The following is a 144,179-nucleotide window of genomic DNA, read 5'->3' on the forward strand; positions in this document are numbered from 1 at the left end:
ATGTAGGTGATGGTGACAGTGATGATATAGGTGATTGTGACAGTGATGGTGACAGTGATGATATAGCTGATGGTGACAGTGATGATATAGGTGACAGTGATGATATAAGTTATGGTGACAGTGATGATATAGGTGATGGCGACAGTGATAATATAGGTGATGGTGACAGTGATGATATAGGTGATGGTGACAGTGATGATATAAGTTATGGTGACAGTGATGATGTAGGTGATGGTGACAGTGATGATGTAGGTGATGGTGACAGTGATGATGTAGGTGATGGTGACAGTGATGATATAGGTGATGGTGACAGTGATGATATAGGTGATGGTGACAGTGATGATGTAGGTGATGGTGACAGTGATGATATAGGTGATGGTGACAGTGATGATGTAGGTGATGGTGACAGTGATTATATAGGTGATGGTGACAGTGATGATGTAGGTGATGGTGACAGTGATGATATAGGTGATTGTGACAGTGATGGTGACAGTGATGATATAGGTGATGGTGACAGTGATGATATAGGTGATGGTGACAGTGATGATATAGGTGATGGTGACAGTGATGATATAGGTGATGGTGACAGTGATGATATAGGTGATGGTGACAGTGATGATGTAGGTGATGGTGACAGTGATGATGTAGGTGATGGTGACAGTGATGATATAGGTGATGGTGACAGTGATAATATAGGTGATGGTGACAGTGATGATATAGGTGATGGTGACAGTGATGATGTAGGTGATGGTGACAGTGATGATGTAAGTGATGGTGACAGTGATGATATAGGTGATGGTGACAGTGATGATATAGGTGATGGTGACAGTGATGATGTAGGTGATGGTGACAGTGATGATATAGGTGATGGTGACAGTGATGATATAGGTGATGGTGACAGTGATGATGTAGGTGATGGTGACAGTGATGATGTAGGTAATGGTGACAGTGATGATATAGGTGATGGTGACAGTGATGATATAGGTGATGGTGACAGTGATGATATAGGTGATGGTGACAGTGATGATATAGGTGATGGTGACAGTGATGATGTAGGTGATGGTGACAGTGATGATATAAGTGATGGTGACAGTGATGATATAGGTGATGGTGACAGTGATGATATAAGTGATGGTGACAGTGATGATGTAGGTAATGGTGACAGTGATGATATAGGTGATGGTGACAGTGATGATATAGGTGATGGTGACAGTGATTATGTAGGTGATGGTGACAGTGATGATATAGGTGATGGTGACAGTGATGATATAGGTGATGGTGACAGTGATGATGTAGGTGACAGTGATGATATAGGTGATGGTGACAGTGATGATGTAGGTGATGGTGACAGTGATTATATAGGTGATGGTGACAGTGATGATATAGGTGATGGTGACAGTGATGATATAGGTGATGGTGACAGTGATGATGTCGGTGATGGTGACAGTGATGATATAGGTGATTGTGACAGTGAGGATGTAAGTGATGGTGACAGTGATGATGTAGGTGATGATGATAGTGATGATATAGGTGATGATATTGGTGATGGTGACAGTGATGATATAGGTGATGGTGACAGTGATGATATAGGTGATGATATTGGTGATGGTGACAGTGATGATATAGGTGATGGTGACAGTGATGATATAGGTGATGATATTGGTGATGGTGACAGTGATGATATAGGTGATGGTGACAGTGATGATATAGGTGATGGTGACAGTGATAATATAGGTGATGGTGACAGTGATGATGTAGGTGATGGTGACAGTGATGATGTAGGTGATGATGACAGTGATGATATAGGTGATGGTGACAGTGATGATATAGGTGATGGTGACAGTGATGATATAGGTGATGGTGACAGTGATGATGTAGGTGATGGTAACAGTGATGATATAGGTGATGGTGACAGTGATGATATAGGTGATGATGTAGGTGATGGTGACAGTGATGATATAGGTGATGGTGACAGTGATGATGTAGGTGATTGTGACAGTGAGGATGTAGGTGATGGTGACAGTGATGATATAGGTGATGGTGACAGTGATGATATAAGTGATGGTGACAGTGATGATATAGGTGATGGTGACAGTGATGATATAGGTGATGGTGACATTGATGATATAGGTGATGGTGACAGTGATGATATAGGTGATGATGTAGGTGATGGTGACAGTGATGATATAGGTGATGGTGACAGTGATGATGTAGGTGATGGTGACAGTGATGATGTAGGTGATTGTGACAGTGAGGATGTAGGTGATGGTGACAGTGATAATGTAGGTGATGGTGACAGTGATGATATAGGTGATGGTGACAATGATGATATAGGTGATGGTGACAGTGATGATTTAGGTGATGGTGACAGTGATGATGTAGGTGATGGTGACAGTGATGAAATAGGTGATGATGACAGTGATGATATAGGTGACAGTGATGATATAAGTTATGGTGACGGTGATGATGTAGGTGATGGTGACAGTGATGATATAGGTGATGGTGACAGTGATGATATAGGTGATGGTGACAGTGATGATATAAGTGATGGTGACAGTGATGATGTAGGTGATTGTGACAGTGATGATATAGGTGATGGTGACAGTGATGATATAGGTGATGGTGACAGTGATGATGTAGGTGATGGTGACAGTGATGATATAGGTGATGGTGACAGTGATGATGTAGGTGATGGTGACAGTGATAATATAGGTGATGGTTACAGTGATGATATAGGTGACAGTGATGATATAGGTGATGGTGACAGTGATGATATAGGTGATGGTGACAGTGATGATATAGGTGACAGTGATGAAATAGGTGATGGTGACAGTGATGATATAGGTGACAGTGATGATATAGGTGATGGTGACAGTGATGATATAGGTGACAGTGATGATATAGGTGATGGTGACAGTGATGATATAGGTGATGGTGACAGTGATGATATAGGTGATGGTGACAGTGATGATATAGGTGATGGTGACAGTGATGATATAGGTTATAGTGTACATGATGATGACAGTGATGATATAGCTGATGGTGACAGTGATGATATAGGTGATAGTGATGATATAAGTTATGGTGACAGTGATGATGTAGGTGATGGTGACAGTGATGATATAAGTGATGGTGACAGTGATGATGTAGGTGATTGTGACAGTGATGATATAGGTGATGGTGACAGTGATGATGTAGGTGATGGTGACAGTGATGATATAGGTGATGGTGACAGTGATGATGTAGGTGATGGTGACAGTGATGATATAGGTGATGGTTACAGTGATGATATAGGTGACAGTGATGATATAGGTGATGGTAACAGTGATGATATAGGTGATGGTGACATTGATGATGTAGGTGATGGTGACAGTGATGATATTGGTGATGGTGACAGTGTTGATATAGGTGATGGTGACAGTGATGATGTAGGTCATGGTGACAGTTATGGTGACAGTGATGATGTAGGTGATGGTGACAGTGATGATATAGGTGATGGTGACAGTGATGGTATAGGTGATAGTGACAGTGATGATATTGGTGACAGTGATGATGTAGGTGATGGTGACAGTGATGATATATGTGATGGTGACAGTGATGGTATAGGTGATGGTGACAGTGATGATGTAGGTCATGGTGACAGTTATGGTGACAGTGATGATATAGGTGATGGTGACAGTGATGGTATAGGTGATGGTGACAGTGATGATGTAGGTCATGGTGACAGTTATGGTGACAGTGATGATGTAGGTGATGGTAACAGTGATGATATAGGTGATGGTGACATTGATGATGTAGGTGATGGTGACAGTGATGATATTGGTGATGGCGACAGTGATGATATAGGTGATGGTGACAGTGATGATGTAGGTCATGGTGACAGTTATGGTGACAGTGATGATGTAGGTGATGGTGACAGTGATGATATAGGTGATGGTGACAGTGATGGTATAGGTGATAGTGACAGTGATGATATAGGTGATAGTGATGATATAGTTGATGTTGACAGTGATGATATAGTTGATGGTGACAGTGATGATATAGTTGATGGTGACAGTGATGATGTAGGTGATGGTGACAGTGATGATATAGGTGATGGTGACAGTGATGATATAAGTTATGGTGACGGTGATGATGTAGGTGATGGTGACAGTGATGATATAGGTGATGGTGACAGTGATGATATAGGTGATGATGACAGTGATGATATAGGTGATGGTGACAGTGATGTAGGTGATGGTGATAGTGATGATATAAGTGATGGTGACAGTGATAATGTAGGTGATTGTGACAGTGAGGATGTAGGTGATGGTGACAGTGATAATGTAGGTGATGGTGACAGTGATGATATAGGTGATGGTAACAGTGATGATATAGGTGATGGTGACAGTGATGATATAGGTGATGGTGACAGTGATGATATAGGTGATGGTGACAGTGATGATATAGGTGATGGTGACAGTGATGATATAGGTGATGGTGACAGTGATGATATAGGTGATGGTGACAGTGATGATGTAGGTGATGGTGACAGTGATGTAGGTGATGGTGATAGTGATGATATAAGTGATGGTGACAGTGATGATGTAGGTGATTGTGACAGTGAGGATGTAGGTGATGGTGACAATGATGATATAGGTGATGGTGACAGTGATGATATAGGTGATGGTGACAGTGATGATATAGGTGATGGTGACAGTGATGATATAGGTGATGGTGACAGTGATGATATAGGTGATGGTGACAGTGATGATATAGGTGATGGTGACAGTGATGATATAGGTGATGTTGACAGTGATGATATAGGTTATGGTGTACATGATGATGACAGTGATAATATATCTGATGGTGACAGTTATGATATAGGTGACAGTGATGATATAAGTTATGGTGACGTTGATGATGTAGGTGATGGTGACAGTAATGAAATAAGTGATGGTGACAGTGATGATGTAGGTGATTGTGACAGTGATGATATAGGTGATGGTGACAGTGATGATGTAGGTGATTGTGACAGTGATGATAAAGGTAATGGTGACAGTGATGATATAGGTGATGGTGACAGTGATGATTTAGGTGATGGTGACAGTGAGGATGTAGGTGATGGTGACAGTGATGATATAGGTGATGGTGACAGTGATGATGTAGGTGATGGTGACAGTGATGATGTAGGTGATGGTGACAGTGATGATATAGGTGATGGTGACAGTGATGTTATAGGTGATGGTGACAGTGATGATGTAGGTGATGGTGACAGTGATGATGTAGGTGATGGTGACAGTGATCATGTAGGTGATGGTGACAGTGATGATATAGGTGATGGTGAGAGTGATGATGTAGGTGATGGTGACAGTGATGATATAGGTGATGGTGACAGTGATGATATAGGTGATGGTGACAGTGATGATATAGGTGATGGTGACAGTGATGATATAGGTGATGGTGACAGTGATGATGTAGGTGATGGTTACAGTGATGATATAGGTGATGGTAACAGTGATGGTGACAGTAATGATGTAGGTGATGGTGATGGTGACAGTGATAATATAGGGGATGGTGACAGTGATGATATAGGTGATGGTGACAGTGATGATATAGGTGATGGTGATGGTGACAGTGATGATATAGGTGATGGTGACAGTGATGATATAGGTGATGGTGACAGTGATGATGTCGGTGATGGTGACAGTGATGATATAGGTGATGCTGACAGTGATGATGTAGGTGATGGTGACAGTGATGATGTAGGTGATGGTGACAGTGATGATATAGGTGATGGTGACAGTGATGGTGACAGTGATGATGTAGGTGATGGTGATGGTGACAGTGATAATATAGGTGATGGTGACAGTTATGATGTAGGTGATGGTGACAGTGATGATGTAGGTGATGATGTAGGTGATGGTGACAGTGATGATATAGGTGATGGTGACAGTGATGATGTAGGGGATAGTGACAGTGATGATATAGGTGATGGTGACAGTGATGATATAGGTGATGGTGACAGTGATGGTGACAGTGATGATGTAGGTGATGGTGACAGTGATGATATAGGTGATGGTGACAGTGATGATGTCGGTGATGGTGACAGTGATGATATAGGTGATGGTGACAGTGATGATGTAGGTGATGGTGACAGTGATGATGTAGGTGATGGTGACAGTGATGATGTAGGTGATGGTGACAGTGATGATATAGGTGATGATGTAGGTGATGGTGACAGTGATGATATAGGTGATGGTGACAGTGATGATATAAGTGATGGTGACAGTGATGATATAGGTGATGGTGACAGTGATGATATAGTTGATGGTGACAGTGATGATATAGGTGATGGTGACAGTGATGATAAAGGTGATGGTGACAGTGATGATGTAGGTGATGGTGACAGTGATGATATAGGTGATGGTGACAGTGATGATATAGTTGATGGTGACAGTGATGATATAGGTGATGGTGACAGTGATGATGTAGGTGATGGTGACAGTGATGATATAGGTGATGGTGACAGTGATGATATAGGTGATGGTGACAGTGATGATGTAGGTGATGGTGACAGTGATGATATAGGTGATGGTGACAGTGATGATATAGGTGATGGTGACAGTGATGATATAGTTGATGGTGACAGTGATGATATAGTTGATGGTTACAGTGATGATATAGGTGATGGTGACAGTGATGATGTAGGTGATGGTGACAGTGATGATGTAGGTCAGGGGTCCTCAAACTTTTTAAACGGGGGCCAGTTCACGGTCCCTCAGACCGTTGGAGGGCCGGACTATAGATAACAAAACATGAATAAATTCCTATGCACACTTATATATCTTAATAGTGGACTTCCACTTTAAGTACACAGCACAGTTCCCCCCACATTAGGTTGGTGGTATAGATCCCCCACATTAGGTTGTAGTTCCCCCACATTAGGGTTGCCAATACAGTTCCCCACATTAGCTGCAGTACAATTCCCCCACATTAGGTGCAGTACAATTCCCCCACATTAGGTTGGCAGTATAGTCCCTCACATTAGGTAGTAGTTCCCCTAAATTAGGTTGTAGCCCCCCCCCCCAACATTAGGTGCAGTATAGTTCACCCACATTAGGTTGTAGTTCCCCCACATTAGGTGCAATATAGTCCCCCACATTAGGCTTGCAGTATGTTCCCCTACATTAGGTGCAATATAGTCCCCCACATTAGGTGCAGTATAGTTGTCCCACATTAGGTGCAATTTAGTCCCCCACATTACGTTGGCAGTATAGTCCCCCCACATTAGGTGCAATATAGTCCCCCAAATTAGGCTTGCAGTATGTTCCCCTACATTAGGTGCAATATAGTCCCCCACATTAGGTGCAGTATAGTTGTCCCACATTAGGTGCAATATAGTCCCCCACATTACGTTGGCAGTATAGTCCCCCCACATTAGGTGCAATATAGTCCCCCACATTAGGCTTGCAGTATGTTCCCCCACATTAGGTGCAATATAGTCCCCCACATTAGGTGCAGTATAGTTCTCCCACATTAGGTGCAATATAGTTCCCCACATTACGTTGGCAGTATGTTCCCCCACATTAGGTGCAATATAGTCCCCCCACATTAGGTGCAATATAGTCCCCCACATTAGGTTGGCAGTATAGTTTCCACACATTAGGTGTAATATAGTCCCCCACATTAGGTGCAGTATAGTCCCCCAACATTAGGTGCAATATAGTCCCCCACATTAGGTTGGCAGTATAGTTCCCCCACATTAGGTGTAATATAGTCCCCCACATTAGGCTGGCAGTATAGTTCCCCCACATTAGGTGCAATATATTCCCCCACATTAGGCTGGCAGTATAGTTCCCCCACATTAGGTGCAATATAGTCCCCCACATTAGGCTGGCAGTATAGTCCCCCCACATTAGGTGCAGTATAGTCCCCCACATTAGGCTGGCAGTATAGTTCCCCCACATTAGGTGCAATATAGTCCCCCACATTAGGCTTGCAGTATGTTCCCCCACATTATGTGCAATATAGTCCCCCACATTAGGTGCAATATAGTCCCCCACATTAAGTTGGCAGTATGTTCCCCCACATTAGGTGCAATATAGTCCCCCACATTAGGCTGGTAGTATAGTCCCCCCACATTAGGTGCAATATAGTCCCCCACATTAGGCTGGCAGTATAGTTCCCCCACATTAGGTGCAATAGTCCCCCACATTACGTTGGCAGTATGTTCCCCAACATTAGGCGCAATATAGTCCCCCACATTAGGCTGGCAGTATAGTTCCCCCACATTAGGTGCAATATAGTCCCCCACATTAGGCTGGCAGTATAGTTCCCCCATATTAGGTGCAATATAGTCCCCCACATTAGGTGCAGTATAGTACCCCCATGTTAGGTGCAGTATAGTCCCCCCACATTAGGTGCAATATAGTCCCCCACATTAGGTGCAATATAGTCCCCCACATTAGGCTGGCAGTATAGTTCCCCCACATTAGGTGCAATATAGTCCCCCACATTAGGCTTGCAGTATGTTCCCCCACATTAGGTGCAATATAGTCCCCCACATTAGATGCAATATAGTCCCCCAAATTACGTTGGCAGTATGTTCCCCCACATTAGGTGCAATATAGTCCCCCACATTAGGCTGGTAGTATAGTCCCCCCACATTAGGTGCAATATAGTCCCCCACATTAGGCTGGCAGTATAGTTCCCCCACATTAGGTGCAATATAGTCCCCCACATTACGTTGGCAGTATGTTCCCCAACATTAGGCGCAATATAGTCCCCCACATTAGGCTGGCAGTATAGTTCCCCCACATTAGGTGCAATATAGTCCCCCACATTAGGCTGGCAGTATAGTTCCCCCACATTAGGTGCAATATAGTCCCCCACATTAGGTGCAATATAGTCCCCCACATTAGGCTGGCAGTATAGTTCCCCCACAATAGGTGCAATATAGTCCCCCACATTAGTCTGGCAGTATAGTTCCCCCACATTAGGTGCAATATAGTCCCCCACATTAGGCTTGCAGTATGTTCCCCCACATTAGGTGCAATATAGTCCCCCACATTAGGTGCAATATAGTCCCCCACATTACATTGGCAGTATGTTCCCCCACATTAGGTGCAATATAGTCCCCCACATTAGGCTGGCAGTATAGTTCCCCCACATTAGGTGCAATATAGTCCCCCACATTAGGCTGGCAGTATAGTTCCCCCACATTCGGTGCAATATAGTCCCCCACATTAGGCTGGCAGTATAGTTCCCCCACATTAGGTGCAATATAGTCCCCCACATTAGGCTTGCAGTATGTTCCCCCACATTAGGTGCAATATAGTCCCCCACATTACGTTGGCAGTATGTTCCCCCACATTAGGTGCAATATAGTCCCCCACATTAGGCTGGCAGTATAGTCCCCCCACATTAGGTGCAATATAGTCTTCCACATTACGTCGGCAGTATGTTCCCCAACATTAGGCGCAATATAGTCCCCCACATTAGGCTGGCAGTATAGTTCCCCCACATTAGGTGCAATATAGTCCCCCACATTAGGCTGGCAGTATAGTTCACCCACATTAGGTGCAATATAGTCCCCCACATTAGGCTGGCAGTATAGTCCCCCCACATTAGGTGCAATATAGTCCCCCACATTAGGCTGGCAGTATAGTTCCCCCACATTAGGTGCAATATAGTCCCCCACATTACGTTGGCAGTATGTTCCCCCATATTAGGCGCAATATAGTCCCCCACATTAGGCTGGCAGTATAGTTCCCCCACATTAGGTGCAATATAGTCCCCCACATTAGGCTTGCAGTATGTTCCCCCACATTAGGTGCAATATAGTCCCCCACATTAGGTGCAATATAGTCCCCCACATTACATTGGCAGTATGTTCCCCCACATTAGGTGCAATATAGTCCCCCACATTAGGCTGGCAGTATAGTTCCCCCACATTAGGTGCAATATAGTCCCCCACATTACGTTGGCAGTATGTTCCCCCATATTAGGCGCAATATAGTCCCCCACATTAGGCTGGCAGTATAGTTCCCCCACATTAGGTGCAATATAGTCCCCCACATTAGGTGCAATATAGTCCCCCACATTAGGCTGGCAGTATAGTTCCCCCACATTAGGTGCAATATAGTCCCCCACATTAGGCTGGCAGTATAGTTCCCCCACATTAGGTGCAATATAGTCCCCCACATTAGGCTTGCAGTATGTTCCCCCACATTAGGTGCAATATAGTACCCCACATTAGGTGCAATATAGTCCCCCACATTACGTTGGCAGTATGTTCCCCCACATTAGGTGCAATATAGTCCCCCACATTACGCTGGCAGTATAGTCCCCCCACATTAGGTGCAATATAGTCTTCCACATTACGTCGGCAGTATGTTCCCCAACATTAGGCGCAATATAGTCCCCCACATTAGGCTGGCAGTATAGTTCCCCCACATTAGGTGCAATATAGTCCCCCACATTAGGCTGGCAGTATAGTTCACCCACATTAGGTGCAATATAGTCCCCCACATTAGGCTGGCAGTATAGTCCCCCCACATTAGGTGCAATATAGTCCCCCACATTAGGCTGGCAGTATAGTTCCCCCACATTAGGTGCAATATAGTCCCCCACATTACGTTGGCAGTATGTTCCCCCATATTAGGCGCAATATAGTCCCCCACATTAGGCTGGCAGTATAGTTCCCCCACATTAGGTGCAGTATAGTCCCCCACATTAGGCTGGCAGTATGTTCCCCCACATTAGGCTGGCAGTATAGTCCCCCAAATTACGTTGGCAGTATAGTTCCCCCACATTAGGTGCAGTATAGTCCCCCACATTAGGCTGGCAGTATAGTTCCCCCACATTAGGCTGGCAGTATAGTTCCCCATATTAGGCTTGCAGTATGTTCCCCCACATTAGGTGCAATATAGTACCCCACATTAGGTGCAATATAGTCCCCCACATTACGTTGGCAGTATGTTCCCCCACATTAGGTGCAATATAGTCCCCCACATTAGGCTGGCAGTATAGTCCCCCCACATTAGGTGCAATATAGTCTTCCACATTACGTCGGCAGTATGTTCCCCAACATTAGGCGCAATATAGTCCCCCACATTAGGCTGGCAGTATAGTTCCCCCACATTAGGTGCAATATAGTCCCCCACATTAGGCTGGCAGTATAGTTCACCCACATTAGGTGCAATATAGTCCCCCACATTAGGCTGGCAGTATAGTCCCCCCACATTAGGTACAATATAGTCCCCCACATTAGGCTGGCAGTATAGTTCCCCCACATTAGGTGCAATATAGTCCCCCACATTACGTTGGCAGTATGTTCCCCTATATTAGGCGCAATATAGTCCCCCACATTAGGCTGGCAGTATAGTTCCCCCACATTAGGTGCAGTATAGTCCCCCACATTAGGCTGGCAGTGTGTTCCCCCACATTAGGCTGGCAGTATAGTCCCCCAAATTACGTTGGCAGTATAGTTCCCCCACATTAGGTGCAGTATAGTCCCACACATTAGGCTGGCAGTATGTTCCCCCACATTAGGTGCAGTATGTTCGCCCACATTAGGCTGGCAGTATAGTCCCCCAAATTACTTTGGCAGTATGTTCCCCCACAGGCATACAGCCTCCAGCCATAAAGTATGGCTGGAGGCTGTATGCCTGTGTACTGCCCCATTTCAGTGTTCCGACCACCGCTCCGGCCATAGCAGGACCGGAGGATCGGTGGTCAGAACACTGAAGGGACGCGCCGCTGGTAAACACTTACCTACTACCAGCGCGCGCGTCCTTGCTTCTTCTCTTCTTCTCCGCTTCTCTGTGCTCGGTTGCCATGGGCGCACGCATGGGACGTCAGTGACTTCGCTGCATGCGCCTGCTCCCGGCGGTCCCCAAAGCATCTTTCGGAACACAGGGATGTCCTTAGGCAAAAACACCCGGCGGGCCGGGTAAATGCGCTCCGTGGGCCGTAGTTTGAGGACCCCTGATGTAGGTGATGGTGACAGTGATGATATAGGTGATTGTGACAGTGATGATATAGTTGATGGTGACAGTGATGATATAGGTGATGGTGACAGTGATGATATAGTTGATGGTGACAGTGATGATATAGGTGATGGTGACAGTGATGATGTAGGTAATGGTGACAGTGATGATGTAGGTGATGGTGACAGTGATGATATAGGTGATGGTGACAGTGATGATGTAGGTGATGGTGACAGTGATGATGTAGGTAATGGTGACAGTGATAATATAGGTGATGGTGACAGTGATGATATAGGTGATGGTGACAGTGAGGATGTAGGTGATGGTGACAGTGATGATATAGGTGATGGTGACAGTGATGATATAGGTGATGGTGACAGTGATGATGTAGGTGATGGTGACAGTGATGATGTAGGTAATGGTGACAGTGATAATATAGGTGATGGTGACAGTGATGATATAGGTGATGGTGACAGTGATGATGTAGGTGATGGTGACAGTGATGATGTAGGTGATGGTGACAGTGATGATATAGGTGATGGTGACAGTGATGATATAGGTGATGGTGACAGTGATGATATAGGTGATGGTGACAGTGATGATGTAGGTGATGGTGACAGTGATGATGTAGGTAATGGTGACAGTGATAATATAGGTGATGGTGACAGTGATGATATAGGTGATGGTGACAGTGATGATGTAGGTGATGGTGACAGTGATGTTGACAGTGATGATGTAGGTGAAGGTGACAGTGATGTTGACAGTGATGATGTAGGTGATGGTGACAGTGATGATATAAGTGATGGTGATAGTGATGATAAAGGTGATGGTGACAGTGATGATATAGGTGATGGTGACAGTGATGATATAGGTGATGGTGACAGTGATGATGTAGGTGATGGTGACAGTGATGATGTAGGTGATGGTGACAGTGATGATATAGGTGATGGTGACAGTGATGATGTAGGTGATGGTGACAGTGATGATGTAGGTGATGGTGACAGTGATGATGTAGGTGATGGTGACAGTGATGATATAGGTGATGGTGACAGTGATGATGTAGGTGATGGTGACAGTGATGATGTAGGTAATGGTGACAGTGATAATATAGGTGATGGTGACAGTGATGATATAGGTGATGGTGACAGTGATGATGTAGGTGATGGTGACAGTGATGTTGACAGTGATGATGCAGGTGATGGTGACAGTGATGATGTAGGTGATGGTGACAGTGATGATATAAGTGATGGTGATAGTGATGATATAGGTGATGGTGACAGTGATGATATAGGTGATGGTGACAGTGATGATATAGGTGATGGTGACAGTGATGATGTAGGTGATGGTGACAGTGATGATGTAGGTGATGGTGACAGTGATGATGTAGGTGATGGTGACAGTGATGATATAAGTGATGGTGATAGTGATGATATAGGTGATGGTGACAGTGATGATATAGGTGATGGTGACAGTGATGATATAGGTGATGGTGACAGTGATGATGTAGGTGATGGTGACAGTGATGATATAGGTGATGGTGACAGTGATGATGTAGGTGATGGTGACAGTGATGATATAGGTGATGGTGACCGTGATGATATAGGTGATGGTGACAGTGATGATGTAGGTGATGGTGACAGTGATGTTATAGGTGATGGTGACAGTGATAATATAGGTGATGGTGACAGTGATAATATAGGTGATGGTGACAGTGATGATATAGGTGATGGTGACAGTGATGATATAAGTGATGGTGATAGTGATGATATAGGTGATGGTGACAGTGATGATATAGGTGATGGTGACAGTGATGATGTAGGTGATGGTGACAGTGATGATATAGGTGATGGTGACAGTGATGATGTAGGTGATGGTGACAGTGATGATGTAGGTGATGGTGACAGTGATGATGTAGGTGATGGTGACAGTGATGATATAGGTGATGGTGACAGTGATTATGTAGGTGATGGTGACAGTGATGATATAGGTGATGGTGATAGTGATAATATAGGTGATGGTGACAGTGATGATATAGGTGATGGTGACAGTGATGATATAGGTGATGGTGACAGTGATGATGTAGGTGATGGTGACAGTGATGATGTAGGTGATGGTGACAGTGATGATATAGGTGATGGTGACAGTGATGATGTAGGTGATGGTGACAGTGATGATGTAGGTGATGGTGACAGTGATGATATAGGTGATGGTGACAGTGATGATGTAGGTGATGGTGACAGTGATGATGTAGGTAATGGTGACAGTGATAATATAGGTGATGGTGACAGTGATGATATAGGTGATGGTGACAGTGATGATGTAGGTGATGGTGACAGTGATGTTGACAGTGATGATGTAGGTGAAGGTGACAGTGATGTTGACAGTGATGATGTAGGTGATGGTGACAGTGATGATATAAGTGATGGTGATAGTGATGATAAAGGTGATGGTGACAGTGATGATATAGGTGATGGTGACAGTGATGATATAGGTGATGGTGACAGTGATGATGTAGGTGATGGTGACAGTGATGATGTAGGTGATGGTGACAGTGATGATGTAGGTGATGGTGACAGTGATGATGTAGGTGATGGTGACAGTGATGATATAGGTGATGGTGACAGTGATGATGTAGGTGATGGTGACAGTGATGATGTAGGTAATGGTGACAGTGATAATATAGGTGATGGTGACAGTGATGATATAGGTGATGGTGACAGTGATGATGTAGGTGATGGTGACAGTGATGTTGACAGTGATGATGTAGGTGATGGTGACAGTGATGATGTAGGTGATGGTGACAGTGATGATATAAGTGATGGTGATAGTGATGATATAGGTGATGGTGACAGTGATGATATAGGTGATGGTGACAGTGATGATATAGGTGATGGTGAAAGTGATGATGTAGGTGATGGTGACAGTGATGATGTAGGTGATGGTGACAGTGATGATGTAGGTGATGGTGACAGTGATGATATAAGTGATGGTGATAGTGATGATATAGGTGATGGTGACAGTGATGATATAGGTGATGGTGACAGTGATGATATAGGTGATGGTGACAGTGATGATGTAGGTGATGGTGACAGTGATGATATAGGTGATGGTGACAGTGATGATGTAGGTGATGGTGACAGTGATGATATAGGTGATGGTGACCGTGATGATATAGGTGATGGTGACAGTGATGATGTAGGTGATGGTGACAGTGATGTTATAGGTGATGGTGACAGTGATAATATAGGTGATGGTGACAGTGATAATATAGGTGATGGTGACAGTGATGATATAGGTGATGGTGACAGTGATGATATAAGTGATGGTGATAGTGATGATATAGGTGATGGTGACAGTGATGATATAGGTGATGGTGACAGTGATGATGTAGGTGATGGTGACAGTGATGATATAGGTGATGGTGACAGTGATGATATAGGTGATGGTGACAGTGATGATATAGGTGATGGTGACAGTGATGATATAGGTGATGGTGACAGTGATGATGGTGACAGTGATGATATAGGTTATGGTGACAGTGATGACATAGGTGATGGTGATAGTGATGATATAGGTGATGGTGACAGTGATGATATAGGTGATGGTGACAGTGATGATGTAGGTGATGGTGACAGTGATGATGTAGGTGATGGTGACAGTGATGATATAGGTGATGGTGACCGTGATGATATAGGTGATGGTGACAGTGATGATGTAGGTGATGGTGACAGTGATGATATAGGTGATGGTGACAGTGATAATATAGGTGATGGTGACAGTGATGATATTGGTGATGGCGACAGTGATGATATAGGTGATGGTGACAGTGATGATATAGGTGATGGTGACAGTGATGATGTAGGTCATGGTGACAGTTATGGTGACAGTGATGATGTAGGTGATGGTGACAGTGATGATATAGGTGATGGTGACAGTGATGGTATAGGTGATAGTGACAGTGATGATATAGGTGACAGTGATGATATAAGTTATGGTGACAGTGATGATATAGGTGATGGTGACAGTGATGATGTAGGTGATGGTGACAGTGATAATATAGGTGATGGTGACAGTGATGATGTAGGTGATGGTGACAGTGATGATGTAGGTGATGGTGACAGTGATGATGTAGGTGATGGTGACAGTGATGATATAGGTGATGGTGACAGTGATTATGTAGGTGATGGTGACAGTGATGATATAGGTGATGGTGACAGTGATGATATAGGTGATGGTGACAGTGATGATATAGGTGATGGTGACAGTGATGATGTAGGTGATTGTGTTAGTGATGATGTAGGTGATGGTGACAGTGATGATGGTGACAGTGATGATATAGGTTGGTGACAGTGATGATATAGGTTATGGTGACAGTGATGATATAGGTGATGGTGACAGTGATGATGGTGACAGTGATGATATAGGTTATGGTGACAGTGATGATATAGGTGATGGTGACAGTGATGATATAGGTTATGGTGACAGTGATGATGTAGGTGATGGTGACAGTGATGATGGTGACAGTGATGATATAGGTTATGGTGACAGTGATGATATAGGTGATGGTGATAGTGATGATATAGGTGATGGTGACAGTGATGATATAGGTGATGGTGACAGTGATGATATAGGTGATGGTGACAGTGATGATATAGGTGATGGTGACAGTGATGATATAGGTGATGGTAACAGTGATTATATAGGTGATTGTGACAGTGATGATGGTGACAGTGATGATATAGGTTATGGTGACAGTGATGATATAGGTGATGGTGATAGTGATGATATAGGTGATGGTGACAGTGATGATATAGGTGATGGTGACAGTGATGATATAGGTGATGGTGACAGTGATGATATAGGTGATGGTGACAGTGATGATATAGGTGATGGTGACAGTGATTATATAGGTGATTGTGACAGTGATGATGTAGGTGATGGTGACAGTGATGATGGTGACAGTGATGATATAGGTTATGGTGACAGTGATGATATAGGTGATAGTGATAGTGATGATATAGGTGATGGTGATAGTGATGATATAGGTGATGGTGATAGTGATGATATAGGTGATGGTGATAGTGATGATATAGGTGATGGTGATAGTGATGATATAGGTGATGGTGACAGTGATGATGTAGGTGATGGTGACAGTGATGATATAGGTGATGGTGACAGTGATGATATAGGTGATGGTGACAGTGATGATATAGGTGATGGTGACAGTGATGATATAGGTGATGGTGACAGTGATTATATAGGTGATTGTGACAGTGATGATGTAGGTGATGGTGACAGTGATGATGGTGACAGTGATGATATAGGTTATGGTGACAGTGATGATATAGGTGATAGTGATAGTGATGATATAGGTGATGGTGATAGTGATGATATAGGTGATGGTGATAGTGATGATATAGGTGATGGTGACAGTGATGATATAGGTGATGGTGACAGTGATGATGTAGGTGATGGTGACATTGATGGTAGCAGCAATGAAATTGGTGACAGTGACGGTCAGGCCACCCTCGTCCGTCCTACAGTATGGCGTATACCACCTGTCCCCTCGCCCTCATCCTGATGTACAGTATGGCGTATACCACCTGTCCCCTCGCCCTCATCCTGATGTACAGTATGGCGTATACCACCTGTCCCCTCGCCCTCATCCTGATGTACAGTATGGCGTATACCACCTGTTCCCCCCCCCCCATCATCTTGATGTACAGTATGGCATATACCACTTGTTATGTTCCCCCCATCTAGATGTACAGTATGGCATATACCACCTGTTCCCCCTATCTTGATGCACAGTATGGCGTATACCACCTGTCCCCCCCCCCCCCCCCCCCCCATCTTGATGCACAGTATGGTGTATTCCTGCTCCGCTCCTCTTTATCATTATGGGACCGTCTCATTTCCATACAGCTGTCTCCCGGGCTCGTGTCCTCGTCTTATAGCTGAATATTTGCATCAAAACCTCCATGATGTTTTCTGTCATCATACATAGAGTGATGGATGGAGGTCACATGTCCCTGGATGATGTCACTGTGTGCAGTATTTCTATACTGTGATATCATACGTTCATATTACTTACATGGTGATGTCATAGTGACCGCTGTGTGTCAAGCATCTGCTATTGTATGACACAGTGTTTCCCAACCAGGGTGCCTCCAGCTGTTGCAAAACTGTTCGGGCATGCTGGGAGTTGTAGTTTTGCAACAGCTGGAGGCACCCTGATTGGGAAACACTGGTATGACAGCATGCTGTGTATTATTGTGGAGACCTGGGGAGCAGTATGATGGGGGTAGTAGTCCCTGTAAGATGTGTAACGTAGCTGAATGGTGTTAACCCTCAATTGTCCCTTCTGTGTCACTCACCTTTTCAATGAAGATGTTCATGCACAAAAAGCCCAGGAATGAGACCTCTGAACACTAGGAATGAGACCTCTGAAGACTAGGAATGAGACCTCTGAACACTAGGAATGAGACCTCTGAAGACTAGGAATGAGACCTCTGAAGACCAAGAATAAGACCTCTGAAGCCCAGAAATGAGACCTCTGAAGACCAAGAATGAGACCTCTGAAGCCCAGAAATGAGACCTCTGAAGACCAAGAATGAGACCCCTGAAGACCAAGAATGAGACCTCTGAAGCCCAAGAATGAGACCTCTGAAGCCCAGAAATGAGACCTCTGAAGACCAAGAATGAGACCTCTGAAGACCAAGAATGAGACCTCTGAAGCCCAGAAATGAGACCTCTGAAGACCAAGAATGAGACCCCTGAAGACCAAGAATGAGACCTCTGAAGCCCAAGAATGAGACCTCTGAAGCCCAGAAATTAGACCTCTGAAGACCAAGAATGAGACCTCTGAAGACCAAGAATGAGACCTCTGAAGACTAAGAATGAGACATCTGAAGCCCAAAAATGAGACCTCTGAAGCCCCAAAATGAGATCTCTGAAGACCAAGAATGAGACCCCTGAAGACCAAGAATGAGACCCCTGAAGACCAAGAATGAGACCTCTGAAGACTAGGAATGAGACCTCTGAAGACTAGAAATGAGACCCCGGAAACCCAGGAATGAGACCTCTGAAGCCCAGGAATGAGACCTCTGAAGCCCAGGAATGAGACCTCTGAAGCCTAGGAATTAGACCTCTGAAGCCCAAGAATGAGATCTCTAAACCCCATGTGGTAAACCACCAGGTGAATGGCGGAACCACGGGTGTGGTGGTGTGAATGGTGGGATCAGATGGTATTAACCCTAAGGGCTGGATGGTATTAACCCCTAGTGTGGTTTTTGGGTTCCGGAACACCACACGCCCGGATTCTCCGCTATCCCAATTGCTAGTAGTAAAATGAGAGTCCACAACCAGTTATGGTCAAACGGAGGCCTTACTGAGTATAAGACAGGTGGGATTCTCTTCACAGCTAAGGCCAGATTTCCCAGAGAGGTGGCCAGGACACAGAAGGACCTCGCAGCTTGTTGGACCAATACTTATAATTAACTTGACTTGTAATGAGACTTGACTTGACTATGAGCAGGACTTGACTTGACTATGAGCAGGACTTGACTTGACTATGTGCAGGACTTGACTAGCTTCAGTGACAGCGGACATAGACTAGTGACTTATTGGAGAGACTTGTAGCTTTTGTGGCCTTCCAGATTCTGATCACTTACTTTCACTGAGATCTCTGGTGTTTGCTGAGCTCAGTAAGGTAGCTGGTGGTAAGTGCTAAGAGCGTGAATTGTAATGGCCGCGCCTTTATATAGTGGGGGGCTGGACTAAAGCCCATGGGTCAAGCTGGGGGTCATAGGTTAAGATGGTGCTCTCTAGGAGAACATGTGACAATAAATCATGTGACTGCATAACATAACATGTGACAGCTTACACAGGTCCTTGAGACCTCCCACAGGTCCTCTATACTATCTATACATAGGGATCCTGTCTAGGCATTAAAACTGGCATACACCTTTATAAAACCAACAGGGGGAGACCTTGCAGGGAAGCCCCCAGGTCACTGAGGGACTCAACCTGACAGGGCCTAAGGGGACATCACACCCAGGAATGAGACCTCTGAAGCCCAGGAATGAGACCTTTGAAGCCCAAGTATGAGACCTCTGCAGCCTTGAATGAGACCTCTGAAGCCTAGGAATGAGACCTCTGAAGCCCAGGAATAAGACCTCTGAAGCCCAGGAATATGAGCTCTAAAGCCCAGGGATGAGACCTCTGAAGCCTAGGAATGAGACTGCTGAAGCCCAGGAATGAGACCTCTGAAGCCCAGGAATGAGACCTCTGAAGCCCAAGAATGAGACCTCTGAAGCCCAGGAATGAGACCTCTGAAGCCCAGGAATGAGACCTCTGAAACCTAGGAATGAGACATCTGAAGCCTAGGAATTATACCTCTGAAGCCCAGGAATGAGAACTCTGAAACCTAGGAATGAGACCTCTGAAGCCTAGGAATTATACCCCTGAAGCCTAGGAATTAGACTTTTGAAGCCCAGAAAGGAGAATGCTGAAGCCCAGGAATGAAACCTCTGAAGCCCAGGAATAAGAACACTAAAGTCAAAGAATGAGACCTCTGAAGCCCAGGAGTGGGCCTTCTATTGTATGGGGGCACAAAAGGGGCCTTCTACTATATGGGGCATTATATTATATGGGAGCAGAGAAGGGGCCCTTATAGTATATTGGGGCACAGAGAGGAGCCTAATAATATATGGGGCATAGAGGTGGGCCTAACAATATATGGGGGCAAAGAGGTGGGTTTAACAACTATATGGGGGCAAAGAATGGCCTAATAATATATAGGACCAAACTACTACAATTGGACAAATAACACATGTGGAGGTATAGGAACCTTACAACAATATAACCCCTAGGGGTTAGATAGAACCTCTTGGTTCATGTGTTACTAAATAAAATTTAACATTTATTGTGTACAGGAAATAAAATTAAAGGTGAGAAACACATGTTTAAAAGCACACCTCAATTGTGTCACTAGAGGATTCTGAAATATGTCACTCAGGTCACATACTGATTAGTCAACCGAGTAGTAGACGGAGGGGATTCACATCCCTCTTCACCATGCTCACCGTATAGGTTGGTTACTGCTAATACCAAACCTATGTTAGGTGGATGTAATATGTGTGCATTCCACCTCTATGTTATTCAACCACTTATATGTGGTATTTGGGTGAATATATTCATTTGAGTTGTAGGGAAGGAGCGGGGGGTACAAGAGGCAACAAGCTCCGTTACACACTTCAAGAGTGCTTCGCGAGTATTTGTTCATGCAATAAAGCAAGAAAACGAAGACGGTGAGTTGCCGTTTTTTTCCTTTCTCTATACAACTGTTTACTGGACTGGACTCGATACCAGAGCACCACCGTGATTGATTGATTTTGCAAATATTATCCAATAGTCTGTGGACTGGCTCCCCATTCATACTATTGCAGTGCCGTAGTAGCACCCTTTACTATTGTGTTTGTATCATGTAGTACACTTGACACAATAGAGGTGCAATTAAAACATATCATTGTCACACCTCGACATGTTTCGCCACTTGCGTGGCTTTATGAAGGAGTCAAACTGACAGCAATGAAAGTCAAAGCCAAATGAGCCTTTTTATGTGGTGCTGGGATAGACTCATTAATCACCTCACCAATAGAAACCTCAAGCCCTTTCAGCCAGTCACATTGCCTCTCTCAAGACTCACAATGCCAATGGACTGGGAGATCGCAGCGGATGTTGCGTTTATGGAAGAGATGCGCACACAGTGACGTGTGCAGATGTTTACACAACTAAATGTACGGATTGGTCTCTTCAGAGGTAATTATAATTGGTGCATTGCAGAAGAAGCGGGTGACGTGATTCTAGATATCATATACTGATTGGCTAAATATCAGGCTTTTCAGTATGGCTAATAATGATTGGCATTGTGAGTCTTGAGAGAAGTAATTGTCACGATGCCGGCTGGCAGGTAGTGGATCCTCTGTGCCAGAGAGGGATTGGCGTGGACCGTGCTAGTGGATCGCTTCTAAGTCACTACTGGTTTTCACCAGAGCCCGCCGCAAAGCGGGATGGTCTTGCAGCGGCGGTAGTGACCAGGTCGTATCCACTAGCAACGGCTCAACCTCTCTGGCTGCTGAAGATAGGCGAGGTACAAGGGAGTAGACAGAAGCAAGGTCGGACGTAGCAGAAGGTCGGGGCAGGCAGCAAGGATCGTAGTCAGGGGCAACGGCAGGAGGTCTGGAACACAGGCTAGGAACACACAAGGAAACGCTTTCACTGGCACAATGGCAACAAGATCCGGCGAGGGAGTGCAGGGGAAGTGAGGTGATATAGGGAAGTGCACAGGTGATCAGGCTAATTGGAACCACTGCGCCAATCAGCGGCGCAGTGGCCCTTTAAATCGCAAAGACCCGGCGCGCGCGCGCCCTAAGGAGCGGGGCCGCGCGCGCCGGGACAGGACCGACGGAGAGCGAGTCAGGTACGGGAGCCGGGGTGCGCATCGCGAGCGGGCGCTACCCGCATCGCGAATCGCATCCCGGCTGGAGGCAGTATCGCAGCGCCCCGGGTCAGTGGATCTGACCGGAGCGCTGCAGTGAGGAGAGTGTAGCGAGCGCTCCGGGGAGGAGCGGGGACCCGGAGCGCTCGGCGTAACAGTAATGTGACTGGCTGAGGTTTCTATTGGTGAGGTGATTAATGAGTCTATCCCAGCACCATATAAAAAGGCTCATTTGGCTTTGACATTCATTGCTGTCAGTTTGTCTCCTTGATAAAGCCACACAAGTGGCGAAACATGTCGGGGTGTGACAGTTATATGTTTTAATTACACCTCTATTGTGTCCAGTGTATTATATGATCCAATAGGGTCAAAAAATGAAAGGCTAGTGAGCCATCTGATAGTCCGTGCCTGCGGCGCACAGCAGAGCTACAGACACTGGGAATTACTAATCAGAATTGTCAACCGAATGTTACTACATCTCATATGAATATATTCACCCAAATACCACATATATAAGTGGTTGAATAACATAGAGGTGGAATGCACAAATATTACATCCACCTAACATAGGTTTGGTATTAGCAGTAACCAACCTATACGGTGAGCATGGTGAAGAGGGATGTGAATCCCCTCCGTCTACTCCTCGGTTGACTAATCAGTATGTGACCTGAGTGACATTTTTCAGAATCCTTTAGTGACACAATTGAGGTGTGCTTTTAAACGTGTGTTTCTCACCTTTAATTTTATTTCCTGTACACAATAAACGTTAAGTTTTATGTAGTAACACATGTACCAAGAGCTTCTATCTAACCCCTAGGGGTTATATTGTTGTAGTAATACATTGGGGCACAAAGTGGGTACTATCGCTGTGTGGGCAATGCACAGTATTAGTGACATCACAGCGCTCTACTAACACCATAGGGGGGGGGGGGGGAGATGAGGTGCTTTATTAATCCCATGGGAAAATGGTGCTGTCATCTAACCAGAAGTTGGGGAACTTGTTTCTAGGCTCTGTCGGTGCAGCCTTGGGTACTTGTGCTCTTTTTATGTCTTGGTGATAAAGTATGATGTTGATGGTGAATTAGTGGTAATGGTGATGATGTTGATGATGGATGATTGGTGAATTAGTGGTAATGGTGATGATGTTGATGATTGGTGAATTAGTGGTAATGGTGATGATGATGGTGAATACCGTTGTTATAATCTCCGCTCTCGTGTTTTTCAGACTCTGCGTTCTTCATGGGGAAGCAGTTTGTCACCAGTTTCCTTGAAGTCTTCCCCACAGAATCCTCTCCTCAGTTCGATCTTCTCCTCCATGGTTTCAGCTGCTGTACATCGGTCAGTGTCACCGTGCAGGGCACCAGCTTCTCACAGAATGTTACCCTCCAGAAGGGGCAGATGGTGAATGTCACGCTTCCCAGCAGTGCCATGCTATCTGGCAGTGATATTTCCCCTTCTGGGGTTGTCGTTGTCTCTGCAAATAACAGTATCTGCGTTATGACTGCGGTGTGGGCCAGCGAAGGCTATGACTACTCCTACGTGTACCCGGTTGGGTTGTTAGGTCCGCAGTACTACGTCATCACTCCCCTACTCCGCTATGGCTGCTGACACACAATTTGCCATACTGAGCCTGGACACAGACACTTCGGTGACGGTCACTTTACAAGGTGGCCCGGTAACCTTCATGGGCCGGTCCGTGTCATCGGGCAGCTCTGTCAGCTTTACACTATCGGCCTACCAGGGGGCTCAGATCCAGCTGCTTGGGGACAACCTCACCGGATCCTTCATACAGGCCAACAAACCAATCGCAGTTCTAAGTGGACACCAACTGTGTCAGTGCTATCGCTTGTATAACTATGGCTACGTGTATGAGCAGCTGCTGCCAGTCTCCAGCTGGGATAAGACCTTTCTTGCTCCTCCCCCTTCTGTTCAATCCCGAAAAGATGATTACATTTATATCATAGCTTCTCAATCCACCAACATGAAGATTTATAACACGTCGGCAGTAGTGGCCAGCCAGCCAGAGCCTTGGACCTGGACAGGTATTCACACAGGCCATTAGCACATCGGCCCTCTACATCGACTGTGACCATGATGTGATGGTTCTTTATTTCTGTTCTGGAAGTGCAGAGTCTGGAGAAATATCCCTGAAACCCTATTGTGCCGCCAACCACCACGTTCCAGACATCACAGCTGGTGAACGCTCCGGCAGGTTTCACCACTTTACTGATGGTGATCACCGTCTCTTACCAAACTCCCGGAATGATAATGGATGGAATCTCTTTCCCAGTGAACACAACCTGGGATAACACCATGTGTAATTCCTGGAGATATTCCTGGGTGCAAGTGGAAGTTTCTGCAGGATCTCATTACATCCAGCAGCTCTGGTACCATGATTTGTGGGCTGTGTCCTACAGCTTTAGTAGTAAGTCTTCCATTAAGATAACAAAGCAGACAGAGTCTACCATAACCGCTTGGCTAGTCCAGATTACTCCCACCCCCCAGGACTATGCAGAATCAGCCCAATAGAGGTCACATCTGACACCAATGGTTGACTGAGGTTCCTAAGAACCTCTAGAGATACTTCTGATGGGCCTTCCCTTTGAATGTTTGTAATCACATCCTAATCTTTAGTTATCATTGCACACTCAGAACGACCCATCATCACTGAATAACCCCATAAGAATGTATCATTGGTGGTGTTTAGCTTCAACATCATCCCCAAATATTGTTCTCTTCATATGGAACTTATGGTCCCATTATTGTGTCAGAGCCAAGGGCCTCTAGAGAATCGCCTGCAACTCTAATGGGCCCTGCCTGACCCTGGAGGTCACAGTAGGGTCCATGACTTTAGGATGAGGTTTAGAGTACTGTCCAGTTAGTGTGTGCATTCTGGTGTCTTGATGGGGGAGCTTGTGCAAAAAAAGTAAAAAAGAACTTGTGTAGAACAGGTAAAAGGTGGCGATAATTCTGTGTAGGACAGGTAAGAGGAGATGATGATCTTATGGAAGACAGGTAAGAGGAGATGAAAATCCTGTGCCGGACAGGTAAGAGGTGATGATTATCCTGTGTATAGAGGTATTGATCCTACATAGGACAGGTAAGGGGTTGTGCTTAACAAACGGGGCATGTAGGTGGTTATGGTCCCGTGTAGGACTGGTAAGAGGTGTTAACAGTCCCATGTAGGACAGGAGAAAAGTGTTAAGTTTTCCATGCAGGAAATGAGAGCAGTGGTGACAGTCCCCGCATAGGATAGGAAAAACGGTAATGAGGGTCTTAAAGGGGTACTCTGGTGAAAACCTTTTATCTTTTAAATCAACTGGCTCCGGAAAGTTAAACAGATTTTTACATTACTTCTATTAAAAAAAATCTTAATCCTTCCTGTACTTATTAGCTGCTGAATACTACAGAGGAAATTTTTTTCTTTTTGGAATGAACATCACGAGCACAGTGCTCTCTGCTGACGTTATTATAATAATAAGTCTTTATTTATTTATTGTTGTCCTTAGTGGAATTTGAACCCAAGTCCCCAGCACTGCAAGGCAGCAGTGCTAACCACTGAGCCACCATGCTGCCCTTAGCATACATCTGCTTTGAACGGTTCCTAAAATGGACAGATATGTCAGCAGAGAGCACTGTGCTCGTGATGTCATCAGTGTTCCAAAAAGAAAGGAATTTCCTCTGTAGCATTCAGCAGCTTTTAAGTACTGGAAGGATTAAGATTTTTTTAATAGAAGCAATTTACAAATATGTTTATCTTTCTGGCACCAGTTGATTTAAAAGAAAAAAAGTTTTTCACCGGAGTACCCCTTTAAATAGTAAAGGAGAGTAGTGGTTATGGTCCCATGTAGGACAGAAGAGAGGTGGTTAGGATCACATGCAGACCTTCATACTGCCCCATATAGTAGTTAGGCCTCTCTGTGCCCCCATATAGTAGTTAGGCCTCCACACTGCCCTCCATATAGAAATAGGCCCCCACACTATCCCCATATAATAGTTAGGCCTCCACACTGCCCCCACATAGTAGTAGGCCTCCATATTACCTCCATATAGTAGTAGGCCCCCCCCCACACTTCCCATATATAGTGTTTAGGCCTCCACACTGTCCCCATATAGAAGTAGGCCTCCATACTCCCCACATATAGCAGTAGCCCCCCATGCTGCCCCCATATAGTGGTAGGCCTCCACACTGCCCCATATAGTAGTAGGCCTTCACACTGCCCCAATATAGTAGTATGCCTCCACCTTGCCCCTATATAGTAATCGGCCACCATACTGCCCCATATAGCAGTATGCCTCCACCCTGCCCCATATAGTAGTAGGCCTCCATACTGCCACCATAAAGTAGTTAGGCATCCACTCTGCCCTGTGAAAGTAAACAAAAAAACACCTCTCCGTAGTTTTTCCCGCAGCTTTGGCAGTCCGGCCGCTGGGACCCCCGTGATCTCCGGGCTGGCGCTGCAGCGTTCATGAACACAGAAGCCTGGGCCTTTCGAGTTCATGACATCACGCCACTCCCCCTCCAATCATGTCTATGGGAGGGGGCGTGACATCCAAAGGATAGGGGATAAGATGTCTGATCGCAAGGGGCCCACCGATCTCGGCTGCGGCACCCCAGACATCCGGTGTACAGAGCAAACTTTGCTCCGTGGCGGATGACTGGCGATGTGGAGGCTTGTGACATCACGGCCACGTCCCCTCAATCCAAGTCTATGGGAGGGGGCGTGACATCCGTCACGCCCCCTCCCATAGACTTGCATTGAGGGGGTGTGGTCATGATGTCAGGAGGGGGAGCGTGGCCATGTTGTCATGAGCCTCCAGCGCTGCACCCAACACTCTTAATGAATGCTGGGTGCAACAGGGAGACCCCCCGCGATCAGGCATCTTATCTTCTATCCTTTGGATAGGGGATAAGATGTCTAGGGGCGGAGTATCCCTTTAAGACAGATTTATTTTATGGATGCCTTTAAAAAGATCTGGATCAAAGGCATCATGATGTCCGTCTGCACCTGGACCCCCCCCCCCGCTGTGTCCATGCACGTTCATTATTGAAGTGACGAACTTGCGAGATACGGTGAGTGCCGTCTTCTCACTTCTTTGATTCTATTTCTTATTTATATGTTTCTAGTATAATGGATTAAGAAGCCGGACACCGGATCCTTTTTAATAGGTTCTGTCCAGGAATAATGAGATTTCTGTGATTTTCCTCTTAGGTAATATGACTGTGGCCTCCACCATGGCCGGGAACACCAGCGACTCCTTCAACTTCTATGGAACAAACACAATTTGCTTCTGCCAAGACTCACCGCAGAGCACAAAAAGTCCTGTGAGCAAGAGCAGCGCCCCAACTGTGGCTCCCACTGTGGCCCCTACATACACAAGCCAGACCAGCACGAGCTGCCAAGGTAAAGGGTGCAATAAAGTGCAGCGCACTGTACCCAACCCTATCTCCTCTGTAAAGGGTTCATGGAGCCATCTAATAGAGTGGAGATAAGTATTCACTGTCCTCCAGACCCCTCTGTCCTCCTTATGTTCCAGACCAGTGTCCTCCTTATCCTAAAGACCACTCTGTCCTCCTTCAGACCCCTCTGCCCTCCTCATCCTGCAGACCCCTCTGTCCTACCTCCACTAGACCCCCCCTGTCCTCCTCCAGACTTCTCTGTCCTACCTCCATGAGACTCCTCTGTCCTCCTCCAGACCCCCCCCCCCCTGTCCTCCTCCAGACTTCTCTGTCCTCCCTCCACGAGACTTCTCTGTCCTCAGGACCCCTCTTTCCTCCTCCAGACCCCTCTGTCCTCTTCAGGACCCCTCTGTCCCAGTAGGTAAAACAAACCCGTGTTCCACAATGTCAGTGTCCGGTTCTTACATGTGATCTAATAACAGGTGACATGGCTGATATCTACATCGTGATGATGTCACTGGCCTGGTGGGATGCTCTGCGCTATTGTCGTCTTCACTACACAGATTTATTCAGTGTCCCAGACAGCAGCACCCAGGGCCTGGTGGCCGGAGCCATTAGGAACATTACTGGACAGTCAGCTGGTCTGTGGATTGGCCTTAAACGGCACAGAGTATGGGGCTACCTGTACTGGACAGATGGGGAACCCACAGACTACATCAACTGGGGAGAGGACGAGCCGGTAGATCCCTGGAGCAATATGTGCACTGCCATGGCCCCAGACAAGAACTTCACCTGGAGTAACCAATGCTGTGACATAAAGCTAAAATTTATATGTTACTGAAGGTGATGTCAGAGTGATGAGTGATACCTCTTGTTACACTGACCCTGCCCTGTGATGTCATAGAGTGATACCTCTCTTACACTTGCCCTGCCCTGTGATGTCATAGTGTGCTGACACCTCTCCTTACACTGACCCTGCCCTGTGATGTCATAGAGTGCTGACACCTCTCCTTACACTGACCCTGCGCTGTGATGTCATAGAGTGCTGACACCTCTCCTTACACTGACCCTGCCCTGTGATGTCATAGTGTGCTGACACCTCTCCTTACACTGACCCTGCGCTGTGATGTCATAGAGTGCTGACACCTCTCCTTACACTGACCCTGCGCTGTGATGTCATAGAGTGCTGACACCTCTCCTTACACTGACCCTGCCCTGTGATGTCACAGTGTGCTGACACCTCTCCTTACACTGACCCTGCCCTGTGATGTCATAGAGTGATACCTCTCTTACACTGACCCTGCCCTGTGATGTCATAGTGTGCTGACACCTCTCCTTACAATGACCCTGCCCTGTGATGTCATAGTGCTGAAACCTCTCCGTACACTGACCCTGCCCTGTGATGTCAGAGTGCTGACACCTCTCCTTACACTGATCCTGCCCTGTGATGTCATAGCGCTGTCATCTCTCCTTACACTGACCCTGCCCTGTGATATCATAGAGTGCTGACACCTCTCCTTATACGGAACCCTGCCCTGTGATGTCATAGTGCTGACACCTCTCCATACACTGACCCTGCCCTGTGATGTCATAGAGTGCTGACACCTCTCCTTATACTGAACCTGCCCTGTGATGTCATAGAGTGTGGACACCTCTCCTTACACTGACCCTGCCCTGTGATGTCATAGAGGGCTGACACCTCTCCGTACACTGACCCTGCCCTGTGATGTCATAGAGTGATACCTCTCCTTACACTGACCCTGCCCTGTGATGTCATAGTGCTGACACCTCTGCTTAGACCAAGAGTGCCCTGTGATGTCATAGAGGGCTGACACCTCTCCTTACACTGACCCTGCCCTGTGATGTCATAGAGGGCTGACACCTCTCCGTACACTGACCCTGCCCTGTGATGTCATAGAGTGATACCTCTCCTTACACTGACCCTGCCCTGTGATGTCATAGTGCTGACACCTCTCCGTACACTGACCCTGCCCTGTGATGTCATAGTGTGATACCTCTCCTTACACTGACCCTGCCCTGTGATGTCATAGTGCTGACACCTCTCCTTACACTGACCCTGCCCTGTGATGTCATAGAGTGCTAACACCTCTCCTTACACTGACCCTGCCCTGTGATGTCATAGTGCTGACACCTCTCCGTACACTGACCCTGCCCTGTGATGTCATAGAGTGATACCTCTCCTTACACTGACCCTGCCCTGTGATGTCATAGTGCTGACACCTCTCCGTACACTGACCCTGCCCTGTGATGTCATAGCGTGCTGACACCTCTCAGCACACTGACCCTACCGTGATGTCATAGCGTGCTGACACCTCTCCGTACACTGACCCTGCCGTGATGTCCTAGCATGCTGACACCTCTTCTTACACCGACCCTGCCCTGTGATGTCATAGCGTGCTGACACCTTTCCGTACACTGACCCAGCCCTGTGATGTCAGAGTGCTGACACCTCTTCTTACACCGACCCTGCCCTGTGATGTCATAGAGTGCTGACACCTCTTCTTACACCGACCCTGCCCTGTGATGTCATAGAGTGCTGACACCTTTCCGTACACTGACCCAGCCCTGTGATGTCAGAGTGCTGACACCTCTTCTTACACCGACCCTGCCCTGTGATGTCATAGAGTGCTGACACCTCTTCTTACACCGACCCTGCCCTGTGATGTCATAGAGTGCTGACACCTTTCCGTACACTGACCCAGCCCTGTGATGTCATAGAGTGCTGACACCTCTCCGTACACTGACCCAGCCCTGTGATGTCATAGAGTGCTGACACCTCTCCGTACACTGACCCTGCCCTGTGATGTCATAGAGTGCTGACACCTCTCCGTACACTGACCCTGCCCTGTGATGTCATAGAGTGCTGACACCTCTCCTTATACTGACCCTGCCCTGTGATGTCATAGAGTGCTGACACCTCTCCTTATACTGAACTCTGCGCTGTGATGTCATAGAGTGCTGACACCTCTCCGTACACTGACCCAGCCCTGTGATGTAATAGAGTGCTGACACCTCTCCTTATACTGACCCTGCCCTGTGATGGTTGACACCTCTACGTACACTGACCCTGCCCTGTGATGTCAGAGTGCTAACACCTCTCCTTACACTGACCCTGCCCTGTGATGTCAGAGTGCTGACACCTCTCCTTACACTGACCCTGCCCTGTGATGTCATAGGATGCTGACACCTCTCCTTACACTGACCCTGCCCTGTGATGTCAGAGTGCTAACACCTCTCCTTACACTGACCCTGCCCTGTGATGTCAGAGTGCTGACACCTCTCCTTACACTGACCCTGCCCTGTGATGTCATAGTGCTAACACCTCTCCTTGTATCATCACTGACAACGCTGGAGTCTTTGCTTTAATAAATACTTGTGTTCCTTATCTCAGTAACTGAGTTTTCTCTTGTGATGCCAAGGTGGCTATAATGACCAGTCCCGATGTTTCCTCTCAGTATTTCAGCACCTCAGGGGTTACTGAACTGATACCCAAATCAAAAATCCATAGGAAATAACAGAGATTGTATCACAGTTTGGACCAGGGCTTCCAAACCTGTGTGCCTCCTGCTGTTGCAAAACTACAATTCGCAGCATGCCCGGACAGCAAACGGCTCCGCCCCTAGACATCTTATCCCCTAGGGGATAAGATGTCTGATCGTGGGGATGCCGTCACATAGGACCCCTGCGATTTCGTCTGTGGCACCCCAGACACCTGGTTCACAGAGCAAACTTCATTCCGTGCCGGATGACTAGCAATGGGGGGGGGCGGAGGCTTGTGACGTCATGCTCACACCCTGCTCATACCGCCACAGCCCCTAAATGCAAGTCTATGGGAGGGGGCGTGACTCCCATAGACTTGCATTGAGGGGGCCGTGGCCACAATGTCACAAGCCTCCGGCGCTGCACCCGACGCTCTAAACAATCGCTGGGTGCAGCAGGGAGATTGCGGGAGATTGCGATCAGACATCTTATTCCCTATCCTTTGGATAGGGGATAAGATGTCGAGGGGCGGAATACTCCTTTAAGACAGGGACATTGGGAGAGTTGCTTGTGAATCCCATGGGAATGAGGTGCTAATATTAAGGTCTACATCTTCTCAGGATACCTCATTGCTCTGCACCTTATTCCCAGTACGTGGAGTTTACCCTGTGGACTAAACCCCATGTTCCATGGATTTATTCCTACTACACTGTAGCCATAACCACTGGACTGTGTTTTGTTCTTCATTTCTGTCTGTGGGGACAGTTTCTGTCCAGTGTATGTTTCCACAATTTTTTTTTAAACAACTGGTGCCAGAAAGTTAAAGAGATTTGTAAATTACTTCTATTAAAAGATCTTAATCCTTCCAGTACTTATTCGTAGCTGAATACTACAGAGGAAATTCTTTCCGGAACAGAGAGCTCTCTACTGACATCTCTGTCCATTTTAAGAACCGTCCAGAGAGCACTGTGCTTGTGATGTCAGCAGAGAGTTCTGTGTTCCAGCAGCTAACAAGTACTGGAAGGTTTAAGATTTTTTTTTTTTTTTTTTTTTTTTTTTTAGAAGTAATTTACAAATCTGTTGAACTTTCTGGCACCTGTTATTTTGTAATTTATTTATTTTTTTAAAGTCTTCCACCAGAGGACCCCTTTAAGGCTGCATTCACATCTCGTCTTGCAATACGGTTCCCGTATCAGATTTTTTGTAAAAAAAAAAAAACTTATATGTCTCAAACCCGAACCGTATACAACTGTGTATATCGCTATATACCTTTGTACGTTTTTGGGGAAAAAAAAAAAAAAAAGACAGAAAGTTTTATGTTTGTCCTTAATTAAATAAAGTTCTTCTTGTTCTAGTTGTGGGAAGAACTTTCGGCGTGCACTGTGCATGTGCAAACTGCAAAACCGTATTGTGCAAACCGGATGGAACCGTACGCACACACAGTTCCCATTAAACCACCATTAAAACGTATACGGGTTGTATCTGGTTTTTCACTTGGACATAAAACCGTAGTAGACGGTTTAGACGGTAGTAGACTACGGTTTTGTGTACGGGGAAAACAATGGATAAAACCGTAAATGGTGAAAAACGTACACAACCGGATGCTACGTTTGGCATACAGTTTTCAATGACATGTCTATACATACGCTGTGCAATAAGGTTCCATACGTTTTTTACACTGAAACCGGATACGGGAACCATATTGATAAAAGATGTGAATGCAGCCTAATGCTGTTCTCATATGGATTTGCTCTTTTGACATGTACAGAAGACAGCAGGCCAGGAGGTCTACATTCAGAAGATACCCATCATAACTGGGGGCAGCGGTGGGATTAAGAGAGCGCTCATGCTTTACCGGATTATGGACATGCTTGGAGAAAAGATTGGCTGCTGAGCTTGGAATCAGGCATCAACACCAAGCTTCATGAATCTATATGCATCTTATGCCTTCTACTTGGTATGTAGTTTCCACGGAGGAGGATCTCGTCATTTTGGCAGCAGTCCTGGCTCTTGTACAGTAAACAGGGATGTGAGATGCATCACTGCTTAAAAGGGGTACTCCATAATGGCCATCACTCCCCCTCCTATAGACTTGCATTGAGGGGGCGTGGCAGTGCCATCACAAGCGGGGCCTGACCATGATGTCACAAGTCTCCAGCCCGCATCGCCAGTCATCCAGTACAGAGTGGCATTTGCTCCATGCACCAGATGTCTGGGGTGCGGCAGCCAATATCCCGGGGGTCCCCCCGTGATCAGATATCTTATCCCCTATCCTTTGGATAGGGGATAAGATGTCTAGGGGCAGAGTACCCCTTTAATGCATGGTCGATGGAGGTAAGTGGCCACCATGCTGCGCATCCCCACTTGATACCTTACCCTTCATGGGCCGTGCACTCTGCAGCTGGTCCAGGGCTTAAAGGGGTATTCCAGGAAAAAAAAATTTTTTTTATATATATCAACTGGTTCCAGAAAGTTAAACAGATTTGTAAATTACTTCTATTAAAAAAAAATCTTAATCCTTTCAGAACTTATGAGCTTCTGAAGTTAAGGTTGTTCTTTTCTGTCTAAGTGCTCTCTGATGACACCTGTCTCGGGAAACGCCCAGTTTAGAAGAGGTTTGCTATGGGGATTTGCTTCTAAACTGGGCGTTTCCCGAGACAGGTGTCAGAGAGCACTGTTGCCAGACAGAAACGAACAACTCAACTTCAGCAGCTGATAATTATTGGATAATTTACAAATCTGTTTACATTTCTGGAGCCAGTTGAAATATGCATATACAAAAAAAAAAAAAAATTATATATAATATATATATATATATATATATATCTATCTATCTATTAAGGCTGGTTTGTGAGTCACTCACCCAGTGCCCGCCCAACTCGCCTCCTGTGCCGTGGACCGGCCGGTACCGCCTCCGGCTATTCACTTGTGCAAGAAGAAACAAGGTCCGGCACCAGGTTGCAAGTAAAAACTTCTTATTCTTTTATTTCAAGATTCTGCGGTACAGGGTAGAAAGTCTGACGCGTTTCGCTAAAAAGCTTAATCGTAGACTGCCATACAATCACAGGAGACAGCTTAAAATACCAGAGGTATAAGTCACATGACTGACCTCGTTATTGTTAATAACATGTTACATATACAACCTGGAATTGGAATCCATTCAGAGCACTAATTATAGTGTCTGTTCACACTCTTAGATTATCCTTTACTGCGTTAGAAACTATTTCATATTTAATGTTCACTGAATGCAATACTAAGAGTTTCCCTAGCAATAAATTAAATTGTAGGATGTGTTTTGGCCTCTTATTGATTTTATATTTTTGATTTTAAAATTTTTAAATATTTTTTTAAAATTTTTTAATTTTTTAATTTTTTTTTAAAAAACGCAGTGGATTAAAAAAATGGAGTGTGAATTAGACGTACAGATTGTCATATACATACGGAAACCACAATGGGGGGGGAGGAGAAAGGAACAAACAGGCAAGAAGAATTTTACTTTAGCACGGGAAAAGAAAGATTTTTTGTATAAATACATATATGCTTGTCATTATCAGAATACGTACATGGGAAAAGCACACGATGCAGCTAGTGCGTAATATTATACGATATTGACTGCCATGTGAGAACAACATCAATTTGTGTGTGAATATTAACAGGATGAAATAAATGGAGACCATCAATGAACAATTTTTTATATAATTTTGTTATTATTTGTAATTTTATGGTGTATACATTATTATTATTAATACCTTTTATCTTTAAATATTTCTTATTTTTATTATTTATATTTCTATGTATTTTCTGATAACATTTATTACTATGCCATAATATCCTAGATAGCATTAATACTTTATTATTTTTGTTTTATTTTATTTTTGTTTTGTTGATTATTTTGTTATTATTTTATATCATTAGTATTATTATTATATTTTTTTTTTTTTTTTTTTTTTTTAATTATTGTTATTTTTCATATGTGGGATCCTATCATGCTATTCCATAACATAAAGACATGATTGCCCTACATAGTTGGATGGATTTGGTCTATGAATACAGTGTGGGTTATGACATTGTCAATCCACACTGGATTATTTCGTTTATTCATACCTATAAATACTATTCCTACAAAATATAACCTAACAACAACAATGCAATATTATGGACAAGTTAACATCATATCCATTCTCTTATTTAAACCTTCTGGGTATCTAGTTCCCAGAAGGAACATCCAATAGGTCTCCCGTTTATACATCCTGTATTTGAGATCTCCACCTCTTGGCCCCAAGGATATCTTCTCCAATCCCGAGACACGGAGGCTATTTGCCTCCCCCCCATGTATTTCTCTGAAATGACGAGATAACATGGAGATACCTGGTAGATTACTCCTAATATCCGACACATGTTTTCTGAATCTCATTTTTAATGAGTTGCCTGTGCAACCCACATATTGTAATTTGCAAATTGTGGAAGTCGCCACATATACAATGTTTTTAGTATTACAATTTATATAATTTTGTATACTGTGTGCTTTTCCCGTAGTGCATGATATCACTTCATTTGAGACACTCATATAGTCACACGTTAAACACCGATTGTGTCCACATTTCCAATTTCCTTTGGCATTGAGCCAATTCTGGCTGTTTGTTTTGGTATTACTTTTACTTTCAAAAAGGCTTGGGGATATTTTAGACCCTATAGAGGGACCCCTCCTAGATACAATAGCAATACCTCCTGCTACAATATTTCTTAAAGCTGGATCCGTTTCAAGGACTGGGATGTATCTATTTATGATATTTTTTATTAAATTGGGTGCTATACGGTGTGACGAAAAAAGGTCTCTTGAATTTAGATTTAAATTTACTGCTTTTGCCGCCTGCATTATGTGATTCCTCCTGCTCCTGTCTCCTCCTAGAGTATGCCACTAAATCCCTCCGATCGATTTCATTAATTTTCTTGTGTGACCGATTCGAGATTTTATCATTATAGCCTCTATTTCTCAGCCTAACACACAGATCTTCTGCTGCCACTTTAAACTCATCGTCTCTAGAGCAATTGCGCCTGATCCTACAGAGCTCCCCAAATGGGATATTATCCAAAACATGTTTTGGGTGACAGGAGGATGCCCTTAATATGGAGTTAGTCGCCGTTTCCTTCCTGTAAGGAAGGACTTCTATAACATCCTCTCTGCCCACCAATGTGAGATCTAGGAAATTAATACTATCTTTGTTAAAGAATGATGTGAACCCTAAATTAAGGTCATTGGATCCAATATATTTAACAAAATTCTCAAATTCATTCCTTTGAATCTTTCCAGATTATTAAAATATCGTCAACGTAGCGCCCTAGCCAATGTATACTATTCAAATATGGATTATCGATATTGAATATGAACTGGGATTCCCAATAGAACATAAAGATGTTCGCAAAAGAAGGGGAGTATTTAGCCCCCATCGATGCTCCCCTGGTCTGAAGGAAATAATCACCATCGAACATAAAATAATTGTGTTTAAGCAAAAATTCTGTGGCGATGGTGATGAAGTCCCTCAGACCAGGGGAGTACGGGCTATATTTTTCCATGTGTAAGGATAAAGCTTCTAAACCCTTGGACCAAGGAATAGATGGATACAATCCTATGACATCACACGTTGCCCATGACAACTCCTTGCTCCAAGTAATATTTTCTAGAACATTAATGGCATGTTTTGAATCCTCTATATATGTAGGAGTGGTCTTAGTGAGGGGCTGCAAGTAGTGATCCACCCACTCACCAAGGCGCTATTGTGGTTTCCGTATGTATATGACAATCTGTACGTCTAGTTCACACTCCATTTTTTCATCCACTGCGTTTAAAAAAAAAAAAATTTAAAAATGTAAAAATCAAAAATATAAAATCAATAAGAGGCCAAAACACATCCTACAATTTTATTTATTGCTAGGGAAACTCTTAGTATTGCATTCAGTGAACATTAAATATGAAATAGTTTCTAACGCAGTATAGGATAATCTAAGAGTGTGAACAGACACTATAATTAGTGCTCTGAATGGATTCCAATTCCAGGTTTTATATGTAACATGTTATTAACAATAACGAGGTCAGACATGTGACTTATACCTCTGGTATTTTAAGCTGTCTCCTGTGATTGTATGGCAGTCTACGATTAAGCTTTTAAGCGAAACGCGTCAGACTTTCTACCCTGTACCGCAGAATCTTGAAATAAAAGAATAAGAAGTTTTTACTTGCAACATGGTGCCGGACCTTGTTTCTTCTTGCATATATATTTATATATATATATATATATATATATATATATATATATATATATATATATATATATATATATATATAAATAAATAAATAAAAATACTTTTGTCCTGGAATACCCCTTTAAGAGGAGTACTCCACCCCTTGACATCTTATCCTCTATCCAAAGATAATACATCTAATTGTGGGGGTCCCGCCGCTGGGGATCTCCCTGCTTCGTTTAGAGCGTTTGGTACAGCACCAGAGGCTCGCGACATCACAGCCGCGCCCCCTCAATGCAAGTCTATGGGAGGGGGCGTGACTGCCGTCACGCCCCCTCCCATAGACTTGCATTGAGGGGGCGCGGTCGTGACGTCTAGAGCCTCCGCCCCGCATTGCATTGCCAGTTACCCGGCTACGTGCACCGGATGAGATCGCGGGGGATAAGATGTCTAGGGGCGGAGTGCCCCTTTAAGTCTCCCAGCCCCATCACCTTTATTGCCACATTCACTCAGAATCTGACACAAGATGGATGCAGAATAAAACTATTATTATTATTATTACAAAATAAAAGCTATTATTCACAGAAACAAGAAAAAAAGTAAAAACGCTGCCAGAGAAAGTACAACGGCACCATTGTGAACTGGTCACCAGAAACGCTGCCTACTCTACCAACGTGCAACCGAACTACCAGCGTAACAAACATCATCTGGCCTCATCTCCTCATGGGTGGTGTCTGCCCAAGCGTCCCAGGCCACGTCTCCTCATGGGCGGTCTCTGACCGAGTGTCTCAGAGCACGAAATGGAATGTCCGGCCAGGTTGTGTGCTGGCCTGCGGGGGTGGCGCCTCTCCGATGGCACGCTATACGGCTGGCGGGTCATCCTCTGAGGAGCAGAGCATATATATCCCAGCTGAATGGAAAGCTGCTCGCTCACATCAGATAGGCGCGCCACCACATCCACCAGCCGATCTACTGTATGGCACAGCATAACCACCGGACCACCGGTACCCGCTGCATTCCCCGGAACATCTGGAACAGAAAAATCACACAAGATATGAGGAGCCGCGCAGCCAGTCACATGATATACCAACCGGTCATCCCACAAAGCCGATCATAGGAAAGTATTCTACGCTATGAGGACAGACCCCATCTATAGGGCTCTATTAAAGGGTATTCCAGTTAAAAACTATTTGTTTCATATGAACTGTCAAGAATTTGTAAATTACTTCTATTAAAAAAAAATATTAATTCCAGCACTTTTCAGCTGCTGTAGTGGAGTTGTTCTTTTCTATCTGACCACAGTGCCCTCTGCTGCCATCCCTGTCCCTGTTAGGAACTGTCCAGAGCAGGAGAGGTTTGCTATGGGGATTTGCTCCTACTCTGGACAGTTTCTGAGACAGACAGAGGTGTCAGCAGAGAGCACTGTTATCAGCTGTTGAAGTGGAGTCGTTCTTTTCGGTCTGATAAGTACTGGAAGGATTAAGATTTTTTTAATAGAAGTAATTTAGAAAATCTGTATAAATTTTTGGAGCATGTTGATATGGAAAAAAAAAAATGTTTTTAACTGGCGTGCCCCTTTAACACTGGTCCCAATGCATTCCCATATGTGCCCCCAGAACCTTATAGAAGCATCATCTGGCCTGCTATATGGTGGTATCATGGTGGACTGAGACAGAGAGGCATCCTTCCTCCCTAGGTTTAAAGGGGTACTCCGGTGGAAAACATTTTCTTAAATCAACTGGTGCCAGAAAGTTAAACAGATTTGTAAATTATAAAAATAGGATATTAGTCCTCAGCTCAATATCAAAAAGATTAATGGGGGATGTCTGGTATCAATAATAGAGAAAAAACTAAATTGGTATATAAATGATATTTAATAGATATTAAATAGTGCGTTCCCGCAGGGCCCTACGGTGGCGCACAATTGGTTAAAAAGTAATAAATATAAAAAATGCAACAAGTTATTACACTACAGAGTGAATGATACTCTTAATAACAAATGTATCTATTGTGGCTAACGGCCGTATAATGATACACTGGGTGATAATGTGACAGTGTTACTCTGATCAGAATGGTAGTAAATTCAGTGTGCACAAAAAATAAATAAAAATAAAAACGTTCCTCCTGGAAAGAAAATAGCTTGATAGAAAAAAAAAAAAAAAAAAATAATAGATAAAATATGCAAAATGTCCTGTAAATAATAAAAGTGGCAGTTCTATTGATGATGGAGTTGTGTCCTGTAGGATGGATCCGACAATTGGCCTGGAACAATGTCCTGTGATAAAATCGTAAGCTGTATATGATTATAACATACAAATTGATTCATATGTTATAATCATATACAGCATACGATTTTGTCGGATCCATCCTACAGGACACAACTCCATCATCAATAGAACTGCCACTTTTATTATTTACAGGACATTTTGCATATTTTATCTATTATTTTTATTTTTTTCTATCAAGCTATTTTCTTTCCAGGAGGAACGTTTTTATTTTTATTTATTTTTGTGCACACTGAATTTACTACCATTCTGATCAGAGTAACACTGTCACATTATCACCCAGTGTATCATTATACGTCCGTTAGCCATAATAGATACATTTGTTATTAAGAGTATCATTCGCTCTGTAGTGTAATAACTTGTTGCATTTTTTATATTTATTACTTTTTAACCAATTGTGCGCCACCGTAGGGCCCTGCGGGAACGCACTATTTAATATCTATTAAATATCATTAATATACCAATTTTGTTTTTTCTCTATTATTGACACCAGACATCCCCCATTAATCTTTTTGATATTGAGCTGAGGACTAATATCCTATTTTTATCATTTTTCTATATCTCTCTGTGGGGGAGAGCTTTTAGTTAACCTCGCTCATTTTTTGTGGTTGAGCTACACATACCTGCATTTCCAGATTTGTAAATTACCTCTATTTAAAAATTGTAATCTTTCCAGTACTTAGCTGCTGTATAAGGCACAGTGCTCTCTGCTGACACCTCTGTCCGTGTCAGGAACTGTCCAGAGCAGGAACAATTTCCCACAGCAAACCTCTCCTTCTCTGGACAGTTCCTGACATGGACAGAGGTGTCAGCAGAGAGCACTGTGGTCAGACAGAAAATAAATTCAAAAAGAAAAGAACTTCCTGTGGAGCATACAGCCGCTGATAAGTACTGGAAGGATTAAGATTTTTATATAGAAGTAATTTACAAATCTGTTAAACTTTCTGGCACCAGTTGATTTAAAAAAATGTTCTCCACCGGAGTGCCCCTTTAACAGGAGTCTCTCCACGTACTGTATGTCAGCTAACACAGGGGAAGGGCAGTAGACAAGACAAAGAGTCTTTACTTCACCAATACTTACCTCCTGGCGGAGCCCCCTCGGCCGTTCCTGCCCCCTCATCTGCCTCAGGGCTGTTGGTAGAAGTCGTATGGTCTTCACTGTCAGGCGTTGGGATTGACGGGGAATCCGGCGCCTCCAGGCCTGAAACCAAGAGAAAGGACGATAAGTGTAACATTCGCTGCCCTTCCCCCAACCTGTTGTCCCCAGGTAATGGGGCGGTACCCAAAAATTGATTGGGAGGGGCTGCGAAGTGACATGAGACACCCGAACCAGGATCGCACCCGAACTCCTGCCGAGGGACAAATACTTACAGGGTCCGGACTGAAGGGTAGGTTATATAGATTAGCGCCCCCCCCCCCCCCCCCAGGTCTGCTGGATGAGAGAGCCAACCTGTGACCAGCATTACCCTCCCCCATCAGGAAGACCAGGGCAACCGCATCATAACCCCCACCATCCGCTGAGAGTATAACTCATAGAAAAGATCGACTCAGTCTGTAGGAAGTACCCTAGGTTTACTGACACACACAGAGCGGGTCTTAAAGGGGTACTACACTCCCCAGCGTTCAGAACATTTAGTTCCGAACGCTGCTGTGGGCTTCGGGGGTCACCACACCCCCTTTATGTAAGTCTATGGGAGGGGGCATGACGGTCCCTTGTGATGCAACGCTCCACCCCTCGTGACGTCATGCCCCGCCCCCTCAATGTAAGTCTATAGGAGGGGGCGTGATGGTCCCTTGTGATGTAACGCTCCACCCCTCGTGACATCATGCCCCACCCCCTCAATGTAAGTCTGTAGGAGGGGGCATGACGGTCCCTTGTGATGCAACGCTCCACCCCTTGTGACGTCATGCCCCGCCCCCTCAATGTAAGTCTATAGGAGGGGGCGTGATGGTCCCTTGTGATGTAACGCTCCACCCCTCGTTACGTCATGCCCCACCCCCTCAATGTAAGTCTGTAGGAGGGGGCATGACGGTCCCTCGTGATGTAACGCTCCACCCCTCGTGACGTCATGCCCCACCCCCTCAATGTAAGTCTATAGGAGGGGGCATGACGGTCCCTCGTGATGTAACGCTCCACCCCTCGTGACGTCATGCCCCACCCCCTCAATGTAAGTCTGTAGGAGGGGGCATGACGGTCCCTCGTGATGTAACGCTCCACCCCTCGTGACGTCATACCCCACCCCCTCAATGTAAGTTTGTAGGAGGGGGCATGACGGTCCCTCGTGATGTAACGCTCCACCCCTCGTGACATCATGCCCCGCCCCCTCAATGTAAGTCTATAGGAGGGGGCGTGACGGTTCATCGTGATGTAATGCACACCCACAGTAACTGTAATCCAAAAAGTATATCTTTATTACATATAAATAGTACAAAAGGGTCTTTAGGGGGGCACCTGCCGTATTACTCCTCCATCTATTGTCCTCTACTACCAGTCCCCTGTGCTATATATTAAGGACACTCAGGTTGTATACATATTATTGGTGTTGTGGGGACAGGACTGTATTGATTTCACATTCTTGTTGTATGATAGGTTGATAACCTGTGTATTTGTGGAGGCAGGTGCCCTGGGTGGGGTTTCTGCCCTTTTTGGTAGGGGGTTTCCCCCCCACCCCCTCGTTTGTGCAGTGGCCAATTGGGCCTTTTTTAATTGGCTTTAACTGTATTGTCTGCTTTTTGTACTATTTATATGTAATAAAGATATACTTTTTGGATTATAGTTACTGTGGGTGTGCATTATATTGCGTATCTCTCTCTTTTTTTGTGTAGTTATTTGGTACGCTTAATAGCACCCCTTTGTGTATGATGCCTAGCCCGCCTGCTTTCTATATACATGGTCCCTCGTGATGTAACGCTCCACCCCTCGTGACATCATGCCCCGCCCCCTCAATGTAAGTCTATAGGAGGGGGCGTGACGGTCCCTCGTGATGTCACACTCTGCCCCTCGTGAAAGACACGTCCTGCCCCTCGTGATGTCACGCTCCGTCCCTCAATGTAAGTTTATAGGAGGGGGCATGACGGTCCCTCGTGACATCCCGCTCCGCCCCCCGTGCCGTCACATCCCCCCCCCCCCCCAATATAAGTGTATGGGAGGAGTGATGTCCGTCACGCCCCCTCCCATAGACTTACATTGAGGGGGCGGGATTTGACATCAAGAGGGGCAGAGCGTGACATCACAAAGGCGTGGCGACCCCCGAAGACCACACCAGCGTTCAAAACTAAATGTTCCGAATGCTGGGGAGTGGAGTACCCCTTTAACCCCTTAAGGACTCAGGGTTTTTCCGTTTTTGCACTTTCGTTTTTTCCTCCTTACCTTTTAAAAATCATAACCCTTTCAATTTTCCACCTAAAAATCCATATGATGGCTTATTTTTTGCGTCGCCAATTCTACTTTGCAGTGACATTAGTCATTTTACCCAAAAATGCACGGCCAAATGGAAAAAAAAATCATTGTGCGACAAAATCGGAAAAAAAAACGCCATTTTGTAACTTTTGGGGGCTTCCGTTTCTACGCAGTGCATATTTCGGTAAAATTTACACCTTATCATTATTCTGTAGGTCCATACGGTTAAAATGATCCCCTACTTATATAGGTTTGATTTTGTCGCACTTCTGGAAAAAATCATAACTACATGCAGGAAAATTTATACGTTTAAAGATGTCATCTTCTGACCCCTATAACTTTTTTATTTTTCCACGTATGGGGTGGTATGAGGACTCATTTTTTTGCGCCGTGATCTGAAGTTTTTATCGGTATGATTTTTGTTTTGATCGGACTTTTTGATCACTTTTTATTCATTTTTTAATGGTATAAAAAGTGACCAAAATACGCTTTTTTGGACTTTGGAATTTTTTTGCGCGTACGCCATTGACCGTACGGCTTAATTAATGATATATTTTTATAGTTCGGACACTTACGCACGCGGCGATACCACATACGTTTATTTTTTATTTTTTTTACACTTTTATTTTTTTTATGGGAAAAGGGGGGTGATTCAAACTTATTAGGGAAGGGGTTAAATGACCTTTATTAACACTTTTTTCACATTTTTTTTGCAGTGTTATAGGTCCCATAGGCACCTATAACACTGCACACACTGATCTCCTATGCTGATCACTGGTATGTATTAACACGCCTGTGATCAGTGTTATCGGCGCTTGACTGCTCCTGCCTGGATCTCAGGCACAGAGCAGTCATTCATCGATCGGACACCGAGGAGGCAGGTAAGGGCCCTCCCGATGTCCGATCAGCTGTTCGGGACGCCGCGATTTCACCGCGGCGGTCCCGAACAGCCCGACTGAGCAGCCGGGTCACTTTCACTTTAGAAGCGGCGGTCAGCTTTGACCGCCGCTTCTAAAGGGTTAATACCGCACATCGCCGCGATCGGCGATGTGTGGTATTAGCCGCGGGTCCCGGCCGTTGATTAGCGCCGGGACCGACGCGATATGATGCGGGATCGCGCTTCATATCGCGGGAGCCGGCGCAGGACGTAAATATACGTCCTGCGTCGTTAAGGGGTTAAAGGGGCAGTGGCCTTTGTATTGGAGTGTGAATTCTCCGACACAGGGTGGGGCTGTCGAGAGGTTGAGTGCTTTGGGGTAACCTGTGGTCTGTAAAGGCTTGGGAAGGTGTGTGGCCCCCGTGGGCACTGACCAGAGCTGTCCGCTTCCCTTCTCCAGCATCTGTCTCTGCCCTCTGGACTCAGTAACTGCTCCATGTCTTCATAGAAGGGGCAATCCACTGAAGCGGCACAAAGCGGCATCGCCCCCGCGTCCACCAAGCGCTTCTGATTCCAGTACCTTGATTTTAGAACACGCCAGTGTGTCCGTAACGCCAGCGGGCTAAGGAGACAAAAACCCAGAATTAGTAGAGGCTATCCTCCTCCCCCCCCCCCCCCATCATGTATAGCTGTAAGCGTCATGTGTCCATTCAGTAGAGGCTATCCTCCTCTCCCCCCCCCCCATCATGTATAGCTGTAAGCGTCATGTGTCCATTCAGTAGAGGCTACCCCCCCCACCCCCATCATGTATAGCTGTAAGCGTCATGTGTCCATTCAGTAGAGGCTACCCCCCCACCCCCATCATGTATAGCTGTAAGCGCCATGTGTCCATTCAGTAGAGGCTATCCCCCCCCCCCCCCCCCCATCATGTATAGCTGTAAGCGCCATGTGTCCATTCAGTAGAGGCTATCCCCCCCATCATGTATAGTTGTAAGCGCCATGTGTCCATTCAGTAGAGGCTATCCTCCTCCCCCCCCCCCCCCATCATGTATAGCTGTAAGCGTCATGTGTCCATTCAGTAGAGGCTACCCTCCTCCTCCGTCATCATGTGTAGCTGTAAGAGGGATGTGTCCATTTAGTAGAGGCTATCCTCCAGTGTGTGATGTGTCCAGCCTGCAGTCACCTGATCTGGATGCCGCGGCGCGCCAGTAACATACACAGCGTCTCATACACCTCCAGGTTCTGGCAGCGGTTGCCGGCGAGTATCTGGGTGAAGCCCATATCCCGGATGAGGTCCATTAACCCCTGAATCTCCATTACAGTCCACGTCCGGGGAACATGTTCTGGAGCCTCCATTATACACCTGAGGGGAATTCTGGGATAGTCTGCAAAAGAGAGGACAGGAGGTCATTACATCATATCACCGCACAGTGACCCACAACGCACACTCCCATAAGCAGAGCGCACACACACACCACAGGACACTCCCATGAGCAGAGCAGAACCCCCCCCCCACACACACACACACGAGCAGAGTGCGCGCGCGCACATATATATATACACACACACACACACACACACACGAGCAGAGCGCTCGCACACACGCGAGCAGAGAGCGCGCGCACACGCACGAGCAGAGCGCGCGCACACACACACAGCGCACGAGCAGAGCGCGCACACACACACAGCGCACGAGCAGAGCGCGCACACACACACACGCAGAGCGCGCGCACACACACACACACGCAGAGCGCGCGCACACACACACGCAGAGCACACACACACACACACGCGCAGCGCGCGCGCGCGCACAACACGCGCAGAGCGCGCGCGCACACACGCGCAGAGCGCGCGCGCACACACACGCAGAGCGCGCGCGCCACACACACGCAGAGCGCGCACACGCAGAGCGCGCGCACACACACACGCAGAGCGCGCGCACACACACACGCAGAGCGCGCGCACACACACACGCAGAGCGCGCGCACACACACACACGCAGAGCGCGCACACACACACACGCAGAGCGCGCACACACACACACGCAGAGCGCGCGCACACACACACACGCAGAGCGCGCACACACACACACGCAGAGCGCGCACACACACACACGCAGAGCGCGCACACACACGCAGAGCGCGCGCACACACGCAGAGCGCGCGCACACACACAGAGCGCGCGCACACACACAGAGCGCGCGCACACACACACACAGAGCGCGCACACACACACACAGAGCGCGCGCACACACACACAGAGCGCGCGCACACACACACACAGAGCGCGCACACACACACACAGAGCGCGCGCACACACACACACAGAGCGCGCGCACACACACACACAGAGCGCGCGCACACACACACACACACAGAGCGCACCCCCCCCCCCCCCCCCCCCCCAACAAGATACTCACATGCAGAGCACACACGAGAGCAGAACACACACACACACTCACACTCACACACACGAGCAGAATGGATGTTCTGCTTGATGAGGAATAAGACCTGAGGATTTCTACGCCCCCCCCCCCCAAGTTTTAACCCCTTAACGCATATGGACGAGGTGAGCCGCATCATACCCGTTGGCTATAAGCAACCAGGATCCGTGGCTGATGTCCGGCATTAACTCTTTGAACGTAAAACCTTCCCTGCAGCTCAGTTGGGCTGATCGGGACCATCGCGGTAAAATCGCGATGTCCCAATCAGCTAGAACGCAACAGGAGGGTCTCTTACCTGCCTCCTGTGCATGCGATCGGCGATTGCATCGCAATGGCAGTGATCAGTGTATGGAATCCATGTACTGCATGTTATAGTTCCCTATGGGAGCTATAACATTGCGGGAAAAAAAAAAGTTAGAGATCATTTAACCCCCTCCCTACCTCCATAATAAAACTTTGAATCACCCCCCTTTTCCCAATATAAAAAATATAAAATAATGTCCGAACTATAAAAATATATTGTTAATTAAAACGCACAGTCAATGGCGTACGCGCAAAAAAAAAAATAATTCCAAAGTCCAAAATAGTGTATTTTTGGTCACTTTTTATACCATAAAAAAGAATAAAATCGATCAAAAAGTACCGATAAAAACTTCAGATCACGGCGCAAAAAATGAGAGAAAAATATAGGGGTCGGAAGATGACAATTTTAAACGTATACATTTTCCTGGATGTAGTTATGATTTTTTTTTTTCCCAGAAGTGCGACAAAATCAAACCTATATAAGTAGGGGATCATTTTAATCATATGGACCTACAGAATAAAGAGAAGGTGTCATTTTTACCGAAAAATGTACTGTGTAGAAACGGAAGCCCCAAAACGTACAAAATGGTGTTTTTTCTTCAATTTTGTGGCACAATTTTTTTTTCCGCTGCACCATAGATTTTGGGGTAAAATGACTGATGTCATTAAAAAAGTAGAATTGGTGGCACAAAAAATAAGCCATAATATGGATTTTTAGGTGCAAAAATGAATTTTAGAAGGTGTTGAGGAAAAAAACGAAAATGCAAAAACTGAAAAACCCTCTGTCCTTAAAGGGGTTATCCGGGGAAATATATATATATATATTTTTTTTTTTTTTTTTTTTTTTTTTTATATATCAACTTGCTTCAGAAAGTTAAACAGATGTGTAAATTACTTCTATCAAAAAAATCTTAATCCTTTCAGTACTTATGAGCTTCTGAAGTTAAGGTTGTTCTTTTCTGTCTAAGTAATCTCTGATGACACGTGTCTCGGGAACCGCCCAGTTTAGAAGCAAATCCCCATAGCAAACCTCTTCTAAACTGGGCGGTTCCCGAGACAGGTGTCATCAGAGAGGAACAACTTTAACTTCAGAAGCTCATAAGTACTGAAAGGATTAAGATTTTTTAATAGAAGTAATTTACAAATCTGTTTAACTTTCTGGAGCCAGTTGATATATATAAAAAAGTTTTTTCCTGAAAAACCCCTCTAAGGGGTTAAATATTGCACCGTTCACCGTGAGGTAAAAATAAGATTATAGCTTTAGTTTCAGCCATATCACTACTATAACAGCCATTTTATTTTACATTAGCTTTATTTCAAAGACTGTCTGGGCATGCTGGGATTTGTGGTTTTGCAACACCTTTAGGCATCCAGGTTGGGAAACGCCGTTATGATGTATAACACTGACAGGACAGGATAGGGCAGTGGTCTTCAACCTGCAGACCTCCAGATGTTGCAAAACTACAACTCCCAGCATGCCCAGACAGCCGTTGGCTGTCTGGGCATGCTGGGAATTGTAGTTTTGTAACATCTGGAGGTCCGCAGGTTGAAGACCACTGGGATAGGGGATAAGATGGCTAATCGCGGGGTCCCACCACTGGTGACCCCCATGATCTCCCCTGCGGCACCCCGGTCATCCATGCACAGAGTGAACTCCGCCCCTTCCCATGACTGATGACCACAGACAACCACACCCCTCCCTCCATTCATGTCTATGGGAGGAGACGTGACGTGTTCCGGACGCTGCCGGCCTGGAGATTGCGGCGGTGGGTCCCCCGTTGGATAGGGGATAAGATGCTTATCGGCGGAGTACCCCTTTAACAATTGATAAAAAAAAAAGTCATTAACCCCTTCCGTCCCCAGGACATTTGCATACATGCTGCAGGAGATTGCGCCAGTCTCAGCTATTTTAACCCCATTGATGTGGGGTCAGTACTGAGCATGGCATCTAAGGGATTGACAGTGGGAGGGGGACAGGGGACTGACATCTCCCCCCCCCCCCCCCGCGACTGACCACTCACATATATACTGACCACTCACATATATACTGACCACACATATATACTGACCACTCACAGTATACCACTCATATATATATATATATATACTGACCACTCACATATATATACTGACCACTCACATTATAGCACTCACATATATACTGACCACTCATATATATACTGACCACTCACAGTATAGCACTCACATATATACTGACCACTCACATATATACTGACCACTCACAGTATAGCACTCACATATATACTGACCACTCACAGTATAGCACTCACATATACTGACCACTCATATATATACTGACCACTCATATATATACTGACCACTCACATTATAGCACTCACATATATACTGACCACTCACATATATACTGACCACTCACATTATAGCACTCACATATATACAGACCACTCATATATACTGACCACTCACATTATAGCACTCACATATATAATGACCACTCACATATATACTGACCACTCACATTATAGCACTCACATATATACTGACCACTCACATATATACACTGACCACTCACAGTATAGCACTCACATATATAATGACCACTCACATATATAATGACCACTCACATATATACTGACCACTCACATTATAGCACTCACATATATACTGACCACTCACATATATACTGACCACTCACATATATACTGACCACTCACATTATAGCACTCACATATATACTGACCACTCATATATACTGACCACTCACATATATACTGACCACTCACATATATACTGACCACTCACAGTATAGCACTCATATATATACTGACCACTCACATTATACCACTCACATATATACTGACCACTCACATTATAGCACTCACATATATACTGACCACTCACAGTATAGCACTCACATATATACTGACCACTCACATTATAGCACTCACATATATACTGACCACTCACAGTATAGCACTCACATATATACTGACCACTCACATTATAGCACTCACATATATACTGACCACTCACAGTATAGCACTCACATATATACTGACCACTCATATATATCACCACTATATACTGACCACTCACAGTATAGCACTCACATATATACTGACCACTCACATATATACTGACCACTCACAGTATAGCACTCACATATATACTGACCACTCACATATATACTGACCACTCACATATATACTGACCACTCACATATATACTGACCACTCACAGTATAGCACTCACATATATACTGACCACTCACATATATACTGACCACTCACATATATACTGACCACTCACAGTATAGCACTCACATATATACTGACCACTCACAGTATAGCACTCACATATATACTGACCACTCACATATATACTGACCACTCACAGTATAGCACATATATATATATATATATATATATATATACACACATATATACTGACCACTCACAGTATAGCACTCACATATATACTGACCACTCACATATATACTGACCACTCACATATATACTGACCACTCACATATATACTGACCACTCACAGTATAGCACTCACATATATACTGACCACTCACATATATACTGACCACTCACATATATACTGACCACTCACAGTATAGCACTCACATATATACTGACCACTCACAGTATAGCACTCACATATATACTGACCACTCACATATATACTGACCACTCACAGTATAGCACATATATATATATATATATATATATATATATATATATATATATATACACACATATATACTGACCACTCACAGTATGTATATATCCTGTCTGTGTATATTTGCTATTTCTGATCATTTTACACACATAAATATATAATTCACTCTCTATTAAAATTATCATGTGGTGATGACGTCATCCCGATGACGTGACGTTCTTGAGGTGCGTTTCCCACGTGATCTTACCGCTCTCTGTGTGGAGACTCTTAGGTGCAGAAGATGGCGGGCTCAGGCGGGTTCCGCGCTTTATTTACGTCAGCGGCCGGGGGGCGGGGCGCAGCATGATTGGCTGCGGTCTGGTATGGAGCGCCCCCTTGTGTTACTGTGTACTTATGGCTGTATGAGGCGCTCCTGGCGTGCGGACTACCTCAGGTTGTATGGAGAGCTCATTGGGGTTGGGGGGGTCATGTATATGGGGGTGTAGAGGGCCCTGTGACCCCTCATCTACTATGGAGTCACCTGTTACTGCAGCAGCTTTCTAGCTGACTATAGTATGGAGGGAGCTTTCCTTATTGGTTATTGATCCATCGGCCTATATTAAGCCCCTGAAGAAGGCCCGATAGGAGAGAAACGTGTTGTGACATATGTTTTGGTTGAATGAGAGCTGTTTAAGATTTATATTTCATGCAGCAAAACTGTTGCTATGGTCTTGGATATATCTTATATAATGTTGTCTTTAGATACAGTGGGGCTTAAGGACCAAGCCCATTTTGGCCTTAAAGGGGCACTCTGCTGAAAACATCTTTGGATATGGGATAAGATGTTAGATCGCGGGGTCCGCCACTGGGGACCCCTGTGATTTCCGGGCCAATGTGTTTGGAACGCCATGCCCCTTCCATTCATGTCTATGGGAGGGGGTGTGATGACCAGTAGACCAGTACATAGCTGTCACAGCTCCTCCCATAGACGTGAATGGAGGGGGCCATGGCGGCTGCCATCACCAGTCATCGGGCACGGGGCAGAGTTTGCTCTGTACACCCAATGACAGGGGTGCCGGCCCAGAGATTGCGGGGGTCCCATGATTTAACATCGGGGATAAAATGTTTTCAGCAGAGTATCCCTTTAAGGACCAGGCCAATTTTAGTTTTTGCACTTTTGCTTTTTTTCCTCCTCCCCTTCCAAAAGTCAACGTTTTCAATTTTGCAATTACAGACCCATATAAGGGCTTGTTTTTTGCATCACAAATTGTAGTTTGTAATGACATCACTTATTTTATCACATAATCTGCGGTGAAAAAAAAAATAATTTGTTGGGTGAAATAAAAAAAACGCAATTTTTTTACTTTTTAGAGCTTCTGCTTCTACGCAGTGCACTTTTCGGTAAACATGACACCTTATCTTAAAGGGGTATTCCAGGAACATTTTTATATATATATATATATATATATATATATATATATATATATATATATCAACTGGCTCCAGAAAGTTAAACAGATTTGTAAATTACTTCTATTAAAAAATCTTAATCCTTTCAGTACTTATGAGCTTCTGAAGTTAAGGTTGTTCTTTTCTGTCTAAGTGCTCTCTGATGACACGTGTCTCAGGAACCGCCCAGTTTAGAAGAGATTTACTATGGGGATTTGCTTCTAAACTGGGCGTTTCCCGAGACAGGTGTCATCAGAGAGGACTTAGACAGAAAAGAACAACCTTAACTTTAGAAGCTCATAAGTACTGAAAGGATTAAGAATTTTTAATTGAAGTAATTTACAAATCTGTTTAACTTTCTGGAGCCAGTTGAGATATATATATATATATATATATATATATATATATATATATAAAAAGTTTTTTCCTGGATAGCCACTTTAATTCTGTAGGTCCATACAGTCATAAAGATACCCAATTTATATAGGTTTTATTTTATTACTTTAAAAAAATTATAACTACATGCACCAAAATTAGTATGTTTAAGGCCCCTTTCACACTGACGTCACGACTCCGCCCCGTGTGACGTCACGCCCCGCCCCTCAATGCAAGTCTATGGGAGGGGGCGTGACGGCTGTCACGCCCCCTCCCATAGACTTGCATTGAGGGGACGTCTCACGAGGGGCGGAGTCGTGACATCACGCTCTTCCGCTCGCGTGGTCGGGATCCGAAGCCGTTGCCGGAAGCCGTTGAGGTGGGTGCTGCAGCCGAGATCCCGGGGGTCCCCACCAGCAGGACCCCCCGCAATCTGACATCTTATCCCCTATCCTTTGGATAGGGAATAAGATGTCTAGAGGCGGAGTACCCCTTTAACCCCTTAAGGACCAAGCTAATTAAGCCTGTACGCCCCTCAAAGACCAGGCCTGTCTTTGACAAGTTGTACTACATGAAAATAGTAAAAGTTAATCGATATCTTTTGTATTTTTATATTTACAATGCAAGAAACCGTGAAATTTTTGAAATTAATTAATAACATTTTGACATTAATAGGTTGCATATATTTATAAAATAATGTTTCTTTTTTTTAATCAAAAATTATAATTTCATATGTCTACTTTATTTTCTCAGCTTTTTTTTTAAATTATTATTCACATTTTAGATGTATTAGAGGCCGAACAAATTTACTTGACATTTTGAAAATTTGAAAAGTACCGGTACATCTTATTTTTACATGCTAAGCAAGGTTTGCAGCAACTGAGATGTAGTAGAACATGGGAACCCTCGCCCCGAATGACACAATTTTAAAAACTAGACCCCTCAAGGTATTCGCTAGGGGGTACAGTGAGTACTTTAACCCCTTAAGGACTCAGGGTTTTTCCGTTTTTGCACTTTCGTTTTTTCCTCCTTACCTTTTAAAAATCATAACCCTTTCAATTTTCCACCTAAAAATCCATATTATGGCTTATTTTTTGCGTCGCCAATTCTACTTTGCAGTGACATTAGTCATTTTACCCAAAAATGCACGGCGAAACGGAAAAAAAAATCATTGTGCGACAAAATCAAAAAAAAAACGCCATTTTGTAACTATTGGGGGCATCCGTTTCTACGCAGTGCATATTTCGGTAAAAATGACACCTTATCTTCATTCTGTAGGTCCATACGGTTAAAATGATCCCCTACTTATATAGGTTTGATTTTGTCGCACTTCTGGAAAAAATCATAACTACATGCAGGAAAATTTATACGTTTAAAAATGTCATCTTCTGACCCCTATAACTTTTTTATTTTTCCCCGTACAGGGCGGTATGAGGACTCATTTTTTGCGCCGTGATCTGAAGTTTTTATCAGTATGATTTTTGTTTTGATCTGACTTTTTGATCACTTTTTATTCATTTTTTAATGTTATAAAAAGTTACCAAAATACGCTTTTTTGGACTTTTGAATTTTTTTGCACGTACGCCATTAACCGTACGGCTTAATTAATGATATATTTTTATAGTTCGGACATTTACGCACGCGGCGATACCACATATGTTTATTTTTATTTTTTTTTACACTGTTTTATTTTTTTTATGGGAAAAGGGGGGTGATTCAAACTTTTATTAGGGAAGGGGTTAAATGACCTTTATTAACACTTTTTTTTAACTTTTTTTTTGCAGTGTTATAGGTCCCATAGGGACCTATAACACTGCACACACTGATCTCTTATACTGATCATTGTTATCCCATAGGGACCTAGAACACTGCACACACTGATCTCTCATGCTGATCACTGGCGTGTATTAACACGCCTGTGATCACTGTTATCGGCGCTTGACTGCTCCTGCCTGGATCTCAGGCACGGAGCAGTCATTCGTCGATCGGACACCGAGGAGGCAGGTAAGAGCCCTCCCGGTGTCCGATCAGCTGTTCGGGACGCCGCGATTTCACCGCGGCGGTCCCGAACAGCCCGACTGAGCAGCCGGGATACTTTCAGTTTCACTTTAGAAGCGGCGGTCAGCTTTGACCGCCGCTTCTAAAGGGTTAATACCGCACATCGCCGCGATCGGCGATGTGTGGTATTAGCCGCGGGTCCCGGCCGTTGATTAGCGCCGGGACCCATGCGATATGATGCGGGATCGCGGCGCGATCCCGCTTCATATCGCGGGAGCCGGCGCAGGACGTAAATATACGTCCTGCGTCGTTAAGGGGTTAATACCATAGTTTTTTGGCAGGAATTATTACAAAGTCAGTGTTAAAAAATAGAAACTAGCTTTTTTTCACAAATGCATCATTTGTGGGACATATTTTTGTACATCACTTCTGATATTGAAAGAAATGCACCCAATATTTTATTTAGCTGCTTGTCCCATGTTCGGAAACACCCCCGCTTTGGCCATATATGGTTCCTTGGCCGCGTGGTAGGACTCAGAAGGGGAGGAGCACCATTTGGCTTTCAGGGCAGAACAGTACCCCCCACCCCCACAAGTGACCCCATTTATATACCGCACCCCTATTGGCTGGACCAGGGACCTCTCTGATTGGTCCTTGGTCGGCTCGGGGTATAACGCGTCTGTCTGTGACAGTTAAGGCTCCTGATGGATATATCCGCCATGTTGTGGGAATAAGCAACCGCTCATGGCGAATATATCCATCACTGCTGCGGCTGGGTAGCTCAGTGTGTCTGCTCATGACTGCTGGCGGGAAATCCGCCGCTATGAGTGGACACACAAAGCTACCCAGCCGCAGCAGGGAGCTCATTACCGTGACTGCTGCATAACGTGTAGGATCACATGGTGGACATCCGCAGCGATCCTACACATTATGCTTTTTTTTTTTTTTATTAGATTCATTTAATAAATGTATTTTTAATATTTTTTTTCTTTTTTTTTTTTTACACTTTTATTACATTTTTATTTATTTTTACACTTTTATTTTATTTATTTATTTATTTTTACACTTTTTAATGCTTTGGAATACTTAGTATTCCAAAGCATTGCAGTTATATGCTGCCTGCCAGTTTTCACTAGCAGGCAGCATATTAGGACGTGCCTCAGGCACGTCCTTTCAGGCAATACCCAGGGCAGACCTGGGGGTCTTTGTAGGACCCCCGGCTGCCCAGGTTGAAGCAGCACCCCGCGATCGCGCTGCGGGGTGCTGCAGGAGAGACAGAGGGAGCCCATTCCCTCTGTCAGAACTCCTTACAGCGTGCGGTCACTTCTGACAGCGGCTGTAAGGGTTAAACTGTCGGGAGTGAAGTGAACTTCACTCCCGGCAGTGCGGCAGGTCCCGGCCAGCCGCGGACACACACAGCACCCCGCGATCGCGATGCGGGGTGCTGCAGAGGAGACAGAGGGAGCCCCCTCCCTCTGTCATAACACTTACAGCCACTGTAAGGGTTAAAACTGCCGGCACCAAAGTTTACTTCGGTCCCGGCAGTGCAGCAGGGTCCCGGCTGTGTGATACAGCCGAGTCCCTGCCGCGATCTCATGGGTGCACTGGTCAGCACCCACGAGAATAATGGACGAGTATAGACGTCCAGGTGCTGGAACGGCCGCCAACCTGGACATCTATACTCGTCCATGGTCGTTATCGGGTTAAAGACCGTTCTCGTGACAGGGCACAATGTGCTACAACAGGTCCTGACTGCTCCCATTTACTATAATGGGGGCCGTCGGGCGCTGTTGTTTTTTGACGGCAATAGCAGGAGAAAAAGATGGCGGAAGCAGTATTTTTTTTCTCCCCGGTTCCCCTGACGGACTTCACGTGTCCTTGCTACAGTGTGAAAGAAGCCTTAAATTGTTATCTTCTGACCCCTATTACTTTTTATTTTTCCACATACGGGGCTATATGAGGGCTAATCTTTTGCGCCATGGTCTGTACTTTTTATCAGTACAATTTTTTATTAATTATTCATGAAATGACGTGACCAAAAATGCACAATTTTGGACTTTGGTATTTTTTTACGTGTACGCCATCGACTGCAGTTTAGCTAAACGAACATTATGATTATTTTTATTACATTATTTTATTTAAAACATGGTGAAAGAGGGGTGATTTAAACTTTTATTAGGAAGGGGTTAATTCACTTTTATAAACTTTTTTTTCCAACACTTTTTATTTATAACGTGATCTTTTGATTACATACACTGATCAATGCTATGCCATTGATCAGTGTTATCGGCGCTCCATTGCTCCAGTCTGCATGGCCGGATGGAGCATCAGAGAACCGATTGGAAGACGAGGAGGCAGGTCACCGCGATGGTCCCAATCAGCTCCGCTGACCCGCCGGGATCATTTTACTTTTGTTTTAGATGCCGCAATCAACTTTGATCGCTACGTCTAAAGGTTTTATACCAGGCATCGACCCGATTGGCAGTGCTCTGTATTAAAGGGGTACTCCGGCGCTTAGACATCTTATCCCCTATCCAAAGGATAGGGGATAAGATGCCTGATCGCGGGAGTCCCGCCGCTGGGGACCCCCGTGATCTTGCACGCTGCACACCGTTAGAATCAGTCCCCGGAGTGTGTTCGCTTCAGGTCTGATTACTGTCGATCACGGGGACGGAGCATTGTGACGTCATGGTTCCGCCCCCGTGTGCCGTCCTGCTCCGCCCCCTCTATTCAAGCCTATGGGAGAGGTCACGCCCCCTCCCATAGGCTTGCATTGAGGGGGCGGAGCGTGACGTCACACAGGGCGAAGCCGTGACTTCACAATTCTTCGTCCCCGTGATCGACAGTAATCAGACCTGAAGCGAACACGCTCCGGGGACTGATTCTAACGGTGTGCGGCGTGCAAGATCACGGGGGTCCCCAGCGGCGGGACCCCCGTGATCAGGCATCTTATCCCCTATCCTTTGGATAGAGGATAAAGATGTCTAAGCGCTGGAGTACCCCTTTAACCCTGCGTCCTGGCTGCTGATAGCAGTTGGGACCCACTGGGTTGGAAGCATGCTCAGCTTGTGAGCACGCTTCAAACCCCTGTGACAGGACCAGGGCGTACAGGTATGCCCTTGGTCCTTAAAGGGGTACTCCGCCTCTAGACATCTTATCCCCTATCCAAAGGATAGAGGATAAGATGTCTGATCGCGGGGGTCCCACCACTGGGGACCCCCCGTGATCTCCCTTCTGCACTCAGCGTTCGTTTAGAGCGTCGGGTGGAGTGCCGGAGGCTCGTGATGTCACAGCCACGCCCCCTCGATGCAAGTCTATGGGAGGGGGTGTGCCTCCGCCCCGCATCGCCAGTCATCCAGCACGGGATGAAGCTCGCTCCGTGCATTGGATGTCTGGGGTGCCACAGCCGAGATTGCGCGGGTCCCCAGCGGCAGGACCCTCATGATCAGACATCTTATCCCCTATCCTTTGTCTAGGGGAAGAGTACTCCTTTAATTACTGGGACACAAAGGCGTACCTGTACACCCTTGGTCCCCGAGAGGTTAATCCCCCTTTTTTCTTTTTTTTGATGGTGGAAAATTGTACATTTGTGGTTCTGGACACTTTTTTATGTTTCCTTTTCCAAACAGTGTGCCTTCAGCCTTTGCAAAACTACAACTTTGGCTGTCCGGGCATGCTGGGAGTTGTAGTTTTGCAAAAACACTGTTTTAGAGCATATATAAGAAAAACAAAATTGTGACCTATGTCGAAGCTAAGTTGGGGTGCAGTGTTTTTGGTTACCAGTTCTGATCTTTCTATTCTTCCCCTCCCCTCCAGCAGATGGAGCTCCCTCACATGCGGTTTACGGGGTATTTCCAAGAGGGTCTCGCTAGTGGAGGGGTCCCGATGGTATCTTCTGTGCTGGGATGGGGAGAACATAGCAGAGTGCTTGAGGGTGTCGAGGACCCCAATAAGGTGAGATGACTAATATATATATATATATATATATATATAATCTAAATCCTGGTGATGACATCATCCAAGGCAGCTGATGTTTTATATATGTGATGCTGAACAATAATAGACAAGTTATATTATATCGACTTGATGTTACTTTGTCTTCAGCATGAGGTCTTCTGGGTACCTACACATCATCATAGATTTGGTAGAATTACGTCAGGGGAATGCTAAACCAGTTTTACCAAACAGGTGATGTGGTCATCATTCTCATATGTAGTTTGAAACACAGCCATTAACTGAAACAGAAACAGCTGTGTAGGAGGCTTAGAAAAGGGCGAGGAACAGCCAAACTCTGCTACAAAGGCAAAGTTTTCGAAGACCATATCTTGTCACCACAAACAAGACACAATGTAGTTATACATATAAGGGCTCTCCTGGGCAAAGATGTCAAAGTGAACGGGGGTTTCAGGAAGTGCTGTTCAAGTTCTCTCTTAGGACTAAGAAACGGCAACATGAGGACCGTAGATCGAGTGGTCGGGCAAGGAGACTTAGCAGATAAAAGACGCATCATGGTGACTTCACTTCAAAATCAGAAGATGTCCAGCGGGGCCATCAGCTCAGAACTGGCAGAAACCAGTGGGACCCAGGTACACTGGCCAGAAGTGGTCTCCGTGGAAGAATTGTGGCAAAAAAGCCATACCTACAATGTAGAAACTAGGCCAAGCGACTCAACTGTGCAGGAAAACGGGAACTGGGGTCTGAGAAAGTGGCAGCAGGTGGTCTGGACTGAGGAGTCACAATGTAAAATATTTGGATGGAACAGAAGGCAGATTGTTCCCAAAGGGCTGAAGACGTGGACGGTAATGAGCATCTGCAGGTAACAGTGAAGAATGAGGGAGGGTCCTTAGAAGTTTAGGGCAAAATTGGGGGGTCCTTAGAGTAAAGAAGAACAAGGAGTCCTGGAAGTGATGATACGGCCCGACAGAGCCCTGATGTTACATCTAGTCTGTCTGAGATTACATGAAGAGGCAGGAGGATCTGAGCGGCTACATCCACTGAAGATCTGAGCTAAGTCTCCTCTGTGCCTTCACCCTGATTGCTCTGCCCTGTCCTCTGTCTTCTCCCTGATCCCTCTGCCCTGTCCTCTGTGTCTTCTCGCTGATCCCTCTGCCCTTTCCTCTGTGTCTTCACCCTGATCGCTCTGCCCTTTCCTCTGTGTCTTCACCCTGATCGCTCTGCCCTTTCCTTTGTGTCTTCTCCCTGATCGCTCTGCCCCATCCTCTCTGTCTTCTCCCTGATACCTCTGCCCTGTCCTCTCTGTCTTCACCCTGATCCCTCTGCCCTGTCCTCTGTGTCTTCACCCTGATCACTCTGCCCCGTCCTGTGTCTTCACCCTGATCCCTCTGCCCCATCCTCTGTGTCTTCTCCCTGATCCCTCTGCCCTGTCCTCTGTGTCCTCTCCCTGATCCTTCTCCCCTGTCCTCTCTATCTTCTCCCTGATCCCTCTGCCCCATCCTCTGTGTTTTCTCCCTGATCCCTCTGCCCTGTCCTCTGTGTCCTCTCCCTGATCCCTGTCCTCTATCTTCTCCCTGATCCCTCTGCCCCATCCTCTGTGTCTTCTCCCTGATCCCTCTGCCCTTTCCTCTGTGTCCTCTCCCTGATCCCTCTCCCCTGTCCTCTCTATCTTCTCCCTGATCCCTCTGCTCCATCCTCTGTGTCTTCACCCTTATCCCTCTGCCCTGTCCTGTGTCTTCTCCCTGATCCCTCTGCCCTGTCCTCTGTGTCCTCTCCCTGATCCCTCTCCCCTGTCCTCTCTATCTTCTGCCTGATCCCTCTGCCCCATCCTCTGTGTCTTCTCCCTGATCCCTCTGCCCTGTCCTCTGTGTCTTCTCCCTGATCCCTCTCCCCTGTCTTCTGTGTCTTCTCCCTGATCCCTCTCCCCTGTCCTCTGTGTCTGATCCCTCTCCCCTGTCCTCTCTATCTTCTCCCTGATCCCTCTGCTCCATCCTCTGTGTCTTCACCCTTATCCCTCTGCCCTGTCCTGTGTCTTCTCCTTGATCCCTCTGCCCTGTCCTCTGTGTCTTCTCCCTGATCCCTCTGCCCTGTCCTCTGTGTCTTCTCCCTGATCGCTCTGCCCTGTCCTCTGTGTCTTCTCCCTGATCCCTCTCCCCTGTCTTCTGTGTCTGCTCCCTGATCCCTCTCCCCTGTCCTCTGTGTCTGATCCGTCTCCCCTGTCCTCTGTGTCTTCACCCTGATCCCTCTGCTCTGTCCTCTGTGTCTTCTCCCTGATCCCTCTCCCCTGTCCTCTGTCTTCTCCCTTATCCCTCTGTCCTGTCCTCTATGTCTTCTCCATGATCCCTCTGCCCTGTCCTCTGTGTCTTCACCCTGATCCCTCTGCCCTGTCCTCTGTGTCTTCACCCTGATCCCTCTGCCCTGTCCTCTGTGTCTTCTCCCTTATCCCTCTGTCCTGTCCTCTGTGTCTTCTCCATGATCCCTCTGCTTCGCCCTGTGTCTTCTCCCTGATCCCTCTGTTCTGTCCTCTCTGTCTTCTGCCCTGTCCTCTCTGTCTCCTTCCTGATCCCTCTGCCCCATAATGTTTGTTACCTATCATTTTTTACTTCCAGTATATGAAGTGTCTCCTTTTTTTCCCCTCAGGGTTATGGACATTTTATTCCCCTGCACAGCAGGAAAAGGGAGCAGTGGGCCCCAGCAGAGACTGTACCTTCCCCCTTGCTGCCCCCTAATATCGGTGAGATCTCAGAATTATCATCTGAACTCTCTATATATCCAGAGCAGAAATGTGCATGACTCCTTGGGGGCAGGACTGTGTGTGGTTGGAAGAGGCCGTATGTGTAAAGAAGGGGACTGGCCATATGTGGAGGGGCAGGGTGTATGTGTGGTGGTGGAGGAGGTGGGCTTGCATGGGGCCATATCTTTGTTGGGGAGGACCGTGTGGGGGGAGGGGCCTTGTGTGGCGGGGGAGGGGCATATGCATGGGAAGGGACCGTATAGATGGGGCGTGGATGTCAGCTCTGACTCTCTTCTATCCCCAGATTGTGGTTTTGCTCCGGTCAATGAATCTGATCTGGTTTATCGGAAGACAAAATTCCTGCGACACACAAATAAGGACATGGCTGGAGTGACCCTCGCCTTCAGCAAACAGGTCAGAAGCCAGTAGGGGTATCCTGGGGACACGGGGTGTAATGCATCTCCTATAGATGTCCATCACTGGGGCAATGATAGTTCTGCCTGTTACTGCAGCAGACATATTGAATTACTGTATTATCTAAAAGGCTGACAACATCTGGTGGTGGTGATGACAATTGGCAGGATGGTGGTGGTGAAGATAATGGTTAGGACAGTGGTGGTGATAATGATGGTGGTGATGAGGATAGTGATGATGGTGAGGATGATGATCTTGGTGGTGAGGACGGTGATGACGATTGTGGTAGTGAGGATAATGATGATGCTAATGGTGGAGAGGATAATAATAATGGTGAGGATGATGACGATGGTGGTGTGGAGGATAATGATGTGGTGATGAGGGTGGTGAGGATGGTGATGATAGTGGTTACGATTGTGATGATGGTGGTGGTAAGGATAATGATGGTGAAGGTGAGGATAATGGGGATGATGGTGGTGGTGAGGATGGTGACAATGATGGTAGTGGTGAGGATAATGGGGATGATGGTGGTGATGAGGATGATGATAGTGGTGGAGATGAGGATGAGGATGATGATAGTGGTGGTGAGCACGGTCATGTTGGTGAGCATAATGATGGTGAGGATGGTGATGATGATGTTGAGGATAATGATGGTGGTGATGGTGAGGATGGTGATGATGATTGTGGTGTGGATAGTGGTGAGGATGGTGGTGATGGTGAGGATGGTGATGATGATCGTGGTGTGGATAGTGGTGAGGATGGTGGTGATGGTGAGGATGGTGATGATGATCGTGGTGTGGATAGTGGTGAGGATGGTGATGATGGTGGTGATGGTGAGGATGGTGATTATGATCGTGGTGTGGATAGTGGTGAGGATGGTGATGATTTTGGTGATGAGGAGGATAATGATGAAGGTGATGTTCTCTTCCCTACTTATCCTTTACCTTATTCCTATTCTTCTCTTGACATCGTCCCTATTCTTCTTCTTTTTCTTCTCCTTTTCCATGATCACTGATTGTCACATTCCTACCATTCCTTACCGCTCCTCTCGCCGTTTCTTGTTTTTTTATATTCGTTTAAAACATACAAAACAAACATGCTGTATTTCTATATAACTGATCCAAAAATGTTTTACCATAATCTCTGTCTTTATACTCTGTTACTCCCTCGTGCGAGAGGCATTTCTGATATGACAATAGGCATGTTACCCTATATATTGTTAAACTATACTTTTGCTTATTTGTTCAATTGAAAATTTAACTAAAACTTTAATAAAAAAAAAAAAAATGATGAAGGTGGCGGTGGGGATAGTGGTGATGGTGGTCATGAGAATAATGTTGATGGTGGTGGTGAGGATTAGGGATGCACCGAAATTTCGGCAGCCGAAAATTATGCAATGCATTTTCGGTTTCAGTTTTCGGCCAAGCACAGCCTAAATTTCCCTTTCGGTGCATCCTTAGTGATGATGATGATGATGGTGGTGGTGAGGATTATGTTGATGTTGGTGCTGGTGATGACGACGATGATGATGGTGGTGAGGATGGTGATGCCGTTGATGGTGCTGGTGAGGATGGTGATGGCGACGATGATGATGGTGGTGAGGACGGTGATGCCGATTATGGTGCTGGTGAGGATGGTGATAACGATGACGGTGGCGGTGAGAATAATAATGAGGATGGTGATGACGATGATGGTGGCGGTGAGGATAAAAATGAGGATGGTGATGCCGATGATGGTGCTGGTGAGGATGGTGATGAAGATGATGGTGGCGGTGAGGATAATAAGGAGGATGGTGTTGACGATGATGGTGGCGGTGAGGATAAAAATGAGGATGGTGATGCCGATGATGGTGCTGGTGAGGATGGTGATGAAGATGATGGTGGCGGTGAGGATAATAAGGAGGATGGTGTTGACGATGATGGTGGAGGTAAGAATAATAATGAGGATGGTGATGACGATGATGGTGGTGAGGATAATAATGAGGATGGTGATGATGGTGGCGGTGAGGATAATAATGAGGATGGTGATGACAATGATGGTGGTGGTGTGGTCGGTGATGATGGGGATGGTGAGGATAATAATAAGAATGGTGATGACGATGGTGGTGAGGACAGTGATGATGGTGGTGGTGAGGATGGTGATGACGATGATGGTGGTGAGGATAATAATAAGAATGGTGGTGAGGAGTATGACGACGATGACGATGATGATGGTGGTGGTGGTGGTGAGGATGGTGATGACGACGATGATGGTGGCTAATAATGAGAATGGTGATGACGATGATCGATGATGGTGGAGAGGATGGTGATGATGATGGTGGTGGTGGTTGTGAGGATCAGGGGTGTGGAAATGTTTTAAAAAAACTACTTGTCCACGGGACTAAAATGGAGCAAAATCTACTTGTCCCTCATGACGATCCACTTGTCCGGCCAATTTTCGCTTTTACGCTCTGATTTTTTCCTCCTCGCTCTATAATAGCCATAACTACCTACTATAATGACACCTTTTAATTTTTCAATAACATATTCTCCGAACCAAAAAAAAAAATATATATATATCAAAGGGAAGTGAAATTGAAATAGTAAAGATAGTTTTGCAGATTTGGTGGTTTTCTTTTCTGCGCCATTTACCTTGTGGCTGAGGTAACATGTTAGTTTTATACTTTAGGCGCCTGATTACAGCGATACCAGATTTGTATCGTTTACGTCATGTTTTACTAATTCTGGACTTTTTCTAATTTTTTTAATTGCCATTTTTTAACCCCTGTAGCTTTATTTTTTTTCCGCATACCAGGCTGTATGAGGGCTCATTTTTTGTGCCATAATCTGTTTTTTGTATCGGCACCATTTTGGTATTGATCTGAGTTTTTAATCGCTTTTTAACTTTTTTTTTCTTGGATATTATAAAAATTGCAATTCTGTGGTTTGATATTTTTTTTACATTTACCGTACGGGATACATAATGTTATATTTTAATAGGTTGTACAATTACGCACGAAGCGATACCAAATATGTTTATTTTTATTATGTTTATGTTATGTTTTTATATAGGAAAAGCGGGTGATTGGAACTTTTAACATGGAAGGGGTTAATGCAGCGGTCTTCAAACTGTAGCCCTCCAGATGATGCAAAACTACAACTCCCAGCATGCCCGGACAGCCAACAGCTGTCCTGGCATGCTGGGAATTGTAGTTTTTAAACAACAACAAAAAATGGGGTCTCAAATGGCTGGAGGTGCTCAACCCCAAATGCAGTTGTGCATCTATACTGGGGGAGCAGATCCTGCCCTTGTAGTCCATTGCTAGGAGCGATCCCCAGTATAAAAATGCATACAATGGAGGATGCCTGCAGCGGACTACAATTGCCACAATAGAATCCTACACCAGATAAACGGTGTGGATGTGTAACAATTAGAATAATACAATACAGAAATATGGGTGCACTACTGTGTTAGATGTATACAATGACATTGGCTAATCCCTCAACACTGATGTTAAAATTGAGACATTCGCCAGTGTATCCTTATATTAACCCCTTAAGGACATAGGGCGTATCCATACGCCCCCGTTTCCAAGTCCTTAAGGACCGAGGGCGTATGGATACGCCCTGAGCATTTCCGGCCCCCACCGCTAGCCGGAGCCGGATGCCTGCTGAAATCGTTCATTATGGCCCCCCATGTCGGCGATTGCCACAGATCGCTGGACAATTCAGTCCAGCGATCTGCGGCAGATTCCGGGTCAATCGGGTCTCCAGTGACCCGATGACCCGGAATTACTGGCTGATCGGGGCCGTCAGAGACGGCCCCGAACAGCCATTGCCAGCAGGGGTGAGGTGGCCCTGGTGCCACCTCACGATCGCCCTGATTCGTCGGCCGGATTACCGGCCGACCAATCAGGGCGCCTGCTGCGGGTGTCACTCCCGCAACCCGCTCCGCCCCTCTTCCGGAGGACGTGAGCGGGAGCGGGAAGACGACCCCCGGTGCTGGGGACCCCGATCCCCGGCGTCCCTGTTGGGATCGGGGCCCCAGGAACAGCGGCGGCGGAGACGACGAGGGACTGACCTGTGCTGCTGGATCGTTGGAGGTGAGTGACAGCCTCCTGCTGTTGCTTAGCAACAGCTCCCAGCATGCAACAAGGGCATGCTGGGAGCTGTAGTTATGCAACAGCAGGAGGCAGACCACCACAACTCCCAGCATGCCCTTATGGGCATGCTGGGACTTGTAGTTTTGCAACAGCTGAAGGCACATTCTTTCTATGTAAAAGTGTACCTTCAGCTGTTGTGTAACTACAACTCCCAGCTTGCACGATCAGCTAAAGTGCATGCTGGGAGTTGTAGTGGTGCATCTGGTGGTTGCATAACTACAACTCCCAGCATGCCCGTTGGCTGTCGGTGACTGCTGAGAGTTGTAGTTTTGCAACAGCTGAAGGCACACTGAGTTAAGTAGTAAACCAGTGTGTCTCCAGCTGTTGCATAACTACAATCCCCAGCATCCCCAGCCAATGTAGTATGCCTCCGGCTGTTGCATAACTACAAGACCCAGCATGCCCTTCCGCTGTCCGTACATGCTGGGGGTTGTAGCTTTTGCAACAGCTGAAGGCACACTGGTTGCAAAACACTGAGTTTGTTACCAAACTCGGTGTTTCACAACCTGTGTGTCTCCAGCTGTTGCAAAACTACAACTCCCAGCATGCACTGATAGACCGTACATGCTGGGAGTTGTAGTTTTGCAACAGCTGGATGTTTCCCCCCCCAATGTGAACGTACAGGGTACACTCACATGGGCGGAGGATTACAATAAGTATCCGGCTGCAAGTTTGAGCTGTGGCAAATTTTCTGTCGCAGCTCAAACTGCCAGCGAGAAACTACTGTGAACCCCCGCCCGTGTGACTGTACCCTAAAAACACTACACTAACACACAATAAAATAAAAAGTAAAAAACACTACATATACACATACCCCTACACAGCCCCCCTCCCCTCCCCAATAAAAATGAAAAACGTCTGGTACGTCACTGTTTCCAAAACGGAGCCTCCAGCGGTTGCAAAACTACAACTCCCAGCATGCACTGATAGACCGTCCATGCTGGGAGTTGTAGTTTTGCAACAGCTGGATGCCCCCCCCCCCAATGTGAACGTACAGGGTACACTCACATGGGCGGAGGATTACAGTAAGTATCCGGCTGCAAGTTTGAGCTGTGGCAAATTTTCTGTCGCAGCTCAATCTGCCAGCGAGAAACTACTGTGAACCCCCGCCCGTGTGACTGTACCCTAAAAACACTACACTAACACACAATAAAATAAAAAGTAAAAAACACTACATATACACATACCCCTACACAGCCCCCCTCCCCTCCCCAATAAAAATGAAAAATGTCTGGTACGTCACTGTTTCCAAAACGGAGCCTCCAGCGGTTGCAAAACTACAACTCCCAGCATGCACTGATAGACCGTCCATGCTGGGAGTTGTAGTTTTGCAACAGCTGGATGTCCCCCCCCCCCAATGTGAACGTACAGGGTACACTCACATGGGCGGAGGATTACAGTAAGTATCCGGCTGCAAGTTTGAGCTGCGTCAAATTTTCTGCCGCAGCTCAAACTGCCAGCGAGAAACTACTGTGAACCCCCGCTCGTGTGACTGTACCCTAAAAACACTACACTACACTAACACAAAATAAAATAAAAAGTAAAAAAACACTACATATACACATACCCCTACACAGCCCCCCTCCCCTCCCCAATAAAAATGAAAAACGTCTGGTACGCCACTGTTTCCAGAACGGAGCCTCCAGCTGTTGCAAAACAACTACTCCCAGTATTGCCAGATAGCCACTGACTGTCCAAGCATGCTGGGAGTTTTACAACAGCTGGAGGCCCCCTGTTTGGGAATCACTGGCGTAGAATACCCCTATGTCCACCCCTATGCAATCCCTAATTTAGGCCTCAAATGCGCATGGCACTCTCACTTTGGAGCCCTGTCGTATTTCAAGGCAACGGTTTAGGGCCACATATGGGGTATCGCTGTACTCGGGAGAAATTGGGCTTCAAATTTTGTGGAGTATTTTTTGCTATTACCCTTTTTAAAAATGTAAAATTTTTGGGAAAACAAGCATTTTAGGTAAAACAAAAAAAAAATTTTTTACATATACAAAAGTCATAAAACACCTGTGGGGTATAAAGGTTCACTTAACCCCTTGTTACGTTCCCCGAGGGGTCTAGTTTCCAAAATGGTATGCCATGTGTTTTTTTTTTTGCTGTCCTGGCACCATAGGGGCTTCCTAAATGCGGCATGCCCCCAGAGCAAAATTTGCTTTCAAAAAGCCAAACGTGACTCCTTCTCTTCTGAGACCTGTAGTGCGCCAGCAGAGCACTTTTCACCCCCATATGGGGTGTTTTCTGAATCGGGAGAAATTGGGCTTCAAATTTTGGGGGGTGTTTTCTGCTATTACCCTTTTTAAAAATGTAAAAATTTTGGGAAACCAAGCATTTTAGGTAAAAAAAAATAAAAAATGTTCACATATGCAAAAGTCGTGAAACACCTGTAGGGTATTAAGGTTCACATTACCCCTTGTTACGTTCCCCGAGGGGTCTAGTTTCCAAAATAGTATGCCATGTGTTTTTTTTTGCTGTTCTGGCACCATAGGGGCTTCCTAAATGCGACATGCCCCCAGAGCAAAATTTGCTTTCAAAAAGCCAAATGTGACTCCTTCTCTTCTGAGACCTGTAGTGCGCCAGCAGAGCAATTTTCACCCCCATATGGGGTGTTTTCTGAATCGGGAGAAATTGGGTTTCAAATTTTGGGGGGTATTTTCTGCTATTACACTTTTTAAAAATGTAAAATTTTTGGGAAACCAAGCATTTTAGGTAAAAAAAATATAATTTTTTTTACATATGCTAAAGTCGTGAAACACCTGTGGGGTATTAAGGTTCACTTTACCCCTTGTTACGTTCCCTGAGGAGTCTAGTTTCCAAAATGGTATGCCATGTGTGTGTTTTCGCTGTTCTGGCACCATAGGGGCTTCCTAAAGGTGACATGCCCCCCAAAAACCATTTGACGCTCCTTCCCTTCTGAGCCCTCTACTGCGCCCGCTGAACAATTAACATAGACATATGAGGTATGTGCTTACTCGAGAGAAATTGGGCTACAAATACAAGTAAAAATTTTGTCCTTTTACCCCTTGCAAAAATTAAAAAATTGGGTCTACAAGAACATGCGAGTGTAAAAAATGAAGATTTTGAATTTTCACTTTGCTGCTATTCCTGTGAAACACCTAAAGGGTTAATACACTTACTGAATGTCATTTTGAATACTTTGGGGGGTGTAGTTTTTATAATGGGGTCTTTTATGGGGCATTTCTAATATAAAGACCCTTCAAATCCACTTCAAACGTGAACTGGTCCATGAAAAATAGCGAGTTTGAAAATTTTGTGAAAAATGTCAAAATTGCTGCTGAACTTTGAAGCCCTCTGGTGTCTTCCAAAAGTAAAAACTCATAAATTTTATGATGCAAATATAAAGTAGACATATTGTATATGTGAACCCAAAAAAAATATATTTTGAATATCCATTTTCCTTACAAGCAGAGAGCTTCAAAGTTAGAAAAATGCAAAATTTTCATTTTTTTCATCAAATTTGGTGATTTTTCACCAAGAAAGGATGCAAGTTACCATAAAATTTTACCACTAAGTTAAAGTAGAGTATGTCACGAAAAAACAATCTCGGAATCAGAATGATAACTAAAAGCATTCCAGAGTTATTAATGTTTAAAGTGACAGTGGTCAGAATTGCAAAAAACGCTCCGGTCCTTAAGGTGAAAAAGGGCTCGGTCCTTAAGGGGTTAAGGACACACCAGAGCCCGCACACCAACGCCAAGGTTTCTCAGATGGCACGGGAACTAACGCTAACCTACCTGTGCGTATAAAGCAAAAACCAGAGGCCAGTGGGCAATTACAGCAGCACTAGGTCGACATGTAGCCTGCTCCCAGTTACCTCCAGCGTATTGTATTATTCTAATTGTTACACATCCACACCGTCTATCTGGTGTAGGAAGCCATTGTGGCACTTGTAGTCCACTGCAGGCATCCTCCATTGTATGCATTTTTATGCTGGGGATCGCCCCTAGCAACAGACTACAAGGGCAGGATCTGCTCCCCCAGTATAAATGCACAACTGCATTTGGGGTTGAGCACCTCCAGCCATTTGAGACTATGTTTTTTGTTGTTGTTTAAAAATTTATACTTGGAGGTGTGTAAACTCCATATGTTAATGCGCCTTGAACACTTTCCAGGCAGCATTAAGGTTCACCTGTGAGGCCAGGCACCTATATCAGCCAACTTGGGTGGGGCTTATAGCCTACCTCCCTCCTCCCATTGTATGTGTGCTCAGTCACGCTGGAGGTAACTGGGAGCAGGCTGCATGTCGGCCTAGTGCTGCTGTAATTGCCCACTGGCCTCTGGTTTTTGCTTTTCACGCACAGGTAGGTTAGCGTTAGGTCCCGTGCCATCTGAGAAACCTTGGCGTTGGTGTGCGGGCTCAGGTATGTCCTACATATAAGGATACACTGGCGAATGTCTCAATTTTAACATCAGTGTTGAGGGATAATGTCATTGTATACATCTACCACAGTAGTGCACCTAAATTTCTGTATTGTATTGTAGTTTTGTAACATCTGGAGGTCCACAGTTTGGAGACCACTGGGTTAATGTGTGTCTTTCAAACCTATATTAAAACTATATTATTATTATTATTTTTTTTTAAACACTTTATTACACTTATATGAGGAATCATTAGATTCCTCAGACAGATGAATAGATTCTATTGAACTCTATTAATCTGTGTGCTCTGTGATCCATTGATAGAGCCTGGTCCAGCCAGGATCTATCAATGACAGAGCTGGGACAGGAGGAAGCAGAGGTAAGCCCTCCGGCTACCTTCATAGTGGATCGCCCCCCCTGCGATCGCGCTGCGGGAGGGGCGATCCACCCCACTAGCCCACCAGGGAGCATTCACATCTCCCTTTAGACGCCGCTGTCAGCTTTGACAACGGCGATCTAAAGGGTTAATAGCCAGCCGCGGCGATCGCCACATGCTGGCTATTAGCGGCGGCCCCCGGCTGCTGAGAACAGCCGGGGGCTGCAGAGTATGGAGCGGGCAAGAATCCGGAGCCCACTCCATACTCCCCTCTGAGCGCCGCATGCGTCTCCCCGTGCAGTTGTGCCTCCTCCTGTCAGCTCTCCGAAGCTACAGCTGGGATGAGTGAAGGCAGAGGACGCAGGTCTGCACGGGGAGCAAAAAGCCACGCCCCCTCATCTCACCCTGCACGTCTGCAGAGCAGGGAAGAGAAGACAAATACACAGCTTCTCATCTCCCCTGCTCTGCTTCCGAGGACACAGGTTTTTACAGCCGGGGGGCTGCAGAGTATGGAGCGGGCAGGAGTCAGGTGCCCGCTCCATACAGACTGCAGAGCAGAGCTCCGCAGCGCTTGTCAGGTCCGGCCCTGCTTGCCCAAAGTCAGGCTAAGGGCCGGACAAATTCACCTCCCCGGCGCCCAAAACTGCTTGTCCCGGGCGCCGGGCGATAGGAATTCCACATCCCTGGAGGATGGTAATGATGATAATAGTGGATAATAATGAGAATGGTGATGACGATGATGGTGGTGAGGATGGTGATGACTATGATAGTGGATAATAATGAGAATGGTGATGATGGTGGTGAGGGCAGTGGTGATGATGGTGATGACGATGATGGTGGATAATAATGAGAATGGTGATGACGATGATGGTGGTGAGGATGGTGATGATGGTGGTGAGGGCAGTGGTGGTGATGATGGTGGTGAGAGCAGTGATGATGATGGTGGTGAGGATGGTGATGACGATGATGGTGGATAATAATGAGAATGGTGATGACGATGATGGTGGTGAGGATGGTGATGATGGTGGTGAGGGCAGTGGTGATGATGGTGGTGAGGGCAGTGATGATGATGGTGGTGAGGATGGTGATGACGATGATGGTGGATAATAATGAGAATGGTGATGACGATGATGGTGGTGAGGATGGTGATGATGGTGGTGAGGGCAGTGGTGATGATGGTGGTGAGGGCAGTTGTTACGCCGAGCGCTCCGGGTCCCCGTTCCTCCCCGGAGCGCTCGCCTCATCCTCGTTGTTGCAGCGCCCCGGTCAGATCCACTGACCGGGTGCGCTGCGGTCCCGCCTCCAGCCGGGATGCGATTCGCGATGCGGGTGGCGCCCGCTCGCGATGCGCACCCCGGTCCCCGTACCTGACTCGCTCTCCGTCGGTCCTGTCCCGGCGCGCGCGGCCCCGCTCCCTAGGGCGCGCGCGCGCCGGGTCTCTGCGATTTAAAGGGCCAGTGCACCAATGATGGTGCCTGGCCCAATCTTGCCAATTAGCTTAATTAGTTTCCACCTGTGCACTCCCTACTTATACCTCACTTCCCTTGCACTCCCTTGCCGGATCTTGTTGCCCTTGTGCCTAGTGAAAGCGTTCCCTTGTTTGTTCCTAGCCGTGTTCCTGACCTCCTGCCGTTGCCCCTGACTACGATCCTTGCTGCCTGCCCCGACCTTCTGCTACGTCCGACCTTGCTTCTGTCTACTCCCTTGTACCGCGCCTATCTTCAGCAGTCAGAGAGGTTGAGCCGTTGCTAGTGGATACGACCTGGTCACTACCGCCGCAGCAAGACCATCCCGCTTTGCGGCGGGCTCTGGTGAAAACCTGTAGTGACTTAGAACCGGTCCACTAGCGCGGTCCTCGCCAATCCCTCTCTGGCACAGAGGATCCACCTCCTACCAGCCGGGATCGTGACAGTAGATCCGGCCATGGATTCCGCTGAGGTGCCGCTGTCAAGTCTTGCCGACATTTTCACGATGATCACCCAACAAAATCACCAGCTGGCATACTTGTCCTCCGTGAAACAGCAACTGAAGTCACAGTTACAGCAGCTGCTGCCACTGACACAGCAGCTGCAACTGCAACAACCATCTCCTCCGCCGTCTCCTGCAACTCCTCCGCAGCGTCCGGCCATGGATTCCGCTGAGGTGCCGCTGTCAAGTCTTGCCGACATTTCCACGATGATCACCCAACAAAATCACCAGCTGGCATACTTGTCCACCGTGACACAGCAACTGAAGTCACAGTTACAGCAGCTGCAACTGCAACAACCATCTCCTCCGCCGGCTCCTGCAACTCCTCCGCAGCAACCGGCCGCTCCTAACCCCTGCTTGTCTCTGCCGGACAAATTTGATGAGGACTCTAGACTCTGCCGTGGTCTCCTTTCTGGAAAGGCCTTGTCTGGGGCCACACCACTCTGGGACCGCAATGATCCTGCCACAGCCACAGTCCAGTCCTTCTTCGCTGAGGTCCGTGGTGTCTTCGAGGAGCCTGCCCGAGCTTCTTCTGCCGAGACTGCCCTGCTGAACCTGGCCCAGGGTGTTTCTTCCGTTGGCGAGTACGCCATTCAGTTCCGTGCTCTTGCTTCCGAGTTGTCCTGGAATAGTGAGGCTCTCTGCGCGACCTTTAAAAAAGGCCTATCCAGCAACATTAAAGATGTTCTGGCCGCACGAGAGACTCCTGCTAACCTACATGAACTCATTCATCTTGCCACTCGCATTGACATGCGTTTTTCCGGATGGCGTCTGGAGCTCCGCCTGGATATGGACTTTGTTCGCACGAGGCGTTTTTTCTCCCCGGCTCCTCTCTCCTCTGGTCCTCTGCAAACCGTTCCTGTGCCTCCCGCCGTGGAGGCTATGCAAGTTGACCGGTCTCGCTTGACACCTCAAGAGAGGACACGACGCCGCATGGAGAATCTTTGCCTGTACTATGCCGGTACCGAACACTTCCTGAAGGATTGTCCTATCCGTCCTCCCCGCCTGGAAAGACGTACGCTGACTCCGCACAAAGGTGACACAGTTCTTGATGTCAACTCTGCTTCTCCACGCCTTACTGTGCCTGTGCGGATATCTTCCTCTACCTTCTCCTTCTCTACTATGGCCTTCTTGAATTCCGGATCTGCAGGAAATTTTTTTTTGGCCTCTCTTATCAACAGGTTCAACGTCCCTGTGACCAGTCTCGCCAGACCCCTCTACATCAATTGTGTTTACAATGAAAAATTGGACTGTCTCGTGCGTTACCGCACGGAACCCCTCCTAATGTGCATCGGACCTCATCACGGAAAAATTGAGTTTTTTTTCCTCAGGTTCTTTGGCCCCAAGAAGAGGGGGAGACCCAAGGGGGGGGGTACTGTTACGCCGAGCGCTCCGGGTCCCCGTTCCTCCCCGGAGCGCTCGCCTCATCCTCGTTGTTGCAGCGCCCCGGTCAGATCCACTGACCGGGTGCGCTGCGGTCCCGCCTCCAGCCGGGATGCGATTCGCGATGCGGGTGGCGCCCGCTCGCGATGCGCACCCCGGTCCCCGTACCTGACTCGCTCTCCGTCGGTCCTGTCCCGGCGCGCGCGGCCCCGCTCCCTAGGGCGCGCGCGCGCCGGGTCTCTGCGATTTAAAGGGCCAGTGCACCAATGATGGTGCCTGGCCCAATCTTCCCAATTAGCTTAATTAGTTTCCACCTGTGCACTCCCTACTTATACCTCACTTCCCCTGCACTCCCTTGCCGGATCTTGTTGCCCTTGTGCCTAGTGAAAGCGTTCCCTTGTTTGTTCCTAGCCGTGTTCCTGACCTCCTGCCGTTGCCCCTGACTACGATCCTTGCTGCCTGCCCCGACCTTCTGCTACGTCCGACCTTGCTTCTGTCTACTCCCTTGTACCGCGCCTATCTTCAGCAGTCAAAGAGGTTGAGCCGTTGCTAGTGGATACGACCTGGTCACTACCGCCGCAGCAAGACCATCCCGCTTTGCGGCGGGCTCTGGTGAATACCAGTAGTGACTTAGAACCGGTCCACTAGCACGGTCCACGCCCATCCCTCTCTGGCACAGAGGATCCACCTCCTACCAGCCGGGATCGTGACAGCAGTGATGATGATGGTGGTGAAGATGGTGATGACGATGATGGTGGATAATAATGAGAATGGTGATGACGATGATGGTGGTGAGGATGGTGATGATAATGATGATGTGGTGAGGATGGTGATGACGATGATAGTGGATAATAATGAGAATGGTGGTGAGGGCAGTGATGATGATGGTGGTGGTGGTGAGGATGGTGATGACGATGATGGTGGATAATAATGAGAATGGTGATGATGGTGGTGAGGACGGTGATGATGATGGTGGTGGTGATGGTGGTGAGGATGGTGATTACGATGAAGGTGGATAATAATGAGAATGGTGAGGACGGTGATTATGTTGATGATGATGATGATGATGATGGTGTTGACGTTGGTGGTGATAATTATTTATTCTCTACACAGATGAGCCGTTTCTGTTGGGATCATAACAGCATTGCCTTCCAGTGTATGGGCCGCCTGCTGGAGCCGCACTGCTATCTGGGAGATGCCCTGCTAGTGGTGACACCTTGCCCACTGCACCCCACACCCCAGCACGACACTCTACACCCCACATTCCAACACGACACCCCTGATAATACTGGCACATTATATCAGAGCGAGATGGTTTGAGGGGGGATGTACATAAGTTAAGGGGTAGATGGAGCCAATTTTGGGGCCACACATGTTGTCAACTGAGAGCCCCGCTTGTATTTCTAACCTGTCTGTACACTTATAGGGTAAGATTAGACATCACATCCAGCGGATGACCGGCCTGATGAAGAGACTGCAGACCACGCCCTACCAAGAGTGAACGCCAGACTGTCTTCTATTATATCTCTCCATCTGCTTCTTGGTCATTCCCTGGTGTCTCCTGCCTCTTCCCTCAATTTTCTCAGTCAGTCCCTGGTGTCTCTTCTCCCCATATTCTCTTCAGTCAGTTCCCTGGTGTCCCCTCTCCTCTCTCTTCTCCTCAGTCAGTCCCTGGTCTCCTCTCTTCTATCTTCTCCTCAGTCAGTCCCTGGTGTCCCCTCTCCTCTCTTCTATCTTCTCCTCAGTCAGTCTCTGGTGTGCCCTCTCCTCTCTTCTATCTTCTCCTCAGTCAGTCCCTAGTGTCTCTTCTCTCCGTCTTCTCCTCCATGGTCTGTGGTGTGTCTTTACTCTTTCTTCTCCTCAGTCAGTCCCTGGTATCTATTCTCTCAATCTTCTCCTCAGTCAGTCCCTGGTATCTCTTCTCTCCATCTTCTTAGTCAGTCCCTGGTATCTCTTCTCTCCATCTTCTCCTCAGTCAGTCCCTGGTGTCTCTTCTCTCTTCCCTCCATCTTCTCCTCAGTCAGTTCCTGGTATATCTTCTCTCCATCTTCTCCTCAGTCAGTCCCTGGTGTCTCCTCTCTCTTCCCTCCATCTTCTCCTCAGTCGGTCCCTGGTGTCTCTTCTCTCTTCCCTCCATCTTCTCCTCAGTCAGTCCCTGGTATTTCTTCTCTCCATCTTCTCCTCAGTCGGTCCCTGGTGTCTCCTCTCTCTTCCCTCCATCTTCTCCTCAGTCAGTCCCTGTTGTCTCTTCTCTCTTCCCTCCATCTTCTCCTCAGTCAGTCCCTGGTGTCTTTTCTCTCTTCCCTCCATCTTTTCCTCAGCCAATCCCTGGTGTCTCCTCTCTCCATCTTCTCCTCAGTCAGTCCCTGGTGTCTCCTCTCTCTTCTCCTCATCTTCTCAGTCAGTCCCTGGTGTCTCCTCTCTCTTCTCTCCATCTTCTCCTCAGTCAGTCCCTGGGGTTTCCTCTCTCTTCTCTCCATCTTATCCATAGTCAGTCCCTGGTGTCTCCTCTCTCTTCCCTCCATCTTCTCCTCAGTCAGTCCCTTGTGTATCTTCTCTCTTCCCTCCATCTTCTCCTCAGTCAGTCCCTGGTGTCTCTTCTCTCTTCCCTCCATCTTCTCCTCAGTCAGTCCCTGGTGTCTCCTCTCTCTTCTCTCCATTTTATCCATAGTCAGTCCCTGGGGTCTCCTCTCTTTCTCCATCTTCTCCTCAGTCAGTCCCTGGTGTCTCCTCTCTCTTCTCTCCATCTTCTCGTCAGTCAATCCCTGGTGTCTCTCTCTCCTCTCCATCTTCTCCTCAGTCAGTCCCTGGTGTCTCCTCTCTCTTCTCTCCATCTTCTCCTCAGTCAGTCCCTGGTGTCTCTCCTCTCCATCTTCTCCTCAGTCAGTCCCTGGTGTCTCCTCTCTCTTCTCCTCAGTCAGTCCCTCGTGTCTCCTCTCTCTTCTCTCCATCTTCTCCTCAGTCAGTCCCTGGTGTCTCCTCTCTTTTCTCCATCTTCTACTCAGTCAGTCCCCGGTGTCTCTTCTCTCTTCTCCTCAATCAGTAGTCCCTGGTGTCTCCTCAGTCAGTCTCTGGTGTCTCCTCTCTCTTCTCTCCATCTCCTCCTCAGTCCGTCCCAGGTGCCTTCTCTGTCTTCTATTTTCTAAGTCAGTGTTTTATCTCGTCTATGTTGTTTACCTTTGGTTCCCCTCATGTGTTATCTATCTTTTCTTCTTGTTGCAGTTGCCCCTTTGCCCACTCCTCTTACTTTGTGCGTTCCTTCTCCTACCTTACCCGCGGGTGGCTTCACGATGTGCCTCCAGAAATGCTGGCGGAGCTGGTGAATGAGGGCATGGCTAATGACTGGAAGAATACGCAGTTTCAGGCCTCTCTTACAGGGGGCGCTCTGTCTTGGGTGGCCTACCCTGGGACACCATATGGTTGCCTCATCTATCCTCGGGGAGCAGCTATGAACCTTCTCTGTATCCTTACATAAGATCTTATCCTCTTGTGTTTCCAGCCTGTGCTGTGTTGGTGGTCTTCTTGGTCTCTCCGGTATGTGCCATCTTCTTGTTCTCTCCAGGGTGTGCTGTGTTCATGGTCTTTTCGGTATGTGCCGTCATCTTGGTCTTTTCGGTATGTGCCGTCTTCTTGGTCTCTCCGGTATGTGCCGTTTTATTGGTCTCTCCGGTATGTGTTTTCTTCTTGGTCTCTCCCGTATGGGGCGTCTTCTTGGTCTCTCCTGTATGTGTTGTCTTATTGGTCTCTCCGGTATGTGCCGTCTTATTGGTCTCTCCTGTATGTGCCGTCTTATTGGTCTCTCCGGTATGTGCTGTCTTCTTGGTCTCTCCTGTATGTGCCGTCTTATTGGTCTCTCCGGTATGTGTTGTCTTCTTGGTCTCTCCCGTATGTGGTGTCTTCTTGGTCTCTCCTGTAATTGCTGTCTTCTTGGTCTCTCCGGTATGTGCTGTCTTCTTGGTCTCTCAGGTATGTGCTGTCTTCTTGGTCTCTCAGGTATGTGCTGTTTTCTTGGTCTCTCCGGTATGTGCTGTCTTCTTGGTCTCTCCGGTATGTGCTGTGTTTTGGTCTTCTCCATCTCTTAAGCCTCTGCTTTGTCTTCTTGGTGTCCTTTGCCTCAGCTGTGTTAGAAGACTATTGTTTCTCATTCCTGTGGTGGTTCCAGTGTCTTTCTATTCTCTGATGTGTTGGGGGTCTTCTCAGTCTTCATGTTCTCTGATGTGTTGGGGGTCTCCTCAGTCTTCCTGTTCTCTGATGTGTTGGGGATCTTCTCAGTCTTCCTGTTCTCTGATGTGTTGGGGTCTCCTCAGTCTTCCTGTTCTCTGATGTGTTGGGGATCTTCTCAGTCTTCCTGTTCTCTGATGTGTTGGGGTCTTCTCAGTCTTCCTGTTCTCTGATGTGTTGGGGGTCTTCTCAGTCTTCCTGTTCTGTGATGTTTTGGGGGTCTCCTCAGTCTTCCTGTTCTCTGATGTGTTGGGGATCTTCTCAGTCTTCCTGTTCTCTGATGTGTTGGGGGTCTTCTCAGTCTTCCTGTTCTCTTATGTGTTGGTGGTCTCCTCAGTCTCCCTGTTCTCTGATGTGTTGGGGTCTTCTCAGTCTCCCTGTTCTCTGATGTGTTGGGGGTCTCCTCAGTCTTCCTGTTCTCTTATGTGTTGGGGGTCTCCTCAGTCTCCCTGTTCTCTGATGTGTTGGGGGTCTTCTCAGTCTCCCTGTTCTCTAATGTGTTGGGGGTCTCCTCAGTCTTCCTGTTCTCTGATGTGCTGGGGGTCTTCTCAGTCTTCCTGTTCTCCCATGTGTTGGGGGTCTCCTCAGTCTTCCTGTTCTCCCATGTGTTGGGGGTCTTCTCAGTCTTCCTGTTCTCCCATGTGTTGGGGGTCTTCTCAGTCTTCCTGTTCTCTGTTGTGTTGTGGGTCTCCTCAGTCTTCCTGTTCTCTGATGTGTTGTGGGTCTTCTCAGTCTTCCTGTTCTCTGATGTGTTGGGGGTCTCCTCAGTCTTCCTGTTCTCTGATGTGTTGGGGGTCTCCTCAGTCTTCCTGTTCTCCCATGTGTTGGGGGTCTCCTCAGTCTTCTTGTTCTCTGATGTGTTTTGGGTCTTCTCAGTCTCCTCACCCCCTATGTCTGCTCTGGATGTGTATTTCCTTACCCTGGCTCAGACTTTCAGCAGCTTCTCGTCTATCGGTCGGACCTTGGGGTCACATTACAGGGCTGTCCAGCTGTTGGGGGTCTCCTCAGTCTCCCTGTTCTCTGATGTGTTGGGGGTCTCCTCAGTCTTCCTGTTCTCTTATGTGCTGGGGGTCTTCTCAGTCTTCCTGTTCTCCCATATGTTGGGGGTCTCCTCAGTCTTCCTGTTCTCCCATGTGTTGGGGGTCTCCTCAGTCTTCCTGTTCTCCCATGTGTTGGGGGTCTTCTCAGTCTTCCTGTTCTCTGATGTGTTGGGGGTCTCCTCAGTCTTCCTGTTCTCTGATGTGTTGGGGGTCTCCTCAGTCTTCCTGTTCTCTGTTGTATTGGGAGTCTCCTCAGTCTCTCTGTTCTCTGATGTGTTGGGGGTCTTCTCAGTCTTCCTGTTCTCTGATGTGTTGGGGTCTTCTCAGTCTTCCTGTTCTCCCATATGTTGGGGGTCTCCTCAGTCTTCCTGTTCTCCCATGTGTTGGGGGTCTTCTCAGTCTTCCTGTTCTCCCATATGTTGGGAGTCTCCTCAGTCTTCCTGTTCTCCCATGTGTTGGGGGTCTCCTCAGTCTTCCTGTTCTCCCATGTGTTGGGGGTCTTCTCAGTCTTCCTGTTCTCCCATATGTTGGGAGTCTCCTCAGTCTTCCTGTTCTCCCATGTGTTGGGGGTCTTCTCAGTCTTCATGTTCTCTGATGTGTTGGGGGTCTCCTCAGTCTTCCTGTTCTCTGATGTGTTGGGGGTCTCCTCAGTCTTCCTGTTCTCTGTTGTATTGGGGGTCTCCTCAGTCTCTCTGTTCTCTGATGTGTTGGGGGTCTTCTCAGTCTTCCTGTTCTCTGATGTGTTGGGGGTCTCCTCAGTCTCTCTCTTCTCTGATGTGTTGGGGGTCTTCTCAGTCTTCCTGTTCTCTGATGTATTGGGGGTCTCCTCAGTCTTCCTGTTCTCTGATGTGTTGGGGGTCTTCTCAGTCTCCTCACCCCCTATGTCTGCTCTGGATGTGTATTTCCTTACCCTGGCTCAGACTTTCAGCAGCTTCTCGTGGATCGGTCGGACCTCGGGGTCACATTACAGGGCTGTCCAGCTGTGTATGAGCTACAGCAGCGGATCCAGCAAGTGAGTTCAGCACAGCACGAGCAGGGTGAGTTGGTGTGTGTGTAGGAAAAGTAAGTGAACGCTTTGGAATTCCCTGGATTTCTGCATTGATATCTAATATAATGTGATCTGATTGTGTCTAAGTCACAATTATAGAAACATATAATGTAAAATTGGCCCAAAACTCATGAGAAAACAACCTTCAGAACGGATGAAAAAAGGAAAAAATCTGGGTTTCCGGGGAGAAACAATTCCCAGTGTATGTGGGGTATGGGGGGGTCTGTATCTGGTGTATATTGGGTAGTGGCTACATCTGGTGCATTCATGGGGGTGGGGTATGTAGGTGGTTTAGAAGCTGTACACAAGGGGAACGGCTGTACCAGGTGTATACGGGGGAGCGGCTGTACATGGTGTATATGGGGGGAGCGGCTGTACCTGGTGTATACGGGGGAGCGGCTGTACCTGGTGTATACGGGGGAGCGGCTGTACCTGGTGTATATGGGGGAGCGGCTGTATCTGGTGTATATGGGGGAGCGGCTGTACATGGTTTATATGGGGGAGCGGCTGTACCTGGTGTATACGGGGGAGCGGCTGTACCTGGTGTATACAGGGGGAGCGGCTGTACCTGGTGTATACGGGGGAGCGGCTGTACCTGGTGTATACGGGGGGAGCGGCTGTACCTGGTGTATACGGGGGGAGCGGCTGTACCTGGTGTATACGGGGGGGGCGGCTGTACCCAGTGTATACCGGGGAGCGGCTGTACCCAGTGTATACCGGGGAGCGGCTGTACCCGGTGTATACCGGGGAGCGGCTGTACCTGGTGTATACGGGAGGGGGTGCGGCTGTACCTGGTGTATATGGGAGGGGGTGCGGCTGTACCTGGTGTATACACGGGGTGCAGCTGTATATACATCTATTTCTACTTCACAGCTCTGGTCGGGGTTCGTTCCACTTTCCATTTGTCCTCCTGGAGATTCTCCGCGCAGGATCCCCCCAAACCTCTGAGTGTCCTGAGGACGAGGACCCCCAGCACCTGCATCAGCGCAAGGTAACATCCATTATACCGTGTGATGGGGGGGGGACTCTCTGCAGGTAACATCCATTATACCGTGTGATGGGGGGGCACTCTGCAGGTAACATCCATTATATCATGTAATGGGGGGGAGGGGGACACTCTGCAGGTAACATCCATTATACCGTGTGACCGGGGCGGGGGGGCACTCTGCAGGTAACATCCATTATACCGTGTGACGGGGGGGGGGCACTCTGCAGGTAACATCCATTATATCATGTAATTGGGGGGGGGCACTCTGCAGGTAACATCCGATATACCGTGTGACGGGGGGGGGGTCACTCTGCAGGTAACATCCATTATATCATGTGATGGGGGGAGGGGGGCACTCTGAAGGTAACATCCATTATATCATGTGATGAGGGGTAGGGGGGCACTCTGCAGGTAACATCCATTATATCGTGTGATGGGGGGAGGGGGGCACTCTGCAGGTAACATTTATTATATCATGTGATGAGGGGGGTGGGGGCACTCTGCAGGTAACATCCATTATTCCACATTATGGGGGGGGACACTCTTTAGCTTCTCCCAGCTGTGGCTGTATTATAAGATTCCGCTCTTGTCTTGCAGCCCCCACATGGTGGCGGAGTTCTGTGTGTGCACGGAGAGCGGGACTCTGTACCTGTGGGACATGGACAGCGGGTGAGGATGGCGGCACTGTTGGGGGTCCCACCTCTGTGCCCCTCAGTGTAGAGAATGACCGTTGTGTTTCGCGCAGGTTGCAGCGCGTGCGGCAGGACGCAGATAACTTGGTTTTTCGTGATGACTCGCGGTGGTGGTGGAGCGACTTCACATCGCACCCTCGGGTGCTGACATTTGCTGACAGGACGGGGGTTCATCTTGTGGACGTCAGGGTGAGGGTCGCCTTCGTCAGTCGTCTCTTCTGCAGGTGACAGACCTATGGGCGCTGGGCCACATTAACCCTTTCTTTCTCCAGGTTCCTAATTCAGATGGACGGGAACTTTTTCGTATTGGGCAGGAGTCTTCATATCAATGCGGAGAACGTGTGATACTACCGCAGTGCCTGCGAGAGACCAACCCAGCATACTGCCTGGTGATGACCCAGGTACTGACCCCTCAGTATAATAACCAGTGTACTGCCTGGTGATGACCCAGGTACTGACCCCTCAGTATAATAACCAGTGTACTGCCTGGTGATGACCCAGATACTGACCCCTCAGTATAATAACCAGTGTACTGCCTGGTGATGACCCAGGTACTGACCCCTCAGTATAATAACCAGTGTACTGCCTGGTGATGACCCAGGTACTGACCCCTCAGTATAATAACCAGTGTACTGCCTGGTGGTGACCCAGGTACTGACCCCTCAGTATAATAACCAGTGTACTGCCTGGTGATGACCCAGGTACTGACCCCTCAGTATAATAACCAGTGTACTGCCTGGTGATGACCCAGGTACTGACCCCCTCAGTATAATAACCAGTGTACTGCCTGGTGGTGACCCAGGTACTGACCCCCTCAGTAGAATAACCAGTGTACTGCCTGGTGATGACCCAGGTACTGACCCCCTCAGTATAATAACCAGTGTACTGCCTGGTGATGACCCAGGTACTGACCCCTCAGTATAATAACCAGTATACTGCCTGGTGATGACCCAGGTACTGACCCCTCAGTATAATAACCAGTGTACTGCCTGGCGATGACCCAGGTACTGACCCCCCTCAGTATAATAACCAGTGTACTGCCTGGTGATGACCCAGGTACTGACCCCTCAGTATAATAACCAGTGTACTGTCTGGTGATGACCCAGGTACTGACCCCCTCAGTATAATAACCAGTGTACTGCCTGGTGATGACCCAGGTACTGACCCCTCAGTATAATAACCAGTGTACTGCCTGGTGATGACCCAGGTACTGACCCCTCAGTATAATAACCAGTGTACTGCCTGGTGATGACCCAGGTACTGACCCCTCAGTATAATAACCAGTGTACTGCCTGGTGGTGACCCAGGTACTGACCCCCCTCAGTATAATAACCAGTGTACTGCCTGGTGATGACCCAGGTACTGACCCCCTCAGTATAATAACCAGTGTACTGCCTGGCGATGACCCAGGTACTGACCCCCTCAGTATAATAACCAGTGTACTGCCTGGTGATGACCCAGGTACTGACCCCCTCAGTATAATAACCAGTGTACTGCCTGGTGATGACCCAGGTACTGACCCCTCAGTATAATAACCAGTGTACTGCCTGGTGATGACCCAGGTACTGACCCCTCAGTATAATAACCAGTGTACTGCCTGGTGATGACCCAGGTACTGACCCCCTCAGTATAATAACCAGTGTACTGCCTGGTGATGACCCAGGTACTGACCCCCTCAGTATAATAACCAGTGTACTGTCTGGTGATGACCCAGGTACTGACCCCCTCAGTATAATAACCAGTGTACTGCCTGGTGATGACCCAGGTACTGACCCCTCAGTATAATAACCAGTGTACTGCCTGGTGATGACCCAGGTACTGACCCCCTCAGTATAATAACCAGTGTACTGCCTGGTGATGACCCAGGTACTGACCCCCTCAGTATAATAACCAGTGTACTGCCTGGTGATGACCCAGGTACTGACCCCCTCAGTATAATAACCAGTGTACTGCCTGGTGATGACCCAGGTACTGACCCCCTCAGTATAATAACCAGTGTACTGCCTGGTGATGACCCAGGTACTGACCCCTCAGTATAATAACCAGTGTACTGCCTGGTGATGACCCAGGTACTGACCCCCCTCAGTATAATAACCAGTGTACTGCCTGGTGATGACCCAGGTACTGACCCCCTCAGTATAATAACCAGTGTACTGCCTGGTGATGACCCAGGTACTGACCCCCTCAGTATAATAACCAGTGTACTGCCTGGTGATGACCCAGGTACTCACCCCTCAGTATAATAACCAGTGTACTGCCTGGTGATGACCCAGGTACTGACCCCCTCAGTATAATAACCAGTGTACTGCCTGGTGATGACCCAGGTACTGACCCCTCAGTATAATATCCAGTGTACTGCCTGGTGATGACCCAGGTACTGACCCCTCAGTATAATAACCAGTGTACTGCCTGGTGATGACCCAGGTACTGACCCCCTCAGTATAATAAGCAGTGTACTGCCTGGTGATGACCCATGTACTGACCCCCCTCAGTATAATAACCAGTGTACTGCCTGGTGATGACCCAGGTACTGACCCCCTCAGTATAATAACCAGTGTACTGCCTGGTGATGACCCAGGTACTGACCCCTCAGTATAATAACCAGTGTACTGCCTGGTGATGACCCAGGTACTGACCCCCTCAGTATAATAACCAGTGTACTGCCTGGTGATGACCCAGGTACCGACCCCTGAGTATAATAACCAGTGTACTGCCTGGTGATGACCCAGGTACTGACCCCCTCAGTATAATAACCAGTGTACTGCCTGGTGATGACCCATGTACTGACCCCCCTCAGTATAATAACCAGTGTACTGCCTGGTGATGACCCAGGTACTGACCCCCCCTCAGTATAATAACCAGTGTACTGCCTGGTGATGACCCAGGTACTCACCCCTGAGTATAATAACCAGTGTACTGCCTGGTGATGACCCAGGTACTCACCCCTGAGTATAATAACCAGTGTACTGCCTGGTGATGACCCAGGTACTGACCCCCTCGGTATAATAACCAGTGTACTGCCTGGTGATGACCCAGGTACTGACCCCTCAGTATAATAACCAGTGTACTGCCTGGTGATGACCCAGGTACTGACCCCTCAGTATAATAACCAGTGTACTGCCTGGTGATGACCCAGGTACTGACCCCCCTCAGTATAATAACCAGTGTACTGCCTGGTGATGACCCAGGTACTCACCCCTGAGTATAATAACCAGTGTACTGCCTGGTGATGACCCAGGTACTGACCCCTCAGTATAATAACCAGTGTACTGCCTGGTGATGACCCAGGTACTGACCCCCTCAGTATAATAACCAGTGTACTGCCTGGTGATGACCCAGGTACTGACCCCCTCAGTATAATAACCAGTGTACTGCCTGGTGGTGACCCAGGTACTGACCCCTCAGTATAATAACCAGTGTACTGCCTGGTGATGACCCAGGTACTCACCCCTCAGTATAATAACCAGTGTACTGCCTGGTGATGACCCAGGTACTGACCCCCTCAGTATAATAACCAGTGTACTGCCTGGTGATGACCCAGGTACTGACCCCCCTCAGTATAATTACCAGTGTACTGCCTGGTGATGACCCAGGTACTGACCCCCTCAGTATAATAACCAGTGTACTGCCTGGTGGTGACCCAGGTACTGACCCCCTCAGTATAATAACCAGTGTACTGCCTGGTGATGACCCAGGTACTGACCCCCCTCAGTATAATTACCAGTGTACTGCCTGGTGATGACCCAGGTACTGACCCCCTCAGTATAATAACCAGTGTACTGCCTGGTGGTGACCCAGGTACTGACCCCCTCAGTATAATAACCAGTGTACTGCCTGGTGATGACCCAGGTACTGACCCCCTCAGTATAATAACCAGTGTACTGCCTGGTGATGACCCAGGTACTGACCCCCTCAGTATAATAACCAATGTACTGCCTGGTGATGACCAAGGTACTGACCCCTCAGTATAATAACCAGTGTACTGCCTGGTGATGACCCAGGTACTGACCCCTCAGTATAATAACCAGTGTACTGCCTGGTAATGACCCAGGTACTGACCCCTCAGTATAATAACCAGTGTACTGCCTGGTGATGACCCAGGTACTGACCCCCTCAGTATAATAACCAGTGTACTGCCTGGTGATGACCCATGTACTGACCCCCTCAGTATAATAACCAGTGTACTGCCTGGTGATGACCCAGGTACTGACCCCCTCAGTATAATTACCAGTGTACTGCCTGGTGATGACCCAGGTACTGACCCCCTCAGTATAATAACCAGTGTACTGCCTGGTGATGACCCAGGTACTGACCCCTCAGTATAATAACCAGTGTACTGCCTGGTGATGACCCAGGTAGTGACCCCCTCAGTATAATAACCAGTGTACTGCCTGGTGATGACCCAGGTAGTGACCCCCCTCAGTATAATAACCAGTGTACTGCCTGGAGATGACCCAGGTACTGACCCCTCAGTATATTAACCAGTGTACTGCCTGGTGATGACCCAGGTACTGACCCCCCTCAGTATAATAACCAGTGTACTGCCTGGTGATGACCCAGGTAGTGACCCCCCTCAGTATAATAACCAGTGTACTGCCTGGTGATGACCCAGGTAGTGACCCCCTCAGTATAATAACCAGTGTACTGCCTGGTGATGACCCAGGTACTGACCCCTCAGTATAATAACCAGTGTACTGCCTGGTGATGACCCAGGTACTGACCCCTCAGTATAATAACCAGTGTACTGCCTGGTGATGACCCAGGTACTGACCCCCTCAGTATAATAACCAGTGTACTGCCTGGTGATGACCCAGGTACTGACCCCCTCAGTATAATAACCAGTGTACTGCCTGGTGGTGACCCAGGTACTGACCCCCTCAGTATAATAACCAGTGTACTGCCTGGTGATGACCCAGGTACTGACCCCCCTCAGTATAATAACCTGTGTACTGCCTGGTGATGACCCAGGTACTGACCCCTCAGTATAATAACCAGTGTACTGCCTGGTGATGACCCAGGTACTGACCCCTCAGTATAATAACCAGTGTACTGCCTGGTGATGACCCAGGTACTGACCCCTCAGTATAATAACCAGTGTACTGCCTGGTGATGACCCAGGTACTGACCCCACAGTATAATAACCAGTGTACTGCCTGGTGATGACCCAGGTACTGACCCCTCAGTATAATAACCAGTGTACTGCCTGGTGATGACCCAGGTACTGACCCCCTCAGTATAATAACCAGTGTACTGCCTGGTGATGACCCAGGTACTGACCCCTCAGTATAATAACCAGTGTACTGCCTGGTGATGACCCAGGTACTGACCCCCCTCAGTATAATAACCTGTGTACTGCCTGGTGATGACCCAGGTACTGACCCCTCAGTATAATAACCAGTGTACTGCCTGGTGATGACCCAGGTACTGACCCCTCAGTATAAAAACCAGTGTACTGCCTGGTGATGACCCAGGTACTTACCCCTCAGTATAATAACCAGTGTACTGCCTGGTGATGACCCAGGTACTCACCCCTGAGTATAATAACCAGTGTACTGCCTGGTGATGACCCAGGTACTGACCCCCCTCAGTATAATTACCAGTGTACTGCCTGGTGATGACCCAGGTACTGACCCCCTCAGTATAATAACCAGTGTACTGCCTGGTGATGACCCAGGTACTGACCCCTCAGTATAATAACCAGTGTTCTGCCTGGTGATGACCCAGGTACTGACCCCCCTCAATATAATAACCAGTGTACTGCCTGGTAATGACCCAGGTACTGACCCCTCAGTATAATAACCAGTGTACTGCCTGGTAATGACCCAGGTACTGACCCCTCAGTATAATAACCAGTGTTTTGCCTTTGTCTCTCTAGTTCTCTCTGTACGTCATGGACGAGCGATTTCCTCTGGTTCCTGTAGCCAAATGGGATCATATGCTGGAGGGGCCCCCCACGTACGTCAGCACCATTTCTGGAGAGACTACTGACTGCTTCAACAAGATTCTGCTCAGCACGCAGCACAGTCAGGAGACACTGATGGTTCAGTACTCGGGTAAGTCACTGGCCCTGTGGCTACTGTATTGTGTCTGGTCATTACCCAATGTGTCACTTGGTCTCTAGTATAGTCTGTCACCTGATCTGCAGCCATTTCCATGGTCTTGTCTGTGGTCTGGTCTGCAGTTTCTTCAGTGGTCTGTATGTATGTCTGGTCCCTGGTGATATTCTGGTCTGCAGTCTTGTCCCTGGTCAGTCTTCTGGTCTGTAGTCATTTTCATGGTCTTGTCCTTGGTGATAGTCTGGTCTGCAGTCTCTTCAGTGGTCTGTTTGACTGGTCCCTGGTGATAATCTGGTCTGCAGTCTGGTTCCTGGTCCGTAATCTGGTCTGTAGCCTGGTCCATGGACTGGTCTGCAGTCTTTCCCATGGTCTTGTCCCTGGTGATAGTCTGGTCTGCAGTCTTGTTCTTGGTCAGTGGTCTGGTCTGTAGTCCTGTTCTTGGTCAGTGGTCTGGTCTGTAGTCTTGTTTTTGGTCAGTGGTCTGGTCTGTAGTCTGGTCTGTTGCCTGGTCCATGGACTGATCTGCAGTCTTTCCCATGGTCTTGTCTCTGGTAATAGTCTGGTCTGCAGTCTTGTTCTTGGTCAGTGGTCTGGTCTGTAGTCTGGTCTGTTGCCTGGTCCATGGACTGGTCTGCAGTCTTTTCCATGGTCTTGTCCCTTGTGAAAGTCTGGTCTGCAGCCTTGTCCATGGTGAATGGTCTAGACCTGCGGTACTCAACTGGCAGACCGTGATCCAGATCCGGACCGCGGCCGCCAGTCATCCGGACCGCCTGCAGATCTCCCCTCATTCATTTGTATCGACGTCATTTATTGTGGGGGCACAGTAATCTCATTTATTGTGGGGGCACAGCGGCATCATTTATTGTGGGGGCACAGCGATATCATTCATTGTGGAGGCACAGTAATCTCATTTATTGTGGGGGCACAGCGGCATCATTTATTGTGGGGGCACAGCGATATCATTTATTGTGGGGGCACAGTAATATCATTTATTGTGGGGGCACAGTAATATCATTTATTGTGGGGGCACAGCGACATCATTTATTATGGGGCACAGCGACATCATTTATTGTGGAGGCACAGTAATATCATTTATTGTGGGGGCACAGCGATATCATTCATTGTGGGGGCACAGTAATATCATTCATTGTGGGGGCACAGCGATATCATTCATTGTGGGGGCACAGCGGCATCATTTATTGTGGGGGCACAGCGGCATCATTTATTGTGGGGGCACAGCAATATCATTCATTGTGGGGGCACAGCGATATCATTCATTGTGGGGGCACAGCGGCATCATTTATTGTGGGGGCACAGCGGCATCATTTATTGTGGGGGCACAGCGGCATCATTTATTGTGGGGGCACAGCGGCATCATTTATTGTGGGGGCACAGCGGCATCATTTATTGTGGGGGCACAGCGGCATCATTTATTGTGGGGGCACATCGACATCATTCATTGTGGGGGCACAGCGATATCATTTATTGTGGGGGCACAGCGACATCATTTATTGTGGGGGCACATCGACATCATTCATTGTGGGGGCACAGCGATATCATTCATTGTGGGGGCACAGCGACATCATTTATTGTGGGGGCACAGCGACATCATTCATTGTGGGGGCACAGCGACATCATTTATTGTGGGGGCACAGCGACATCATTTATTGTGGGGGCACAGCGACATCATTTATTGTGGGGGCACAGTAATATCATTGTGGGGCACAGAAACATCATTTATTGTGGGGGCACAGCGACATCATTTATTGTGGGGGCACAGCGACATCATTTATTGTGGGGGCACAGCGACATCATTTATTGTGGGGGCACAGCGATATCATTCATTGTGGGGGCACAGCGACATCATTCATTGTGGGGGCACAGCGACATCATTGTGGGGGCACAGTGGCATAATTCCTTGTTTTATGGTACAATAAGTCAGTACAGGCCACAGTGTTTGTCAAAATATATTTGGCTACATAGGAGGAGATTTATCAAAAACTGTCCAGAGGAAAAGTTGCTGAGTTGCCCATAGCAACCAATCAGATCACTTCTTTCATTTCTGATAAGGCCTCTGCAAAATGAAAGTAGCGATCTGATTGGTTGCTATGGGCAACTCAGCATCTTTTTCTCTGGACAGGTTTTGATAAATCTCCCCCCATAGAGTGTGGCAGTAATATAACAGGGATATAGCGTGTGGCAGTACCATACCTGGGGCATACCATGCAGTAGAAATATACTAGGGATACAGCATGTGGCAGTAATATACCAGGGGCACAGCGTGTGGCAGGAATATACCAGGGGCACAGCGTGCGGGCAGTAATATACCAGGGGCACAGCATGCGGGCAGTAATATACCAGGGGCATAGCATGTGGCAGTAACATATTAGGGGCATAGCGTGTGGCAGTAATATACCAGGGGCACAGCGTGTGGCAGTAATATACCAGGGGCACAGCGTGTGGCAGTAACATACCAGGGGCATAGCGTGTGGCAGTAATATACCAGGGGCACAGCATGTGGCAGTAATATACCAGGGGCACAGCATGTGGCAGTAATATACCAGGGGCACAGCGTGTGGCAGTAATATACCAGGGGCACAGCGTGTGGCAGTAATATACCAGGGGCACAGCATGTGGCAGTAATATACCAGGGGCATAGCGTGTGGCAGTAATATACCAGGGGCACAGCATGTGGCAGTAATATACCAGGGGCATAGCGTGTGGCAGTAATATACCAGGGGCATAGCGTGTGGCAGTAATATACCAGGGGCATAGCGTGTGGCAGTAATATACCAGGGGCATAGCGTGCGGCAGTAATATACCAGGGGAATAGCGTGTGGCAGTAATATACCAGGGGCACAGCGTGCGGCAGTAATATACCAGGGGCACAGCATGTGGCAGTAATATACCAGGGGCATAGCGTGTGGCAGTAATATACCAGGGGCACAGCGTGTGGCAGTAATATACCAGGGGCATAGCGTGTGGCAGTAATATACCAGGGGCACAGCGTGTGGCAGTAATATACCAGGGGCACAGCGTGTGGCAGTAATATACCAGGGGCACAGCGTGTGGCAGTAATATACCAGGGGCACAGCATGTGGCAGTAATATACCAGGGGCATAGCGTGTGGCAGTAATATACCAGGGGCACAGCATGCGGGCAGTAATATACCAGGGGCACAGCGTGTGGGCAGTAATATACCAGGGGCACAGCATGTGGCAGTAATATACCAGGGGCATAGCGTGTGGCAGTAATATATCAGGGGCATAGCGTGTGGCAGTAATATACCAGGGGCATAGCGTGTGGCAGTAATATACCAGGGGCATAGCGTGTGGCAGTAATATACCAGGGGCACAGCATGTGGCAGTAATATACCAGGGGCATAGCGTGTGGCAGCAATATACCAGGGGCACAGCGTGTGGCAGTAATATACCAGGGGCATAGCGTGCGGCAGTAATATACCAGGGGCACAGCGTGTGGCAGTAATATACCAGGGGCACAGCGTGTGGCAGTAATATACCAGGGGCATAGCGTGTGGCAGTAATATATCCAGGGGCATAGCGTGTGGCAGTAATATACCAGGGGCACAGCGTGTGGCAGTAATATACCAGGGGCATAGCATGTGGCAGTAACATATTAGGGGCATAGCGTGTGGCAGTAATATACCAGGGGCACAGCATGTGGCAGTAATATACCAGGGGCACAGCGTGTGGGCAGTAATATACCAGGGGCATAGCGTGTGGCAGTAATATACCAGGGGCACAGCATGTGGCAGTAATATACCAGGGGCACAGCGTGCAGGCAGTAATATACCAGGGGCACAGCGTGTGGCAGTAATATACCAGGGGCACAGCGTGTGGCAGTAACATACCAGGGGCATAGCGTGTGGCAGTAATATACCAGGGGCACAGCATGTGGCAGTAATATACCAGGGGCACAGCGTGTGGCAGTAATATACCAGGGGCACAGCGTGTGGCAGTAATATACCAGGGGCACAGCGTGTGGCAGTAATATACCAGGGGCATAGCGTGTGGCAGTAATATACCAGGGGCACAGCATGTGGCAGTAATATACCAGGGGCATAGCGTGTGGCAGTAATATACCAGGGGCATAGCGTGTGGCAGTAATATACCAGGGGCATAGCGTGTGGCAGTAATATACCAGGGGCATAGCGTGCGGCAGTAATATACCAGGGGAATAGCGTGTGGCAGTAATATACCAGGGGCACAGCGTGCGGCAGTAATATACCAGGGGCACAGCATGTGGCAGTAATATACCAGGGGCATAGCGTGTGGCAGTAATATACCAGGGGCACAGCGTGTGGCAGTAATATACCAGGGGCATAGCGTGTGGCAGTAATATACCAGGGGCACAGCGTGTGGCAGTAATATACCAGGGGCACAGCGTGTGGCAGTAATATACCAGGGGCACAGCGTGTGGCAGTAATATACCAGGGGCACAGCATGTGGCAGTAATATACCAGGGGCATAGCGTGTGGCAGTAATATACCAGGGGCACAGCATGCGGGCAGTAATATACCAGGGGCACAGCGTGTGGGCAGTAATATACCAGGGGCACAGCATGTGGCAGTAATATACCAGGGGCATAGCGTGTGGCAGTAATATATCAGGGGCATAGCGTGTGGCAGTAATATACCAGGGGCACAGCGTGTGGCAGTAATATACCAGGGGCATAGCGTGTGGCAGTAATATACCAGGGGCATAGCGTGTGGCAGTAATATACCAGGGGCACAGCATGTGGCAGTAATATACCAGGGGCATAGCGTGTGGCAGCAATATACCAGGGGCACAGCGTGTGGCAGTAATATACCAGGGGCATAGCGTGCGGCAGTAATATACCAGGGGCACAGCGTGTGGCAGTAATATACCAGGGGCACAGCGTGTGGCAGTAATATACCAGGGGCATAGCGTGTGGCAGTAATATATCCAGGGGCATAGCGTGTGGCAGTAATATACCAGGGGCACAGCGTGTGGCAGTAATATACCAGGGGCATAGCGTGTGGCAGTAATATACCAGGGGCACAGCATGCAGGCAGTAATATACCAGGGGCACAGCGTGTGGGCAGTAATATACCAGGGGCACAGCATGTGGCAGTAATATACCAGGGGCATAGCGTGTGGCAGTAATATATCAGGGGCATAGCGTGTGGCAGTAATATACCAGGGGCATAGCTTGTGGCAGTAATATACCAGGGGCACAGCATGTGGCAGTAATATACCAGGGGCACAGCGTGCAGGCAGTAATATACCAGGGGCATAGCGTGCAGGCAGTAATATACCAGGGGCACAGCGTGCGGCAGTAATATACCAGGGGCATAGCGTGTGGCAGTAATATACCAGGGGCACAGCGTGTGGGCAGTAATATACCAGGGGCATAGCGTGTGGGCAGTAATATACCAGGGGCACAGCATGTGGCAGTAATATACCAGGGGCACAGCGTGTGGCAGTAATATACCAGGGGCACAGCGTGTGGCAGTAAGATACCAGGGGCATAGCGTGTGGCAGTAATATACCAGGGGCATAGCGTGTGGCAGTAATATACCAGGGGCACAGCGTGTGGCAGTAATATACCAGGGGCACAGCGTGTGGCAGTAATATACCAGGGGCACAGCGTGTGGCAGTAATATACCAGGGGCACAGCGTGCAGGCAGTAATATACCAGGGGCACAGCGTGTGGCAGTAATATACCAGGGGCACAGCGTGTGGCAGTAAGATACCAGGGGCATAGCGTGTGGCAGTAATATACCAGGGGCATAGCGTGTGGCAGTAATATACCAGGGGCACAGCGTGTGGCAGTAATATACCAGGGGCACAGCGTGTGGCAGTAATATACCAGGGGCATAGCGTGTGGGCAGTAATATACCAGGGGCATAGCGTGTGGCAGTAATATACCAGGGGCACAGCGTGTGGCAGTAATATACCAGGGGCACAGCGTGCAGGCAGTAATATACCAGGGGCACAGCGTGTGGCAGTAATATATCAGGGGCATAGCGTGTGGCAGTAATATACCAGGGGCATAGCTTGTGGCAGTAATATACCAGGGGCACAGCATGTGGCAGTAATATACCAGGGGCACAGCGTGCAGGCAGTAATATACCAGGGGCACAGCGTGCGGCAGTAATATACCAGGGGCATAGCGTGTGGCAGTAATATATCAGGGGCATAGCGTGTGGCAGTAATATACCAGGGGCATAGCGTGCAGGCAGTAATATACCAGGGGCACAGCGTGCGGCAGTAATATACCAGGGGCATAGCGTGTGGCAGTAATATACCAGGGGCACAGCGTGTGGGCAGTAATATACCAGGGGCACAGCATGTGGCAGTAATATACCAGGGGCACAGCGTGTGGCAGTAATATACCAGGGGCACAGCGTGTGGCAGTAAGATACCAGGGGCATAGCGTGTGGCAGTAATATACCAGGGGCATAGCGTGTGGCAGTAATATACCAGGGGCACAGCGTGTGGCAGTAATATACCAGGGGCACAGCGTGTGGCAGTAATATACCAGGGGCACAGCGTGTGGCAGTAATATACCAGGGGCACAGCGTGTGGCAGTAATATACCAGGGGCACAGCGTGTGGCAGTAAGATACCAGGGGCATAACGTGTGGCAGTAATATACCAGGGGCACAGCGTGTGGCAGTAATATACCAGGGGCACAGGGTGTGGCAGTAATATACCAGGGGCACAGCATGTGGCAGTAATATACCAGGGGCACAGCGTGTGGGCAGTAATATACCAGGGGCACAGCGTGTGGGCAGTAATATACCAGGGGCATAGCGTGTGGCAGTAATATACCAGGGGCACAGCGTGCGGCAGTAATATACCAGGGGCACAGCGTGCAGGCAGTAATATACCAGGGGCACAGCGTGTGGCAGTAATATACCAGGGGCACAGCGTGTGGCAGTAATATACCAGGGGCATAGCGTGTGGCAGTAATATATCAGGGGCATAGCGTGTGGCAGTAATATACCACGGGCATAGCGTGTGGCAGTAATATACCAGGGGCACAGCGTGTGGGCAGTAATATACCAGGGGCACAGCATGTGGCAGTAATATACCAGGGGCACAGCATGTGGCAGTAATATACCAGGGGCATAGCGTGTGGCAGTAATATATCAGGGGCATAGCGTGTGGCAGTAATATACCAGGGGCATAGCGTGTGGCAGTAATATACCAGGGGCATAGCGTGTGGCAGTAATATACCAGGGGCACAGCGTGCGGCAGTAATATACCAGGGGCATAGCGTGTGGCAGTAATATACCAGGGGCATAGCGTGTGGCAGTAATATACCAGGGGCATAGCGTGTGGCAGTAATATACCAGGGCACAGTGTGAGGCAGTAATATATCCAGGGGCATAGCGTGTGGCAGTAATATACCAGGGGCACAGCGTGCGGCAGTAATATACCAGGGGCACAGCGTGTGGCAGTAATATACCAGGGGCACAGCGTGTGGCAGTAATATACCAGGGGCATAGCGTGTGGCAGTAATATACCAGGGGCATAGCGTGTGGCAGTAATATACCAGGGGCACAGCGTGCGGCAGTAATATACCAGGGGCATAGCGTGTGGCAGTAATATACCAGGGGCATAGCGTGTGGCAGTAATATACCTGGGCACAGTGTGAGGCAGTAATATACCAGGGGCACAGCGTGCAAGCAGTAATATATGCAGGGGTATAATATATGGAAGTATTATATTCAGGGGGTACAGTGTGAGGCAGTGATATATTTAGGGGTACAGTGTGTGGCAGTAATATATTTAGGGGTACGGTGTGTGGCAGTATTATATCAAGGGGCACAGAGTGCAGGCAGTAATATATCCAGGGGCATAGCATGTGGCAATAATATATGCAGGGGTATAGTATATGGCAGTATTATATTCAACGGGTACAGTGTGTGGCAGTAATATATTTAGGGGTACAACATGTGGCAGTATTTTCAGGGGTACAGCGTGCAACAGTTATATTAAGGGGTACACAATGCGGCAGCGTTTTATTTAGGGGTACAGTGCGGCAGTATTACATTCAGGGGCAATATTTTATTGTCTGGTAGTAATAATTTCATGGGTACAGTATGCGGTAGTATTATTTTTAGAGATACAGTCTATGGCAGTATTTTCAGGGGTACAGTATGCAGCAGTATTACTTTCAGGGGTACAGCAGGCAGCAGTATTTTCAGAGATACAGTATGCGGCAGTATTTTCAGGGATACAGAATGAAGCGGTATTATTTTTAGGGGTATAGTATGCAGCAGTATTTTCAGGGGTACAGTATGCAGCGGTATTATAGGGGTACAATATGCGGCAGTATTTACAGGGGTACAGTAGGCAGTGGTATTATTTTTAGGGGTACAATATGAGGCAGTATTTTCAGGGTTACAGTAGACAGCTGTATTATTTTTAGGGGTACAGTATGGGGCAGTATTATTTTCAGGGGTACAGTAGACAGCGGTATTATTTTTTATAGGTACAGTATGGGGCAGTATTATTTTCAGGGGTACAGTAGACAGCGGTATTTTTAGGGGTACAGTATGGGGCAGTATTATTTTCAGGGGTACAGTAGACAGCAGTATTTTTAGGGGTACAATATGAGACAGTATTATTTTCAGGGGTACAGTAGGCAGCAGTATTATTTTTAGGGGTACAGTATGTGGCAGTATTTTCAGGGTTACAGTATGCGGCAGTATTTTCTGGGGTACAGTAGGCAGCAGTATTATTTTTAGGGGTGCAGTATGCGTCAGTATTCAGAAAATACAGGAAACAGTACATTTACATCCTCCAGAGTTCAGTCATTTTACCTATATCCTTCATGGCCTTAGCGCTTAGCTCGGACCTTTACCAGTGACAGACCTGGATGAGCGGACCCTCACTAAAAATAGTGGAGTACCCCTGGTCTAGTCTGTAGTCTGGTCTGCCGCCTTCCTCTTCAGATATCATGTGTTGTGTTGCAGGTGGTGGCTCCAGCTCCTTTCAGCTGCACTTACCGGCCATAAGTCTTCCACGTATTTCAGAGTCTCTGGATCATCTGGCTCCGCTGCTGCCCCATCATCATGACACTGTGCTGCCGAGGCTGCAGTCCCCGCTGGCTGGTCAGTATACCCCACTCTTCCTCTACACAGGTTTTACTAAATCTCCCCATAAATCATTCAGACATCTTTGAGTAACCACTTGTTGACAGGAAGGCCTCTGCCCTGTACAATCTTCTGGAGTTCTGCTGCCTGGGTTATGAATGGATGAAGGGGCAGTTGTACTGTGCACTTAGTATCTGCTCTATTCTCTGGTGGTTATACTGTGTGCTGAATATCTGCTCTCTCTCCAGTGGTAGTTGCACTGTGCACCTAGTATCTGCTCTATCCTCTGGGGGTTATACTGTGTGCTCAATATCTGCTCTCTCTCTCCAGTGGTAGTTGCACTGTGCACCTAGTATCTGCTCTATCCTCTGGGGGTTATACTGTGTGCTCAATATCTGCTCTCTCTCTCTCTTCTGTGGTTGTTTTACTGTACATCAGTATCTACTCTCTCCTGTGTTGGTTGTGCTCTTTCCAGCAGTGGTTGTACTGTGTGCACTAGGGATGTAAGAAAAAATCGATTCTCGCGATAATCGCGATTTTTTCATTTGCCGATACTGAATCGATTCAAAATATTTTTGAATCGATTCTTTTAGGGATGTGGAATTTTTATCTCCTGAAGCCCGGAACAGCATGTCCTGTCCTGGGCATCAGGAGATAAAAGTTCCACATTTGTGGAGCCGGGCAGGCCGGATCTGACACGGCATCGCTCTGGGTGTATGGAGCGGGCTCCGACTCGTGCCCGCGCCGTACTATGCGACCCCCGGCTGATTTCAGTAGCCGGGGGCCGCCGCTAATAGCCAGCATGCGGCGATCGCCGCGGCTGGCTATTAAAGGAGTACTCCGGTGCACACTTTTCTCATGTTATCCCGTCCGGGCTGCAAAATAAAAGAAAACGCACTTTATCTTACCTGCCAACGAGCCCCCGGAGCTCCGGTACAGGTGTTGGGTCCCCGGGCTGTATTCTTCTTACTTCCTGTTAGCCCGGCACGTCACACGGAGCTTCAGCCTATCACTGGCCGCATCGATGTCCCGCCTCCGCTGGTGATAGGCTGAAGCTCCATGTGACGTGCCGGGCTAACAGGAAGTAAGAAGAATACAGCCCGGGGACCCAACACCTGTACCGGAGCTCCGGGGGCTCGTTGGCAGGTAAGATAAAGTGCGTTTTCTTTTATTTTGCAGCCCGGACGGGATAAAATGAGAAAAGTGAGCACCGGAGTACTAGATCGCCGCTGTCAAAGCTGACAGCGGCGTCTATTGGGATCTATGAATGCTCCCAGGTGGGCGATGTATCGGGATATATCGTGATGTATCGTCACCTAGACGGTATCGCGATATATCGGGATATATCGAATCGCCACACTGGTATCGCGATTCGAATCGAATCGCCAAATTCTTGGCGATTCACACCCCTAGTGTGCACAGTATCTATCCTCTCTTTTGTGGTGGTTGTACTGTGCACGCAGGATCGGCACTTTCTCCTGTGATGGTTGTTGTAATGTCCGTTTTTTTTTTTTTTTTTTTTTAATCTTCTTCTTTGGGTCCTGTTCTGACATTGTTTTTGTTTGAACAGTTTCTGTGTTAATTCTCCCTGGTTTGGGAAATGTTAATGCTTCCAGCCTATGGCATCCCGGGTGGGGTTATTTAGACCCTAGCTCTGCTGGAACTTTGGACTGGTAATTAGACCTGTACTCTGACCATGTCTTGTTTAGGATGCACCTTTACTATGTTTGTCTGAGCACATATCCTGTGTTTTTACCATGGTTATCTGTCCTGTTTGATATATATATATATACATTTTAGCCTGCTTTGTTTTAGTACAGTTTTAGTTCTGCATTTGCTTTGTGTTGCCTTAGTCTGTATTCACATTGTGCGTTTTGTCAGTCCTGTTTCGACCCTTGTTTGATCCTGCAACTCTGAGGATAGAATCCTGTGCTGAGCCTTGTGCTAATCTGTCTATCTAGGAATGAATGAGTCTTGTGCCTGTACCCGTGTTTGCTTGCATTTAGCATTTTTGTTTCCTCCTAGGCCAGTATCCGGATCACTCAGTGGAGAGTGCCCGCTGGCTAGGAGCCTATTTGGCTTTGGTATTGATGTCCCTCCATGCTTGGAGTGGGGTGTCTGTAGTGGTTGTACTGTGCTCTTTCCTTTAGTGGTTGTGCTGTGCACTCACTATTCACACTCTCTCCTGGCAGGTTTGGCAGCTGCGTCCCCAGAATCGACCAGAGATCTCTTGCTGGTTTTCCAGTTAACAGCAGTCGGTGATCTTTTCATCCAGAGACTGTCCCAGGAGGCTGCCGATGCGCCGGGTGACATAACAGTACAGCCCCCTGTGTCTGACTCCGCCCCTGATGACCCAGCTGATGACGCTTCCCACCAATCAGCTCCTGAAAATGAGGCTGTAAGCTGCAGTGCTGGATGCAGTCACCTCAGACCACTATCTTCCAGCACTTGCCACTCTGTGATTCGGCGTAATAGCAGTTTCTGCAGGTGGCTGCATGAAGTGTACAGAACCTGCACCTGGAGAGGGGCCATACCCCGTTCACGACACCGTATCCAAAAGCTTTTCCCATCAGAGGAGAGGAGTGAAAACTCCAGACTGAGGGAACATCTACGCAAGAGTATGAGAGGGGGCACACTCGTGTCAACAGCGGCTGCACCCACATCACACAGGTTGGAGGTCATCCATACAGAGTCCTGGAAGGAACCACTGAGCGAGCGGCTGACGGCGTCCTGGGAGGGGGGACTGGGGCTGTGGTGGGAAGATCTGCTGGGAACAAACAAGGAGATGAAGATCCAGGTGTGGAGAGAAAAGCGTCGAATACAGAAACTGGAACGATCTAGGAGCTGGAGCACACTGTCTGGAAGCTCTAATGAGAGAGAGGCCACCTCTCCGTGGTCAGGTGACAGCGCCCCGGTGTTAGACTCAACCGCTGACCTCCTGTCAGTGCCATCACAAAGTCAAGACGGTGCAGGAGACACTTCCCAGGTGATTGCAGCCTCGTGTCGTTCTCGAAGCTCCTCAGCAGTCACTGCGCATAAGAAGAGGCAGATACTGCGAGGTTTTCTATCCTCCGCTGTGACCGATCCCACACCTCTGCTCACGGGCTCACATTCCCAGGCTGTGTCGCAGCCACTCTTCCAGTCACTCTCCCAGTCCCAGACGGTGTTGAAGTCACTTTCCCAGTTGCTATCACTCCCCCAGTCCCAGGCACTCTCCCAGTCTTGCTCCCAGCGTTCCCAAGTCCCAAGTAAGAGATTTCGGATGGGGTTTTAAGGGGAGTGCACCTGTCCCTTCGTGCAGGGACCACCTGTGATGGCTCTGGCTTTACTCTGGCACCTTTACATTCATAGTAAGAACCGTATAGCTGGAGACTTACATGGGTATTCCGGCTTTATACATCTTATGCCATAACCAAATGATAGGGGATAAGATGTATGATTGCAGGGGTCCCGCCACTGGGGACCCCCACGATCTCTGTGCAGCCCCCGGCATTCTGTGCCAGGCCCTGCCTCAGAGATGGGAGCGTGACGTCACGGCCTCGCCCTCCTAGTGATGTTATGCCACGCCCCCTCCATTCATGTCTATGGGAGGGGGTGTGATGGCCATCATGTGATGGCGTGGCGTGACATGACTAGGAGGGCAAGGCCAAGACGTCACGTCCCCATCTCAGAGGCAGCGCCCGGCACAGAATGCCGGGGGCTGCACCGAGATCGCAGGGGTCCCCAGTGGCGGGATCCCTGCAATCATACATCTTATCCCCTATCCTTCGGATAGGGGATAAAATGTATAATGCTGGAATACCCCTTTAAGAGATGCGCCAAAACTGCATTTCAGTTGTCTCAGACTGTGGATCCTCACACCACACGATGATTACAAGTGGTGACAGCAGATTTGTGACCGCACCATTAGCCGTGACCGCATAGTTGCAGGACTCTCGTGTGAGATGCTGGGACTGACAGGAAGCCAGCAGAATATTTGAATGCATTTTTCTATACATGTAGCTCAATGCCATATAGCTTGTGTAAAGCAGAGTCATCACAGCAGTTGATGCCGTTTTTGTTTTTGTTTGGGAGCTGTAATGTGAGAAAAACAATAAAGTTGTGCTCTAAAACTGTGTGTGAGGTGGACCCTAACACTACATATGGTTCTCAATAAACAGTAAGGATATGCATTGTAGAAGTATACAAACATAACATGCATGCCTATCTATCTCATATCTATCTATCTCATATCTACAGTCATGGCCGTAGATGTTGGCACCCCTGAAATTTTTTGTTTCAAGCATGTGATGCTCCTTTAAAATCACCTGGGGAAAGTAACAGGGCGATATAAAAATCACACCTGAAAGTAGATAAAAAGGAGAGAAGTTCACTTAGTCTTTGCATTGTGTGTCTGTGTAGGCCACACTAAGCATGGACAACAGAAAGAGGAGACGAGAACTGTCTGAGGACTTGAGAACCAAAATTGAGGAAAAATATCAACAATCTCAAGGTTACAAGTCCATCTCCAGAGATCTAGATTTGCCTTTGTCCACAGTGCGCAACATTATCAAGAAGTTTACAACCCATGGCCCTGTAGATAATCTCCCTGGGCGTGGACAGAAGAGAAAAATTGATGAAAGGTGTCAACACAGGATGGTGGATAAGCAGCCCCAAACAAGTTCCAAAGATAGTTTGCGCTGACACTGATGCTCCCTGAGCCTGCAGGACAGCTTGAATATCTGTCGATATTTAAGCCCTTAAGGACCAGGGGATTTCAGTTTTTGCACTTTTATTTTTTCCTCCTTACCTTTAAAAAATCATAACTATTTCAATTTTGCACTTAAATCCATATGATGGCTTTTTGCGCCACCAATTCTATTTTGTAATGACATCAGTCATTTTACCCAAAAATCTACAACGAAATGGAGAAAAAAATCATTGTGCAACAATATTGAAGAAAAAAGGCTGTTTTGTAACTTTTGGGGGCTTCCGTTTCTACGCAGTGCATATTTCGGTAAAAATGACACCTTATCATTATTCTGTAGGTCCATACGATTATAATGATCCCCTACTTATATAGGTTTCATTTTGTCGCACTTCTGGAAAAAATAATAACTACATGCAGGAAAATTAATACGTTTAAAATTGTTATCTTCTGACCCCTATTATTTTTGTATTTTTCAGCGTACGGGGCAGTATGAGGGCTAATTTTTTTGCGCTGTGATCTGAAGTTTTTAGCGGTACCATTTTTGTATTGATCGGACTTTTTAATTGCTTTTTATAAATTTTTTCATGATATAAAAAAGTGACCAAAAATACGCTATTTTGGACTTTGGAATTTTTTGTGCGTACGTCATTGACTGTGTGTTTATGTAACAATATTTTTATAATTCGGACATTTCCACACGCGGCGATACCACAAATGTTTAATTTTATTTATACAGTTTTTTTATTTTTTATTTAAATGGGAAAATAGGGGTGATTCTTACTTTCTTTTCTTAACGGAATGAGGCCTACAAAGAAAAGAACACAGAACCTACAGTGAAATATGGTGGAGGTCAGTGATGTTTTGGGTTGTTTTGCTGCCTCTGGCACTGGGGGCCTTGAATGTGTACAAGACATCATGAAATCTGAGGATTACCAATGGATTTTGGGTGGCACTGTACAGCCCAGTGTCAGAAAGCTGGGTTTGTGTCCGAGATCTTGGGTCTTCCAGCAGGACAATGACCCCAAACATACGTCAAAAAGCCCCCAGAAATGGATGACAACAAAGCGCTGGAGAGTTCTGAAGTGTCAGCAATGAGTCCAGATCTAAATCCCATTGATCACCTGTGGAGAGATCCTAAAATTACTGTTGGGAAAAGGCGTCTTCCAATAAGAGACCGGGGGCAGTTTGTAAAGGAAGAGTGGTCCAACATTCCGGCTGAGAGGTGTAAGAAGCTTATTGATGGTTATAGGAAGACACTGATTTCACTTATTTTTTCAAATGGGTGTGCAACCAAATATTAAGTTAAGGGGCCAATAATTTTGTCCAGACCATTTTTGGAGTTTGGTGACATTATGTCCAATTTGCTTTTTTTCCTCCTTTTTTGGTTTAGTTCCAATACACACAAAGGGAATAAACATGTGTATAGCAAAACATGTGTTACTGCAATCCTTTCCTGTGAGAAATACTTCATTTTCTAGAATTTTTTTTAGGAGTGCCAACATTTACAGCCATGTCTGTATCTATCCCATATCTATCTATATCCTATCTATCTCATATCTATCTATCTATCCCATATCTATCTATCTATCTCATATCTATCTATCTCATATCTATCTATCTCATATCTATCTATCTATCTATCTCATATCTATCTATCCCATATCTATCTATCTCATATCTATCTATCTATCTCATATCTATCTATCTCATATCTATCTATCTCCTATGTATCTATCTATCTCATATCTATCTATATATCTATCTATCTCATATCTATCTATCTCCTATGTATCTATCTATCTCATATCTATCTATATATCTATACACCACGAAGGTAGAATTAACCTGAGTAGTTAATTCCATGATGTATCACAGACAACGTTTCACCAGCCTCACGCTGGCTTTCTCAAGTGGTAACCCCCTTCCTCTGGCTGCGCAAGTCCGCGCATGCTCAGAGAGCAGAGGCGAACTCTTACCGCAATCTTAGCATAGGGCAGAGCACCTTCCAGTGAACTTGAAATACAAAGCATATCCTTGAATGTGTGATCGATATAGTGGAGGCAAAATAGTACGACAGTTTAATAGGCATCATAGCGCTATTCCGCGCACAGGAGCAAATGCATGAATGAAAGCAAACAGAGAGCTATAGCTGCTTCTATGATGGAATATGACACATGTAGGGCAAATGCACACAATGACATTCAACATGGGAATTAACCCCTTAAGGACCCGGGGTTTTTCCGTTTTTGCATTTTCAGTTTTTCCTCCTTATCTTTAAAAATCAAAGCTCTTTCAATTTTGCACCTAAAAATCCATATGATGGCTTATTTTCTGCGCCACCACTTTGCAGTGACATCAGTCATTTTACCCCAAAATCTACGGCGAAACGGGAAAAAAAATCATTGTGAAACAAAATTGAAAAAAGAAAAACGTCATTTTGTAAATTTTGGGGGCTTCCGTTTCTACGTAGTACATTTTTCGGTAAAATTGACACCTTATCTTTATTCTGTAGGTCCATACGGTTAAAATGATCCCCTACTTATATAGGTTTGATTTTGTCGGACTTCTGGAAAAAAATCATAACTTCATGCAGGAAAATGTATACGTTTAAAATTGTCATCTTCTGACCCCTATAACTTTTTTATGAGGGCTCATTTTGTGCGCCGTGATCTAATGTTTTTAGCGGTACCATTTTTGCATTGATAGGACTTGATATAAAAAGTGACCAAAAAGCACTATTTTGGACTTTTTGGAATTTTTTTGCGCGCACGCCATTGACCGTGTGGTTTAATTAACAATATCTTTTTATAATTTGGACATTTCCCCACGCGGCGATACCACATATGTTTATTTTTATTTACACTTTTTTTTTTTTTATGGGAAAAGGGGGGTGATTCAAACTTTTATTAGGGGAGGGGTTAAATGATCTTTACTTTTTTTCCCACTTTTTTTTTTGCAGTGTTATAGCTCCCATAGGGGACTATAACACTGCACACACTGATCTCTTATACTGATCATTGTTATCCCATAGGGACCTATAACACTGCACACACTGATCTCTTATACTGATCATTGTTATCGCAGAGGGACCTATAACGCTGCACACGCTGATCTTTTACATTGATCATTGTTATCCCATAGGGGTCTATAACACTGCACACACTGATCTTTTATATTGATTAGTGCTTTCTCATAGTAAACCACTGATCGATGATTCTGCCATTTGACTGCTCATGCCTGGATCTCAGGCACTGAGCAGTCATTCGGCAATCGGACAGCAAGGAGGAAGGTAGGGATCCTCCGGCTGTCATGTAAGCTGTTCGGGATACCGCGACTTCGCCGCGGTGATCCCAAACAGCCCCATGAGCTAACCGGCATGGTTTTACTTTCACTTTAGACGCGGCGTTCAACTTTGAACGCCACGTCTAAAGGGTTAATAGCGCGCGGCACAGGGTCCCGGCCGTTGTTAGAGGCCAGGCCTGACCCGCTATGACACGGAACAGGAGCGGACTCATGACGTACCAGTATGTCATGGGTCCTTAAGAGGTTAAAGGGGTATTCCAGGAAAAAACTTTTATTTTTATATCAGCTGGCTCCAGAAAGTTAAACAGATTTGTAAATTACTTCTATTAAAAAAAATCTTAATCCTTCCAATAATTATCAGCTGCTGAAGTTGAGTTGTTCTTTTCTGTCTGGTAACTGTGCTCCCTGCTGACTTCTCTGCTTGTCTCGGGAACTGTCCAGAGTAGAAGAGGTTTGCTATGGGGATTTGCTTCTACTCTGGACAGTTCCCGAGACACGTGTCATCAGAGAGCACTTAGACAGAAAAGAACAACTCAACTTCAGCAGCTCATAAGTACTGAAAGGATTAAGATTTTTTTAATTTTTATTTTAATTTACAAACCTGTTTAACTTTCCGGAGCCAGTTGATATATATATATACGTTTTTTTTCCTGGATAACCCCTTTAAAGCACAGCAATCTTCCAATTAATGGGACAGCTCAGGATTAGATCCATAGCACACAGACCCCTCCGGCTGTGACTACATGACAACCCCTAACAGACACTGTCAATCAAGTCACTGGTCCATGTGTCCCTGAATTCTGGGAGAAGTGCCCTTATCTTCCCACATACACCCTCGCGGAAGAAAAAATGTCAGATGTTTTTATACGTGTCATCGTGACTGGTACCAAGTTTGGAGCTAATCTAAAAAAACAAACAAAGAAAAATCAATTAATATATGTTACATATCACTAAAATCTCTAACACAAGTAGGGAGCTTTTTTGTAAAAGGGTGATTCTTTCCCCACATCTTTTAAAGGGGTACTCCGCTGCTCAGCGTTTGCAACAAACTGTTCCGAACGCTGGAGCCGACGCCGGGAGCTTGTGATGTAATAGCCACGCCCCCTCAGGCTGTTACACCCCGCCCCCTCAATGAAAGTCTATGGGAGGGGGCGTGACGGCCGTCACGCCCCCTCCCATAGACTTGCATTGAGGGGGCGGGGCTATGACGTCACGAGCTCCCGGCTCCAGCGTTCGGAACAGTTGTTCCAAACGCTGAGCAGCGGAGTACCCCTTTAAGCGGTGGGATGTGGTCCACTACCATACATCTGAGGTCTGACTCTGTATGACCTGCTTGTGTAAAACGGTTGGAAACTGGGTTAGTCTATATGTTTTTTCCTTATGGAGTTACGGTGCTGGTTCAGTATGGTCTTAAAGGGGTACTCCGGCGCTTAGACATCTTATCCCCTATAGGGGGATATGATGCCTGATCGCGGGGGTCCCGCAGCTGGGGACCCCCGTGATCTTGCACGCCGCACCCCGTTCAAATCGGTCACCGGAGCGTGTTCGCTTCGGGTCTGATTACAGTCGATCACGGGGCCGGAGCACTGTGACGTCACGGCTCCGCCCCTGTGTGATGTCACGCTCCGCCCCCTCAATGCAAGCCTATGGGAGGGGCCGTGATGACACAATGCTCCGGCCCCATGATCGACAGTAATCAGACCCGGAGCAAACGCGCTCCGGGGACTGATTTGAACGGGGTGCGGCGTGCAAGATCACGGGAGTCCCCAGCGGCGGGACCCCCGCGATCAGGCATCTTATAAGATCTTATAAGATGTCTAAGCGCTGGAGTACCCCTTTAAAGAGGTACTCCACTGGAAAAACTTATTTTTTTAAATCAATTGGTTCCAGAAAGTTAAACAGATTTATAAATTTCTTCTATTAAAAAAATCTTAATCCTTAGTACTTATCAGCTGCTGTTATGAGCCACAGGAAATTATTTTCTTTTTGAATCTCCTTTCTGACTGACCACAGTGTTCTCTGCTGACACCTCTGTCCATTTTAGGAACTGTCCAGAGTACAAACAAATCCCCATAGAAAAACCTATCCTGCTCTGGACAGTTTCTAAAATGGACAGGGGTGTCAGCAGAGAGCACTGTGGTCAGACAGAAAGGAAATTCAAAAAGAAAAGAACTTCCTGTGAATCATAACAGCAGCTGATAAGTCCTGGAAGGATTAAGATTTTTTTTAATAGAAGTCATTTACAAATCTGTTTAACTTTCTGGCACCAATTGATATAAAAAAAAAAAAAGTTTTCCACCGGAGTACCCCTTTAACTCCTTAAGGACGTAGAGCGTACCTGTATGCCCTACGCCCGGTCCCGGTGTTTAAAACGGGGTCACGCCTAATCATAGCCGGGACCCTGGGCTAACAGCAAGCGGCATCGATCGTTGTGCCGCGCGCTGTTAACCCTTCAGACACGGCGATCAAAGTTGATCGCCGCCTCTGAGAACTAAAGTAAACGCTTCCCGGCAGCTCAGTCGGACCGATCGGGACATCGCGATGTTCCGATCCGCTGGGACACAGGTGGAGGTCTCCTTACCTGACTCCATGGCGTCCGATGGTTGATTGATTGCTCCAAGCCGGTGCTACAGGCTTGAGCAATTAAGCCCCTGTCTCACTGATCCGTGCAAAGCTATGGCTTTGCAGGGATCAGCATAGGAGATCAGTGTGTGCAGTGTTATAGGTCCCTATGGGATAACAATGATCAGTATAAGAGATCAGTGTGTGCAGTGTTATAGGTCCCTATGGGATAACAATGATCAGTATAAGAGATCAGTGTGTGCAGTGTTATAGGTCCCTATGGGAGCTATAACACTGCAAAAAAAAAGTGGAAAAAAAAAGTTAACAAAGGTCATTTACCCCTTCCCTAATAAAAGTTTGAATCACCCCCCTTTTCCCATATGTGTGTAAATAAAAATAAACATATGTGGTATCGTTGCGTGCGAAAATGTCCGAACTATAAAAATAGATCGACAATTAAACCGCACGGTCAATGGCGTGCGCGCAAAAAAATTCCAAAGTCCAAAATAGTATATTTTTGGTTACTTTTTATATCATGAAAAAATTAATAAAAAGTGATCAAGAGTGACAGCCATGCAGCGGAGCCCGAAGAGGACGGTCTGGAACATCGGGGACAGGTGTGTGACACTCACCGGACCACACGGGGCACCTTAAACGGCTATCCGGCAGCAGCTGAAGCACTCTGCGCTGCCGGATAGCCATTTATGGCATGGCCCCGAAATACAAAAACATTGTAGGTTGATGCTGCCTTCAACAAGCGATGGCAAAGCCCAGATTTACGTTTGTCATGTAACTTGTGTACTTGATGTAATATAACCTTAGTGGGATACCCTCTACTAAGGAATTGTTCCTCCATCTTGCTCACTGCTTTATCAAATTTTTCATCTGTGTCCGTAATATGACTAGCGCGCACCAGCTGACTGTAAGGTAAAGATGTGACCATAGACCTAGGATGAGATGACTCAATCCTGAGCAATGTGTTGCAATCTGTTGGTTTGCTATAAATGTCAGTAAACAGCTTATCCCCCACTATGGTGACCTCTGTATCAAGAAAATGTATGGTATGATCCGAATATGTGAGCGTGAACTGTAAGTCCCTGTCCACGCTGTTGAGGAAGGTTTGGAATTCAGGTAATTCTTCTACGCTACCACACCAGACAAGAAAGACGTCGTCTATATATCTCCACTACCCCAGGATCTTCCTGGAGTGGGGGGATACATACACGTGGTCTTCATCGAAATCAGCCATGACCATATTTGCGTACGTGGGCACCACGTTACTGCCCATGGCAGTCCCACGTATTTTGATGTAGTATTTATCGTCAAATATGAAATATTTATTATTCAGAACAAAGGATAAAAGTTCAATAAGGAATTCCATCTTACTGGAATCAAATCCAGTTCTCACCAAACCTTTCTCAACTACTCGGAGTCCTCTCTCATGTTGGATTGAAGTGTATAATGAGACAATGGCAAATGTGGCCACTAGTGCATTTTCAGGTAGAGATATGGATGCAATTTTGGATTGCAGTGTCCTGTAGGTATGATCTGGTGTGTGTAGCTAAACACCTTAACACTTTGTCAAAAATTATGGAGATTAGGGTCTCTGGATGGCTCCTGTGCACCCAACTTCACTCCAGCCAACTTTCTTTGTATTGTACATATAGGGGGAGTGGCTACCTCCATGTTGGTTTGTGCACCCCACCAATTTTATAAGGCGCGGGATGTTCCAGTTCATACAAGCCTGGTAACTGACTGCTCAGAGGCACATTCATAGTGTAGGACCTGTCGCAATGAGGTCACCTTATCATGGTGGGATGGTACACGCTATTTGGCCAAATGGTGAGCCAAGTACTTAAATTTTCACTATAGCAATATAGCATTTCAGATTTCATATATATCTTTGTGCTAGCAGTGTGCTGCTGTATTCTCCTGCTTATCTATCTATATCTATCTATCTCATATCTATCGTTCTCATATCTAGCTCATATCTATCTATATCTATCTATCTCATATCTATTTATCTATCTATCTCATATCTATCTATATCTATCTATCTCATATCTATCGTTCTCATATCTATCTCATATCTATTTATCTATCTATCTCATATCTACAGTGGGGATCAAAAGTTTGGGCACCCCAGATAAAAATTTATATTAATGTGCATAAAGAAGCCGAAGAAAGATGGAAAAATCTCCAAAAGGCATCAAATTACAGATTAGACATTCTTATAATATGTCAACAAAAGTTACATTTTATTTCCATCATTTACACTTTTAAAATAACAGAAAACAAAAAAATTGTGTCTGCAAAAGTTTGGGCACCCTGCAGAGTTAATATCTTGTACTGCCCCCTTTGGCAAGTATCACAGCTTGTAAACGCTTTTTGTAGCCAGCCAAGAGTCTTTCAATTCTTGTTTGTGGTATCTTTGCCCATTCTTCCTTACAAAAGTGTTCCAGTTCTTTGAGATTTCTGGGCTGTCTGTCACGCACTGCTCTTTTAAGGTCTATCCATAGATTTTCAATTATGTTGAGGTCAGGAGATTGTGAAGGCCATGGCAAAACCTTCAGTTTACGCCTCTTGATTTAATCCCCCGTGGATTTCGAGGTGTGTTTAGGATCATTATCCATTTGTAGAAGCCATCCTCTCTTTAACTTCAGCTTTTTCACAGATGGCATCAAGTTAGCATCCAAAATTTGCTGAAATTTTATTGAATCCATTTTTCCTTCTACTCGTGAGATGTTCCCTGTGCCACTGGCTGCAATACAACCCCAAAGCATGATTGATCCACACCCATGCTTAACAGTTGGACAGAGGTTCTTTTCATTAAATTCTGTTCCCCCTCTTCTCCAAACGTACCTTTGCTCATTCAGGCCAAAAAGTTCAATTTTAACCTCATCGGTCCACAGAACTTGTTTCCAAAATGCATCAGGCTTGTCTATATGTTCATTTGCAAAGTTCAAAAGCTGATTTTTGTGGTGAGGACGTAGAAGAGGTTTTCTTCTGATGACTCTTCCATGAAGACCATATTTGTACAAGTATCTCTTTATAGTGGAATAGTGTACCACAACTCCAGTGTCTGCCAGATCTTTCTGGAGGGATTGTGCAGTCAAACATGGGTTTTGAATTGTTTTTCTCACAATCCTGCGAGCTGTTCTGTCTGATATTTTTCTTGGTCTTTCAGATCTTGCTTTAACTTCCACTGTTCATGATGACTGCCATTTCTTAATTACATTCCGAACAGAGGCTATTGACATCTGAAAAAGTTTTGCTATCTTCTTATAGCCTTCTCCAGCTTTGTGAGCGTAAACTATTTTCAGTTCCAGATTTCTAGACAACTGCTTAGAAGAACCCATGGTGCTGATTGTTGGGGCAAGGTCAGATGAGTCTGGGCATTTAAAACCTTTGAGATTGACATCACCTAGTTTTCCCAGATGATGATTGGGAACAATCCATAACACTGGCAGGTCTCAGCTTTGCAAAGAGGGCAGTGCATGCTATAAATTCTGCAGGGTGCCCAAACTTTTGCAGACGCCATTTTTTTGTTTTCTGTTATTTTGAAAGTGTAAATGATGGGATATCCCATATCTATCTATCTATCTCATATCTATCTATCTCATGTCAGGATCGGGGCTGGTAGCTGGTAGCGGAGGCTGGTGGTGGATCCGCTGTGCCAGAGAGGCACAGGGGAACAGAGTCTAAGGAGTTACTGGTTTTCACCAGAGCCCACCGCAAAGCGGGATGGACTTGCTGCGGCAAGTAACCCCCAGGTCGTTCCACCCAGTAGCGACTCAACCTCTCTGGCTGCTGAGATAAGGCAAGGTACAAGAGGATCAGGCAAAGGCGTAGTCAGACATAGCAAATGGTCAGAGCAGGCGGCACAGGTTCACAGGCGGAAGTCAGTAGCAACGGGAACGGCAACAGGCAGGGTAACACAGGAACAAGGAATGCTTTCTCTCAGGCACAAGACAACAAAGATCCGGCAGGAGGCTGTGGGAGGAGACGGTACTTATAGGCAGTGCACAGGTGAGGCCTAATTAAGTCCAAACAGCACTCCCTCTCACAAAGCTTAACCCTTAATGAACCACATTGGACCAGGCACCAATCACCTGTGCACTGGTCCTTTAGATCTAAGCGTCCCGGTGCACGCGCGCCCTAGAGAGCGGGGATGCACACGCTGTGACGCCGGAGCGCTGCCTGGGGATACACACTGTGAGCGCTCCGAGGCCAGCAGGGGGTCTGGAGCGCTCAGCGTAACAGTACCCCCCCTTTAGTGTCCCCCTCTTTTTGGTACCCAAGAACTTGAGGATGAGGCTGCGGTCTAGGATGTTCTCCTCTGGCTCCCAAGATCTCTCTTCAGGACCGCAGCGCTCCCAGTCGACCAGAAAGAATTTTCTCCCTCTAACCACTTTGGATGCCAAAATCTCCTTGACGGAGAACACATCTGAAGTTCCAGACACGGAAGTGGGAGAAATGTCCTTGGGGGAAAAACGGTTGAAGATTGCTGGTTTCAGAAGGGAGACCTGAAAATAATTAGGTATTCTGAGGGAGAAAGGCAGATGGAGCTGGTAAACCATGGGATTCATTTTCTTCTTGATTCTGTAGGGGCCCAAGTAACAGGGACCTAATTTGTAACTTTGGATCCTAAATCGGATGTACTTGGAAGACAGCCACACTTTGTCCCCTGGGGCAAACACTGGAGGAACCCGATGTTTATTGGCCTGTGTCTTCATGCGAGAGGTGGCTGCAAGAAGAGATTGGCATGTCTCGTGCCAGATGGATACAAAATCCCGGACAAGATTATCGACAGCGGGTACTTCCGAGGAGGTGGGCAACGGAAGAGGCGGCAAAGGGTGATGTCCATACACCACGAAAAAAGGAGACTTGTTAGAAGCGGAGGACTCTTTGTGGTTGTAGGAGAACTCTGCCCACAGGAGCAAGTCTACCCAATCATCCTGACGAGAGGAGTTAAAGTGCCCGAGATAGTCACCCAAAATTTGATTAATGCGCTCTACTTGACCGTTGGACTGGGGGTGGTAGGAAGAAGAGTCCAATTTAATCTTCAGTTGACCACAGATGGCTCTCCAAAACTTAGACACAAACTGTACCCCTCTGTCGGATACAATGTGTGTGGGTAGACCATGGAGACGAAAGATGTGAGAAAGAAATTGTTTCGCCAGCAATGGCGCAGAAGGAAGAGCAGATATAGGGACAAAGTGTGCCATCTTGGAAAACCGGTCCACAACCACCTAAATAACAGTTTTGCCATGAGAAGGTGGGAGATCGGTGACAAAGTCCATGGCGATGTGGGACCATGGAGTCTCTGGAACTGGCAGCGGCTGAAGCAGGCCTGTCGGTCTCTGGCGGGGTGTCTTGTCCCGGGCGCACACAGCACAGGCCTGGACAAAATCTTTAACGTCCCTCTCCAAAGATGGCCACCAGTACCTTCTGGAGATCAGTTGTAGGGTTTTCCGAAGACCTGGATGGCCTGCCACCAGTGAAGAATGTCCCCACTTGAGTACCCTAAGACGAAGACGAGGTGGCACGAAGGTCTTGCCCGGAGGAAGAAGACGTAAATCCGCAGGAGCAGAAACAATCAATCGCTCGGGAGGAATGATATGCTGAGGTGACACTTCTTCTCCGGTGACATTTGAGGTGCGAGAGAGAGCATCAGCCTGGATGTTTTTGGCAGCCGGTCTGAAATGAATAAGAAAATTAAACCGGGCAAAAAACAGAGACCAGCGGGCTTGGCAGGGATTAAGTCTTTGAGCAGACTGAAGATAGGACAGATTCTTGTGGTCCGTAAATATGTTCACAGGGTGAACAGACACCTCTAGGAGATGTCTCCATTCTTCCAGCGCCAACTTGATGGCAAGAAGTTCTCTGTCTCCGATTGAGTAGTTTCTCTCAGCAGACGAGAAGGTTTTGGAGAAAAACCCACAGGTGACGGATCTCCCCTTTAAGGACTTCTGGGTTAGTACGGCTCCGGCTTCAACAGAGGAGGCATCCACCTCTAAGAAGAAGGGCTTCAAGGAATCCGGTCTGGTGAGGACAGGTGCAGAAGCAAAGGCGGACTTCAGGGTGCGGAAAGCCTCTTTGGCCTGAGGAGTCCATGATTTAGGATTAGCCCCTTTCTTAGTCAGGGCCACGATTGGAGCCACCAGGGTGGAGTAATGTGGAATAAATTGCCGGTAATAATTGGCAAAACCCAGGAACCTCTGTATGGCCCGTAGACCTGTGGGACGAGGCCAATCCAGAACTGCTGAGAGTTAAGAAGGGTCCATCTGTAGGCCTTGTGCGGAGATGATGTAACCAAGAAAAGGCAGGCTAGATCGTTCAAAGAGACATTTCTCAAACTTGGCATAAAGGTGATTTCTTCTCAGACGAGACAGAACCAGACGAACATGAGTACTGTGTTGCTCAAGGTTAGGAGAATAAATGAGGATATCGTTCAGATACACCACCACACAAGTGTAGAGAAGGTTTCTGAAAATGTCACTAACAAATTCTTGAAAGACGGCCGGGGCATTACACAGGCCAAAAGGCATGACTTAATACTCAAAGTGACCATCCCGTGTGTTAAAGGCAGTCTTCCACTCGTCTCCCTCTCGAATTCGGACCAAATTATAGGCACCTCTCAGATCCAATTTGGTGAAGATCTTGGCACCTCAAAGTCGATCGAAGAGCTCTGAAATGAGTGGAAGGGGATATCGGTTCTTAATGGTGATTTTGTTTAGACCACGATAGTCGATGCAGGGTCGCAGAGAGCCGTCTTTCTTAGAGACAAAGAAGAAACCTACTCCAGCAGGTGAGGAAGACTTCCTGATGAACCCCCTCTGTAGGTTCTCCTGAATATACTCTGACATGGCTTGAGTTTCAGGTGGAGAGAGAGGGTAAATTCTTCCTCGAGGTGGAGTGGTACCAGGCATGAGGTCTATAGGACAATCATAATGCCTATGCGGGGGCAAAGTCTCTGCTTGCTTTTTACAGAAGACATCTGGAAAGTCTAAATATGGTTCCGGAAGGCGTGAAGGAGGTGGATTATAAGATGCACGTTTAGCAGAAACTGTCAGGAGACATTTTCCAAAACAAGATGACCCCCAACTTCGGATCTCCCCAGAGGACCAATCCAGGACAGGACTGTGATGCTGGAGCCAGGGCAGACCTAGCAGAATCTCCGAAGTACAGTGAGGAAGAACAAGAAACTCCAATTTCTCAGAATGAAGTACTCCAACAGACATCTGGAGGGGTTCAGTACGGTAGAGAATGGTAGCATCCAGTCTCTCACCATTGACAGTGGTAATGTAGTAGGACTTGACAAGATGGACCACTGGAATATTAAACTTGCTTATAAGTGAGGCGTCAATGAAGTTGCCGGCGGAGCCGGAATCCAGAAAGGCAATAGCAACAAAGGATGTCTTGCCTGGGACACAGATTCGTACAGACACTGTAAGGCGTGGAGAGGTAGCGTTCACAGCTAGCAACGCCTCTCCAATGTTAACTAGGTGCGCGTTTCCCGGACGAGGCGGACGGAGAGGACAGTCTTTTAAGAAATGTTGTGTACTGGCACAGTACAGACACAGATTCTCGTCTCTGCGGCGGTTCCTTTCTTGAGGGGTCAAGCGTGACCGATCCACATGCATGGCTTCCTTGGCAGGAGGCCCAGTAGAGGGTTGCAGTGGACGCAGGAAGACAGGAGCCGAACGAGCATAGCGTCTCATACAAACATTTCCTTTCACCTGACGGAGTTCCTCTCATCTCTCGGCAAAACGCATATCAATCCTGGTGGCCAAGTGGATGAGGTCACTCAGGGTAGAAGGCATTTCCCGTGCGGCAAGAACATCTTTTATGTCACTGGACAGACCTTTCTTGAACGTGGCACAGAGCGCTTCATTATTCCAGGACAGTTCCGAGGCCAGAGTGCGAAAACGGATGAAGTATTCGCCCACTGAAGAATTTCCCTGATTCAGGGTCAACAAGGCAGTCTCTGCTGAGGCAACCCGGGCTGGTTCCTCAAAAACACTCCAGAATTCTTGGGAGAAGGACTGGGGAGTAGCAGTGGCTGGATCATTGCAGTCCCAAAGCGGTATGGCCCAAGCCAGGGCCTTCCCGGTAAGCAGACTGACTATAAAAGCCACCTTGGCATGTTCAGTAGGAAACTGGAAACTGGTCGGCCATCATATCCAAGTGGAGAGAACACTGTGACAGGAACCTACGGCTTGGAGTCTCCTTCAAATTTGTCTGGCATGGACAGGCGGTATCTGTAGCTGGAAACGGCAGCAGGCTGAGTGGGTGGCATAGGAGCAGGCGGTGGAGATGGTGGCTGCTGGGCTGTCAGAAGTTGCTGCGTCATGGTGGACAACTGGTTCAGCAGTTGACCTTGCTGAGCGATCTGCTGAGATTGCTGGGCCACAATGGTGGTAAGGTCAGCGACACTTGGCAAAGGCACCTCAACGGGATCCATGGCCGGATCTTACTGTCAGGATCCGGGCTGGTAGCGGAGGCTGGTGGTGGATCCGCTGTGCCAGAGAGGTGATGACGTGGGCCGTACCAGGGGAACGGAGTCTAAGGGGTTACTGGTTTTCACCAGAGCCCGCCGCAAAGCGGGATGGTCTTGCTGCGGCAAGTAACCCCCAGGTCGTTCCACCCAGTAGCGACTCAACCTCTCTGGCTGCTGAGATAAGGCAAGGTACAAGAGGATCAGGCAAAGGGGTAGTCAGACGTAGCAAATGGTCAGGGCAGGCGGCACAGGTTCACAGGCGGAAGTCAGTAGCAACGGGAACGGCAACAGGCAGGGGGACAAGGAATGCTTTCTCTCAGGCACAAGGCAACAAAGATCCGGCAGGAGGCTGTGGGAGGAGACGGTACTTATAGGCAGTGCACAGGTGAGGCCTAATTAAGTCCAAACAGCACTCCCTCTCACAAAGCTTAACCCTTAATAAACCACTTTGGACCAGGCACCAATCACCTGTGCACTGGTCCTTTAGATCTAAGAGTCCCGGTGCACGCGCGCCCTAGAGAGCGGGGATGCACACGCTGTGATGCCGGAGTGCTGCCTGGGGACACACGCTGTGAGCGCTCCCATGCCAGCAGGGGGCCCGGAGCGCTCAGCGTAACATCTCATATCTATCTATCTCATATCTATCTAATATCTATCTATCTCATATCTATCTATCTCATATCTATCTATCTATCTATCTCATATCTATCTATCTCATATCTATCTATCTATCTATCTCATATATATCTATCTCATATCTATCTATCTATCTCATATCTATCTATATATCTCATATCTATCTATCTCATATCTATCTATCTATCTCATATCTATCTATCTATCTCATATCTATCTATCTATCTCATATCTATCTATCTATCTCATATCTATCTATCTCTCATATCTATCTATCTCATATCTATCTATCTATCTCATATCTATCTATCTCATATCTATCTATCTCATATCTATCTATCTATCTCATATCTATCTATCTCATATCTATCTATCTATCTCATATCTATCTATCTCATATCTATCTATCTATCTATCTCATATATATCTATCTCATATCTATCTATCTATCTATCTCATATCTATCTATCTCATATCTATCTATCTATCTATCTCATATCTATCTATCTCATATCTATCTATCTATCTCATATATATCTATCTCATATCTATCTATCTATCTATCTCATATCTATCTATCTCATATCTATCTATCTATCTATCTCATATATATCTATCTCATATCTATCTATCTATCTCATATCTATCTATCTATCTATTTTTGATTCTCTTCAGTGATTGTACCCTCAGCCTCTTCATGTCCCATAAACATTGGATAACAAAGTATGATGGGGCCCATAAGAAGGTGACGGCCATGAGTTGTTCCCGAGTGGTGCAGGAATAAAATCTTTATTAATATACATTTGGATCTTAAACAATAACAGACGAGCTCTGCTGGAAAATTATTTCAATTAGTGGTTAGTGAGCAGTGGAAAAGCCGTAAAAGCCGGAATATACTGTCACTGGTATAATAATAAAACCGCACAAGCATATAGTAAAGTTATTTGCCCGACATTAGATAAAGTCCAGAGATCTGTGCTCCTAACTTATGAGCTGTCATGGTGGAATGGAAATGAGACAATTTTTTGTTTTTGTCATTAAAATGTAAAATTTAAAGGGACAGTACACCTGAAAATGTTTTATCTGTATTTGCAGATCTTATTGTCTATTGCAGTGTTTCCCAACCAGGGTGCCTCCAGTTGTTGCAGAACTACAACTCCCAGAATGCTCGGACAGCCTTTGGCTTTGGCAGCAGTATATGGATAGAGCTGGAGGAGAGGTGTATAACTACTATATATCCTTATCCCATAGAGACAGCAGCAGTATACAGATAGAGATAGTAATGTAATGTTGCCTTCTATTGTGTCAGTTGTGTCTTCTGTTATGTATTGTTGTCTTCTACTGTGTCTTCTATTATATGTATGTTGTGTCTTCTGTTGTGTCTATGTTTTGCTGTCATGTAGTGTGTCTTCTATTATGTTTTGTTGTCTTCTGTTGTCCTCAATTGTGTCTATTGGGTCTTCTATTATGTTGTCTTCTCTTGTGTTTTCTATTATGTTTTGTTTGTGTCTTCTGTTATGTTTTGCTATCATCTTATCATCATATTGTATCTTCTATTATGTTTTGTTGTCTTCTATTGAGTCTATTGTGTCTTCTGTTATGTTTTGTTGTATTCTATTGTCTTTTAGTGTGTCTTCTGTTGTTTTGTTGTATTCTATTGTCTTTTAGTGTTTCTTCTGTTATGTTTTGTTGTATTCTATTGTCTTTTAGTGTGCCTTCTTTTATGTACCGTTGTCTTCTATTTTGTGTTGTGTCTTCTATTATGTTGTCTTCTCTTGTGTCTTCTATTATGTTTCATTTTTTTTGTTTGTGTCTTCTGTTATGTTTTGCTATCATCTTATCATCATATTGTATCTTCTATTATGTATTGTTGTCTTCTATTGAGTCTATTGTGCCTTCTGTTATGTTTTGTTGTATTCTATTGCCTTTTAGTGTGTCGTCTTTTATGTATCGTTGTCTTCTATTGTGTGTTGTGTCTTCTAGTTAGTCTGCTTGTCTTCGATTGTGTCTTCTAACATATATATATATATTGTTAGTTGTGTCTTTTATTATGCATTGTTGTCCTTTATTGTCTACTATGATGTTTTTTTGTTTTCTTTTGTCACCTTTTGCTTTTCAGCGTTTCGGGATAATCCAGTAATAACTGCTGTGGTTGCCACCATTTTGGTTTTCAATCACCGTAATTTACCAGGGAACCAAGATGAGTTTTTTTTATCTTGACAGAAGAGGACAACTTAAGGACTCTTTGTGATGGAAAGTTCTTTAAATTTCCACCATACATTCTGTCATCTGGGGACAAGGAGCATAAACTGAGGTTTACATGGACATTTGCTTCACCAAGTGATTGTCACAGAGAAACAAGGAAGATTAAGCGCGCGCTGCCGGGACATTTATTCTGCCAAGAATTATCCGAGAAAGAAAGAGATAGTGGAAGATAAACTCAAGTGAAAAGTGACATTTATCTAACCTGGTTCTGCCGAACACCGGAACGTGCCGAATAACAGCCGAGCCTTGAAGACATTAATATCTCCCCCGGAATTGTCAGCGGCGGATACGACAAATAAATATCCACCATATGAAGATGTTTCTCCCCCCTCACATCTGAAGGAAACGTCTATTGTCATCTATTAATATTTCTTCTCCCGCGGACGATGATTGATTTAATCCATCTGGCTACAAGGCGAAGGAAGAGGAAGAAGCCGCCTCTGAGGGTTTTTCAGAGAACGATTTAAAGGGGTACTCTGCTGCTAGACATCTTTGGATAGACAATAAGATGTCTGATCATGGGGGTCCTGCTTCTCGGGATCTCCTGCAGCAGTGGTCGTGATGTCACGGCCACACCCCCTCATGAGGTCACGCCACACCCCCTACATTCATGTCTATGGGTGGGGGCATGTTGGATACATCTCTTCTCCAGATCTATCTGTATACTGCTGCTGCTATCTCTATGTGATCAGGATATATAGTAGCTATACATTTCCCCTCCAGCTCTATCTGTATACTGCTGCTGCTATCTCTGTGGGATCAGCATATATAGTAGTTATACCCCTCCCCTCCAGCTCTGTCTGTATACTGCTGCTGCTTTTTCTATGGGATCAGGATATATAGTAGTTATACACCTCCCCTCCAGATCTATCTGTACACTGCTGCTATCTCTATGGGATCAGGATACATAGTAGTTATACACCTTCCCTCCAGCTCTATCTGTATATTGCTGCTGCTATCTCTATGGGATCAGAATATATAGTCGTTATACACCTCCCCTCCAGCTCTATCTGTATACTGCTGCTATCTCTATGGGATCAGGATATGTAGTAGTTATACACCTCCCCTCCAGCTCTATCTGTATACGGCTGCTATCTCTATGGGATCAGAATATATAGTAGTTATACACCTCCCCTCCAGCTCTATCTGTATACGGCTGCTATCTCTATGGGATCAGGATATATAGTAGTTACCTCCCCTCCAGGTCTATCTCTATACTGCTGTTATCTCTAAGGGATATGGATATATAATAGTTATATGCCTCCCCTCCAGCTCTATCTGTATACTGCTGCTGTTATCACTATGGGATCAAGATATTTATCAGTTATACACCTCCCCTTCAGTTCTATCTGTTTACTGCTGCTGTCTCTATAGGATCGTGATATATAGTAGTTATACACCTCTCCTCCAGGTCTATCTGTATACCGCTGCTTCTATCTCTATGGGATCAGTATATATATATTAGTTATACACCTCCCTTCCAGCTCTATCTGTATATTGCTGCTGCTATCCCTATGGGATCAGTACATAGAATAATTATACACCTCCACTCCCAGGCTCTATCTGTATACTGCTGCTGCTATCTCTATGGGATCAGGATATTTAGTAGTTATACCTCTCCAGCTCTATCTGTACACTGCTGCTGCTATATCTATGGGATAATGATATATCATAGTTTAACACATTGTGTTTTTGCTGCTGTTTCTTTTTTTTTGTCTTTGTTGTGATTTTACTGAGATTTTGACCCCCAACCCACTTGAGTCTAATCAGTTCACCCCGGTGACCTCCAGCCCCAGCAGCCTAATTAGAGTCAGTAATAAGACTACATGGGAAATAAAGGCAGCATTAGGAATTTTTTCTCTGATGAAATAAGAATTAATATGTCTGAAAACCCCATGCCTGCCACATCAGTTGAGACAGGTAAGCAAAAGGCATACACATGAGCATCTCCATTATTCTTTTATATATCATATCATATATCATATTATATATAACATTTTGATCAAAAAGTGCACTGAGAGCCTCCATTTTTTGACCTAGAGTGCTGTTGCAACTTTCTTGTTTGTAGATATATATATATATATATATATATATATATATGTATAATTACAAAAGCTGTTTTTTTTTTATTATTTTCTAATAGCTTATGATGCAATGTATACGCAAAAGTGTTTAACAATAATGTCTCTATCAACTATCAAAAATCTTCCTAAATGACGGAATATTGTCCTGTACTTATTTTCCTGTACTCATTTCAGAGTGTAATTACCTATAAACATAAAAGTAGAATCTTCCAGTATCTGTACGCCCTGATCCTGTTACCGGGGTTTAAAGGGGTACTCTGCTGCTTAGCGTTTGGAACAAACTGTTCCGAACGCTGGAGTCGGCGCCGGGAGCTTGTGATGTCATATCCCCTCCCCCTCATGAAGTCCTGCCCCGCCCCCTCAATGCAAGTCTATGGGAGGGGGATTTTTTTTTTTTATAGAAGTAGTTTACAAATCTGTTTAACTTCCTGGAGCCAGTTGATATATATATATATGTTTTTTCAAGGAAAGATGGAAAAATCTCCAAAAGGCATCAAATTACAGATTAGACATTCTTATAATACGTCAACAAAAGTTACATTTTATTTCCATCATTTACACTTTCAAAATAACAGAAAACAAAAAAATGGCACCTTGCAGAGGTACCTTTGCTCATTCCGGCCAAAAAGTTCAATTTGAACCTCATCGGTCCACAGAACTTGTTTCCAAAATGCATCAGGCTTGTCTATATGTTCACTCAAGTAGAAAACAGACATGGTCGCACATCTACAATCTTGTATAATGATCTGATTGCTTCTCAGCATAATTTCAAAAACTAACAGGTTGTTATTATACATTTTTGATCAAAAAGTACAAGCCCACTCACCACGTCAAGGCCATCTATTTAGAGTGGGTCCCTAACGTCCCTAGCATAAAATGGCGTAGCACTGGGCGGCGACCACCACACCGCCGCGACACCAGTGTCCACAGGGGGAACGACCCACTGGCAGAGCGGCCCCAATGCCACTCAAACCAGTCCATGGGTCGCACCCCCCCGCAGACACGGCGCCACGGTAGCAACAGACGCCGCAGCACCACACCAGTGTGAACAAGGTGTAATAGCTCACTTACCATGCTCTCCCAGTCAGACTGGGAGGCTGCTAGGAAAGAAATGGCCCTTGTGTAGCTAACTACTACTTATATAGGGTTGGGCTGAGGGCGTGGGGAAGAGTGCAGACATGCAGATGTGCGACCATGTCTGTTTCTTCTACCTGAATTCACATTGTGTTTTCTATCTCCTCCTTTTTTTTTTTTTTTTTGAACATGTGCTGCACTCTTCCCCACCCCCTCTGCCCAACACTATATAAGTAGTAGTTAGCTACACAAGGGCCATTTCTTTCCTAGCAGCCTCCCAGTCTGACTGGGAGAGCATGGTAAGTGAGCTATTACACCTTGTTCACACTGTTGTGGTGCAGGGCGGCGTCCGTGGCGCTGTGCCTGCGGGCGGGTGCGACCCATAGACTAGTTTGAGTGGCATTGGGGCCGCTCTGCCAGTGGGTCGTTCCCCCTTTGGGCACTGGTGTCGCGGCGGTGGTGGTCTCCGCCCAGTGCTACGCCATTTTATGCTAGGGACGTTAGGGACCCACTCTGAATAGGTGGCCTTGACGTGGCGAGTGGGCTTGTACTTTTTGATCAAAAATGTATAATAACAACCTGTTAGTTTTTGATATTATGCTGAGAAGAAATTGGATCATTATACAAGATTGTAGATGTGCGACCATGTCTGTTTCTTCTACCTGAATTCACATTGTCTATATGTTCATTTGCAAAGTTCAAATGCTGATTTTTGTGGTGAGGACGTAGAAGAGGTTTTCTTCTGATGACTCTTCCATGAAGACCATATTTGTACAAGTATCTCTTTATAGTGGAATAGTGTACCACAACTCCAGTGTCTGCCAGATATTTCTGGAGGGATTGTGCAGTCAAACGTGGGTTTTGAATTGTTTTTCTCACAATCCTGCGAGCTGTTCTGTCTGATATTTTTCTTGGTCTTCCAGATCTTGCTTTAACTTCCACTGTTCCTGATGACTGCCATTTCTTAATTACATTCCGAACAGAGGATATTGACATCTGAAAAGGTTTTGCTATCTTCTTATAGCCTTCTCCAGCTTTGTGAGCGTCAACTATTTTCAGTTTCAGATTTCTAGACAACTGCTTAGAAGATCCCATGGTGCTGATTGTTGGGGCAAGGTCAGATGAGTCTGGGCATTTAAAATCTATGAGATTGACATCACCTGGTCTTCCCAGATGATGATTGAGAACAACCCATGACACTGGTGGGTCTCAGCTTTGCAAAGGGGGCAGTGCATGCTATAAATTCTGCAGGGTGCCCAAACTTTTGCAGACGCCATGTTTTTTGTTTTCCGTTATTTTGAAAGTGTAAATGATGGAAATAAAATGTAACTTTTGTTGACATATTATAAGAATGTCTAATCTGTAATTTGATGCCTTTTGGAGATTTTTCCATCTTTCCTTGGCTTCTTTATGAACATTAATACAAATTGTTACCTGGGGTGCCCAAACTTTTGATCCCCACTATATATATATATATATATATATATATATATATATATATATATATATATTATATAAATATAACTCTGGTGCCTCTTGGCTGAGGCGTGGGAGGCGGCAGCTGTAATTTTAATGTTACGTTTTACATTTTACAGAATAGACTGTAAAAACTCAATTTAATCGGAGACGCGCGTTCTCGTCATTTACATAATGCACAGACTGTTAAAAGAGCAAAAAGCCCCCGCACAGGAATCCGCTTCTGCACCCTTTCAGTGCCAGAGGAAGAAGCAGAAAGCTTGTCTCCGTATCTATTCTCAGAAGACGGCGCAGCTGTCACTCGTAAGACATGTGACCAAACTATAGCCAGTATAACGTGATTGGTTACCAGAATACTCACAGCAGCACAGAGGATTTTTTTGGGGGGGAGAAATATGCGCTGCTGTTGTGGAGGGCAGTCACTTACCCAGCCATTGTAAGGCCGCATTCACATTACGTTTTGTAGTTATGGTGACCGGATCCGGTTGGGAAATGTGAAAACCGGGCGCCCCCGTATTCCAGCCGGACCCGGAACGGGTCCGGCTGGAATACGGGGTCGCCCGGTTTTCACATTTCCCACCCGGATCCGGTCACCGTAACTACAAAACGTAATGTGAATGCAGCCTTAGGCCGGGTTCACACCACGTTTTTGCAGTACAGTTCCCGTATACGTTTTCAATTTGAAAACCGTACGGAACCGTATTGAAAACCGTATGCATTGACTCTCCATTGAAAACCGGATGCCAAAAGATGCATCCGGTTGAGTCCGTTTTGCGTCTTGTACAGTTTTGTCCGTTTTTTTTCTGTACGGGTCCGGGTGAAAAACCGTATTGAAACGTATACGTTTATTTATTTATTTTTTAACATGGGAGCCAATGGGAACCGTACAGAACCGTATGTGCGTACGGTTCCATCCGGTTCGCACCATACGGTTTTTGACTTTGCACAGTTTTTTTTTTTCTTGGAATTTCAATCAAACAAGTGAAACTTTATTCATAATGAAATGAAAAGGTAAAAACGTATACTTTTTTTTCTTAAAAAACCTATGCAACCGGACATCATTTTTCAAACCGTATATGGGTTAAAATTTGCACACACGTTTTGATACAGTTTAGGGTGGGTTCACACCATGATTTTACTATACGGTTTCGGCATACGGTTTCATAAAAAAAAAAAGTATGCAACCGTACAGAAAACCGCGCCCATAGACTTCCCATTCAAAACTGTATGCACCATTATGTATAAGGTTGTCTCCGTTTTTCAAACCATACGTTTTTTTACAGACAGAAAACTGTGGCCTACCACGGTTTTTGGTCTGGGTGAAAAACCGTACTAGCCCCATAAGGACTCATGACGTACCGGTGCGTCATGAGTCCTTTCCCTTTCTATAACGCGGGGCCACGACGTGGCCCCGCGTCATAGCGGGTCGGGCCAGGCCCCTAACAACGGCCAGGACCCGTGGCTAATAGCGTGCGGCAGTGATCGCGGTGACGCGCGCTATTAACCCTTTAGACGCAGTGTTCAAAGTTGAACGCCGCGTCTAAAATGAAAGTGAAACCATGCCAGTTAGCTCAGTGGGCTGTTCGGGATAGCCGCGGCGAAATCGCGGCATCCCAAACAGCTTACAGGACAGCAGGAGGGTCCCTACCTGCCTCCTCGCTGTCCGATCGCCGAATGACTGCTCAGTGCCTGAGATCCAGGCATGAGCAGTCATGCGGCAGAATCATCGATCACTGGTTTCTTATGAGAAACCAGTGATCAATGTAAAAAATCAGTGTGTGCAGTGTTATAGGTCCTTATGGTATAACAATGATCAGTATAAGAGATCAGTGTGTGCAGTATTATAGGTCCCTATGGGATAACAATGATCAATGTAAAAGATCAGTGTGTGCAGTGTTATAGGTCTCTATGGGATAACAATGATCAATGTAAAAGATCAGTGTGTGCAGTGTTATAGGACCCTATGGGATAACAATGATCAGTATAAGAGATCAGTGTGTGCAGTGTTATAGGTCCCTATGGGATAACAATGATCAGTATAAGAGATCAGTGTGTGCAGTGTTATAGGTCCCTATGGGATAACAATGATCAGTATAAGAGATCAGTGTGTGCAGTGTTATAGGTCCCTATGGGAGCTATAACACTGCAAAAAAAAGTGGGGAAAAAAAGTGAATAAAGATCATTTAACTCCTCCCCTATTAAAAGTTTGAATCACCCCCCTTTTCCCATTAAAAAAACAAAAACAGTGTAAATAAAAATAAACATATATGGTATCGCCGCATGCGGAAATGTCCGATTTATAAAAAAATATATAGTTAATTAAACCGCACGGTCAATGGCGTACGCGCAAAAAAAATTCCAAAGTCCAAAATAGTGTATTTTTGGTCATTTTTTATATCATGAAAAAATGAATGAAAAGTGATCAACAAGTCAGATTCACACAAAAAGGGTACCGCTAAAAACTTCAGATCATGGCGCAAAAAATTAGCCCTCATACCGCCCCATACACGGAAAAATTAAAAAGTTATAGGGGTCAGAAATGACAATTTTAAACGTATACATTTTCCTGCATGTAGTTATGATTTTTTCCGAAGTACGACAATATCCAACCTATATAAGTAGGGTATCATTTTAACCGTATGGACCTACAGAATAATGATAAGGTGTCATTTTTACCGAAAAATGTACTAAGTAGAAACGAAAGCCCCCAAAAGTTAGATACAAAATGAAATTTTTTCTTCAATTTTGTCGCACAATGATTTTTTTTTTCCGTTTCGCCGTGGATTATTTGGTAAAATGACTGATGTCATTACAAATTAGAATTGGTGGCGCAAAAAATAAGCCACTATATGGATTTTAGGTGCAAAATTTAAAGCATTATGATTTTTTGATGGTGATGAGGAAAAAATGAAAATGCAAAAACGGAAAAAAGCTCAGTCCTTAAGGGGTTAAACCGTATACATTTTGTTTTTTTAAAGTTTTAACACCGAATCCGGCTGGGAAATGTGAAAACCGTGCGCCCCCGTATTCGGTACGGGTCCGACTGGGATACGGGAGCGCCGTTTTCCAGCCAGATTCGGTCACCGTAACTACAAAACGTGATGTGAATGCAGCCATATATGAGACGGTGAGAAGTCACAGACTGGGGTAGGCCGGGTTCACACCACGTTTTTGCAATACAGTTTCTGTATCAAGTTTTTGATAATAAAAATAAATAAAAAAAACGGATTCCTCAAAACTGACTAAACTGTATCAAAATGTGTGTTCAAATTTTAATCCGTATACGGTTTGAAAAATGATGTCCAGTTGCATCTGTTTTTTAAGAAAACAAAGTATTCGTTTTTAACTTTTCATTTCATTATGAATAAAGTTTCACTTGTTTGATTGAAATTCCAAGAAAAAAACTGTGCAAAGTCAAAAACCATATGGTGAATACACATACGGTTCCCATTGACTCCCATGTTAAAAAAAAAAAAAAAAAAAAACACGTATAAGGTTTAATACGGTTTTTCACCCGGACCAAAAACTGTGGTAGGGCTTGTTTTTCTGTCCGAAAAAAAAAAAAGTTAAAAACCGTATGGTTTGAAAAATGGAGACAACCGTATACATCATGGTGCATACGGTTTTCTGTACGGTTGCATAAGTTTATTTTTTTTTATGAAACCGTATAGCAAAATGGAAGATGGAACCATACGCACATACGGTTCTGTACAGTTCCCATTGACTCCCATGTAAAAAAAAAAAAAAAAAAAAAAACTTGTACGTTTCAATACGGTTTTTCACCCGGACCAAAAACCGTGGTAGACTACGGTTTTGGGTACAGGAAAAAAATAGACAAAACTGTACAAGATGCAAAATGGACGCAACCGGATGCATCTTTTGGCGTACGGTTTTCAATGGAGAGTCGATGCGTACGGTTTTCAATACGGTTCCGTACGGTTTTCAAATCGAAAACGTATACAGGAACTGTATTGCAAAAACGTGGTGTGAACCCGGCCTAAGGCTGCATTCACATTACGTTTTGTAGTTACGATGACCAGATCCGGGTGGGAAATGTGAAAACCGGGCGCCCCCGTATTCCAGCCGGACCCGTTCCGGGTCCGGCTGGGATACGGGAGCACCCGGTTTTCACATTTCCCAGCCGGATCCGGTCATCGTAACTACAAAACGTAATGTGAATGGGGGGGGGGGTTTCCATACCAAGAATTCAGTACTAGAGATGAGCGAACTTACAGTAAATTTGATTCGTCACGAACTTCTCGGCTCGGCAGTTGATGACTTTCCCTGCATAAATTAGTTCAGCTTTCCGGTGCTCCGGTGGGCTGGAAAAGGTGGATACAGTCCTAGGAGACTCTTTCCTAGGACTGTATCCACCTTTTCCAGCCCACCGGAGCACCGGAAAGCTGAACTAATTTACGCAGGATAAGTCATCAACTGCCGAGCCGAGAAGTTCTTGACGAATCGAATTTACTGTAAGTTCGCTCATCTCTATTCAGTACAGTAAAATCTCCCTTAGTGGACGCCTCCCAATTTCAAACAATTTTTTTTAATTATCCAGCAAAGTCCCATAAGACTTAATGGGGGAGATTTATCAAAACCTGTCCAGAGGAAAAGTTGCCAAGTTGCCCATAGCAACCAATCAGATCGCTACTTTCATTTTGCAGAGGCCTTGTTAAAAATGAAAGAAGCGATCTGATTGGTTGCTATGGGCAACTGGGCAACTGTTCCTCTGGACAGGTTTTGATAAATCTCCCCCAATGTATTTTGCACCCTCTGAATAGGGGACATTCCCGATAGCGGATGCGGACACACCCGAAAGGGGACTAAATACTCCCAATAGGGGACAAAACACTCCCATTGGGGGACAAAACACTCCCAATAGGGGACAACCAGGCTTATGTGTCGGCCCTACCTTGTACACAGTGGCATCGTCAGGGGGTACAGCCAATGCCCCAGTAAGGGGCCCAGTCCCCTGCTCCACCCCCTGCAGATACCCCAGCACAGAAGATCAATGTTTAAATAATGGTCTCCTGCTTCTGTATGTCCTCCGGCAACATCATTCACCCCCCTCCTTCCCTGATCCCCCCCATGCCACTTTATTACCCCCTGTGCTATTTCATTCCCCCATTATTATCCTCTATGCAAATACCCCCTCTTTACCACCCCCTGTGTGCCACTTCATAAAAAGGGGGGGGGGGGGGGGCTGGTGAATTTACACAGAGGGTAATAAAGGGGGAATTAAATGACACAGGGGGATCAAAGGGAAATGATGTGGCACAGGGGGTAAAGCGGGGATTATTTGGCCCAAGGAACAAGGGGAATAAGGTGGCACAGGGTATAATGGGGGGATGAAATGATACGGGGGAGGGATAAGGGTTGATTAAAGGGGTATTCCAGGAAAAAAATGTATTTTCTGGCTCCAAAAAGTTAAACAGGTTTGTAAATTACTTCTATAAAAAAAAAAAAATCTTAATCCTTCCAATAATTATCAGCTGCTGAAGTTGAGTTGTTCTTTTCTGTCTGGCGACAGTGCTCTCTGCTGACATCTCTGCTTGTCTCGGAAACTGCACGGAGCAGAAGAGGTTTGCTATGGGGATTTGCTTCTACTCTGGACAGTTCCCGCAACAGGTGTAACCAGAGAGCACTTTGACAGAAAAGAACAACTCAACTTCAGCAGCTCATAAGTACTGAAAGGATTAAGATTTTTTAATAGAAGTAATTTACAAATCTGTTTAACTTTCTGGAGCCAGTTGATATATATATATATATATATATATATATATATATATATATATATATATATAAAACGTTTTTTCCTGGATCACCCCTTTAAACGTCAATGGGAGATCATCCTGTATTAAGGCTTTTTATCATGTTTTATAGGTAATTACACTCTGCAGTGAGTACAGGACAATATTCCGTCATTGAGGCTGGGTTCACACTACGTTTTCTCCCATACGGGAGCGCATACGGCAGGGGGGAGCTAAAAGCTCGCGCTCCCGTATGTCACCGTATGCGCTCCCGTATGTCATTCATTTCAATGAGCCGGCCGGAGTGAAACGTTCGGTCCGGTCGGCTCATTTTTGCGCCGTATGCGCTTTTACAACCGGACCTAAAACCGTGGTTGACCACAGTTTTAGGTCCGGTTGTAAAAGCGCATACGGCGCAAAAATGAGCCGACCAGACCGAACGTTTCACTCCGGCCGGCTCATTGAAATGAATGACATACGGGAGCGCATACGGTCACATACGGGAGCGCGAGCTTTTAGCTCCCCCCTGCCATATGCGCTCCCGTATGGGACAAAACGTAGTGTGAACCCAGCCTTAGAATGATTTTTTAGCCTTTTTCCCAATAAGAGACATCTCTCAATACCGGACACTTTTTTATTCCCCATGAGTGTCTGCTATTGGGAGATTCTACTGTACTAGCCTCACGGGCATTATAATGGCCATTGGGCTGTAAAGCGAAGGACAGAGACAACAAAGAAAGTCAAAGACTATGAATAAGTAGGGTACAGGGGGCACAGCAGGACATGGTTTTTCATGATAACATGGAGAAAAATAGGGTGGGAGTCCGTACTGAGAATTCAGTAGGAGCCTTGTGGACATTATAATGGCTATTGTGCCGGGGTGTCAGATTCTCTTTAAAGGGGTTATCCAGGAATAGAAAAACAGAGCTAATTTCTTTTAAAAACATTTCCACGTCTGTCTCCAGGTTGGGTGTGATATTACAACTTGGCTCCATTCACTTCAATGGAACTGAGCTGCAGAACCACACCCAACCTGGAGACAGACGGGGAGCGTTTTTTTTTTAAAGAAATTATCTCGATTTTTCTATTCCTGGATAACCCCTTCAAGCAGAAGCAAGAAAAAGTCACATAAAAAAAAGATATGGAGGCACTCGGATCACAGGCGACTCTCTTTATCCTTGAATCAGGTCACAGATACAATGCATGGCCGACGGGCCGTTTCGCTCACACCTGCGCTTAAAGGGGTACTCCGCTGGTCAGCGTTTGGAACAAACTGTTCTGAACGCTGGAGCCGGCATCGGGAGCTCATTACCTCATGCCACGCCCCCTCAATGCAAGTCAATGGGAGGGGGCGTGACGGTTATCATTCCCCCTCCCATAGACTTGCATTGAGGGGACGGGGCTATGATTTCACGAGCTCCTGGTGCCGGCTCCAGCATTCGGAACAGTTTGTTCCAAACGCTGACCAGCGGAGTACCCCTTTAATCAATGAATGACCTCAGAGGAGCTTCCGTGTTCGTGAAGTCATGCCACGCCCCCCCCCATTTATGTCTATGGGAGGGGGCGTGACGGCTACGTAGTAGCCGTCACGCCTCCTCCCATAGACATGAATGGAGGGGGCTTGGTGGCTCAGTATTATCAATGTTGATGACGTTGCACAGTATTATCTCGTGGCTTCATCCTTCGCTGTTTCCGTTCCGTTTCGATACCCGGTGGCCATTGTTGCGTGTATCCTCTCTGGTGACGCTGCGCCAAAGCTTTGCGAATTGAGCTGCTATGGAAACGCATGCATATAATATCACATTGCAGCAATATCAGACACCGCTGCACAAAAAATAAATATCACTGCCCACCTCCAGCCTTTATCAAAGCAGAAGTAAAAAAAAAGATAAAAAGAATAAAAAAAATAAAAATAAAAAAAAACATTTCTAATTCTGCCATGATCAGAATTGTCCATGGTAAAAAAAAAAAAGGCAGAACGGAGCAGCCACATAATAGACAGCAATGATAGGAAAGATCTGTCATTTATGGGAATAATAAATTATATAATAAAACACCAGCATCAGCTCCTCCCTTTTAAATGGGCGCTATCATTAAAACTATTTTTTTCTATGGCACTCCTTATGGTAAATAAAAAAAAATCTATCTAATGTACTTTGTTAGAAAACTATTTTTTTTATTTTTTTTTTATGTTTTATTTGTGTTTAAAAAAAGCTGCCACTAGGTGTCTCCCTACTTGTCCAGAGCACATTTCCCCCCATCTCTTGCACAGACTTTGGACTCCTGTGGTTCTGGCAGAAGTCCAAAATAGGGAAATGCAGTCTGGAGTGCTGAGGGGGGTGTGTGCAGCCTTATCCAGTCATAGCTCATCTCACACTGAACTGCTCTGGGATGTGTGAAGCAGAGTGAGAGAGGAAGTTCTCCCCTGTATGGCTTCAGATGATGTCACACCTGCTGGGGAACGCCCCTTCCCGGTCTGTGAATCTGACTGAGCAGAAAATACAGAGCGATATCAAGGTAGAAAACTAAAAAATAATAAAAATAAAGGCCGAGGGTGGTTTATCATGATGGGGGCAGCGATCTGGGAGGATTATAACATTTAACAAGATCATGACAGGTACTCTTTAACAATAGCCAGGAATGACCAAGACACTAAGGTCTGCTACTACTGCATTAAAGAAGCACTCCAGGAATATTTTTTATTTAATTATGTAGTGCAGCATAGGCTATTATAAAATGTCTTATGCTTACCTGTTTTGGCTGATGTGGTATGCATGGGTTTTCATACAGAATAGAAATATCCAAAGGATAGGGGATAAGATGTCTTTTTGCGGGGGTCCAGGTCCCACGATCTTTGGCCCGCCACCCCGGCGTTCTGAACATTTACATTCAGAATGACTGCTGTGCTAGGCTTCATGCGGCTGTGGTCGTCACGCCCCCTCCATTATTGTCCATGGGAGGTATATGAAGGGGGCGTGACGTATGTGGCCGCTTGTAATTCAGTACGGAATGGAGTTCACTTTGTGCATGCAGATTACTGGGGTGCCTGGCTAGAGATCGCGGGGGTCCCAGTGGCCGGATAGAGGATAAGATGTTCAGGGGGTGGAATACCCCTTTAGAGTGTGTTTTTAAGAGAAATATTAGCATGAGGCAAAATGATTAGACGTGTAATCACAATTGATGTGTTTTATAAAGATTTGAAGTCTTCAGGCTGTGTTCACACATTACATTTTTATTGATTTTTTTTTCTACATTTGATTTTAATGTCTGTGGATTTAATGTCCACTTTGTTTCCAGACAGACCCATCTGTGTCCCCATATAGAACTAAGCTTTCATACTGCCCCACATAGTAGTAGGCCCTCATACTATCCCATGTAGTAGTAAGTCTAACAAACTGCCCCAATATAGAAGTAGGCCTCAATTCTGCCCTCCTATACTGCCCCAAGTAGTAGTAAGGCCCTCTCACACTGCCACCATATAGTAGTTAGGCCCCCTCACACTGTATATGTTAGTAGACCCTAAAAAAATGCCCACATATATAAGTAGGCCTCCAGACTACCTCCATATAGCAGTAAACCTAACATACTGCCGTTGTATAGTTGTAGGCCTCAGTACTGCCCCCTCTTGTATTAGACCCCTATAATGTCCCTAAGTTGTAGTAAGGCCATCTCACACTGCCCATATATAGTAGTTTGGCCCCCTCACTCTGCCCCCATATAGTATGTAGGCCCCTCATACTGCCCCTATACATTAGTAGGCCCTGAAACTGCCTCCGTATAGTAGTAAGCCTAACATACTGCTGCTCTATCTCTAAGCCCCGCACACTGCCCCCATATTGTAGTTAGGCCCTCTCAAATTGCACTCACATAGTAGTTAGGTCCCCTCACACTTTCTCCATATAGTAGTTAGGCCCATCACACTGTCCCATATAATAGTTAGGCCCCATCACACTGCCCCATATAGTAGTAGGCCCCCTCACACTGATCCCATATAGCAGTAGGCCCCCCTCACACTGCCCACATATAGTAGTTAGGCCGCCTCACACTGCTCCCATATAGCAGTAGGCCCCCTAACACTGCCCCCATATAGTAGTTAGGCCCCCTCACACTGCCCCCATATAGTAGTTAGGCCCCCTCACACTGGCCCCATATAGTAGTTAGGCCCCCTCACACTGCCCCCATATAGCAGTTAGGCCCCCTTACACTGCCCCCATATAGTAGTTAGGCCCCCCCTCACACTGCCCCCATATAGTGGTTAGGCCCCCTCACACTGCCCCCACATAGTAGTTAGGCCCCCTCACACTGCCCCCATATAGCAGTAGGCCCCCTAACACTGCCCCCATATAGCAGTAAGCCCCCTCACACTGCCACCATATAGTAGTTAGGCCCCCTCACACTGCCCCCATATAGTAGTTAGGCCCCCTCACATTGCCCCCATATAGCAGTAGGCCCCCTCACACTGCCCCCATATAGTAGTTAGGCCCCCTCACACTGCCCCCATATAGCAGTAGGCCCCCTAACACTGCCCCCATATAGCAGTAAGCCCCCTAACACTGCCCCCATATAGCATCAGGCCCCCTCACACTGCTCCCATATAACAGTAAGCCCCCTCACACTGCCCCCATATAGCAGTAAGCCCCCTCACACTGCCCCCATATAGTAGTTAGGCCCCCTCACATTGCCCCCATATAGTAGTTAGGCCCCCACACTGCTTCCAAATAGTAGAAGTGCCTTAATCTCACCAGCACTGACCACTAAGGATTTGGACACAGGTGTGATAGTGTTCCCCCTGTTTAAGCAGCATTGTGTCATTTCGGAGCCTTTCTGACAAGTGTCTCCAGTGTCCGGCTGAATAAATAATGTCATTCCTATCAGACGGGTATTATAGAGAAAATCATTGCGGCATTTAGTCCCATAGACGGCAAACAAAGAAATCATCAGTCTTCTCCTCTGCATGATGCTAATGACTCCGCTTCTCTATTCAGCTGATTCCGCATCAGGAAGTGTAAAAATAATCAACCAACACAGATTTCTCCTCTAGGAAACAGATGTATTCCTTCCCAAAAAAAAAAACAAGGCAAAAATCCCCCAAAAAGCGTGATGGAGTAAAAACATGTTGGGGTGGAAAGGTTTTCGGTTATAGGGGTACTCCGCCCGTAGACATCTTGATGTCTTGATGTCTGATTGCAGGGATCCTGCTGCTGGGGACCCCCACGATCTTGGATGTGGCACCCCAGACTCCTCTCCAGTACCCGATGACTGGCATTGCGGTGCGGAGGCTCGTGACATCAAGGCCATGCCCCCTCAATGCAAGTCTATGGGAGGGGGCGTGACGGCCGTCACTCCCCCTCCCATAGACTTGCATTGAGGGGGCGTGGCCATGACGTCACGAGCCTCCGGCACTGCACCCAACGCTTTGAATGCCGGATGCAGCAGGGAGATCGCGGGGGTCCCCAGCAGCGGGACCCCTGGGATCAGACATCTTATCCCCAACCTTTGGATAGGGGATAAGATGTGCAGGGGCGGGGGACCCCTTTAAAGGGGTACTCCGATGCTAAGACATCTTATCCCCTATCCAAAGGATAGGAGATAGGATGTCAGATCGCCAGGGTCCCGCTGCTGAGGACCCCCGGAATCTACCATGCAGCACCCACCTTTAGCGGCTTCTGGAACCGCTGGAGGTCCTCAGGCTGAGTCCATCTCTACCACGACGACGGAGCATAGTGATGTGTGACGTCACGCTCCGCCCCCTCAATGCAAGTCTATTGGAGGGGCGTGACAGCTGTCATGCCCCCTCCCATAGGCTTGCATTGAGGGGGCGGAGTCGTGAAGTCACTATGCTCCATCCCCGTGATCGCCAGTAATCAGACCCGGAGCGAACACGCTCCAGGGGCTGATTCTAACGGGGTGCGGCGTGCACAATCACGGGGGTCCCCAGCGGCGGGACCCCCGCGATCAGGAATCTTATCCCCTATGCTTTGGATAGGAGATAAGATGTCTTAGCGCCGGAGTACCCCTTTAAGGTTATAATGTGGTTCTGATGTTCTTCTAGATGAGAATATCTCCCAAATAGAGATGAGGAAAGACATGTCAAAAGTTTGATCAGTCCTGAGACCTCGACCGAACAAAACTTATGGATACATCCTTTAAAGGGGTACTCCGTTGAAAAACTTTTATTTTTTAAATGAACTGGTGCCAGAACGTTAAACAGATTTGTAAATTACTTCTATTAAAAAATCTTTATCATTCCAGTACTTATTAGCAGCTGTATGCTACAGAGGAAATTCTTTTCTTCTTGAATTTCTTTTTTGTCTTTTCCACAGTGCTCTCTGCTGACACCTCTGTACGTGTCAGGAACTGTCCAGAGCAGCATAGGTTTGCAATGGGGATTTTTTTTCCTGCTCTGGACAGTTCCTGATACGGGCATCAGGTGTCAGCAGAGAGCACTGTGGACAAGACAAAAAAGAAATCCAAAAAGAAAAGAATTTCCTCTGTAGCATACAGCTGCTAAACAGTACTGGAAGGATAAAGATTTTTTTAATAGAAGTAATTTACAAATCTGTTTAACTTTCTGGCACCAGTTCATATATAAAAAAAAAAAAAAAAAAAGTTTTCCACCGGAGTACCCCTTTAACCCCTTAAGGACTCAGGGTTTTTCCGTTTTTGCACTTTCGTTTTTTCCTCCTTACCTTTTAAAAATCATAACCCTTTCAATTTTCCACCTAAAAATCCATATTATGGCTTATTTTTTGCGTCGCCAATTCTACTTTGCAGTGACATTAGTCATTTTACCCAAAAATGCACGGCGAAACGGAAAAAAAAATCATTGTGCGACAAAATCGAAAAAAAAACGCCATTTTGTAACTTTTGGGGGCTTTCGTTTCTACGCAGTGCATATTTCGGTAAAAATGACACCTTATCTTTATTCTGTAGGTCCATACAGTTAAAATGATACCCTACTTATATAGGTTTGATTTTGTCGCACTTCTGGAAAAAATCATAACTACATGCAGGAAAATTTATACGTTTAAAAATGTCATTTTCCGACCCCTATAACTTTTTTATTTTTCCACGTACGGGGCGGTATGAGGACTGAAGCCGTGATCTGAAGTTTTTATCGGTATGATTTTTGTTTTGATCGGACTTTTTGATCACTTTTTATTCATTTTTTAATGATATAAAAAGTGACCAAAATACGCTTTTTTGGACTTTGGAATTTTTTTGCGCGTACGCCATTGACCGTACGGCTTAATTAATGATATATTTTTATAGTTCGGACATTTACGCACGCGGCGATACCACATATGTTTATTTTTTATTTTTTTTACACTGTTTTATTTTTTTTATGGGAAAAGGGGGGTGATTCAAACTTTTATTAGGGAAGGGGTTAAATGACCTTTATTAACACTTTTTTTTTTACATTTTTTTTGCAGTGTTATAGGTCCCATAGGGACCTATAACACTGCACACACTGATCTCTAATGCTGATCACTGGCGTGCATTAACACGCCTGTGATCAGCATTATCGGCGCTTGACTGCTCCTGCCTGGATCTCAGGCACGGAGCAGTCATTCGTCGATCGGACACCGGGGAGGCAGGTAAGAGCCCTCCCGGTGTCCGATCAGCTGTTCGGGACGCCGCGATTTCACCGCGGCGGTCCCGAACAGCCCGACTGAGCAGCCGGGTCACTTTCACTTTCACTTTAGAAGCGGCGGTCAGCTTTGACCGCCGCTTCTAAAGGGTTAATACCGCACATCGCCGCGATCGGCGATGTGTGGTATTAGCCGCGGGTCCCGGCCGTTGATTAGCGCCGCGACCGACGCGATATGATGCGGGATCGCGGCGCGATCCCGCTTCATATCGCGGGAGCCGGCGCAGGACGTAAATGTCAGGTATCAACGTGATCACTGATAGAAGTCAGGAACCACCACACATGAAGCGACTGGAGCTCCTGCGGTCGCTTCATGTACAGGATGTAAATGTACGTCCTGGTGTGTTTAGTACCGAGGCGTACAGTTACGTCGTTAAGGGGTTAATAGTTCGGACATTTTCACACGCAGCAATACCAAATATGTTTATGTTTATTTCTTCTGGCAAATTTTTTTATTTGGAAAATAAGAAAACGGGGTGAGTCAAACTTTTATTAGGGGAGGGGCTTAGGATCCTGACCCGACCCTACTCCCAACCATTAATAGCCAGGTACCCCTACTAACAGCCTGTAACAGCTACTGACCCTTTAGATCTCTTAAGCAAAGTCGATCACAGGATTTGAATTCCTTGAACTACTGGTGCCGATCGCGGGGTCCCGATCAGTTTACATGATGACCAGAGGGTCCCTACCTGCCTTCATGCTGTCTGATCTTCACTATGCTCCTCAGTTTCTTCTGCAGGTAGAATGTCGATAACACTGATCAGTGCTATGCTATGGCACAGCATTGAACAGTGATTGCAATCGATTGATTGCAGGTTATTACCTATGGGGACAAAAAAATTGTGAATAAAATAAAAATGTAATCAAGGTGAATAAGCCCCTCCCCTAATAATAGTTTGACTCACCCCCTTTTCTTATTTACCAAATAAAACACTGCAAGAAGAAATAAACATAAACATATTTGGTATTGCTGCGTATGAAAATGTCCAAACTATTAACCCATTAAAGGGGTACTACGCTGGAAAACATTTTTTTTAAATTAACTGGTGCCAGAAAGTTAAACAGACTTGTAAATTACTTTTATTAAAATCTTTTCTTCCAGTACTTTTAAGCAGCTGTATGCTACAGAGGAAATTCTTTTCTTTTTGAATTTCTTTTTTGTCTTGTCCACAGTGCTCTCTGCTGACACCTGAAGCCCGTATCAGGAACTGTCTAGAGCAGCATAGGTTTGCTATGGGGATTTTCTCCTGCTCTGGACAGTTCCTGATACGGGCATCAGGTGTCAGCAGAAAGCACTGTGGACAAGACAAAAAAGGGTAAACTACGGTTTTAGGTCCGGTCAGGAAACCGCATACGGGTGAAAACTGAGCCGACCGGAGTCACCGTTTGACTCCGGTCGGGTCATTAAAGTAAATAGAGTCACGGGCTGATCCGGCTGGGGTATGGGAGCGCCCGGTTTGCCCCTCCCCCCACCGGATCCGGCACCCGTATGTACAAAACGTGGTGTGAATGCACACTTACAGGGGTACTTCCGCGCTAAGACATCTTATCCCCTATCCAAAGGATAGGGTATAAGATGCCTTATCGCGGGGGTCCCGCCGCGTCCGATGACTGGCGATCACGGGGCCGGAGCATTGTGATGTCTCGGCTCTGCCCCCGTGTGACGACACGCTCCGCCCCTCAATGCAAGCCTATGGGAGGGGGCATGACGTCAAACGGGGGCGGAGCCGTGACGTCACAATGCTCAAACCCCGTGATCACCAGTCATCAGACCCGGAGAGAAAATGCTACGGGGACTGATTGTAACCCCAGCTGCTGGACCCCCGCGATCAGGTATCTTATCCCCCAATGCTAAATGTTTCCCATCTTACACAAATTTTTTTCTTCAACTCTTACATAAACAGAATTAAATGGATATGAAAAAGCATAATCACCCAGTGATAAAGTAGCAGTAGCTGATCGATCAGTCGCGTGTAGGATTCATCAGCCTCATCAGGGTCTCCTGTTCCTGCCCGTGATCTGTTGCATCTACTTCGGGCTGGAAGTTGGACTGCTCAGTGGATCCAAGCACTGACCATGGCGTTGTTGACGTTTCAGGAGATTGAACTCCCTTTCTCAAGCCTGAGATTTGAGCAAGGAAGTTCTATCTCCTGAAACGTCGCCAACTCCATGGTCAGTGCTCGGATCCACCAAGCAGTCCGACTTGAAAATTTCCGCCTGAAGAATGGGGTTGCTCATTCTTCAGGCCAAAATACTTGTGGAACACATTGCAGTCTATTGGAGACTGCAGTGTCCGCGAGGTCCTAGCGACGACTGATTGAGTCGGCGCTGGCCGCACTCGGAACCTACGAGTGGAAATTTTCTGCCCGCAGATTCTGCAGTCTGAACTTAGCCTTAGTGTGAAAAAGGAAGATAGATACACATGGTAAAACACTGATGTGACGGACTGACTCCGCCAAAAGTGACTTCTCCTTCCTGATGACAAGCCCCAGCGTATCACAGGCAATATCCCCAGGCAGAACTAGAGATTATCCCATCCTTGTACCCAAAGAACCAGGCAACACCAGTCTTCAGGTATAAAATCAGAACTCTTTATTGAGGAACAAGTGTCTTCTTTTATAGGAAGGACATCACAGGGGGAAGGGTCAGTAAAGACAATATAGGTGACAGGTAGTCTGTGAGATAATCCAACAAAGGTAATTAGCTCTCCCTATACAGTGCCTTGAGTGCCAAAGGTGTATTGTGCACAGAAAGTGTATGAAAACAGTAAATAAAAGTATTTTAACTCTGAGCTTTATGTCACTGGACAACATCAACTGAGGGGTACAAATAGTGATGTCCTAAATTCCATCCAAGTAGGTAGGGTGACTCTAGGATCCGTCACAACTGAGATAAAGAATGGAGAGCAACTCCACATGAAACACCAATATCTTTATGCAAGAAGAAAAATGTCTGCACTCACCACTTGACTTCAAAGGAAATTCGGACTTTATTCAGCGTAGTAGCTATGTCCATAGAAAATTCAAAAAATACACCCAGGTGAGCAGGGAGGGGGAGCAGCTCGCGGCTCTGCGGCCGAAGTGTTAAGGAACTACAGCACCGTTTCTCATCTGTGACGCTTCTTCCGGTTCCTCCACATGAAACACCAACTGTGCCCTGAACCTGCAGTTCAACAAGCAGACATGTTAGGCCAGGTTCACGTCACGATTTAACCATCCGATTATCGGACCCTATAATCAGATGAAATCGGATTGCAAAAAATCGTATACAATCGTATGTAAAAATATCTTTGCTATCCGACTTAAAATCGTATCCAAAAATGGTACTGATGAAAATTCCATCCGATTTTCAATAAAAATCTGATCCTGTTTTTAAAATGAATATGTATGCCAAAGGTGATAAAGTTTTATATATTTGAAGTGTATGTGTTTTGAAGTCTACTGCGCGTGTGCACCAAAAAAATTGTGTGCGATTAATCTGACACAATTCCATGCGATTTACATAGACTTCAATTATAATAAAAATCGGACACAATTTCAATCCGATTTTGAATCTGGACTAAAAATCGTGGTCAACTACGATTTCACCTCCGATCTTAAATCGTGCAAAATCGGATGCGGATCAAAACTGATGCCTTTGTTGTCTATCATTAAAAAATGGAAGTCAATGGATACGACTTGGCGTGCAGATTTGTACGATTTCAAAGTAAAAATTAGTGAGAAGAAGTAGGATGGTAAAATCGGGATGTGTGAAAAACAAAAAAATATGGAGACATGGACACACAAGGTAAATATTGAGTTAAAGGGGTACTCCGCTGCTCAGCATTTGGAACAAACTGTTCCAAACGCTGCAGCCAGGAGCTGGTGACGTCATAGCCCCGCCCCCTCAATGCAAGTCTATGGGAGGGGGCGTGACAGCCGTCACGCCCCCTCCCATAGACTTGCATTGAGGGGGCAGGGTGTGACGTCATGAAGGGGCGGGGCTATGACGTCACGAGCTCCCGACACCAGCGTTCGGAACAGTTTGTTCCAAACGCTGAGCAGCGGAGTACCCCTTTAAGGAATACAGTGAGAGAAAGAAAATTCACAAGGAACACCCACTGAGCTCTGAACATGCAGCTCCACAAAGAAACAGTACGGCTACATAAAGATACATGTCCATCAAGTTCAACCAAGGAGGTGAAAGTAAGGGGCACGGGACGATGGAGAAGAAGGGAGTGGGATTCTATATTTATGCATATGTGGTGAAAGTGTTGATGGTAAGGGCAGATGTTATTACCCTAGGGGCAGATTGCATTAACCCGTTGGGTTCGTGATGCCAGGTCGTGGTTATCCTTTACACCACCTGAGGTATGGCCACTGGTTCCTGGGCCAGTCGCGGGGCAAATAATTCCTCTGATGCAAGGTTTGACCACTGGTGTAGTATGCAGGGCCGGTGTTAGGGCAGGGAAAACCAGGCAATTGCTTAAGGCCCCCATCCGCAGGTGGCCCCCATCACATTCTGGACATCCCTGTGTCCCGAAAAATCTTTTCGGAACACAAGGATGTCCCTGTTACCTTTCTGCGGCGGTCCCCGCGATAACTTTAAAAACGCTGGGGCCGTCAGGAGTTATCGCACGCAGGGACGTCACTGACGTCCCGTGCGTGCGCCCATAGCAACGGTGGAGCGGAGCATCGAGGAGGACGACGCGTGCCGGCCAGAATGGTAAGTCACCAGCACCAGCTAGCAGCACGTCCTCTTCGGTGCTCCGACCTCCGGTCCTCCGGTCCCGGGACCTACTGCTATGGTCTATAGGCCATAGCAGTAGATCGTGACCCCGTGACCCCAAGCTGTATGTCTGTGGGGGAACTGTACTGCACCTAATGTGGGGAACTATACTGCATCTAATGGGGGGGAACTATACTGCACCTAATGTAGGGGACTATACTGCACCTAATGTGGGGGAACTGTACTGCACCTAATATGGGGGACTATACTGCTCCTAATTTGGGGAACTGTACTGCACCTAATGTGGGGGACTATACTGCACCTAATGTGGGGAACTATACTGCACCTAATTTGGGGAACTGTACTGCACCTAATGTGGGGGGAACTGTACTGCACCTAAGGTAGGGGACTATATTGCACCTAATGTGCGGGAACTGTACTGCACCTAATGTGGGGAATTATACTGCACTAAATGTGGGGGAACTGTACTGCACCTAATGTGGGGAATTATACTGCACCCAATGTGGGGGAACTGTACTGCACCTAATATGGGGGACTATACTGCTCCTAATTTGGGGAACTGTACTGCACCTAATGTGGGGGACTATACTGCACCTAATGTGGGGAACTATACTGCACCTAATTTGGGGAACTGTACTGCACCTAATGTGGGGGAACTGTACTGCACCTAATGTGAGGGGAACTGTACTGCACCTAATGTGGGGGGAACTGTACTGCACCTAATGTGGGGGGAACTGTACTGCACCTAATGTGGGGGAAACTGTACTGCACCTAATGGTGGGGGAACGGTACTGCCAACCTAATGTGGGGGGAACTATGCTGCCAACCTAATGTGGGGGAACTATACAAAAATATAAAATTGTACTATTCTGATCCCTATAACTCTTTTATTTTTCTGTATACGGGGATGTGTGAGGGTCATTTTTTGCGCTTTGATTTGTAGTTTTTATCCAGGGGCGGACATATCGCCTGTGCAGCCGGTTCAGCTGCACAGGGGCCCAGCGTGGGAGGGGGCCCGGCCCGCCCTCACACGCTGGGCCGGTCCTACCATCGGACCCAGTGCACAGGGCCGCCATCAGGGGGTAAACCCATACACTTGTATGGGGCCCGGAGCTTCAGGGAGGCCCGAACGTCCCTGTACTTTTTTTTTTCCGGCTAGTCAGTGAGTGACTGCGACTGTCACTCACTGACTCCTGGCTGGGTAACCGTCAGAACTATGACCGGGCCTCATAGTCTGGGGGGCCCGCAGGACTATGAGGCCCGCTCTTTCTAGGGCGCGGGCCCCTTAAGAAGTACGGCAGGGCCGGACAGGCCAGGGGCTGATGGGAGTCGACGTGCCCCGCGCAGGCACGCACGTCTACTCCAGTCACCTGACCTGTCCCGGCGCGATCTCCAGTCCAGCAGCCTCCCGACGGATCCTCCCCGTGCAGTGACACTCTGACAGGAGCAGCAGCTGCACCGAACCCCGGCAGAGTAAGTGAACGGTGTGTGTGTTTGTGTGTGTGTTTGTGTGTGTGGGGGGGGCGGGGTTTGGGGGGTTGGGTTTTGGATGGGGGCTATGTTGTTTGCAGACTACAATGGTGATGAGAGGTGCAGGGGAACTGGTGCTTGGGGTGTTATAGGGGTGATGAGAGGGGAGGGGGTTATGGGGGTAATGAGAGGTGCAGGGGGTGTTATGGGGGGATGAGAGGTGCAGGGGGTGTTATGGGGGGATGAAAGGTGCATGGGGAGGTTATGGGGGTGATGAGAGGTGCAGGGGGTGTTATGGGGGTAATGAGAGGTGCAGGGGGTGTTATGGGGGTAATGAGAGGTGCAGGGGGGTGTTATGGGGGGGGCATGAGAGGTGCAGGGGGTGTTATGGGGGGGATGAAAGGTGCATGGGGAGGTTATGGGGGTGATGAGAGGTGCAGGGGGGTTATGGGGGTGATGAGAGATGCAGGGGGGGTTATGGGGGTAATGAGAGGTGCAGGGGGGTGTTATGGGGGGGATGAGAGGTGCAGGGGGTGTTATGGGGGGATGAAAGGTGCATGGGGAGGTTATGGGGGTGATGAGAGGTGCAGGGGGGTTATGGGGGTGATGAGAGATGCAGGGGGGGTTATGGGGGTGATGAGAGATGCAGGGGGTGTTATGGGAGTGATGAGAGATGCAGGGGGTGTTATGGGGGTGATGAGGGGGGGGGGTGTTATGGGGTGATGAGAGGTGCAGGGGGGGTTATGGGGGTGATAAGAGGTGCAGGAGGGTGTTATGGGGGTGAAGAGAGGTGCAGGGGGTTGTTATGGGGGTGGTGAGATATGCAGGGGGCATTATAATAGTGATGAGGAGAGGTGCGGGGGTTATAATAGTGATGAGGAGAGGTGCGGGGGTTATAGTAGTGATGAGGAGAGGTGTGTGGGGGGGGGTTATAGTAGTGATGAGGAGAGGTGTGTGGGGGGGTTATAGTAGTGATGAGGAGAGGTGCGGGGGTTATAGTAGTGATGAGGAGAGGTGTGGGGGGGGGGGGTTATAGTAGTGATGAGAGGTGCCTGGGGGGGGTTATAGTAGTGATGAGGAGAGGTGTGGGGGGGTTATAG

The 144,179-nt window shown here is 46.6% G+C and overlaps 3 protein-coding genes across 5 annotated transcripts; 2 read left to right on the forward strand and 1 right to left on the reverse strand.

Annotated features, from left to right (window-relative positions):
* The first annotated feature begins 24,686 nt into the window (after positions 1–24,686).
* On the forward strand, positions 24,687–28,715 carry LOC130357532 (macrophage mannose receptor 1-like). Its single transcript, XM_056560226.1, has 3 exons — positions 24,687–24,898; positions 27,687–27,878; positions 28,357–28,715. The coding sequence occupies exons 1-3, from the start codon at positions 24,703–24,705 to the stop codon at positions 28,713–28,715; spliced, it is 747 nt and encodes a 248-aa protein (XP_056416201.1). The 5' UTR covers positions 24,687–24,702.
* A 9,440-nt stretch (positions 28,716–38,155) lies between these two features.
* Positions 38,156–50,963, reverse strand: LOC130357277 (uncharacterized). Of its 3 annotated transcripts, none has more exons than XM_056559909.1 (5): positions 50,688–50,829; positions 45,361–45,562; positions 44,612–44,799; positions 40,982–41,101; positions 38,156–38,644 (listed from the first exon to the last, which is right to left on the reverse strand). In XM_056559909.1, exons 2-5 carry the CDS (start codon positions 45,531–45,533, stop codon positions 38,337–38,339), a joined length of 789 nt encoding a protein of 262 aa, XP_056415884.1. In that variant the 5' UTR covers positions 45,534–45,562; positions 50,688–50,829; the 3' UTR covers positions 38,156–38,336. The 3 variants fall into 3 exon arrangements, with proteins under 3 accessions (XP_056415884.1, XP_056415886.1, XP_056415885.1); XM_056559911.1 differs by having other exon boundaries at positions 50,742–50,817; XM_056559910.1 differs by lacking the exon at positions 50,688–50,829 and adding an exon at positions 50,840–50,963 and having other exon boundaries at positions 38,157–38,644.
* On the forward strand, positions 48,663–100,306 carry LOC130357276 (TATA box-binding protein-associated factor, RNA polymerase I, subunit C-like). Its single transcript, XM_056559908.1, has 15 exons — positions 48,663–48,689; positions 58,210–58,347; positions 60,988–61,081; positions 61,386–61,495; positions 74,866–74,961; positions 75,179–75,249; positions 76,975–77,213; positions 79,934–80,050; positions 80,935–81,052; positions 81,647–81,718; positions 81,795–81,930; positions 82,014–82,142; positions 87,617–87,794; positions 96,768–96,905; positions 99,080–100,306. The coding sequence occupies exons 2-15, from the start codon at positions 58,213–58,215 to the stop codon at positions 100,159–100,161; spliced, it is 2,715 nt and encodes a 904-aa protein (XP_056415883.1). The 5' UTR covers positions 48,663–48,689; positions 58,210–58,212; the 3' UTR covers positions 100,162–100,306.
* The last annotated feature ends 43,873 nt before the right edge of the window (positions 100,307–144,179 follow it).

Source organism: Hyla sarda, chromosome 2 (genome assembly GCF_029499605.1).
Source record: "Hyla sarda isolate aHylSar1 chromosome 2, aHylSar1.hap1, whole genome shotgun sequence".
In the NCBI taxonomy this organism is placed as follows: domain Eukaryota; kingdom Metazoa; phylum Chordata; class Amphibia; order Anura; family Hylidae; genus Hyla; species Hyla sarda.

Coding starts and splice junctions, on each gene's coding strand:
- LOC130357276 (XM_056559908.1), top strand. CDS start 58,213: ATGGAGCTCCCTCACATGCGGTTTACGGGGTATTTCCAAGAGGGTCTC. Junction 81,931..82,013: donor TTCATCTTGTGGACGTCAGG/GTGAGGGTCGCC, acceptor TTCTTTCTCCAG/GTTCCTAATTCAGATGGACG. Junction 96,906..99,079: donor GCTGCAGTCCCCGCTGGCTG/GTCAGTATACCC, acceptor CTCTCCTGGCAG/GTTTGGCAGCTGCGTCCCCA.
- LOC130357277 (XM_056559909.1), bottom strand. CDS start 45,533: ATGGAGGCTCCAGAACATGTTCCCCGGACGTGGACTGTAATGGAGATT. Junction 44,800..45,360: donor CGCCGCGGCATCCAGATCAG/GTGACTGCAGGC, acceptor TTGTCTCCTTAG/CCCGCTGGCGTTACGGACAC. Junction 38,645..40,981: donor CGAGGGGGCTCCGCCAGGAG/GTAAGTATTGGT, acceptor TTTCTGTTCCAG/ATGTTCCGGGGAATGCAGCG.
- LOC130357532 (XM_056560226.1), top strand. CDS start 24,703: ATGGTGATCACCGTCTCTTACCAAACTCCCGGAATGATAATGGATGGA. Junction 24,899..27,686: donor TGTGTCCTACAGCTTTAGTA/GTAAGTCTTCCA, acceptor TTTTCCTCTTAG/GTAATATGACTGTGGCCTCC. Junction 27,879..28,356: donor GACCAGCACGAGCTGCCAAG/GTAAAGGGTGCA, acceptor ATCTAATAACAG/GTGACATGGCTGATATCTAC.